Raw genomic sequence first — 123,602 nt, 5'->3', positions numbered from 1 at the left:
TTTTTTTTTTTTAGGCAATTGGGGTTAAGTGACTTGCCCAAGGTCACACAGCTAGTAAGTGTCAAGTGTTTGGTCTGAGGCTGCATTTGAACTCAGGTCCTCCTGACTTCATGGATGGTGCTCTCTCCACTGCGCCATCTAGCTGCCCCTTTCATGTTGTTTTTATGGAAAAGATAAATGTGGATGAAACAATAATAAAGTAAGATGGATTCAGAAATGATTGAAAAGAAGAAATCAAAGAACAGTTGTTTATAGTTCAATGATAACATGGTAGGAAGTCCCTAGTGGATCTGTGCTTGGGGTTATTTTAATTAAAATTTTTGTCAGTGGGAGAATCCATATGAATTGATATGGAGTGAAAGGAACGAACAAAGGAGAACAATTTATACAGTAACAACAACATTGCAAAGCAAACTTTGAAAAAATTAACAACTCTGATCAATGCAGTGGCCCACCATTATTCCAGAGGGCCACTATCCACGAAGCATGCTATCCACCTCTTAAGAGAAAGATGACAGACTCAGAATGCAGAACGAAGAATATATTTTTGGATACTGCCAATAAGACAACTTGTCGTAAGGTTTTTGTATTTTTTTTTAAATTTTGTTTCAGTGAAGATAAACAATAAATGTTTTTTAAATGGAAAAAAAAATTTTTTAAGGAGAAAATGATTTGCAGATAACACAACACTGAAAAGGATAGCTAGCACACTGAATTCTAAGATAAAATTCAACTGAAACTAATGTAAAGTCTTACAAGCTTAGTTGAAAAAAATCAACTTGCTAAGTCCATGAGGTATGGTGAGAAAGCAGTTGAAAATATCTACTTGTTTGAATAGACAACAAGTGTGACACATGTCAGCAGTGTTACATGGTAGCCAAAAAAGCTAATGTGATCTTGGGCTACACTGACATGCATAGTTTACAATAGAGGGGTGACAGTCCCATTGTACTGTGCCCTTGTCAGATGACAAATGGAACGCCGTGTTCAATGCAAGGCACAGTTTAAGAAGCATATTAAGAAACTGAAGAACATTCAGAGCAAAGCACCAAGGGTGGTGAAGTGCCCAGAATCCATCATATAAAGATTAATTTAAGGAACTGGGTTACATTTATGATAGAAAAGAACAGACTCAAGAGGAACATGAGGGCTGCCTTCAAATATCTAAAGGACAATTATGGAAAAGAGATCCATCATTAGACTTGTTATGATTGCCCTAAAGGAAAGACTCAGAAGCAATGGGTAAAATTTACAAAGGGTCAAGTTTAGACTTAATGCCAAGAAACATCTTCCTAAAAATTAGAGCTACCCAAAAGTGGAAAGGATTGCCTTAGGAGACTCAAAATTCTCCCTTACAGGAGATCTTCAAGCAAAGGCTAGATGACTATGACTATTTGTAGCATATATTACAGCAAGAATTGATTCCAACTAGATGGCTACCTGAGTCCCTCTCAACTCTAGAAAATGTATGATTTTGTCAAATTAATGCATCTAAGGAGAATAGTGTAAAAAAAAATGATTTAAAGCATGTCTAAATTACTGACAGCAGTGTGTACGTGTATACACACACACACATTTTCAAGTGCAAGAAGTCAAAACCATGTCATATTATGTAGCAGCTTCTAAGAGTTACAGTAGACAGGAAATCCTTTAACAACTCTAAGAAATAACTAGCACAGGAAGCTGCTGCCACAGTTCTATGCCTTAAAGCTTAGCTGACACCATCAGCCACGGAAAAGACCAAAAGAAATAGATTCTTTATCAATTTTTTTTTTTTGCTTAGAATAGTACTTTCAGTAGACATGGGACAACTTAGATTAATCTAAATACCAAATTTTCAAGTTCAGTGTTTTTCATGTAACAGGTCATAAACTAAGACTGCTAGTAGCCAGGATAGGCATTTACATTTCTTTGTTATCAAGGCACTGGTATACTACTTACTTTTTTTTGTAGGTTTTTTCATATGTGGGATGCACCAAATCATCATCTTCAGGTTCTTCTGGTACAAGGCAATTCCTATTTAAAAAAGCATATGGCAAAAATGTCAGTAGCACCTTCTCACATATGTTCCTCTCCATTACAAAATAAAGTCTACAAACTAACTCTACCTGAACTGTGGGTCAGGGTTCATAGAGCAATACCATTTTTCAGGAAGTTGATCTATTCCATCTGGTAGTTTTCGCCATTTTAGGCAGGAATCACACTGAACCCATGTCTGGTCAGGCTGTTTCCTGTAAGAGAACACAAAATCTTGGTATGAGAATTTGGCTACCTGGTAATAGCTACCTTTACATTTTAATTTTCCTCACAAAACAGTGCTGTTCTCTTAGAAATTTCCCCAAATTTTAACTCATCAATTTTAGAACAAGTCAGTTAGGTGAAAGGTCTGAAAAACTGAAGAGATTCAAAATACAGTTCAGTAAAAAGACTCCATCTGGTGTCATATTAACACCATAACTAAGTATGAAAAGGGTCATTACCACTAAGATGACTACTAGGTGATGAATCATTGAGACATAGCAAGTAAATAAAAGCAGAAAACAGTCCTTACACTGCATATCCTCCTCTTTATGCCCAAAGTGGTAGGAGGAAAAGCAGAAAAGCAGTCAAAGAATAACCATTTTTAGAACACCTATAAACATTAAAGTACCTTTAGGTTAAATATGAGACACTTTTGTCCAGTGACCAACAAATTGATATATTTCTGGAAGATATGAACCACATCAGTACTAACATTCTAGAAAAGGATTAGTTACAGGTTAATGAAAAGTTAGCTCACTAATTTTTTTTTTGAAGAGGTAAATAAGAAAATTAGGAGTTAGTTTCATACTGTGCCTCAAAGGCAATAAAATCATTTCATGAGACAAAGTTATCAATGATCTCTCAACTGCCAAATCCAATTACCTTTTTTTCAAATCTCAGGACACCCACCACTCTCTCTTGGTTGTCCTCCTACCTTCAGATAGACTCCTTCGCTGGATCCTCATCTACATCATGTCCTCTAACCACAGGTGTCTCACAGAGTTCTGTCTGTGCTTTCTTCTCTTCTGCCTCTATGACTGCTTTTCAGACACCTCAAACATGATGTACAGGAGACATCTTAAACTCAACGTGGGCAAAACTGGACTTTTTCTCCAAATCTTTCTCCCCCAATACTTCCTCTCCTCCTAATTTCCCTATTGCTATGGAGGGCAAATTCATCCTCCCCGACCCTCAGGCTCAAAACGGAGGTGTTATCTTAAACTTCTCACTATCTCTACCCCCTCCTTACTGAATCTGTTGCCAAGGCACGTCGATTTCACTTTGCAATAGCTCTCCTGACACTGCCACCACTCCTTTGCAGGTGTTCTTCACCTCAAACCTGGACAGGTGCAATGACCTGTTTGAGGATCAGCCTGCCTCAAATCTCTCCTCACTCAGCGCCATCCTACTCCATTTAGCTACTAAAGTGATTTTCCTAAATAGAGGTTTGACACCCCCTCCTCCCCCCTTCAATAAACTCTGCCAGCTTCCTATTACCTCAAGGAACAAATACAAAATGCTCTGTTTGGCATTCAAAGCCCTTTATAACGGACCCCCATCTACCTTTCTAAAAGTCTCCTTTCACTTTAGTCCCCATCACTTATTTATTGATCCAGTAACATTGGCATCCTTGCTAGGTTTTTTGTTTGTTTATGATTTTACTCTAATTGACTTTTTATTTTAGTGTACACACAGCAGCTGAATACAAAAGCAAAGCCAGCATGTTTCTCAAATCCTATCAGATCTGAGGGAATTTGGAGAAACAGAAACAGTACAACCTAAGCTAGCTTTAAGTAATGTCAACTTGTTTTAAATATTATGTGCTTTTTTAACAAGTGCAATTTTAAAAAAAGAAATATATTAAGTAAATATATGTGTGTGTGTATATATACATACATATACACATAGGCATGTATACTTTCATTTAATTTATTATTTTTCAATTTTTGTTTAATTTTCAGTTGCAAATTCTCTCCCTCTCACCCCTCCACCATTCACTGAAAAGGAAAGCAATTTGATAGCAATTATAGATGTAAAATAATGCAAACATATTTCTGTATTAGCCACGTAGAAAAAAAAGGAGCAAGGATAATAAGTTTTTAAAAAATCAAACTTCAATTTGCACCTAGAGTTCATCAGTTCTCTCTCTGTACATGGATTGTCCTGGATCACTGTGTTAATAGAATAACTAAGTCTTTCATGGTTAACCACCATTATGATATTGCTGTTACTATAAACATGTTCTCCTGGTTCTGCTCACTTCACTTTGCATCAGTTCATATGTTTCCCCAGGTTTTTTCTGAAACCATTACCCCATCATTGTTTCTTATAGCACAGTAGCACTCCAACACAATCATATATCATAACTTGTTCAGCCATTCCCCACTTGATGAGCACTCCCTCAATTTCTAGTTCTTTGCTACTACAGAGAGCTGCTATAATTATTTTTTTTTACATATTGGTCCTTTTCCTTTATCTTCGGTATCTTTAGGATCTCAGATCTAGTAGTGGTATTACTGGGTTAAATGGTATATACAGTCTGATAAGCCCTTTCGTGGTAGTTCCAAATTGTTCTCCAGAATGGCTGGACCAGCTCACAACTCCAGTTACAATGCATCCCTGTACCTATTTATCTACATGCCCATCAGCATTTGTCCTTTTAGATATAAGGTAGTGCCTCAGAGTTGTTTTAATTTGCATTTCTCTAATCAGTTGTGACTTAGAACATTTCTTCATGTAACTTTGAGTTCTTCTGAGAAATGCCTGTTCATATCCTTTAACCATTTATCAATGGGGGAATGGCTCTTATTTTTATAAATTTGGTTTGGTTCCCTAAGTATTTGAGAAATGAGGCCTTTAGTAGAGAAATCTGCTGTAAAAATTTTTGATATTACATCTTTGTCTATGGTACCTATTAGCAAAATGAAGTTTTCCTTATTATCTCTTTTAATTAGGTTTATTTCTTCTTTTGTACTGACATCATGATTGCCTGCTAGCCCAACCTTTTTTACTTTACCTGATGCATAATAAATACATTCTGCTCCAGGCCCCTACTTTAATCCTCTGACTGCCTTTCAATTTCAAATGTGTTTCTAGTAAACAATGTATTGTTGGATTCTGGTTTATTTCTAATCTATTTGGCTATTTCCTTTTGTTTGATGAGTGAGTTCATCCCATTCATAGTTAAAATTACTGTGTATCTCCCTCCATCCTCCTTTATTCTGTTTATCCTTCAGTCTGTCTTTTAACCCTGTACCTCCTGACAAGTCTGTTCTGCTTCTGACCACTGCCTCCCTTAACCTGCTCTCCCTTCTACAATACTTTATGGGACATAGTTAAGGGAAAACGGTTTGTAAAAAAAAAAAAAATGACAATAATAAAACTTAGTTTTAAAAAAGGCAATAATAAAGCTTAAAAGAAAACACTTTTTTGTCTCAAAAGGCAAGACAGGAATTTACATTTTTATTGATGTGTAGAGATATCAATTGTGAATTTTTTCTTCTTAATCATCAGTTTTTCTTCATATTCTAGGTACACTGGTCTTGTTTTCAGAAATGCTTTTATAATTTGATATTAACAAAATTGTCAATTTTGTCTTTTGTGATCTCCATGAATTTCACTCTTTCCATTCTCTGCTAGTTTTAAATATGAACTTTTACATAAAGGTGGTTTATAAAGCTGATACTGTAGCACATTGTAAGATGCTAAACTTTTAAAACTTTTAAACTTAAGATCTAAAACTTTCAACCCAACTTTTTTTTCCTAGCAGTGTTTGTTGAATAGGGAGTCCTTCCTTTAGAAGTTACCCTGCCTAATTCTAACATTCTCTTTCTTATTTACCTTTTATTCCCATGTTTCTCCCTCCTGATTATTTTTACCACCCTAGAGATCTTTGCCTCTAAAATTGTTCTGCCCACAGTTTCATTCATTCCTCTTTGGCGCCACCTCTGCCACAGACCATGCTCTACTGAGCATTGGGGTCTTGCTCTTCTGATTAGCCTCTCAACAATCACTATTTCAACAGAGGGCACAGGAATGAGTTAGTTATGTTGAGATTATCTCAAATGGTAGAACATCCATACTCTTAAAAGAAAAGTTAAATGAAGTACAGGAGGAAAAAGATAGCACAACTATTCTAGTGGGGGACCTCAACTTTCCCCTCTCAAAATGAGATTTTATGGCATTCTAAGAAAAAAATTACACTGGAAAAGGTTTGTATGGGCTAGAATCTCCACTCTGAAAGGACTAGTTACACTACATTACATACATATACATTACATAAAGATCCAGTGATACAGTACATACTGGATCTCTGATTTCATTGGTAGAGAATAAAGAGAACTGGTGCGGTCTAGAGGTTAGGGGTCCTGGAATCCCAAAATCACAATATCCGGGTCCTGCCCAAAAGAATTCGACCCAAGCCTGCTTACAGCCAAAAACAAAGTTTATTGAAGATTTGCCATATTAGCTAGATTCTTAAGGAATCTGAGCATCTGTGGGCCATTGGCTAGATTGTGAAAATCTGGGCATCTTAATGGAGACAAGATGGACCTTATATACAGAAAGACTGTGGGAAGGATCTAGGAGTGGCCAAGTAGTCCATGAGGTAACAGAATTCCCAAGGGTGGGAAATGGAGCCTAGGTGGGACCAAGGGTGGGAAGTGATCTGGGGGCCAGAGTTTTTCCTTTCTGGGCCTCAGATTCCAACCTCATCAGAATGACGAAAAAATTCTCTCTACCAATGCAGGTTGGTACCTTCTCTGCAACTTACTGTCTTAGAGCAAGGGTGGGAAACCTTCAGTCTTGAGGCCACATGTGGCCCTCTAGGTCCTCAAGTGCGGCCCTTTGACTGAATCCAAACTTCACAGAACAAATCCCCTTAATAAAAGGATTTGCTCTGTAAAACTTGGACTCAGTCAGAAGGCCATACCCAAGCACCTAGAAGGGCACATGTGGCCTAGAGGCCTCAGATTCCCCAAGCTTGTCTTAGAGAATTGCTCAGAGTACTGAAAAGGTTCACAGAGTCAGTATGTGTCAGAGACAGGACGTAAATACAGGTCATCTTCCTGGTGGCAAGGCTAGTTCTCTAAACACTTCATTGTATTGCTTCCCTCCCACTGAAACAATGTAGTATTAATAAGAGTTAACACATATTTTAATAAAAAAAGATAAAACAGGGGCAGCTCAGTGGCACAGTGGATAGAAGACCAGCCCTGGAGGCAGGAGGACCTGAGTTCAAATCTGGCCTCAGACACACAACACTCACTAGCTGTGTGACTTTGGGCAAGTCACTTAAACCCAAATGCCTCACCAAAATAAATGAATGAATGAATGAATAGAACAAACTAAACCCACGATAAGAACAAGTTTAGATTACTTTCAGATAACAAGATATTCCAAAGTTTCAAAGTCTCTCCAAAGGCAGCAGTAACAATAGAAAAAGCAATGGATCTGGAGGCAAAAGAGATTAGAATTCAGATTCCATCTGCCAGTTACTAACAATGTGACTATAGATAAGTGACAACATCTAAGCCTCTGTTATTGCCTACATCACAGGATTTTTGTAATGACCACAGAGAAAATTAATGTACTTTGCAAACAATATATAAATTTCAGTTATTACTGGTACAGATCAAATTTCACCTAAGTCTGGAAAAATCTAGCCAAATCTCAAAACCTAATGCTGAATAACAACTGAGAAGTTATTATCTGCAACATCTGCAAATTACACAGGAAATTACTTAAAGGTAGAAACTAATTAGAAACCAATTTGAGACAAGGAAATGGCAAACCACTCCAGTATCTTTGCCAAGAAAACCCCAAATAGGGTCACAAAGAGTCAGACATGATTAAATTGACTGAACAACAAAAGAAACTGATGTATATCAAAAAAAGGTTATGTACTAATAAAGACTGGTTCAAATTTGTTTCTATAGATTATAAGATGTTTATCAATGTTTTCTCTCCTAGATCATTTCTTACCGTGGTGGATGGGCTTGCATAGCTCAATGAAACTATGAGCTACATTGTGCAGGGTTACCCAAAATGGATGGGTCATAATGGTATATTCTGACAAAAGGTGATCCACTGTAGAAGGAAATGGCAAATCACTCTAGTATCTTTGCCAAGAAAACCCCATGGTCAGTATGAAAATGATAAAAGATATGATACCAGAAGATAAGCCCTTCAGGTTGGAAGATGTCCAACATGTTACTGGGGAAGAACAGAAGATAACTACATGTAGCTTCAAAAAAGAATTAAGCAGCTGGGCCAAAACCAAAAGGAAACTCAGCTGCAGATGCTATAAAGACCAACATTGCATAGGAACATGGAATGTAAGATCTATGAAATGAGGTAAGTTGGATGTGGTCAAACAGGAGATGAAAAGATTTACACATTGACATCATGGGTGTCAATGAACTTAAATGGGCAAGAATGGGTGAATTTAATTCAGGTGATCTTACACATCCTGCTGTGGGCAAGAATTCCTTTGAAGAAATAAAAGCAAGAGAAAAACAGTACTAGGGTACCGTTTTTACAAAAAGGACAGAATGATTATGTTTGAATCCAAGGCAAACTGCTCAGCATCACAGTGGTACAAGTCTACGCTCCAACCACTGATGCCAAATAGGCCAGAGCTGATCAGTTGTGTGAAGACCTATATCTTATAGAAATTACATCAAAAAAAAAGATGTCATACTCATCATAGGGGATTGAAATGCTAAAATAGGAAATCAAAAGATAACTAGAATAACAAATTTGGCGTGGGAACACAAAATGAAGCAGGGAAGACATGAATATTGTGTCAAGTTAACTCACTGATCGTAGCAAACACTCTCTTTCAACAATCCAAAAGACAGCTGTACACATGGACATCACCAGATGGTTAATATCGAAATCAGTCAAAACTTAAAGAAATTAATTAAGACTACTCATTGGAAGGACAAATACTGAAGCTGAAGCTTGAATACTTTGGTCAGATAATGAGACGATGCAACTCTTTGGAAAAGTCCCTGATGCTGGGAAAAATTGAAAACAAAAGAAGGGGACAAAGGAAGATGAAATAGTGCCATGGAAGCAATGAACATGAGCTTGGACAGACTTTGGGAGATAGTGGAGGATATGCTGGTATGGTTCATGGGGTCATGAAGAGTCTAATATGACTGAATGAATAAACAATATCAAGTTGTTTATTTCTAAATAATATGTATTATGAAAAATTCCAGTTCATATATTATAAAGTATACTTTTGGTGTTTTCACTGCATATACTTACTGTATATCTTCAACAAGCAAATTCAGAGGACATTCTGCATTTTTCTTCACTTTCATTTCATTCCAGTAATCATTAAGCTTTTCTCCCAGTGCTGCTATGGTAAGCCTAACAAAATAAAAGGAAACTTTCTAAAGATCATTAATATACATTGACATATAATTCAGATTACACTAAGAAAAAGCATTAATTTAAGAATGTATTATTAGCAGAGACAACAGAATTTTGAAAATCTCATATATTAATATTGTTGCTACATTCTATCAGAACTTTTTCTTTTTTAAAAGAAAACATTTCTGTGTTGTTGTTGCTTTGAACTACTGATTGACTTGGTCATTTGGACAGGACCATGAGGAAACTACAAAAACACTTATCAGTTGCACAAATCAATCAAGTATTGAAAGAAGCAAATATCAACAAACAGGTCCAATATGCTTCAGCACTGGAACTAAAATTCCCTTCACTCTAGTCCTTTCTCTATAACTTTTAAAAGCTCTCATGATAGTAGAAAGAGAACATTTGGTTTAGAGAAGTTACTTGCTAGCGTCTGCCTAAACATCAGCAAGAAAACATTGAAAATTCTTTTCTGAGCAACATCTCACTTCTGTCTCCCCCCCACCCCAACACACACAAATAATTGCACTGTTATTCTCTAAAGCTTTATAACAAACTGAGCTTTTCTCATGATCTAATATATCTACTGAGAATTATGTAAAGCAGTAGCTCAGGGGAATACTGCAGGAAATCAGAAATAGGTATAGGCTCACTAATGTAGTAAAGGGATGTACAATTTGGTATTATTCTAAATTTCTGATAAGAGATAAGGAGCAGGCTTGTCATTTTATTGGTAGAAAAAATTCCCTCTATCATGCCCTCTAGGCATGACCATCTCTGTAACTTAAGAGTCTCAGAAAGCTAACTAAAGCCCTGAGAGTTAAAGTAACTTGACCAGAGTCCCACCACCATTGTACATCAGAGGCAAGCCTTAAAACAAGGCAAGAGGGTTTTCCTGACTCCTATGCCAGCTTTCTATCCACTACACCACACTGCTTCTCAAAATTTCAGATAAAACTTCTAATGAACACAGCAAAAACTATTTTAAAACAATTACATATTGATAGCTGACAAATTAATATTAGACATTGAATCTCACATCATTTTCTATCTGTACTTAAATCTGCCTGTTTTAATAAAAACTTCTAGATTAAAATTCAGATGACATTTTGAGATTAAGGCAAATTTCCAAGTTAGGATATTCAAGGGTATGTTCAAATAAATGTATAATTATACATTACTAAGGTATATTTTTGTTTTTAAAAATTAATCATATTTTAATTCTAATGGAATAAATTCAAAGACAAGCCTATGAAATTAATGCACCTGGAATTTCAACTGATATTCAAAGAAACAGAATGCAGCTAAAAAGCCAAGTACACATATTAAAAGTCAGTGTTTTTAACTGAGGCAAGCATTAGGGAAAGTCCCTTAGGCTAAGCCTGTCTAGTCTATCACTACAATAATGTCAAATTCTAAAAATTCAACAAAAAGACTTAAAATCCTATCTAAATAATAAGAAGGCACCTAAGAATGAGATCTGGATCTACGGAACACTAAGTAATATCCAAGAAAGCAACTAAGAAAATAAATCCATGGCACAAGGAGGAAAATTTGGCATTACAAGTATCTGAGACTTTTAAGTCAAAGGACTAGGTGAAGATGCTTATGACAGTCAAGAAAGAAGAGGAAAAACAGAAAGGACCTTACTTCTATACTTGCCCAAGAGACCAGAAGAGAAACTACAAATTGGAAACTAAATGAAGGGTAGAAGTAGAATAAAAGAGTGAGAAGATACGGTACCCCAAGGATCAGGGCTGCACAAGAGGTCTCTAGATTTAAAAAGGCTGCAAACAGTGAACATAGACTTGTTAGTACTCCACCAGTGTTAAGATTAGGTATTTTAATCCTGAGTCAAGCTCATTTGGTGAATAAAATTAATTTCCGAGATACTTCTTTTGTATATAGTTTGTACACCTGAAATTACCTCATACTGATAATAAGTTTGTACACCTGAAATTACCTCATACTGATAACAGCAGCAAAGTGGATAGAGCTCTAGACTTGGGAATCAGGAAGGCCTGAGTCTGAATCTCACCTTAGGCATTTACCAGGCATTTAACCTGGGCAAGACACAAACATCAGTTTCTGTTTTCTTCATCTTTCAATTGGAGATCCTTTCCTTGTTCGAAATTCCTACAAATGTCACCTCAAATCATCCTGGGGTAGAGTCCTATCAGAGCTGATATAGGGAAACTATGCCAAGCTAAAAATGGCTTGGAAATAGAATGTTAAGTAAAATTATTTGCAGGAGACTTGTGCCTAAAACACAGTACAGTATGGATATTTTTTCTTTAACACACCTAAGCTATATACATATGCTGAACCGTGATAATCTAGATAGGATAAAAGTATTATTTCTATTGTTTGTTTTGTTTTGGTGAGGCAATTGGGGTTAAGTGACTTTCCCAGAGTCACACAGCTAGTGAGTATTATGTGTCTGAGGCCGCATTTGAACTCAGGTCCTCCTGAATCCAGGGCTGGTGCTCTATCCACTGCACCACCTAGCTGCCCCTAAAAGTATTATTTCTAGAGAAATCACGTTGTTTGATTTTGCATTACCACCACCACAATAATGGTTTTATACAGCAAAAACAGAACCAAAAATCAGGTAGCAGACAAAAAAGGATGCTAGACCTTGTTTTATCACACAGGAGGATCCTTTGGGGGACTCTATGACTCCTCCCTTTTTCAGTCTATTTCCACAATTTTCCACAGAAACTATCCATCAAAAGAAAAACGGCAGAATTTCTATGCTATTGAGATGAAGAGAGAGATAAACTATATGTTTACATGAAACAGGTACTTCATATTTGCTGAAATGAATATTAAACTTGTAAGAAATAATTATTTGGATCCCTACTCTATTCCAATCACTATTAATCAGTTTGACAGTCTACATAAATCATATAGGGATAGACAGGTTCTTATAGTGGGCCTCAAACTTTAATGCAACATTCACTGCTTGTTTACCAAGTTGTGAGGCTTACTTATACAACCATGAGAATGCGGACAAAGAATGCTGTCTTACTCAAATTCCATGTCCAAACCCAGCATGAGTGGGATGCCTTGAAAAGTCCCCCAACTTATTTTTTGTACCTCCATACCATTCTCTCTTGTCCAGCATGAATAGGCGACCATCTTATAACCACTCAGTCAATGGAGATGCCGCATGCTTCACCCAACCTATGAACCTCCTCCCCCAATGGTATATTTAACTTGGTTCTCATCAAAGAACAAAATTAGCTCAAAGCAGCAGCATTTACTGGTAAGTCATAGTAATAAGAGTAGTAGCAACAAAATATCTCCCCAGCAAATACACAGAAAATCATTGGGAGAAATGGGGGGAATTATTAGGACTTACTGTAGACTTCATGGAGAATATGCCATGACCTAGTAAAAATTTCCAATTCAGGACATAAAAAAACTGAGCTAAAAACAAAGCTATAAGAAACTTTTTCTAAGATATACCTTAGATGCTCATAAAGAGAATGTAGTGAGTTGTGATGTACCTGTACTCATTTGTGTAATCAAAATCTTGTTTATTGTGAGTTGGCTTTAGGAAGTTACACTCTATAATTCCAACTACACCAGCACCCATGTTGTTTGCCTGAAAAAGAAAATAAAGCAAAACATAAAATAAAGCCTTGAGGAGGTAATGATTTTATGTACAAAATGCAAGGTGTAAAAGGGAGTTAGAGGAACTTTTTAAAACCAGTGTGGTAAAGTGAAAACAACATTGGTCTCACAGTCAGGAGACTTATATTCAAGTCCATCCTGTTATTAGCTAAATTATCTTATTTGGGTAAGTCATTAATCTTTCTGGTTCTCAGTCTTCACTTGTAAAACAAAGGAGGTTAAAGTAAGTTTACAATTTTGAAATTCCAAGTTAAACTTAATGTTATGTTTTACTTATTAAAATCACTACCAGCAAAGAATGTCCCAACACGGTCCACTAAAATGGCAACGTATAGCAGAAAATGGTACTGTAGTAGAAAGAATACAAGGACTTTGAAGCAAAGGACCTAAATTCAAAGCCTAATTCTGTGCTTGCTTTGGCAGCACATATACTAAAATTGGAACAATACAGAGAAGATTAGCATGGCCCCTGTGCAAGGATGACATGCAAATTCATGAAGCATTCAAAGCCTAACCCTACCATTTACTCTACCTTGGCCAGGTCAATGAAATACTCAGGGCCTTCATTTCTTCATATTTAAAATGAGGAGGTTAGACTAGATCAGGGATTCTCAACATTTTGTGCATCACAGACATGTCTGGTAGTCTGATAAAGCCTATAGAGTTCCTCTCAGAATGTTTTTAAATGCATAAAATGTGTAGGATTACAAAGGAAACCAATTATATTAAAATACAGTTTTAATATTTTCTAAAAACAAGTTTATAGATACCAAGTTTAAGAACCCCTGGACAACATGATCTCTAAAGTCCCTTCCCAGCCCTAATTCTATGACCTTATGAACCTAAAACCCTTCTTCTAGGTCTATATAGTTTAAAATTATATATGTATCTATCTATCTATCTATCTATCTATCTATCTATCTATATATATATATATCTTTAAATTAAGTCTTCCTTCTATTTGTAGGAATAAATAATCTTTCAAATGTTTTCCAATATATTTTACATGATTGAACATATATAACCTACATTGAATTGCTTGGCATCTTAGGGAGGAGGGAGGGAGAAAATTTGGAATTCAAAATTTTATTAAAAAATTAATGTTAAAAATTGTCTTTACATGTAATTGGGAAAAAATACTATTTAAAAGGAAAAAAAAGTTTGCCAAAGTGGAATGGATTTTTTGATCTCCAGTACTGGATAATGGAAGCACTGAGATCCTCCATCCCCATTCCTGCTTTAGACTACACATTACAAAATTATATTAAGACCATAATTTATTCCAAAGTCCTTGGTCATACCTGGTAAGAAACCTTAGCAGTCTTTTCTTAACTCTTGATTCCAAAACAATTCTCTACATTAAAGTTCAGGGAGGAACTCTGATCTCCCTAATAATAGAATTAGGGCAGTGATTAGTTAAGGGAAAGAGGTTTGACTGTTACAATATACTCTTCCCCTGGCCCCAACTCCCCCAGCCTTGCTTGATAAGATTAAGGCAATGAGAAGAAAAAACTCTTTGATTTCTTCAGTTAATAGAGGTATGACCAGCTGGAAAGGTTAATTCTTATAGAAAGTAGCCAAAGAGTGAGCCCTCCAGGGATCTTAAACTGAGGTCCATGAATAATGAAAGGAGTACATGGACAGATTTCATAGATCCATAATTTTCCTTATTATTTTGAAAAATATTTCAACATAATTGTCTTCTTTTATAATTCTATGCATTTTGTTTTAGGCACTTAAAAACATTATTCTGGAAAGATGTCCATAACCTTTACCAGACTACCAAAGGGGTCCAGGACACACAAAAAAGTTAAGAATCCCTACTCTGGGGTGTGCCAAAAGTTAAGTGACTAGTGGACTGCTGGATGAAGCAAATTTTTAAACTATCACTTCAACTCTGAACCCTCTGTTCAATCTCAAGCATGGAATTTTGTCTATTGTCTGGGAATGCTATAAATTATAATTACAACACAGCTTGGGGGAAAGGAGATTTTCAGAAGCATAGAGTAACTCTGATTAGCTGGACCTCTTTTCAGGCTCTCTAAGCTAAAACATTTTAAATTAGTTTAATCTAAAATTAATTTTAAATTGTTTGTCAGGTTTGTGCCTAAAATGAAGAGTACAGCATTTCCCCCCCCCCACCCAATGTATCTTCACTCATGTGCTTTGAAAATTTAGTGAAGAGAAGTAGGCATGATTCTTGTTCTTCACTGTCACTTCTGGACCTCCCTAACACCATCAAATCTTCCTGTCTGGTTCATTCCATCCAGATATATCACCCTATCCAGAGCCTAGTCCCTGTTATCTACAGGCTCTTAGGTTATTCATTCTCACACTCTTGTGTATCAAGTTTTTAATCTCAGCTTCTACAATTTGTGCCTTTACTCCACTATAGCCATTCATAGCGGTGCTCACATTCGTAGTTTCTATCATCCACAGTCATAGTCATAGTAGGAGTAGTTGTAGTTGTTGAGTCATTTCAGTCATAGCTGACTCTTCATGACCCCATTTTGTGGTTTTCTTCGCAAAGACAATAGAGTCATTTGCAATTTCCTTCTCCAGATCATTTTACAGGTGAGGAAACGGAGGCAAGGCAAACAGGTTAAGTGACTTGCCATGGGTCACACAGCCAGTAAATGTGTCAGGCTGAATCTGAACTCAGGAAGCCAAGTGCTCTATCCACTATACCACTTAATGCCCATCCTAAAGTCTAACCTCTACAGTCTGTAAATCTGATATTTCCCTAAGGTGGTCATTACCTGTCTTTCCAGTTGTCCCTACAATTCACTTGTCCTAAACTTGAATCTCTATCCTTGCCATAATATCCATTTACTCTACCTTCCTCCAGTTTTCCAAGGCTACAACCATTGTCTCTGGTCTTACTATTGTCACATGAAAATACTGACCCTTTAGTTAAACATCTTTGTACTGTCCCTTGAATCCCCACCCCACTGTACTGTTCCTACTCATTCCTTTCCAAACCCAACCCTTGGTAATTTCCACAATCCACCTTTTCCCCACCTGCTTGAGTCACATAAACATGCTGTTATCTAATCTCAACCAGATCCTCACTGCTACACCCTGATCCTCTTAACTCTTCTCCATCAAGGCAACTGTCCCAAACCTCTTTTATACTTAAGCAACCTAGAGCATCCTTTACCTCTTCCACCTCAGATGGCCTCACCCCATACATCACTGAAAAAACAGGTCATGCCAATTCTACATCCCAATATCCCCATCATGTCCTCTTTTCCTCTAGTCCAAAAGGATGAGGTGGCCTCGTTGTCACTGCTAACCCCTTTACTTGTGGCTTTGATCCTTTTCCCTTACTCCCTCTGGGAGTTTAGCCCTTCAATCATCTCTTTTCTCTACATAATACTCAACCTCTCCTTATTCAACAGCTCCTTTCCTGTCACCTAAAAATATGCCAAATCTAGGTCTCCCCATTTTTATAAATCTTTCACTTGATCTAATCTCCCCAGGTTTCTCCTAGGGGTAGGATTTCCCCAGCCTTCTTTTCCCAGGATGTCTCAAAAGTCTTAGTTTAAACTTTAATAGCTTAAACTGCACTATTTTTTTCTTTTACTCTGAAGGCTTCTGACTGAAATGTATTACCTTGCAGGAAAAAAAGAATGGCATTTCCATTCCTTTTTATCACCATAATTTTGATTGAAGCTATTAGAGCTTAAAACTGCACTAAAACTTTTGGGACACCCCATAAATTACTTGCCTTTCTAGAATGCCATGGTTGGTCAAAAAGTCTTTCCTGATACCAGCCATTAGTGTCTTTCCCCTCAAAATTACCATGTATTTATTCTGTACATACCAGGGCAGGAATTGTTTTACTTCTGCTTTTCTATCTTTAGCACTCAGCACATACTGCTTTAAAAAAGTGATTATTGCTTTAAAAAGTGATTAAATGCAGTAATAATTTTCACATTTAATAATACTATAGTATAATTCTGGTTTTTTTTACGATCACTTACCTTTAACTGACAACCAACTCTTTCATAAGCTTTGATGAGCCGATTTTTGTGATACATCATTATCCCATAATGATCTTTGTTTCTGCAGTTAAATCCAAAGGTAATTCTTACCGTTTTAGCCTTAAAAAAATTAAGGAAAATTCTGACTAGTGACAAATGCCTTAAAAGTTCGTATACACAGATTCTCCAAACTTGCTCCCTTGCAAAATAAACCAATAAAATCAAAAGCAAGCAAAAACTTCTCCATTTGAAAAGTCTATTATGTCATGACTGAATTTCCCAAATAACTATACTGCAAAATAGTCAATTCTGAAGTAACTATGAGTGGGCTATCAATAGGAATCTAGGGACTAGTCTACATAATTCTCCTACTCCATCCCTATCCTCCCCCCATTACTCAGGATTACTTTATGATAAAGGTTGTTAGAGTAGGGTCAAAATTGGGGAATATTAAGATGAGTAAAAGAATAAGCCTATAAGGTCTATTTCAAATGCTATTCTTACATACAAAGACACCTTGCTTGAATCAGAATTAAAACCCAATGATATCACTGCCTTTTCACAAATTTGAGAATTATACTTTTTCAAAATGTCATTTTCCATAAAACTCTCAGAACTAGGGACTAGTTGATTCTTTTTGTAAAATAAATAAATAAATAAATAAAAGTTCATCACTTAATTTTCCTGTTGTTTGAAATGTTTTGAAAGATATAATCTTAGCTTATCTCTAATACAATATAATATAAAGAGTAATCAAAGGATACAGCTAAAAATTTGGGTCTATAAACATCACGCTCAATGTAAGCAAGACTTTTGGAGACCAACTGTGTCTTCACTTTCTGTCCTCGTAAAATGATCTGCATTCTTGGTTTTAAATATAGTATACTGCAATAAGCCTGAAAAATAACAATGATTTACATTTTTAGACAAATAATAAATTCATATTTATATATCATCATTGGTATATTTTAAGAAAACACATCCTCAGGGGTTTTTTTTCTGTTTTGTTTTGTTTTTCTTTGGTGAGGCAATCGGGCTTAAATGACTTGCCCAGGGTCACACAGCTAGTGAGTGTCAAGTGTCCGAGGTCAGATTTGAACTCAGGTCCTCTTAACTCCAAGGCCGGAGCTGTATCTACTGCACCACCTAGCTGTCCCCACATCCTTGTTTACAGAAGAATTAGATCATCTTCAATAAAACAAATATATAAAATACATTAATTTATAACTCTCATCTGATCTGCTTTTAGTGAGAAATAATCTTAATTCTTTAACTTAAAAACGAATGAGATTACTCTAATAAGCTTTTAAGGAAAAAAAATTTCAACCTCGGCAGGACAAAATTTGGAAACAGTAAATAAAAATGGCATTTTTTCCTCTAAATCATTTTATGGTGTTCACCATTCATTTTATGTCTTCAAAACTTAAAATACACTGAAGAGTATATTTTCAGGTTCCTGATTAGTACTGTAAAATGTTAATGTTTTCAAGAGTAAGCAAAAGTTTTACTGACAAACTAGATGTAAATGTTTTCTAATTATTGATACTGATGAATTACCAAACAATATATACAAAATGAAGCATATCCAAACCACCAGTAATTCTTAGCATATAAAATTACACAAAAATATCTTAAATGATAAGATCCACAAACTGACAGTTAAAATCTACTTTTGAACCTTCAGATCTACAAATGTAACAGTTCAGTGATCTTTGTTTCAAATTAAATTAACACATTTTCAAATTAAAGAATGAAGAAAATTTACTTTAATGCATCTATATACTTTCATTCACTGAAACATTGCGATGGGGTGGGGGAGGGGGGACCGGGCACCAGAGATGGGTTTTCATTTTGGAAAGTACAGGGGATAGTTAGTGGACTACAGTGACAAATCCCTACCAGGAGCAGTGGCAAAGCTGATTTTATCAGGGTTCCAGCAAAGATATTAGGGGGTGGGGAGAAGGAGGGAGAGAAGATACATGATTGTATGGAATTAAGAGGTAAAACCAAAGAACTGGCTATGGGGTAGATTCAGATTCAGGGAAGATGGAGTGAGATGGGGGTTCTGCCAATAGGCAAAATGAGGCTCTTACCAGTCAGGAGAGTAGGGCCTCAGAGAAGAAGAGCCAGAGATTAAAAGGTTCACATATCCCAAAACTTTTACATTATTCAACATTTTTTTGGCATTAAATAGCATGATTTTATTAAGGATAAAAAATTTTTTTAAATGCCTTGAGGAAGTGGGGGGGACAAGTAGTTACCTAAACAAAGAGCTATTGTGCAGACAAAAGAACTGAAAAAAGATTCAAAACAAAATGATTCAATTGTTGAAAAAAGATTAAAGACCTCTGCAGATACCAGACTTCATAACTGAGAGTATAGTGTTTACAACTACTAAACAAAATCTTTATTAACTATATCAAAAGTATTCCAATAATGAAATCTAGAAAATCACAAATTACCTCAACCTATGATATCCCAATTTATTTATAGGCACAATTCAAGAGATGAAAATGTATTAACTGACAAGAAATGATTGAAAATAGAATCAATACAAGCATCATTCCTCAAGCTCTATACCACTGTATCTTAACTGCAAAGGAAATTAAATAAATCTCGGAAATTAAAGTAGAAGGAAACTAACACAAAAACAAAATCTCCTATAAACTAGATTTCTCAAAAATACCATTTTTGATGCCACAACTAACAGAAAACTTTTATGAAGCAAAGAGTTCTTCAGTGGTTCTTAAATAGTAAGAGGAAAGAAGAGATACTAAATGCAAAGCTAAATATTTAATATTTTTTTATTTTCAGATTCCTGATGTTAATAAAGAAGTTATTTCTTTATTATGAACTCAGAGGAGCTCAGAAATGGTACTTTAGGAGGGGTTTTTGCTTAACATCTGATCTGTTTTTAATATTACACCCGTGGTACACTAAAAAAAATACCACCCACCTCTGGGATCCTCTGAATTGGCTTTCTTAGTAGCTACTGCAACAAAGAACAACACACACTTGGGATATCATAGAATTAGCCTCGGTAATTTCTAAGTAATTTTTTTTAAATCAATAGGTAAATTTTAAATTGTCAAATGTTTACGGAGCTTGAGTTTATTTTACCACACTTAATGAAATGCAAGTGTAGCTTATCTCACAGTAACACAGACCCAAATATATGTGTGGTTACATTCTTCATGACCCCAGTGTACCTCAAAAGTTGGCTCAAAAAACTTCTTTCAGCTAAAGAACACAGCAGTATTCATCAAGTATAATTAATAAATTCAATTCATGTCTAATATCCCTCTTATTTTTAAAAAGGAGTTTCTGAACCTCTAAAAATGACTACAGTATTTTTACTATATATGAAGTTCACAATTCTTTCAGAATTTACATAAACAGTTAAGCTTTTATTGGTTCTCTCCACCATCACCACCCCCTACACCTCCACCATTTCCAAAATTAAATGAGCTAAATACATACCCTCAGGGAATAGTCACTTTCAGGAACAATTTGGTCCACTCTTTCTTGTTTTTTGTATCCTTTTTTCCCTGTTTCATCTAAATCTTCAGGAATTCTAATGTCATATTTATCTTTATCAAATTCAAATTCTGTTATTCCATTGTTGTCTCTGCATTTTTTTTTTAAAAGAGAGAGACTGTTAGACAAGTTCCATTTTTCATGGTAAACCAAATGCACACACAGATAACTGAAAGTAATCAAAGTAGTCAGAAATAACAAGAATTTTTAGGCTTTTAAAATTTATCATTTTCTGGAAACACTTTTTTCAATATGTGTCATATATATCTACACAGGGTTTGGTTTGCTAATGTTAACTGAATCCTCAAAGTTTCAAAACTATATTTGAGTATGACCTTCATATTTCAAGCAGTGAATACCTATTTTAACATCTTGATTTCTCATCAATTAATCACTTGCTTCTAAAAATGTGTCTATGCAATGGTGATAACAAAACATCACCCCCACACCCATCCTAAAACTTCAAACTTATTAACTTAGTAACCAGTCTTCCCTTTTCCTTACTCCTTTTTGAGATTTGGGGACTAGTGGTTGGGATGGATGGAAAGTGACTGAGAAACAATTTGTACAAAAAAAATATTTTTAGTAATTAGTCATTAATGTCCCTCAAGAATTTCTTTTGGTAAAAGCAAAACTATAATGGAGCCATATAATTCTGAGCACTTTTCAGTGTATATGCATTTCTATATTTTAACTTTATACAATTAAGTATAAATTCAATAAAAGTACTAGTAAATATTTCATTCAGTGTACCAATAATTACCAGCTGATTTATACATTACCTCCTAAGATTCCAAATGATGATTCTTGTTCCTTTTTTACCAATGATAGCATCAAGTTCAGCCAATAATTTCTGTTCCGTAGAAAATAAAGAATGCTCCAGAATTGCTCTAAGACTGGCTTTTGTCTCAGCTAAATTAAAGAGCTGTCGTATGTCTCAAGTTAAAGATTTAATATCATCAATGTGTTTTAACAAAATGAGATCAATCCATTACACAGTAAAACAAACACTATTTCCTCATTTAAAAAAAGATAGTTCAAACAGAAACTGAATAGATACACAGGTATTCTAGAATTAGGCTGGAATTTTCTAAAACAAGCCTTTTTCCTTTCAGTAATTTCAAGAACTGCTAAGAATTTACGTATGGCTTACAAAAAGAAAGTTATGTTGTGTCATTTTTTTCCAAATGAATACTATACCGTCCTTTTTCCTTCCCTTTTAGATAAATAGACTTTACAAGTGCTACACTTTTATTTCTTTGGAATATGAGCATCCAATCATTATAATATTAATGGTTCGTAAACTACCAAAGAGAACACTATAGTCATGACTTCTCCAAACACTAAGTCTTTTCAATTTTTTAATGGCACTGAACTATGCAGATGATCTCACCTAAGAGTTTGTATTTTTTAAAAATCAGATTAGTTTGTAAATATGTATCTCATATATATGTAAATCTTTAAAAATGTGTTACTGGGTGAAATAATAAGTAAATTAGGGGCACAAAGAAAAATGTATCTGTCAGATTTATGGATAAGGGAAGTTTATGACTGAACAAGAGACAGAGAGGATCACAGGAAGTAAAATGTTTAACTTTGATTATATGAAATTAAAAAGGGTTTGCTAATGCAGCCAAAATTGGAAAAAAAAGAAAACTGGGGGAAAATTTACAGCAAATTTCTCTTCTAAAGGCCTCATTTCTCAAACATAGAGGGAACTGAGCCAAATATATACATATATACATATTTTTAAAAAGAGCCATTTGCCAATTCATTTATAAATTGGTCAAAGGATATGAAGAGGCAGTTTTCAGAAGAAGAAATCAAAGCTATAAATAGTCACATAAAAATGCTCTAAAACATTGATTAGAGAAACACAAATTAAAACAACTCTGCAATACCACCTTATACCTATCAGACTGGCTAGCATGACAGAAAAGGAAAAGGACAAATAATGGAGGGAATGTGGGAAAATTAACACACGAATGTGCTGGCTGGTGGTGGAGTTGTGAAATAGTCTAACCATTCTGGAGAACAATTTGGAAATATGCCCAATGGACCATGAAACTGTGCATGCCCTGTGACCCAGCAATAACACGACTTGGTCTATATCCCAAAGAAATCAAAGAAAAGGGAAAAAGATTTTTTTATGTACAAAAATTATAGATAGCAGCTATTTTTGTATTGTTAAAGGAGTAAAAAATTAGGAGATGTTCATCAGTTAGGGAACGGCTGAACAAGTTGTGGTACATAATCGTGATGGAATACTACTGTGCTATGACAAATGATGAACAGGATGGTTTCAGAAAAACCTTGTAAGACATATATGAATTCATACAAAGTGAAATGAGCAGAACCAGGAGAACATTGTACACAGTAACAGCAATACTGTAAAGATGATCAACTGTAAAAGATTTAGTTATTACTATGATCAAGACAATGATCCAAGACAATTCCAAAGTACTCGTGATGAAAAATGTTATCCATCTCCAGAGAGAGAAATGATGAACTCTGACTATAGACTGAAAAGTTGGACTTTTTTTTTTACTCGATTTTTCTTGTTTGTGTGTGTATATGTGTTTTCTTCTGCAACATGGCTAATATGGAAATGTTTTAAATGACTTCACATGTATAATCAATATCATATTGCTTGCCTTCTCAAGGGATGGAGGAGAAGAGGGAAGGAGAGAATGTGGAACTTTAGAATTTTTAAAAATGAATGTTAAAACAATTTTTACATGCAATTGGTAAATATCTAATGAAATAAATCTGTATTACCAGCAATTATATGAAAAATAATTCATGTGGTATTTGGGATCTCTGTTTAGTAACTTCTTTTCATAATTTTAACTTTTTCATAATTTTAAAATCAAAAGGATATGGTCCAAATACAGTCTCATAATAAAGACTACCTTAATTCATCAAAGAAAGCAATTTATACATTGTGGCCAAGTTGGATTTATACTAGGGATGCTTCAACACTAAGAAAAACAATCAACAATAATTAATCATTAAGAACAAACATCCAAAAGGATATGGTCCTTGTTGAATGCTACTATTGGGACAACAACATGTTCTGCTTTTGTAGATTCCAGGTAGGTCTGTGACAATAAGCCCACACTCATACTTTCACCATTTTTGGTAAAAATAATTGCATCTTTACCTAGGCGCATTGAGCCTGACTTGAATCCATTTCCATATAATCCAATTGGGACACGACCATTCATTGAAACTTTATCACTAAAGCCAAAACTGGAATCAAAGAGATTAAAAATATAAGTAACTGTATATAATACTCATACAAAATTCAATACATTTTATACAAAGAGAAACATTAATAGTGTGGGAAAAGAAGTGCAAAACCTTACTGAAGAAAATAACTCCTTGAAAATTAGAAATTAGTCAGGACGCCCTGGGAGTGATTGTTTTAATAATCTCAAAAGAAGAATAAAAAGGAGAGAGAAGAGGAAAACACTGGGAGAAAATGGGAAAGGAGAGGAAGAATGGGAAAAATTATCTCACATAAATGAGGTAGACAAAGAAGAGTTTACACAACAAAGTGGATTGGGAGGAATAAGAAAAACCTGAACCCCACTCTCATCTAAAGTGGTTAAAGGAGGGAAGAATACATATACATACACAGATGGATATAGAAAAGCAACTTAATGAACAGGGAAACAAGAGAAAAAGTGGTTAAGGAAAAGAGATTGAGAATAAAGGAGGGCAATTTAAAGGAGACATTAATTAGATGCAAAACCCAAAGAGGGAGTAGGTTAAAAAAAAGTGAAAGTATAATACAAAGGATGAAGGGAAATACGCATGCAGTTATCCTAAGTGTAAATATGAATGAGATCAACTCACCCATAAAACAGAAGAAGATAGAAGAATGAAACAAGACTCTAGCAATGTGTTTTTTACAAGAAATAAATTTGAAATAGAAAAATGCAGAGTTAAAATAAGGGGCTAGAACAAAAGCTATTATGCTTCAGCTGAAGTAAAAAACGCAAAAGTAACAATCATTATATCAGACAAAGTAAAAGCAAAATCAGACCTAATTAAAAAGAGATAAACAGAGAAACATTTTGGTAAAAGGTAACATAGACAATGAATTTACGTCAATATTAAAACACACAAACACAAAATATATGTATACATGGACCAAATGGCACAGCATCTAAATTTTTAAAGTTAAATGAATTAAAGGAAATAATAGTAAAATTATAATAATGGGGAACCTACGTTTACTCCCCTCAGACATAGATAAATCTACCTAAAAAATAAGCAAGAAAGAAGTTAAGGATTTGAAGAGTTTTAGAAAAGTTAGATATATTATTGAATGAAAATAGAAAGCAGTATGCCTATTTCTCAGCTATGCAGGATATGTATCTTCAGAAAACTGTATTAGAACGTAAAGAACTCACAAATAAAATGCAGAAAAGCAGAAAGATTAATTTAATCTTTTACCAATTATGATGCAGTAAAACTATATTCAAAAGGGTCTTTGATATGAATGTTAAAAATTATTTGAAAACTATGTGAGTTAATCTAAAAGAACAGGTGAGTTGAAGGACAAATCAGAGAAACAATAATTTCATTAAAGATAATGACAACAGTGAGACAACAAATCAAAATTTGTAGGATGAAGCCAAAGTAAAACTTAAGGGAAAATTTCTATCTCTAAACACTTTCAACAATTAAAGACAGAAATAAATGATGAATGAATTAAGCATGTAACCAAAAATAAAAACCAGAAAACCAACAAATTTAAAACATTCAATTAAATGCCAAAATAGAAATACTGAAAATCAAAGGAGAGCTCACCAAAATTAAAAGTTTTTTTAATTGAATTACTACATAAAACCAGAAGATGGCTTAAAAAATAATAATGACTGATAAAAGTCCCAAGGCTAATTTAGTTTTTAAAAAAGAAAACCAAACTATTGGTATCAAAAATGAAAAAGGAGAATTAATGAAGGAGAAATAAAAGCAATAATTAATTATTTCTTCCAACTACATGCCAAGGACACTGATAATCTAAATAAAATAAATGAATATTTCTTAAAAGCATAAATATCCAGATTAACAGAATGGGAAATAGAATATTTAATGTTTAATACTCTATCAGAGAAAAAAGAAACTGAACAGTGAATAAATGAACTCACACTAAGAAAAAAACCCCAAGACCAGAAGGATTTATAAACAAATTCTACAAAACATTTAAAGAACAATTAATTCCAATATCCATAAATGGTTTGAAAAAACATATAAAGAAGAGATCCTACCAATTTCCTTCTATGACACAAAAAGTCTTGATACCTATATCAGGGAGATTCAAAAGAGAGAAAACTATAGTTCAATTTCCCTAATGAATACTGGTGCAAAAAAAAATTTATATAAAATATTAGCAAGGAGACTATGGCAATATAACACAAAGATCCTACACTATGGCAGACTGGATTTATACTAGGAAAGCAGGACTGGTTCAATATTAGGAAAATTATAAACATAATGACCATAGTAATATAGTAGTGGGGGCACTCAATGTACCCCTTTCAGACCCAGAAAAGTCTAACCAAAAAATAAACACTTTAGATTGATAATTAGGGAAGGGAGAGAGAATTTGGAACTCAAAAAATTTTGTTTTAAAAAAAAATGTTTTTGTTTTTATATATAATTGGAAAATAAATAAAAATTTTAAAGTAGGAGAGAGTTTAAAAAATGTAGAAAAAAAGAAATACTAAAAATTCATTTTATGTACCTCAAAGAAATACAAATCATATTAAGGTCCTCTGAAGAAAAAAATTAAATGTTAACTGGAGACTAAATAACATGATGCTAAAGAATAAATGGGCTAAAGAACAAATCATAGAAAGAAATTATTTCATTAAATAGAATATCACCAATGAAACAACATACCAAAATTTTGAGGATGTAACCAAAACAGTCCTGAGGGGAAAATTTACATCTCTAAACACTTTCTTCAACAAAATGGAGAAGAAAAAAAAAGATCAACAATTGGGTATGCAACAACAACAAAAAAGTAGAAAACCAATCAATTTTAAAACTCTAATGTTTTATAAAAAATAGAAATCTTTGAAACCAAGTGATTAGCAAAAATGAAGGTTAAAAAATGAAATTAAAAAATAAACCTAAACACTTAAAAAAAAATCAATGAAATAAACTCTGAAGGGGGGGGGTAGAAAGCCAAATTACTAGTATCAAAAATTAAAATGGTGAATTCATAACCAACAAAGAAACAAAAGAAATTATTAAAAGTTATTTCACCCAATTATATGCCAATAAAACTGGCACCCTAAATGAAATGGATAAATCTTTACAAAAATACAAATGCCAAGATCAACAAAAAGAAAGAGTAGTTTAATAGTCCAATCTTAGAAAAAGAAATTAAACAAGGAACAAATGAATTCTCAAAGGGGGGGGGGGGTTTGAACCCAGGGCCAAAGAGGTTTACAAGTGAATTCTATCAATTGATAATATATTACTAAGTAATCAATTAATATGTTAGTTCCAATATTATATAAGCAGTTTGAAAAAACAGGAAAAGAAAGAGTTCTCCCATAATATCTAAAACGAAGACCTCATATTACATCTTTGCTATACTGCTTACCTTACTGAAAAGGCCTCTTATTTATCTCCATTACATGTAATATGGGCTCAGTACAACATGATATGCCAATAGCAGCATCTGGACAAGCTCACCATCCACAAGAAATCTCAACTTGAATTCTGTACTATTCTTCATTACTGTGGTAAATATTTTTGGCAAGCATAATACTTCCCAGTTTTATGTCTCTCTTGACATTTTACGATCAGGGTGACCCCATGCCACAATGAGGCATTAGAGTAGGACTTTGCAGAAAGTTGTAGTTAATCAGTTTATGAAACTTATTATCCTAAAGTGATGTACAGTAAATACAGATTCAGAAAAGAGTTAGGGGCTGGATCTGTATCAGGAATGTGGGGCTAGCAACAACCCTTCCTTCTATCCTGCTGCTAGGAAATTGCCGGTTGATTGAGCACACCTGCATCCTACAAGAATAACTAGTGGTATATAGATAACATATTTCCTTTAATTGTGCAAGGACAGCTAGTGGTACAGAGATAACAAATTTCCTTTAACTAAAAGTGATTTATAGGACAGCTGAACTTTTAAACTTAACCCAGAGAAGAAAACATTATAGGAAAACTGAACTTTTAAACTTATAAATTTCTGAACTTAAAAGATAAAGAAATGTGACTTTAGACAGTTTTACAAAATGTTGTTGGTGATACAAGAGAATTACAAAAGGGAAACAGAATTTGATTTTCTCACTATCCAAGAGGAATATGGAATGATGAAATTTGTCAGAAGCAGCAGATATATAAAAGTACACACAAAAGGGGGGGGTGGGGTTGGAATCAGTGATTAAAAGAAGACATTACAGAGCTCAGAGAGAAAGCATTTTCATTAATCTCATCAGATTTCCAGGGGCTGACAAACAATGGGTGTATTGAGAAAACAGATGTCCTGACACCACACTGCTTCTTCCAAAAGATTTTGGAGGGAAAAAATGTTTCAAGCAGAAATAAAAATATGAGGAGGAACCACAAATGGAGACAGAGAAAGAGCAGTTAGAAGGGTAGGAGAACCTTCGGGGTGAGGTGACTCACAGGAGCCGTGGGAGATGAAAGGGGAACCGGTCATCCCCTATAATTTACCACTACCAAACTCTAGAAAGGGATAGTTTTTACAGACAAGTAACGAGATGGTAAAACCAGCTTCCCTTATCCAGGTACAGTTAGAATAGTTAAATTGTGGTTGTAGGGGAACTTTAGAGATCTATCCTTGGCCCTGTGACACTTTTTTCTATGACGTCAATGAAAGGTATGGATGACTTGTTTATAAAATTTACAAATGAAACAAAACTGGCAGGGATAGCTAACATGGTAGTAGAAAGGAGTCACAATATTCCTCCAAGACTAGAATGCTGAACCAAATCTAATCAGATAAAATTTAACAGGCATAATTGTGAAATTTTATACTTAAGTTCCAAAAGTCAACTTCTTAAGTATAAGGTGGCGGACCAGTTTATCTGAAAAGGTTCTAGGGATTTCTAAAACTCAGTAATACACAGCTTCCCAGGCTAGTAAGTCTTCTGATTTTGCCCTTCATTTTAATCTCTGACCAGAAACCATAGGTTACACTTCAGTCTTAGCTGATCACATTGCTTACTGAAAAATTTCTGGTCAGTAACTAATGTGAACTTCTTTCAGTGGTTGTCAGTTAATTTCATCAGACCATATTCAATACGGTTCCCTGCAACTGTGATCTGGTCACAACTAAGGAGAGCATTCCAGGAAAAATATAAAATGTAGGTAGGACAATGACTGCCTCAGGAACCTTACGGTACAGTAGAAGTCAGTTTATGAAAGATGACACAAAGGACTGTGTGAGGTCCAAAGGGAGAACTTAACAGGAGGATAAAGGAAAGCTTCATGGAAGTAGTAGCATTTAAGTTTGGTTTAAAAAAAATTTCAATAGACCAAGAGCAAGAGTAAGGAGATTCAAGAACGAAGTGAAGGCAAAGAAAGAAGGGACATGGAATACTGGGAGACAGAGAAAACCAGCATGGCTAAAAATAGAGTATACGTGGGAGTTACTAATATAACATAAGGCTGGAAAAGAATGGTGGGGCCGAGAGGACCTTCAGATCCAAATAAAAAATTTTTTCTGAATTTTACTTGGTAAATAATGGAGGGACACTAAAGAGTTCTGAACAGAATTAATTCCATAACCAGAGTTATGCCAATGAGACATGCCTTTCTTAGGTACTTAAAAAGTACAGTACTGGGAACACAGTAGAAGGTTAATAAATGCTTGCTGACTGATTGGCTATACTAAAGCTAGAAGAGACCCAGTGGCCATCTAGTCCAGCCCCCAGATGAAGAAAGGAAGACCGAGGGAGGTCATGGCCCAAAGTCATGTTATCAGGTGGGATTTGAACTCTTGTCCTGACTCCAGAGCCCCATACCCTTTTTACTGTGCTGCTTGTCTCTCAATAATAATAGCTGACATGAACATAGAATTTTGCACTTTTGCTGTCATGGTGGTGGTGGTTATTAAAGTGATGGAAGGAGAAGAGTAGAAAATAACTTTGTAGACACAGGAGAGTCAGGGAATGGTCATAACAGAAATAGTAAAGTACGAAGGAAAACCAAATTTAGGGGAAAGATGAAAACTTTCTTAAACATACTGAGTTTGGGATGACAAAGGAACAAACAGGAGGAAATGTCTTACACAGAGTGGAGAAAATAATTTAGAATTTTAAAAGATGTCAGGGCTTGAAATTTGAAAACCACTAAAATAGACATAGTAGGTAAAATCATGCAAGCAAATGACAATATCAAGGGAGTACAGAGTAAGATGTGGCATACTTGGAAAACAACCCACAGTGACAGGATGAACATCCAGTGAAAGAAGTTTTTTAAAATGTTTTCTTTTTTACTGAAAACAATCAGACACAAACATTAAAAGATACAAAGGGGGCAGCTAGATGGCACAGTGGATAGAGCTCCAGCCTTGGAATCAAGAGGACCTAAGTTCAAATCTAGCCTCAGACACATGATACTTACTAGCTTCACTTGCGTGATCCCGGGCAAGTCACTTAACCCCGATTACCTCATCCAAAGTAAAAACAAAAAAAAGATACAAAGAACACAGAAGTATAAAAAACTGCATATTTCTGTCACTAGTTTTTTGTTAGCATTACATAATGTTTACAAAAGAAGTTTAACAAATTAGTAACAAATTTGTCTCCCTACACTTTTTTCTCCTGTGCATTTCAAAATCTCTTTTATTGGTACTCTTCCTTTTTTCTATCACTACCCACTAACTTACCTTACTTTCTATCCTGAATATAAACTTTCCTTGTAACAAATATGCACAATCAAGCAAAACAAATCTGTGCATCAGCCACAGCTCACAGCATATCTGATTCTGTAGCTCTGGCCCATCACCTCTCCGTCAAGAGGCAGGAAGCAGGCTTCCCCACTGCTCTTTTGAAGTCACAACTGACTGTCACTTTGGTCAGAGTTCTGAGGTCTTACAAAGTTGTTTCCTCACAAGTTATTACTGTTGTCATCATGTAAACAGTTTCCCTGGTTCTTCTCACTTCACAATGCATCATTTCATAGGTCTTTCAATAGTTGTGAATTCAGCCTATTAATCATTACATAAGTGAAAATATTATGTTATATTCATTGCCTAACTGATTTTTGTTTCCAGTTCTTTGCTATGAGAGAAAGTCCTGCTACACATTTCCATCTACCTTTGATGTCCTTTGAGGATACAGAAAAATATTCTGAAAGAGCAATTAGATGAATGCACTGTAAGAAACAATAAAGAATTCAACCAAATATTTATATGAATTTATGTGAGCAAGGAAAAAAGGAACCAGGAGAACAATATACACTATGATTATCATAAAGTAAATGAAAAATAAACTAAAAGGAAGTACAACTCTGACTAGAAGGGATAATCAGTCATGTTCTCAGAGAATAAATGATGAAACACAGTTCCCTCCATTTAGTACAGAGGTAAGAGACGAAGAACGTGTAAAGTTTCATATGAATAGAGCACAGTGGAAAGACTGATAGGCCTAGAGTCAAAAGACCCGAATTCAAATCCAGCTTCAGACACTTAATAGCTATGTAACCCTGGGCAAGTCATTTAACTTCTGTTTGCCCCAGTTTCCTAAAGTATAAAATGGAGAGAATGATAGGACCTACCTTCCAGGGTTTTATGGAGGATGAAACAAAATAATTGTAAAGTGTTTAACACAGTGCCTGATACATAGTAAGAGCTACAAAAACATTATTATTATTATTTCTCCATAAGTCTTCTTTTCCCCAGGTTAACTATCTCCATGTCCTTTAACCAGGGAGTTCCAGTAGATTTCTATATTGTTGAAAGCGCTAAATTCATGTTTCCAGGTAAGTCATCCAAATCCAAATGCCTCCTGTAATACCCCATTCTGTTCTGGTATTTTGTAGACTACCCCTAAAACTTTACTTCTCTTTGCATTTCTACTTTTTTTCCACTATGATTCTCCCCTCAAGTTTATGGGTCTCCCCAAATGAGCATATTCCAAAGTTAACCATGCTATCTTTTCACTGAGATTTATATTGTAAAAAAATGTGATTTCCCACAAAATATCCCTTCTCACCTATAATCAGAGAAAAATAATGAAGTGGATAGATCTGGCAAATATCTAAGACTTTATACATTTATGTATAATATGCACTTGTTCACAAGTTCTCAAAGTATGTCTCAGACAGCAAGCAAGTGATCAAAATAAAAAAATAAGTTTCATAATTCAAGAACTATTCATGAAATGTTTTACATTTCATCAGCTTACTAAAAGATGATTCAAAAACATGATCTTTACTATAGTAAAACTATGCCATCAGAAGGCAAGAAAAAACAATAATCTTTAGGTGTCTGATCTCTTCAAACACTGTAATCTGATCTAATAAAGTAGCCTCCGATAATATATTCTGAATACAAAAGTCAGATAGAAACTACAGCAACCAGGTTTGGTCATCCTACAAATTCTTTGCTTCCTCAAGGGATCTTTTCCCGAGACCTACCTGCCTTCTGTTTGCCATTCTCCCATCAAAATCTGCTCTCAGTTAGCAAAAACTTAGTTAAAACTTAGTTAACAAAAACTTAGTTAAGAACGTGGTAACAGCTCTACTACTCCACGGCTATCTACAACCTTAACCCGAGGAATGACACAAAAATATCAGTGAAGGAAAAGAAAGGAATTCTGAAGAGGGAAATTTCCCCCCCCTCTTCAGGAGTAATCAACATCACTGAAATAGGTCACAAAGCAAACTGTCACATTTATGGATTTTGCATCACACTTTGAAACAAAAAATACAATCTTCAAGCCAAGAAACAAAACACATGAAGTAACAGTTTCAAGGAACTATACACATTTTTACATACCTTAGCATTTTATGTAACTTTTCTGAAGTCATGCCATTTCCATTGTCAGTAAATGTCAAGCATATGTTGTCATTTATAACAGTCTTATCAATCCATATCTGTTTAGCATTCACATCAGGATCATAAGCATTATCTAAGAATCACCAAAAAGAAAGTCTTATTTTCTATCAAGCAATTCACGGTTGCTTTTTTGTACCTGAATGCAACAGTTGGTTAAGACACTTCAAACAGACACTGGTTTAAAAGAGTATTAATTTAATATAAGAAAGAGATTACTAATTAAAAAGTTTAGAATGCTGCAATTTCCAGAAATGTATGACATGTAATCTTTAGCTAACACAGTTTCTACAATAACTTTACATTAAATATTGATTACAGCAAAATTCCTGTTATATTTAAAATGTATTAAAGGTGAATTTTGATAGTGGACAATAGTTGCTTTGAATCAGAAGCTTAATATGAGTAACTAAACCAAAGCAGTGGTACAAGAATATTTCAACCCTTGAAGTGTTAGACTTGATCATCTGACAATTTATACTTTTGTGAAAAGGATATGGGCAGAGGTAAAGCAATAAAGGAAGTTGGCAACTGTTATTTTTCATATTTAATGGTGATTTTTCAACAAATTACAAAAACAAGACCCCAAACAACTCATAGTACAATTACTCAAATTATGAGTAATCTATTAGTTTTTCACCCTTCTACAACTGTCTCTGATAGTAAGAAAAATAAATAACAAAATACAGGTAACTGGTATAAAATTTTAACTTCTGAGAGAAAAATATAAAAGTCATAGAAAGAAGAAACAAGATTACTAGACTCCATTTAATAGCTCCAAGTGGAGACTGGCTTCACCTTCACTGAGCAGTTTGTCTTAGGTCTGGGATTCTTAACCTTTTTTTATGACATGAACAGTCTTTATGACATTATGTCACTATGACAATCTAGTGAAGCCTATGGACCCTTTCTCAGAATAATGTCTTAAAATATTTAAAACTACAAAAGAAAATAACAATATTGAAATATGGTTATCAACTTTTTTTAGGTTTATAGATAGATCCCAGGTTCAAAACCTCCGCCATACTGCTTAACAAGAATGTACTAATTGATGATCTAAGGTTCCTCAGCATATAGTTCACTAGAGAAAAGGTAAGGAGTCCTAGCCTAGACAAAAATTGTTGCCAAAAAGCAGTTTCACAAATGACACATACTTAAGGATTATCTAAGACAGCAACAAAATAGAAGATGAAGGACTAAGGATGGCACTTCCAAAAATAAAAAGTGCAAGTTAAAGAGCAAAAAGAATTTTTCATTGATTTGCAAAGTGTGCTGTTTATGCTTCTTAATATCGTAACAGCTTCATGATGTGCACAAAGTGTAAATCAATATCTGTCCTAAAAGAGAAAGCAAAAAAATGGAAATAAACCTTCTACTCTTCAAATTATAAGAGAGAAAAAACTGGTACTATCTGAAAAACAAAAAAGGATATGAAGAGACAGAGAAAATCCTAATCAGTATTGAGATGGCTGGAGTTAGGAAGAATAATATGTAAAAAAGGAAGGGAAGAAGGTCCCTACTACATCTATAGCTAAGTAATAGATATAATTGCTCTTCCTGTAGAATATGTCTGCACAACATTCAGCCCGAGGGCACCATGAAAGGAGTTCAGGCGGCCCACAAAAAATGCAGAGAATGTAAAACAGGCTTGCACAACATACCACCCGAGGGCCAGTTTGGCCTCACAGGCCATATGTTATACATATGTTACAGAATATAAGCCTCCTAAAAGGATTGCCCCACATTTATATATCCAGCCCTTCATACAGTGTATGACTTGTTAATTGTTTGATCCCCAGAGAGGAGGGTTGTTAATTTGGGAACGTGGATAGGGACCATGGACAGTTTTCAAGGGGTGCATGAACTTGGAAAGGGAGGAAAAATCTTTTATTTTCTCTAGGCCCTAAATGAAATTTAGCATTTCCTTCAATTACGAATGTAGACAACAAATTCATCAGACTGTCATGACACAAAAAAGGTTAAGAACCCCCCTGCCACAGAGGCAGAAACTGAACTATCTTAAGAAGCAGAAACTTTCTGTACTCCAATAAATATAACAATCCACAGGTGCTTTGTGAAATCTAATCCTATTTAGAAAGCAATTGAGTATTGGTTATTGGTACCTTAGCACTAAATCTTAGCAGGAAATCATTGGTCAACCTGAGAAAGCAAGGTCTCTCAATGAGCTGAAGTCTAAGTCTAAAGTAGAGGTATCAAACACATGGTCAGCACTCCTTGCCCCTAAACCAGATTAAAATGTAACTAGGAAATAGTTAAAAAATAAAAATAAATATACAATAGAAAAGATAATATTAATATGTCATTTTCTAAATCAATATGCAACCAGCAGGAACCTCTACATATGGTTTGGTGTCCCCCATTTTTATTTGAGTCTGACACCACCAGTCTAAAGGAACTGGATCATAGTTCTGAATAAACTAGATGCTGTAACTGTTCAGCTACTATGATTGAACTTTTGAAAGATGTTGGAGAAAAGCAGGACTAGAAAAGGGCAAATGTTCTTATCTGCAAAAAGGTAAAGAAGAAAAATGCCGAAAAATTCTAAGTCACTGTGCTAAATTTCCTGGCAAAATTCTAAATACATTATTAAAGGGGTTATTTCTGAGTATTTTAGAAAAGGAAGCAGTGATCATCAAAGTTCAAAAAAGTTTCATCAGAAACAGGTCATGACAAAATAAGTGCATTTACTTTTCTGACAGGGAAGCAGGCCACAAGGGAAAGGAGGCTGAATCTTGGGTTAGAGGACATGGGTTCAAATCCTAACTCTACTAGTTACTACTTTTGTGACCCTCAACAAGTCATTTAATCTTACTAGGTTTCAGTTTCCTCACCCCTAAAATGAGGGAGTGGGACTAGATGATCTTTGAAATGCCTTCCAACTCTATCATCCCATAATCCTAAACTGGTAGATCAGGAATGCTGCTTAAGCTAACCTTATGGCCAAAATAGAGAGATGTGGATTAGATCAATAAAATGGATGTGAAACTGTCAGACTCACCAGATGCAAAAAGTCCTTAATGACGAATTAAAACAGCTCTGTATTCATATACAGATTAGCAAAGACGACAAAACTGAAAATGACAGTTTTTGGATGAGCTAAGAGAAAACAGGTACATTAAGGAACTGTGAATTGGTATAGCTACTCTGGAAAGCAACATGGAGCGATGCCCTCAAAGTCACTAAACTGTACATAGTCATTGTTTTGTTTGCTTTTTAAATTTTTTAAAATTATTTTTCTCTACCACCCATCTCCCCAGTCAATGGAAAAAAGAAAAAGAAAATTCTAACAATAATAATAACTAACATTTATATATAGCTTTAAATTTGCAAAATGCTTTGCAACTATTATCTCATTTGACTCTTCTAACAACCCTGGGAGGAGGGTGCCATTATTATTACTACCATTTTACATCATAAGGAAAATAAGGCAGATAGAAGTTAAATGACTTGCCCAGGATCACACAGCTAGGTCTGAGGATCTGAACTTAGGTATTCCTGAGTTCAGGCCTACCACTCTATTCACTTTAACACCTAGATGCCTCTAAGCAGTTAAAAAATATGCACTGTCAAGCAAAACAAATCCCTGCATTATCCATGTCCAAAAAGTTTACTTCTTATTCTGCACAGAGTCCAACACCTCTTCTATGCATAACCTGTGTCCCAGTGATACCACTAATTAGTCTTATAACCTCAAAGAGATAAAGGAGGAAAAAGACTCATACATATAAAAATATTTACAACAACACTTTTTGTTGTAGAAGTCCTGGAAACAAAGGAAGTACCCATCAACTATGGAAAGGCTGAAAAAAATTAAAGTATATAAATGTCATGGAATATTACTGCACCATAAGAATGACAAGAGGTAGGAAGCTGGGAAGGCTTGCATGAACTGATGCAGAGTGAAATGAGTAGAATCAGAAAAGCAGCATATACAGTAACAAACACATTACAAAGAAAAAGAACTTTGAAAGCCTTAAGACCTCTCATTAATGCAATGACCAAATAACTCCAGAGGGCTAATAAGGCAGCATAAGGAGATGAACTCAGGGTGTAGAATGAGGTATACATTTTTTTGGACATGGCAAATCTGAGCGTTTCACTTGATTGTTGTTACGAGGATAGTTTTTTTTCTTTTTGAGTGTGGAAGGAGGGAGAAGTGGGGAAAAAGCTAGAGATAAGGTAACCAAAAAAGAAAGAAAGAAATATTATAATACGATCATTGAAGCACTTTCTGAAATACACAGCAGAGAACTGAAATTCAGAAGGAAACCGATAAGCAGGACAGCTTTGAAAGTAATGTTAAATTTATTATATGCTTTTTAAAAAAAGTAAATGGTACAAAATAAAAATTTAAGTTTTTACAAATAACCCTTTTTCAGTTCTACTCTGTATATGAAAACATTCTTTTTTTTAGTATACATTAAATTTAGAATAAAAATATATAAGTTTTTTTACGTCTTGGAAGGAGGTCTCTAGTGGAGTGTCCAAGTGATCAGGCCTTGGCCATAAACAGGTTAACATTTTTAGCAATGATTTAATGAAGGCATAACTGCAGGACCAAAAAACAGAAAGACAGTTAACATTTTGGATCACAAAGTCTGAATCCAAAGAAGTTCTAAGAGAAAATATGGTAAGAGAAAACTGTAAAATTCAAATTGATTTCAAAAAATCAAGTTCTCAAGTACTTGTGAACAGCTAACTATAAAATACTTGAGGTCTCAGTGGACACAAAGCTCAAGATCAATTAAAAGTGTGACATGAAAGTCAAGAATGACGGTGATAAGAGAGTTCAACAATCCTCTAGTCAAACCACAAATACTGTGTTCGGTTTTGGGCACCACATTTTGGGATGGAAATTAACAAGCTACACTATGTCCTAAGTGGGCAACCAAAAATGGTAAGGAGGGGGGATATCATGCCATTGGCTAATACGACAGAAAAGGAAAGTGATAAATGTTGGAGAAGATGTGGGAAAAGTGAAACACCAGTGCATTGCTGGTGGAGTTGTGAACTGATTCAACCATTTTGGAGAGCAATTTGGAACTATGCCCAAAGGGCTATAAAACTGTGCATACCCTTTGATCTGGCAATACCACTAAGTCTGTATCCCAAACAGATCATAAAAAAGGGAAAAGGACACACATGCACAAAAATATTTATAGCAGCTCTTCTTGTGGTGGGGCAAAGAATTGGAAATTGAGGGGATGCCCATCAATTGGGAAATGGCTGAACAAGTTGTGGTATATGAATGTAATGGAATACTACTGGGCTATAAAAAATGATGAGCAGGCAGATTTCAGAAAAACCTGGAAGGACTTAAATAAACTGACGCTGAATGAAGTGAGCAGAACCAGAACATTTTACACGGGAACAGCAACATTGTGTGATGACTAACTTTATTGATAGACTTAGCTCTTCTAAGCAATACAGTGATTCAAGACAATTCCAAAAGACTCATGATGCTATCTATATCCAGAGATAAAACTACAGCCTCTGAATGCAGATCAAAGCATATTTTTTTCGCTTTTTTTTTTTGTTTTCTTTCTCATGGTTTTTCCTTTCTTGCTCTGATTTCACAACATGACTAATGTGGAAATGTTTAACATGAATGTACATGTATAACCTATACATGTATACCGATAGATTGCTTGCTCTCTTGGGGAAGGGAGGTGGGGGCCAAAAATTTGGAACTCAAAATTTTACAAAAATGAATGTTGAAAACTATATTTACATATAATTGGGAAAAAATAAAATACTATTTAAAAAAAGAAGAAGCTTGCATTCTATCTGGGGAGACAATATGTCCACAAGTAAGTACAAATTCAATACGAGGTAATTTGTGATACGAAGGGCACTAGCAGCTGTGGAATAGAAGAAAAATCTACAAAGACTTCATGTAGGAGATGACACTTGAGCTTAGTGTTGATGGAAACTAGGAATTCTATAAGGCAGTGATGATAAAGCACTGTGCACTCTTCCAGGCATGTTGGAAAGATAATACAAAGGCAAAGAGACAGGACATAGAATGCTGTATCTTAGGAACAGCAAGAAGACCAGTCTGGCTGGACTGCAGAGTGAAGGAAGGACATGAATGCATGATTAAAGGTAGAAAGCTGGGATATGGTGATAAAGGGCTTTAAATGTCAAAGAGGAATCTATTATACTTGATCCTAGAGGCAATAGGGAGCATTTAGAATTTAATAATAACTATAACATTTATATAGCACTTACTATGTGCCAGTGCTTCACAATAACTATTTCATTTAAGCCTCACAACAACCCTGGGACATAGGTGCTATTATTATCCCCATTTTACAGATGAGGAAACTGAGGCAAACAGAGGTTAAATGACTTGCTCCTAGTAACACAACTAGTAAGCATCTGAAGATGAATTTGAACTCAAGTCTTCCTGCTTCCAGGCCCAGTACTCCCTCCACTGCACCACACAGCTGCACTCACAATGGACATGCTGCAGCTCACTGGTATCATTCCCAAAATGAATTTATATGTGGTTTGACTAGTAAAGGAGTAACGTGGTCAGAAGTGTGCTTTAGGAATATCACTCTGTGGGGCAGCTAGGTGGAGCAACGGATAGAGCACTGGCCATCGAGTCAAGAGGACCTGAGTTCAAGTCCAGCCTCAGACATGTAACACTTACTAGCTGTGTGACTACGGGCAAATCACTCAATCCCAACTGCCTCACAAAAAAAAAAGGGGGGGGGGAATAGTGGAAGAAGGCAGAGACTTGACGTAGGAAAACCAGTTAGGAAGTTATTGTAATAGTCCAGATTATAAGGATCTGAACTAGTATGATAGCCGTGTAAATAGGGAAAGAGGAGGTTAGATTCAAGAGATGTTATGAAGATAGAAACAGCAACTAATCTGGTGAGACAGAATGAAGAGTTATGGATGATGGAAACCTAGAAGGATGATGCTATTCTCAACAGAAATATGAAAATTTGACAGGAATGAATTGGGGGGTTTTATTTTAGACAAGTTCAATTGCAAATGTCCACTGGACATACAAGTTGAAATTTCCAACAAGTAGTCAGAGATATAAAATTGGGGCTCAGGGGACAGACAAGGTCTAGCCATTTATAGATTTGTGAGTAATCGGCATAGAGATGACAATAATACCCATGGGAGCTAATGAGGTCACCAAATAAAAGAACAGAGAGAGAAGGACCCAGAAGAGAACAGGAGAAGTTGAACAAAAGAACAACCACTTTGAAGGAAATTCAAGATAATGTAGTATCACAAAGACCTAGAAAAGAGCAAGTATTCAGGATAGGGCAGTCAACAAGTGTTGAATGCTGCAGGGTAGTCAAGAAAGAGGAAGGGGGGGGGGCGGGAGGAGTGTCAATAGATTTGGTAACTGAGGTAAGAAGATCATCGATTTATGGCCATGGGCACCTCAGAGGCAGACTAATCCAATCGGCCTGTTTTTACAAATGTTACTGACAACTTTGGAAAGAACAGTTCCACCTGAATGAGGAAGTCAGAAGCCAGAATGCAAAGCTTTTAGAGATGAAAGTAAAGGAAGTAAAGGCAACAAGGGTATTTGCTTTTTTCTAGAAGTTTGGTTGTGAAACGGAATAACGATTTTAACAGCTAAAGGAGATGATCAAGTGAAGGTTTTTTTTAACAATGGGCATGTTTATAAGCAGAAGAGAGTGATGACTGAGGGAGCAATCTGGAGAAGACAAGGAATTTGGGATCGAGTGCCCGTGTAGAGGACTGGCCTGAGCAAGTAGGAGGGTTACCTCTTCATCAGAGACTAGTGGAAAGAAAGAATAGAGGAATAAAAGGGTTTAGAAATACAGGCAAGAGGAGAACGGGAAGGACATGATGAATGGCCTCTATTTAATCTGCAAAATATGAGGTGAGGTCCTCAGCTAAGAAGATGAGGGGAAGAGTGATGAGGAAAAGAGAGAAGGTTCTGAACGGCTTCTGTGCAGAACAGGATAATCAATTAGGGAAGAGTAAAAGGACTGTCTTGCTGCAGTGAGGGAACTAATAATCTAACCCTAACCCTAAATCTTTTGGTCCTTTATTGGCATTCTTACTATAATTTTAAATATTTAGAGGTTATATATTTCTTTTAAAGGGACTGTGCAGTATATATGTGTTTATATTGTTATGGCAATTTCAACCTCAGTGAGATGAGCACATTCATCAGTAAGGGTTCAGTGACAGTGCAAGTACAACTGCAGTATCTTCAGTAAATCCAGCTGTGTAAAAGAACATAGATGTTGAAAACTAAAGATAAATTAATTTAAAAAAAAAAAGAACATAGGAGAGAGGTGAAATACCTTTCCACCCTTGAAACAGTACCCTTTCTGATTAAGGTGATGGCAAGCCACTGGGGAATTCGATACCATTTTTATTTTGCTTTTTATGATCACTAGTTCCCAAATATTTACAAAATTCTACACACATTTGTGTGTCCATCTACTTTATTGACCTCAGACTGGCTTAAGGGAAAATCCTAGGAGAAATCATAGCTTTACAGAGTGAACTTGTTCACAATCGTCTTTTGCCCTTTCCATATTCATGAAAAGGCATGTAAAGTCTTGTGGCTTCCCAATCATTACTATGACTCATCCTAATGCCTATTGAACTGAGCAAGAATTTATTATTTTTCCTATCATAAAGCTAACATACTTCTCTTATCACCAGAAGGATAGCTATTTAGAAATGAGAAGCATTTCCTATACAGACTTTCGGTAAAAATGAATCAATCTTCAAACTATACATATGTATGTAAATGAAGCTTTCATGAAGTCTGTCTTGAGTAAAGAATTTTGCTGCACTGTAATAAGCTCATAGTTTAAGTCAATAATGGAAAACGACTAGTCTTGGAACCTTTTCCCTAGATGGCAACAATCTTGTACTGAGAAGAAACAAATTTATTTATCCCACTGTGTCTTCATGTAACATCATTTCAAGTTGAGTTTTCAGTCTCCTCATTTATGAATCATTCCATGAGCTCTTAAGTAAAAATTCATGTATTTAAACCCATACTATATAAACATGTATAATTTCTTTTGTTAAACAGGTAAAAAACAATCTATTACTAAAATTGCAAGTTACATACCTATCAGTTCAGCAACTGCGCTGAAAGGCCATGTATGACTGGTGGAATTTGTATGCAAAAATTTTGGACACAGCTGAAAAAAAAAGAAAAAAGTAGGTCATGTACAATCTATATTTTCTTAAGTAGCAAACAAGAGCAATCTTTGGGGCTCTACAATTTAAGTCAACTGGTTTCCAAAAACAAACTAACAAAAAAACTCAGTGTTCTCAAAACATATTTTAAAGGAACAAAAGCCAGTATTGTCTCTGGATTAAAGTCTCTCTCTACTCAATACTTTTTTTTTTAGAATATTGAATTAGGAAGTATTAAATGAATACTACAGTAACTTTTCCTACTAAATATGTACAAATCAATTTCTCACTAGGAGCTCTACAATCCTTTCCAAAGTCTTATGTACTAAAACAAACATGAAGCATTTCAAACTAGTGAATGATGGTTGAATTAAGAGTCAAGCCTTGTTAATCTTTTTTGAGACTTCCCTTCCTGACCCAGGTTATGGGATTTACCAGTCACTTTGAAACATTCTCCTTTAAAGTTACTATAGTGATTTAAGATTTGAACATTTTTCCTGGCATATAAGCAATTCAAAGTTAAAGAAGTACCTTAGGATGTATAAGCACCTTTATAATCTGTACTAACAATACACTCCCTATTTTCACCTCTCAGAGCTCAAAAGACTTGGTGAATGGGACCTTAGAAGTAACCTAGTCTAATCTGTTCATTTTGTAGATAAACAAATGAGGTATACTGAGGTTAAATGAATGTATGAGGTCAAACAAGTAGTGTCAAAGGAATCTGAATCTGAATCCTCTGATACAAAATCTAATGGTTTTTCCAGTAGTGCCTCTTACTGCTCTCTTTCCTAAGAGCTAGCTAAAAATTACTTTTAAATAGATCCTTTTTTTCCTTTTCACAATAAGCATCTTAAATTCTAATCAGATTTAATATTTTAAATTACTTTTGCATCTACCTAACATATTTCGATAGAAAATTTGGGGGAACTAAGTTACTGAGTTGAGGCAAAAGTTGATTCACAACTGTTTTGAAATGGTAGATGAAATGTGAACTCAATCCAATTCATTTCAACAAGCACCTCCAACATACATAGTATCAGGATTTGGGCATACAAAAAAAAAAAAAAGGAAACAGTTCCTGCCCTCAAGAAACTTTAACTTTATCAGAACTGTTCAGAGCACGAAGATGCACAATAACAACAACTCCAAAACTGGAAAAGCTTTCCAGACTTTTACTATGTTTTATAACTACCTCTGTATACCTTACATCAAGATTAACACATTCTAAGCATACAGCTGACTGACTGGACTCTTAGGCAAATATATTTCATTAACCAATACGGTTCACAAAAGTAGAAGCATTAAGCATAACAATAAAATAAATGCAGGTAAATGAAACTGAAAACCAATTAAAAGATCTATAGATAGGCTTAAGAGATAGTGACCTAACATGGGATAGAAAAGATTACAGGGGATGAAAACGGACAATATCGACTACATAAAATCAAAGTTTCAGATACAGGCATCATTTCCTAGATATATAAGGAAGTGATTCAAATTTTTAAGAATAAAAGTCATTCTCCAATTGACAGTCAAAGGAGAGTCAAAGTTTTCAAAGGAAAACATTCATGCTACCTACAGACATACGATAAAATGCTCCAAATCACTAGTAATTAGAGAAGTGCAAATTAAAGCTACTCTGAGGTTCTGCCTCACACTCATCAGATTGGCAAATCAATCAATAAACATTTATTAAGCTCCTACTATGTGCCAGGAGCTGTGCTAAGCACTGAGGATACAAAAGGAGGCAAAAGACAGTCTAGGTCCTGAAGGAGCTCACAATACAATGAGAAGGGAGATAACATGCAAACAAATACATACAAACAAGCTAAATACATAGGATAAATATAAAATAATTAACAAAGGGAAGGCTCTAGGATTAAGAAGGGTTGGGAAAAGCTTCCTGTTGAAGATGGGATTATTTTCTACTTATTCTATACACAGCATGTTTATATGTACTTGTTTACATGTTATCTCCCTTCCCATTGTATTGTGAACTCTATGAGCAACTAGAAGTCAGTAGGGAGAGCTGAGGAGGGAGTATGAAAAATAGCCACAGATAGCCAAGGGCGGTCTTGTTCTGTTGTTCCTGAAACAACCCAGAGGCCAGTGTCACTGAATCAGTTAGTAGAGGAAAATATAAGAAGACTGGAAAGTTAGGAGGGGGCTAGGTTATAAAAGATTTTGAATGCCAAACAGAGCATTTTTTTATTTGATCCTGGAGACAACAGGGAACCACTGGAGTTTACAGAGGAGGGGAAAAGGAGTAAGTGACATGGACAGACCTGTGCTTTAGGAAAATCACTTTGGTAACCAAATGAAGGATGGATTAGAGTGGGGAGAGACTCTGTGTCAAATGATTAATTTAACCCCTAATTTATTTCAATCATTATTATTCAATTAAGTGTGATTCCATAGGGGTAGCGGTTACTTTTATTATACTTGTCTATTGACATACATTTAGTAATATACATTTGGCCAGTCAAGTCAATTAATATTAGTACATATTTTACATATGCTTAGAGACAATTAGAAAAGGTTAGACAGATTCTTTTTTATACTCTTACATTATAAAAGTTCTGTATATTGGGCTCCAGAGCTGAATGGAAGTTCACTTGCTTAACCAAAGGAAGTGAACCAGAAGATCTCCACCGTTTTCTTTTTTTGGTTCCTTGGAAGTGAAAAATGCCTTCATAGTCACCGAGCCGAGGCGTAGTAGAGATGAGCCCGCATGGTGGAGATAACTTAATAATGTGGAAAGCCCCTCTCCACTTATTTTTGTCCTTCTGTTCCTCTATTGTCCAATATGGGGAAATGGACGTGGCCACTTAACCAATGGATGACCCTTGCCTTGCCCATCCTATGATTATTACTATCAGCCATGAGCTCATTGACCCTAGACTGAACTGTAGGTCCTCCTGGAGGGTCAAGGTATAGGTTTGTCAACCAATGAGATTCTGTATTTTACTCTATACCATCTCTGTATCATCTTATCAAATACTATAAAATCAAGATCCTAGAGAAAGGGGGCATCTCAGATCATGAGGAAGATCTGAGGTCCTATATTCAGTAAAGGAGGCCAGGTCCTTTAAATAAATGGTTATTGGCTCAGAGCTCTGACTCAGTTTTTTTTATTGTAGACTGGACATTTGGGGGCCCACAACTTCAGGCAGGCAAACCCATTAGCAGGCTATTGCAATAGTACAGGTGTGAGGTGATAAGGGCCTACACCACAATGGTGGCAGTGTCAGAGGAGAAAAGAGGACACATGCAGAAATGTTGCAAAGTTAAAATTTAAAATACATGCTAACTTCCAGAGTTAAAAGTAATAATTTTTTGAGTTTCACAATACACAGAAGAAAACAGAAGGAAGTTCCAAGATGGACAGACAAGTCAGAGAGTGTCAGTACTACCACGCTAAATTTAATACTTAGGAAGACAACCAATGACAGTAGCAATCTCCCAGACTGTAACTGGCAACACCTACATTATGAACTGAGACACTAACTAGACATATTGAGGAAAAGCAGCTTCAGCACTCTAAGAAAAACCCAGAAAATAACTTATACCTAAAGGGAACTTCATGAGGACATCACAAAGATTTCCAGTAACCAAGAAATCTGAGTTGTCCTTTTGCCTTGTGTTCTTTTTAATTTTTCAATTAACAAAATTTTTTTCTCTTCTCTCCTTCCCCTCCCTCGCTGAAAAAAAGAAAAGAAAAAGTGCACCCTTTTAACAAATATATATAGGCAAGAAAAAACAATTGGTCACATCCAAAAATATGTTTCATTCTGCATCTTGAGTATATCACCTCTCTGTCAGGAGTAAGGTTCATCATCATACTCGTAGGTCATCATCAGTCCTCAGTAATCATAGCTGGTCACTGATCAGATTTAAGTCTTTCAAAGTTGTTTATCTTTACAAATTTATTGCATAAATTGTTCTCCTGATATGCCCACTTCACTCTGTATACAAGTTCATTCTAGTTTTTACATTTACATACTAGTTTACATACATGCATTCCCAGATTTCTCAAAAAATGTCCTTTTCATTACATAAGGCACAATAGTATTCCATTATATTCACATAATTTATGTGTATTCTCTGACACATGTATCTCATCACTGTTGTATTTAAAGTGTGTGTCTATTCTCTCCAACTCCGGATATTCTGTGTATTTAGGAGTGCCCCAGTCTTTTGAGAGATTGTCTTTGTGTTACTATGTGCTTAGTAAGTGCCATTTCTAAAGGTAATTAAGCCTGGCTCTTATTCAATGGAAAGTCCATGGTTGGGGGAAGAGTTCTAGCCCCTGGTGGTATCCATACCTAGAACTCTAAAAGGAAAAAGTCTGAGCACTCGAGGTGCTGACCAACACAAGTGGTAATTGGGGAAGTAACTCCAAAGTAATCCAAGGGTGCTACATAAAGAAGATTCAGTTTAATACATACTTCTCTTTTTCTGTTCCTCGTACATGGAAAATTCATGTTTGTCAAATTCGTAATTTTTTAGAAAGTTTATAAGTATGCATTTACAGAAGAAGTATCACGGAACAGTGAAAAGACTGCTATTTCCAGAGTCAGAAGATCTGGGCTTCAATTTTGGCTCTACTGCTTATTCTGTGTGGACCTCAGTTTCTCATCTGTAAAATGAAAGGTCTGAACTATATGACCCCTAACATCCCTTCTGGTTCTAAATCCACGAGCCTAAAAATCTTAAGTCTGACACGAATTGGTAGTATTTTAAGATAGTCAAGAGCCCCAGAACTGAAGACCTCATTCAAATTTTGGTCTGCCATCACATAGTCACTTAATTTCTAAAGTGAGGACAGTATCTATACAATGTACCTCACAAGGTTGTTGTAAGGACTGAACAAAGTAACGTATGTGTGAAAGTACTATCTCAAGTAAAGTACTTAATAAACTTGAGCTATCATTATTTATTCTATCATCCAAGGCTTTACATGATAGTCTAGTCAGCTTGTGATTACAGTTCTCTCTTTACTTAAATTCACACTATGGTCTGTAAAGAGTTCTAAAAAAAGTCTGCATTCCAAAAAAACACCTATGTTAACTTGACTACACAATACTGTGTGCTCTCTCTCTCTCTATTCCAGTCCCTCCATCCATGCACTGAAGCCTCCCACCTTCACCCCACTAAAAAAACAAAACAAAACAAAACAAAAAACCTCCAAGTGAAAGCAGAACACCTAAACCTCCACCAGTTGGAGGCTTGGCTTAAGACCTAAGAGAGAGCTTTGCCCCATTCTGCCACCTGCCTATGTGTCCAGGCCCTGCTCTGCTCAGTCTGTGCTCCAGCAGCACATGTCTGCCCGCATGTGACCCCCCTTCTGTCTGTGTCCATGCCAGGCCCCCACGTGTCTGCCATCACCCACCCCGCCTTGTTCTTCCTGTGGATTCCAACCAGGTCCTCCATTGCTGGCCTATGCACAGTTCCTCCTGTTCTGGTTTCTGTCCCTGGCCCCCATGTGTCCTTGAAGCATCTGCTAGCCCCCTCCCTTCACACCCCACTCCTGCCTCCTTCCACATGTCTGCAGCAAATTCGTATTATGTAAAAATCTAGGTCTTTGGAATAGTCCACTTAGATAAAGAGATAACTGTCTATGTCTGTAATTTTGTAAAGTCCTTTATTTCTCCTGTTGTTCTATTTTCTCAATTTCACCTCTCTGTCAAAGGCTAAGGAAAGAGTTAGGTCAAATAAAATTAACCAATTTGGGGTGAAAGATGAGTGAAAAGATTGAGTTGTTAACTATTTTAAGGTTAAATTTGGATCCAGTTTGTTAATTTTATTTATTAATACTATACTCCTTGAGTAGCTGTTAATAAAAACCTGCATCAACACCAGAAGTGGTGGCTCAGGTATATATAATCCCAGCTATTCTGGAGGCTCAGGCTGGTAGATCTCTTGATCTCGGGAATTCTGAGCTGATTGAATATGGAGTGCCACTGTGTTGCTTTAGGTGGGGTAAAACTGGCCTACAACAGAAAATAGAACAGATGAAAACTTTCATGCCTATTAGTAGTGGGATCAGGCCCACGAGGAGCCCCTCTATTTCAAGAGTAGGCAAGATGGAAAGATCCAATCTTACTCATTTTCCTGAGTTCAAATATGGCCTCAGACACTAGCTATGTGACCCTCAGTCTCCTCATCTGTAAAATGAACTGGAGAAGGAAATGGCAAATCACTCCAGTAACTTTACCAAAAAAAAACCCCCATGGGGTCACAACTGAAAAATGACTGAACAGCAAAAATCTGATAAGTGGCACTTTATTTTTAATTTAGCAGAAAATCAAAACAATTTTGAAAAATAATTGGTTATTTACCAAATGTGTAAATTTCAAAAGACTGGAGGTGCTAGCTGTCTCTCTGGAGAGCTTTAAGATATAAATTCGTTTAGTACTTAAACATGGATTAGTGGCTAGAACTGGGTTCAATGTCTGCTTCTGTCTGACCTATACTACTTGTGTGATTCTGGAGTAGGAGTTCAAAGGTAGGCAGAATTGAGATACCAATCAATCAACAAACCTTAACTAAATGCTTACTATGTGTTAGGTACTTTGCTAAGCACTGGAGATACAAAAAAAGAGGGCAAAATAGTCTGTATTCTCAAGGAATATACTTTCTAGTACATCCTAAAGGGGAAGAAAACATGCAAATGAACAGGGACATACACCATACATACAAAGAAGATGGAAAATGGAGGGCATACGGCTTCTAGAACCTGGGGGACCTGAAAAGGCCTCTTGCAGAAAACATAATTTAAGCTGAATCTTGAAGAAAGCCATATAAATTCTAACAGGTAGGTGTGTGCTTGAACAGAAATTCCCTCTATCACATCCTTAACAAATTGTCACTGCTGATAAACTTTCAGTGAGGGGGAATCTACTATCTTTCAAAGCCAGATATTAAGTGTTAGGAACAGAGGGGAGGAACCTGTGGCCTTCTGACTGAATCCAAATTTTACAAAACAAACCCTTTTATGTTAGTACATTTTTGTTTGAACGTATTTAAAATGCCAAAGAATAAAATTAGTTTCAAAGAAATAATTCTCCCAGATTGACCAGCACAATTAAAATATCAGTAAATCAAAAGGGCTAAATTGATGGCTGCTATGCTCATTATTTAGGTCTACTTCCCCCACCCGCCTGTCATCCATCACTACTGCACAAGGCTGGGTGGCGAGATGGGGGTTGAGTATGCCAGTCTGTTACCAGCTTTTGACAATGATGCAACGTGGTTCTGTTTGAAGCGGAATTTGTGAGTAGTTGCACAGCTTGGAAATATTTCTTAACTCTGTCTGCTTAATACCCCATCATTTCAAAGAAGACCAAGAGAATGCTGAACGGAGAAAACAGATTTTTTAAGGAGGACTGGGAATTGCAATATTATCTTTTTTCTACTAAAGATAAGATGATTTGCTTGCTTTGTGATACTGCAAGATCAACATTAAAGAAATTCAATGCTCATCAGCATTATAACACTCTTAAGGACCACAAATATTTTAAATTAGAGGGAGAGGCATAAAAGGTTGTATTGCAGAAATTAAAAAATGAAAACCAAAAGCAAAGACAATTCTTTCAAGCAGCAAAAAGACCTAGAAATAATGCCAATGAAGCAACTTATAAAATAGGCTTATATTCTCAGGGAAAAAAAGGGAACCCATTCAGTGATGTAGAAATTGTGAAAGAATGCACTGTTGAAGCTGTAGGATACTTAGACCCTGATAACGTTTCATAGTACAAATAACTGCCTTTTTCAAGAACTATAACTGATCAGCAACATGAATTAGCCTTCAACTTAACAGAACAACTTCATGCAATACTTCAAAAGGAAAATATATATTATTCAATTGCTTTAGATCAATCAACTGATACTACTGACTCAGTGTAGATTTTATACTTAACAGTTTGTAACAGAAGATTTACTTTGCTACGAAGAGTTATTTTGGGCATTCTTGCAAACACGGGGAATAGGTATCTTCAACAACTTTCGAGATAAATGTCATGAAGCTGGACCCAAACTGGTAAATTTAGTGAGTGTAGGTACAGACAGTGTACATTCCATGACAGGAAAACATGAAAAGTTAATTGCATAGGTAAAAAAAGTATTAACAGATCCACATGCTCTCATTTCTTTTCACTGTACCTTGCATCAGTAAAATCTCTGTGCTAAAGCTACTATTTTAAGTGACACTTTGCAACAAGTTGTAAGTATTGTTAACTATGTTTGTTGAAATGCAACATGGCATCATCAGTTTCTTAACACGCTAAAATTCAACAATGGGGTATTCTGTGTGGATTTGCCGTATCATTCTAAAATCAGTTGGCTATCCCAGGGACAGGTGTCAGCCAAAATGTTCTCTCTTCGAGAATAGAGAGTTAAATTTCATGAAGAACAGAATCAGCGATGTGAATTATTGAAAGAAGATTTCTATAGGAAAGCTGCATTTCTGTGTGATATCATGTCAAATCAAAATAACTTGAACATTTCTTTGCAAGGTAAAACTAAGTTTATACATGATGTGGCAAAAAAATCCAAGCATCGAAAAAAGTTATCTTTTTTCAAAACACTTATTTAAAAGGAAATTTCAAATGAACATCTTCCCCAGTTAGCAAAGGTCACTGATGAGCAGGATGATATATGCAAATCATCTGAAGAATACATAGCTGTTACAGACCAATTAATTGGAGAATACAATGAAAAGTTTACCAACTTTGAGAATCATAAGATCACACTCAAATTAGCATTTCAGCCTCACCTAGTTGATATCACCAAGGCACCTAAAGAACTACAGATGGAATTGACTGAGCGCTCAATAGATGACATTTTAAAGTCATTAAAAGAAAGATCCAATTGAAACATGGAAAAATGCAGTAGAGTATCCACACCTTCAACAGCATGACCAAAAATGCTTTCTTGCTTTTCAACCACTTGTTGCTGGGAATCCACATTCTCCTACCCAACTCAAATCAAGATACTCTTAAGGTCACAAATGACTGGTACCCATTTAGAGGATCAACTGAAACCTTGACCTCCATGCTGCAACCAAAGATTCAAATGCTTTCCAACAAAAAGCACACACAACAATGTCATTAACAGGTTAGTTAACTTTTAAATTAACACTTTTCATTTTTTGAAATTATTTAGTACACAGTAGTTAGGTTTTTACAAAATAATGTACATTTTTAAGTATATCTAATTGAAGTTTCTTGAATGTGGCCTTAATGATTACAGTTAAATATTATGTGGCCTTCCAACATGAAAAGATTCCCCCACCTCTGGTTAGGAACATTTCTCTTTCACTGAAAAGAAATGCAGCTTCTACTCACTACTCCTAATTCTATCCTCTGGGTCAAGTGCTACAGAACAAGTCTAATTCCTCTTCTATACAACAGTGTAAACTTTACACTTGTGTGTAAACTTTAAAACAAAACTTTAAAACACTTGAGAGCAGCTATCACATCTACCTTAAGACTTTTCTCCAGGTTAAATATCCCCAATTTGCCAACTGATTCTCATTTGACATGATATTCTATCATATCAACACCCTACTCTCCCTTCTCTGGACCCCTTTCAATTTATCAATCTCTTTCCTTAAACTGAACACAATACTCAAGACATGGTCTGACTATAGCAGAAAACAGTGGACTGTCACCTGCCTTACTCTTTAATTATGCCACTCTTTATGCAGCCTAAGACCACACTTCCTTTTCTGGTTGCTCTATCACACTACTGACTTATATCAAACTTGCTGTCCACAGAAACTTCCAGTTCTTTTTCATACAAACTACTGTCTAGTCATACTTCTCCCATTCTGTACTTATATTAATTTTTTAAACCAAAGTTTAGGACTTGTATCTCCATTAAATTTCATCTTATTAGATTCAGCCCCTCTTTCTAGAATAATGGTATCATTTTGGATCCTGACTGTCATATAATATGTAGAAGTGATAAGCATACTTTCATTGAAGTCATTAAGAAAAATATTTAACAAGGAAGAGCTGCATCAAGAAATACAAGACAAACTTCCATAAATAGGTTAGAAATCATCTAAAGCCAGGCCATGAGGGAGACACACCAGAAACCACTGCTCAAGCTTGCACAAAAGGACCTAATGCAAGGACCGGAAAGACAGTAGGAGAGGGACACAAAACAGCATAAGCATCAATAATCAAGGACCTGAATACAGATCCCAACGTTAGCCTTTCAGAACAGAAGCCAGGGACACAAGCAGCCCCCACAGGTCGCTGAACAGGGACCCAAGGTCCCACATACACTGCTCAAAGCAGTAGAAGCAATTTCAGGAAACAGAGTACCTAGGCATCGGTGCTGGGTGGGCAAGGCAAGGGACCTGAGAACTGAATGATCTCCAGCATCCCACTGAGGGCTCAGTATCTTCAAAAGCACTGAAAACAAAAACTGCAAATATACCTCAAAATATATTCTGAATCACAATATAAACAATCAATAGCCTCAGATAAAATGAACCGTACAAGGAAACCAGTAAGACACAAAGTCTCACCTCAACCTGAAACTGGTCGCCAAAAATTCTGACATCTAAGGAGATGTTAAATTTGTATTCCAAAATAACTACTATAACAAATGGTAGAAAATGGAAATAAAGTAAATAGCTTTTTTCATCCTTTATATATCTTGGTGCAAACACTCAGAAAACTAGCATAAACTAAGTGTCTCCAAAGTGGAGTGCACAAGACAATTTACTAGATTGTAAGACAATAGTAAAACTTGTTTTTAAATTTATTTCTGTTTAAATCTAAAATTATTCATTATTTTGTTTTCAGTATATTGCAATGTATTGCAGTTTAGATGTTTCTAGTTTCTACTTTAGATTGTGAGACCAGCTTGAGCTTCTCAATCACTTGAAAGCCTGGCCTGGCCAATCAGAGAGGAGGATGTGAGCCCTTCTGGACTGACATACCAACAAACCTCTGTGATGCTCCCTGTAATCCTCCCTCTGTGTCAACAACCACAAGATCAGATTAAGGTTGCACCAGACCTCCTGAGTCAGGGGCACTTCCTTGCTTTATAATCTGTGCAAACACGTATACAACCTAATTCTATTTGAGTGAACTCTGGAGGTTGACAAAATTTATCAATACTACCTTAATTTTTTAAAAAACCCTCATAAAATGGACAGATAGCTTCCAAATAATGCTGGAAAACTGAAGATTGAAGACTACATACTGAACAACCAGAAAATGGCAGAGCCACTTCTATTATTAGTATCAGCTCTTAACTAGCCACATTACCATATAAAAACAATGAAGATCCAATTAAAAAAACTATAAATTGTCTCCATTTGAAATTTGGACTTAAATCCAGTATCCTTAATGTTGAACTAAACATTACGTATAAATGTATATTGTGTCTTTAGGTATTTAGCTAATTATAGAAGAAACTGACAGGTTTTTATCTCCAGAAACAAATGTGACCTATAAAAACTGTTTCTAACATGTTCAAAAATCTTGCAAAAATTTGCAAGATTTGTGTGTTCTGAACACACTTGTTAAAAATATGAGAAGATAGTCCATTTAGTGTAGAAGAACTGACAGCAATCAGAAGATGGAAATTTACTAGCAAAATTTCAATAATAACCTCTGTAGAAACGGGTGGATGAGGTTGCAAGAATGACTATCATGAGTAAGCAGTCAAAAATTCATTTACTTCTTCCATTTGGATTTATCTTCTCCATGATGTATGATTTTTTTAGCTGTGACAGCCATTAAAAACCAAGTATCAAAATAAACTGAACTTAGAACTTAGAATTTTAAAATTCCTGCATCACAAACTGAATTCAATTGCATTGCTCTCAATAAAAATATTTTTAATATTTTAGTAAGAATACATGTGTATTGAGCAATAATATACATAATAAGAGCAATATGTGTGTATCTAACTACATATATATGTACACACATATATGGGAGTATATGTTCAAAAATTTTTTTTTTTTTTTTTTTTTTTTTTTTTACTAAATAGGGGTCTGTGATCAAATAAAGTTCAGCATGACGGGGTACCTGGACCCCAGCCCAAGGACCATATTTCTAGCAATAACTCATGAGTGGACCCCAGTGAAGTAAACTATTTCTTCCTGTTCAAGCTGACCCCTGTAGAATTTCTCTTGTATAAACAGGACTATGTTGTACTGACCCCCTCAGTCGCAGTATACATTCCAGAAGTCAAGATATACATCCACTCCCCAATTCATCTTGCCTAACAATACAGTGATTGGTCACAGACAGGATGACCACAATCTTGTTGACTTAGTGATACTGGAGGCCTAAAAACATACCCCTCAATGGGCCCCCCTCTTAGCTCTTCCCCTTTCTCCCCAACCTGTGGGCTTCTCATAATGAACTCTGGGTAAAATACCTGTGCACTAAGTACAAAGATTGCAAGTTCCTTTAAGAAGTGACTATTCCTTAATTCCACCCCACCACCCAATTAGCATCCTGAGCACACCATTCAAGGAACTTTTTCTATCTAAGTTTTAGCATCCATCACCCCCATTAGGGTGACAGTTGCCTAAGCGCTTTGTAAGTGTCACAATAAACTTCTGCCACTTGACTAGAAGATGGGATGAGTCCATGAATTCTCTCCAGACAACCCTGCAATTCCGATAGGTTTGGAGTCCCCTGAACCTTATCAACAGGACACCAACAAAAACAACTACTGAACTTCAAACTTTCCCCCTTTTTCAATGCTCTTTCAATTCGTCTGATGACTCAAAGCAGCATGTTGTAGCTGTCAGAGAGCTGACCTCGGAACAAAGAACACTTAGGTTCAAATCCCCGCTCAGACTTGTACTTCTCGGTAGCCCTATGCAAATAATTTAACCATTCAGGGTTCTGTTGTAGCTCTCAAATTCAAGTTGTAAGAAGTTATCAAACCTCCTCTACAGGAGCTCCCTATACCAACTGACCTTTCACTACAACAGAGGTTCTTAACCTTTTTTGTGTCACAAGCCATTGTGGCAATCTAGTAAAGCTTTTGGACCCCTTCCGAGAATTTTTTTAAATGCATAAAATAAAACACATAGGATTACAAAAGAAAACAATTATAATGAAGTATTATTATTAAAATATTTAGGAAAAAGAATCTTTGCTCTACAGAGAGGGTCCTATACCAATGAACCTTTCTCTACTACAGGGAGATGCCTAAATCAATGCCCTTCCTCTACACAACAGTGGTTCTTAAGTTAAGATCTATCACTCTCTCTCTCTCTTTTTTAAAATTTGTTTTCACTTTTCAACATTCACTTCCAAAGAGATTTTGAGTTCTAAATTTTCTCCCTCTCCTGCCCCCTCCCCAAGATAGCATGCAATCTTATATCAGCTATACATGTACAATCATATTAAACATATTTCCACATTAGTCATGTTGTAAAGAAGAATTAGAAACAAAGGGAAAACCCATGAGAAAGAAGAAACCAAAAAAAAAAAAAATAGTCAGGGACAGCTAAATGGTGCAGTGGATAGAGCACCGGCTGTGGATTCAGGAAGACCTGAGTTCAAATTTGGCCTCAGACACTTGACACTTACTAGCTATGTGACTCTTGGCAGGTGACTTCACCCCGCTGCCTAGTCATCCCCCCCAAGGAAAAAAGAAAATAGTATGCTTCGATCTGAATTCAGGCTCCATAGTTCTTTCTCTGAATGTGGATAGCATTTTCCATACAAATGTCTCTTAAAAGATATTTTTGATAATGATATTTCAATGTAATTGTCTTCCTTTATAATTCTATGTATTTTATTTTATTACATTTTAAAATATTATTCTAAGAGGGGGCCCATAACACAAAAAAAGTTAAGGAACCCTACTCTCCAGGGAGGTCCTGGAGAAATCACGCAGGACCTGCCAATCAGATACCTATTCAAACTGAAAGTCTAAGCTGGGTGCTCCTTAATTCAAGGCAACAAATATTTATTAAGAGTCAAAGTAAGCTTACATTCTACTAAGGGGAGAGATCTAACATGTACACAGACATTTTTATTTATTTTCAATACCAGTTTGTTCTAGCTGGGTGAAACAGGACAGACAGGAAGTGGAGGTAATTGGGAGCAGAAGCCAATAAAAATAAATATTTTGATTTATTCAGTACTCAACCAATTTATGTGATTAGGTCCTGAACAAAAAGTGAAAAACATACCCTTAGTAGTGTAATTTTTTTCATGCTTTTTCTGATGGGGGGGATAAGGTGTAAGGGGGACTACAGAGAAGGAAAAAAGCCAGAAACATCTAAAGGCTAAATATTTCACTAATTATGAATGATAATGATAATATGAAAATAATGGCAGCAGTTTACTTTTATACAGTGCTCACTATGTGCCAGGCACTGTGCTAACTACTTTAAATTATTATCTTATTTCATCCTCACAACAACCCTGAGAGGTAGATATTATTATTATCCACACATTTTACTGTGGAAGAAACTGAGGAAAACAGAGGTTAAGTAACTTGAGCAGAGTCACACAGCTAATAAGTATCTGAGGTCAAATTTGAACTGAGATCTTCCTGTTTCCAGGTCTGCCGCTCTGTGTACTATGCCACCCAGCCAAATGAGGTTAAATTAGTATTTCTCCAACAAATAATGTGTTCCCAAAGATAACTGCCATATATTAGGGTTCCAAAGAGATTTTGAGTTCTAAATTTTCTCCCCCTCCCTCTTCGTGCCCCCTCCTCACATGGCATTTTGTGTCTAATTAAGTAGAACACAGAATTCCAGAATAAATTCCAAGCTTGGATACACTTAATTAGTATCAAACTGCTTAATTTAAGACTGATACTGAATCTAAAAGAGACATCAAAAAGAGCCAATGGTAAGAAAAATGGATTATGCTATTTTCTACAAATGCCAATGACTTACACAATATAACTATATGGAAAACCAAAAAGCAAGGCTAAAATTCTGACATTATTCAGCTAAATAGAAAAGATATCCACATGTTTTCATTGAAGCTAAAATAGAAGTTACAAAAATAAGGGAATTGGAAAATACTGGAAGTAGGAGGCTTGTTTTAAATCAATAGATGGCCAAAGCATGAGAGTAATTTTCATAAGCTCTTGTTTTAAATGAATTATTACTTCATATGTACTATTACCACCAGACTGAACAAAAACAATTGATGATTTATCTAGTCTGTTTTACATGTACAAATGAAATATGGAAATATAAGAGATTGTAGTATGGATAAATATCAAATCTATACAAAAATTTAAAGAAATGGTATATCACAACTCAATGGCTATAGCATATGGTCAATAAGTCTATACAAGAAAATATAAAAATTGTACAAAAATGGAATACCCCACTTCTTGATGAAACATGCTCTCCACTTCTAGATAGAGAACCAAGAGACTAAAGAGTCCAGATTGAAGCATTTTTTTTCTCTTTTCCTTGCCTTTTTTTTGGGGGGGGGGGGGGGCAATGACTAATGGAGAAATGCATTTTGCATGACTACACATATTTGTAACAGGTTTTGTTTTTCTTGCCTTCCCATTGGGTGAGGGAGAGAGTGGAGGAAGGAAAGAATTTTGAACTGAAAAAATTTTGTGCTTTAAAAAAATTTTAGTTTAATTTAAAATTAGCAAGAGGTCATCAAACTAGTTCCTATTTCTTTTATCTATATGAAATGATAAGGACCTGATGACATGTACCTAGGCCATATGAGGTGAAGTAAATTAAACTATCAGAATGCTATCTTCCCTTCCCCCCCTAAAAAAAATCCTCAATGGGTTGCTATCTGTATCCAGTGGAAATACACAAATCATCATGGATCCAAAGAAGCATTATCTAAAAAAAAAAAAAAACACAAAAAAAACACAAACAAAAAAAACCCCTCAAGAGTACAAGCACTGGTCTTGAGGAAAAAGATCTCTTAGTCTTAATCCTAATTCTGACACTTGCGTGACAGTCAGCAAGTCACAGAATCTCCTCAAGCCTAAGTTTCTATACCTGTAAGAGGGGGATACTATTTTCACAGATTCATTTCAAGTTGTGTCCAACTCTTTATGACCCAATTTCAGATTTTCTTGTCAATGATACTGGAGCGGTTTTGCCATTTCCTTCTCTAGGTCATTCTACAGACAAGGAAAACAGGGTTAAACAACTTGTCCAGGGTCACACAACTAGTGTCTGAGGACAAATTTGAACTCAGGAAGGAGTCTTCCTGACTCCAGGCCCAACAGCACTCTATTCACTGTGCCACCTAGCTGCCCTCTGTGAGAAAAATAGTAATTAAGAGTATTTGTACTAGCTATGTGACCCTGGGTAAGTCACTTAACTCCAACTGCCTCACCAAAAAGCAAAATAAATAAATAAATAAATAAATAGATGTGAACTACAATTATAAATCATTCCTTTAAGTATCCATTTTATTTGAAATAGCTTTGGTCTACTTCTGCAGCACTGTAGATAATGGATTACACTGCGGTTTTCCTTTTCTGCTTTCAATAATCTTACTTTCTTCTGGAATAAGTTACTGTGAATGGCTTGCAGATTAGTCATTATCTACTACCCTCCTCCATTCAAGCTTTAAAAAGACAATTCAAAAGGTGTCTTCTTCATATTGCCTACTTCCAGAAGTCTCTTGGTCTTAGACCAGCAGACAGTCTGTAGTGCCAACTTCCCGTGGGGGTTTTGGTATTTGGCAGTGTCAAGATAGAAACTGAGGAAACAAAGGTCAGAATTTCCAGCAAATCAATTTAATAGCAAGGCTAGCAGGTCCAAGACCTCCTTAGTAGATACAAGGGTACCATTTGGCAGTTACCAAGGCTTTCTTACGGTCAATAACAAGGAACCAATCAACTTACATAATTTTGAGCAGCATGAGTATTCTTTCTTTCTGATTGGCCAAAGTTTTACAAATTCTATGGTTATTTCAAGAATATCCTGGGATACATTCTATGGTTATCACAAAATAAACAAAAGATGTATAGAATATCTTGGGATCAAATACTTAGCACCTTACTTTCCCAGAATCATATTAACATGTCAATTTCCCCATAATCATATAATTTACAGCAAAGAAAAGCCTAGTTCACAAAATACAAGACAATCACAAAATGGGGAGAACCAAACAAAACGGGAGTTACTTTTGAGTTTCTCAATAGATAGAATTTTGGACTTGCAGTGTAAAAGGGGAGGCTTCTCCTTCAATCTCAATCTGAATTCTCTACCCACCTAGTGGCTCTGTAAGGAAAGTAGCTGAATGGTTAGAAAACAATACTGACCACATGCCAGACTCAAACTGAAGTTCACAGTAGGAGAAGGGTTTGGAGGTACTTCTGGAAGCACAGCATTTGACAGAGGAAACCACTGCCAGTGAGTTAAGATCTAAGGTCTTTAAAAGTAGGTGGGTTACATGACACACAGGCTTTGGTACAGAGCTGGGCTGTAATGCCCATATACTTGCTTCCTTTTTTTCTGGGGTAGCTTCATTATTCCCTTGCTTGTGGAATGACATGACATTTGTTCAGTGATGTGGATTTTTTTCGTTGTTGAATAATGTGACCTCTAAGTGTAACATAATGACAAAAGCAAATAGTCACAATAAACCATATGTAAAAGAGGAAAAATTTTCCACACAAATACTGGAAAGAATGCTTTGTTTCTATGTGCCAATCTTCTTTCCATGATGAGAATATTTTGCAGAACAACAAATTGTGAGATTTAAATTTAAAAGTTCAAATTCAATATCTAAGGTCTTCCCCTCCCAGTTCAATTTTTTCTCCCCTGGACTAGGTTAAAGAGGCCTATTTTTTTTTAAATTAGCCTTAAATCACTCAATGGGTGTTTCCTCAGTCAAACTGAGACCTGCTAAAGACCTTAGCTTTAAAAGGTCATGGTCTTTTACCTCACCTGGGGCCGTCTCCAGTTGTCCTGATGTGTATCTGGTAACTGAAGCCAGATGGCTCCAGAGAAGAAAGTGAGCCTGATGACTTTGCACAGCCCTCCCTCACTTAAATCCAATTCACTTGCATGTTATGGCATCATCTCCCTGATGTCATGGTCCTCTTCAAGAATGAAGGACAAACAACTACAACCCTTTTCTAATACATCCTCCAAGACTGTGGCCAAAAATATCTTAATGCCAAAGACACCATGTCAGTACCATTCTCAAAAAATGTCACTGGCTATATCTATTTCAGAGAATTATTCTTAGGACCAAATAAAATAATATATGTAAAACATTAAATAAAATGTAAAGGATGGTAATGAATGATTGGGAAGGGTAAGGAGAAGAACATCAAGAAAACCTTAAAAATACAACCTAGAAGAATGCAATAGTTCAGAAAAGAACACAAGGCAATTTTGTTACATTCAAGTTAAATTTTATACTTTATGGGAAAAAAGACTAGATCTACATAACAGAATTTCACAATTTCTCATACCAGTATCTTTTCTGTTCTTTGCTTATTAAATGATTCATAAGAAGAAAATGTTAAAACATTTAAAAACAAAATGTAAACTAGTACAGAAATGTGAGACAATATTAACAGTGTTCAGCTTGTAGGCAGGAAGGATCTGGATTCAAACACTACTTATGACACTGATTACATCACTCTGGCTAAGTCATCTGGCCTCTCTTAAGTCTATGTGCAAAATGAAAATAATATTTCTATCACCTGTTACACAGGTTTGTTGTACAGCTCATGTGACATAAAGCACTTTACAAACTTAAAAGTGCTATGTAATGGATTCAATGGAAGGTTTATTCAAAAGGAGAGAATATCCCCTAGGGTTACAGATTTAAAGCAGGAAGGAATCTGATGAGTCAGAGTCCAACCCTCTTATTTTGCAAAAAACGAAACGAAACCGAAGAACACAGAAGTTAAATGAATTGTCCAAGATTACAAAATACAGGAAGTGTAGTAAATAGCAGAGCAGGGATTCAAACTCCAGTCCAAAGGATCCAAATCCAGCATACTTCTCCATTGTGCCATACTGTTTCCCTCAGAGAATAGCCTATACATACATGATTCCTCCCAAGGAGGGTCTCCTGAATGTTTAAATCTGTGACAGGTCCTACTTTAAGGGTGGCTGATTAATTACACTATCAATAAGACTTTAAGAATACTTTAAGCTAGTGAACTGCCATCTGCTTTAAAGAGAGGAGGCACTGACACATGGATGTGTATTGGTTTGAGCCAGGGACACTGTAAAACGGGCCCTGTGGATCTGAGGTAGCACCTTTAACAAATCACTCTGAAGGTGAGCAGAACTCTAGACTACAACACAGAATTACTTCTTTTTATCTACAACTACTTCAAATAATATCAAAGCACCTAACATCACAGCCTTTGAGTAGATCTATTTTATGCCATAATAAATTATGTTTATTAGTCAATAAATAATGCATAACCCTTTTTTAAAAAAGTTTGATTAACTATAGTTTTACTATTCCATGGGAAATATCTTGAAGGGTCTATGAACTGTAAACTCACTTTAAAATCAAGTGAAAATGCCAGGGCTTCTAACAGAGAACAACATTTAGGACACACTTCAAAATTTAAAAAAGAAAAAGTTAAGTAGGTCTTGTAAGAAGGAAGGAAAAACGTGATTTTTGTTTTATGTGCACATTTTATGGCAGTCAAGATGACCTGAGTACAAATCCAGTATCAGTGTGACCGTGGGCAAGCCAATTTAACCTGTCTGCCTCAGTTTCCTCACGGTAAAACAAGGATGGTAATAATAGCACCTACAGTTGGGGTCAGAGAGGTTGAGAAGTTCTCTTCAAAGAACAAGTACAAGGCAGGGTCGTCTGGAATGAATTTGCAGACTCAAGCAATCTAAGTCAAGTTGGCAAAAGTTTATTGTTATGCCACACAGCGGGCAAATTCTTAAGGAACCTATGACCTGAGAGGGGTACAGTTAAAGTTTATATAGGATAAAATATAGTGAAACATGTGCCAAATATTCTAACTAGGTGATTCAGGGCAGGATTAAGAGTGGTTAAGGAGTGGTCAGTACTTAAGGAACATGTACTTTTTTTTGGAGGGGGGGGAGCCCACATAGAGGTGTGAGTTTTAGACTTGCTACATCACTAAGATAACTAGCGGTCAGGGCTGACTGAGAGTTGCCCAGTCTGCCACCAATCAATGTCTTGTATGACAAGATAGATAGATGTAGGGTGTATACATATATCTTAGGTCTAGAATACATATAATGAGGAGTCCAGGATGCAGATAATGAGGTAGGGCAGTGGTACAGATAGTCCTGTGAGTACCAATATCTTTATGACCTAGTGCAAAGCCAGTTCAAACTAATAATTCCTTCAGGTGTCATTTGTAACTGCACCAAGGAGAGAGATAAGGGTCTTGCTGGGACCCACTCATGAGAAATTGCTAGGCACTGTGTCCTTGGGGGAGGGGAGGAGAGGGGACTGCCAGGGATAGTGTTTCTGAGGATAGGGAGAAATTAGGGTCCAAGCATGGGCACCCAAGCACCCCCATCACCTACCTCTGGGGGTTGTTAGTATCAAATAAGATAATACTTACAAAGTACTGGGCACACATAGTAGGAACTTAATAAATGCTTATTCTCTTCTGCCCCCATAATAGGTTTACAAAGTGCTTTGAATACTTTTATCTCATTGATCTTCACAGCAACCCCACACGAACAAGCATTTATCAAGCACCTACTGTGTCAGTGTCAGGGTCATTGCCCAGAGGTTACAAAGAAAGGCTAAAAATAAATCAGTCCCTGACCTCTAGGATGGCAACTAGAAACAAACAAGATATATCCGGATAGATTGATATTAACCTCAGTGAGAAGGCACCAGCATTATGGAGGACCAGCAAAAGCTTCTTGCTGAAGTTAGAATTTTGGCTATTTGAAAGAAGTCAGTAGGTGGAAAAGAGAAGGAAGAGTTTCAGGCATGTGAGATGGACACTGAAACTGCCTGGAATCATGATATGGAGTACTGTGTTCATGAAATAGAAGAGACCAGTATCACAAGACCGAAGAGTACTGGGGAGAGGAAGGGGAAGGGAGGAAGTAAGGTGTAAAAACACTGAAAAAGCAGGATGAGGGCTTTAAAAGAGAGGATTTTTTATTTGATCCTGGAGGTCATAGAAAACCACTAGACTTTGCAGAATTGGGGGTTGGTGATGAACTTATTTTGGTGGGACAGTGAAAATAATTCACTTGAAAAAGGCATCTTGCGAAACCTAAAATAGTCTTGGGAATAATTTGGCTAGAGAAGACTTGAGATTTAGGTATCCTACATGCAGCGCCTCATTCCCTAGCTTTCTATACCAAAACACAGATCAATTTATAGCCTGCTTTGCTCCACATCTCAGTTTCAAGTAACTTGATAAACACCAGTTAACTTACTCCCTCTTCTCAAGACAGATGCACAAGGGAGATAACACTGTTGGACCAGTGCGCTTATTCTGCCTAGGTGGGAGGGAACCTTCTCCACTGTCCACAAATAAGGGAATTAAAAAAAAAAAATGGAACATACGAATTAGAATTAGGAAACCCTAAACAAGCCAAGGCCTACCCTTCTCCGCTTCCACTTCCCCAAACTCATACTCTTACATATTTCAAATCGCCTCTTACTAAGGGCGATTGGTGAATATTTGTTGCCTCAAAGGCCCTCTCCTGCAGGGGTCTCCAGACAGAAAGAAGGTCCAGATGCACCTGCCTACGCATCACACCTCGCCTTGCCCCGCCCCCCCAGGTGCAAAGCGAGCGGAGGCGCCCGTGACCCGCCCTCCCCAAGCCCGGGCGACCAACACCCCGAGGAAGGGAAATCGAAACTCGGGCGGCGCAGCGCAGCGCCCCGCCCCCTCGGGGCCGGAGGCCGAGATCCCAGCGCACAAACTTGGCCGCTCTGCTTTCCTGCGGCGGGGCGCCCAGGTAAGGCACTCCCGGGAGACGCAGGCGTCCGTCCGTTCACCTCCCCGGGACCCGCGTCCCCCATCTAACCGCCAGCCTCCGACCCTCCCTGGCGAAAGCTTTCCCCAAGGCTCCGGACAGGCCCCCAGCCAAGGTGGAGGGGCGAGTGCCCGCTAGCCCCCGCCTCTGCCCTCGCCTCCCACACGCTACCGCAATAGCTTACCGCGCTCAGCCGAATCCCGCTGTGTGTCTGTGCCGTCATCTTGGGTCGGCTACAAAGCCGAGAACAGCCTCCAGGGCAACCCGACTAGCAGGCACTACCTGCACTTCCCCACCTACTTCCGGGGGGAAGCGATTGGCTGAGACGTGACTCCGCCCACCCACTTCCCATGACCACTGCGTAGCTTTAGGAATGCTATCCCAGGACAGGAGAAAGGAAAGGAAAGGACAAGGAGGTGGGCGGGGCGGCGCATGCGCAGTGTGTAAGCAGAGGGTCTTTCCGGCTCTACCTTTTAACCTTTTCTTGCCTTTGAGCAAGGTGGGCCTGGGCTTAAAAGACTCTGGCTTTTCTTGCTGAAAGGTACAGAAGTAGGGGCTTAAGACTTTTGACTTCCTGCCTCCCCCTGTCATCTTTACCATGATTTTATAGCCTGATACTACTAACTGACTAGAAGAGCTTTTTTTTTCAGCCTGAAAATAATTTTTATTTTAAAAACATAGTAATGTAAATATTTCTCGGATTACCAAATAATTACAAATGTTAAAATTGAATTAATTGCACTTAATTTTAGTTTGTTTTGGTGGTGTACAATTGATCTATAGTTTGAGGTGTGTAAAAAAGGTTATGGACTAGGATATTCCCACATATTACAGGCAACATATTTTGTGTGTAGTAGCAAGGAACTGGAAGTAAAGTGAGCACTCATAGATTGGGCAATAGCTGAGTAAAATATTACATAATAATTTTTAAAAATGGTAAGAGTACCTCTTAGTACCAGATCTCAAACTATACTATAACATAGTAGTCATCAAAATGACTTGGTACAGGTTAAAAAAGATAGATGAATAAGTGGAGCAGATTAGGTATGCAACATTCAGAAGCAAATGAATATAATAAAACTGCTGAGAAAGCTTGAAAGCTGTCTGGCAGAAATTAGGTATAAACCAGCACCTCACACCACATACCAAGATAAACTCCAAGTAGATATGTGACTTAGCTATGAACGCATTATAGGAGGATGAAACATTGTACATTTCGCAGCTCTGGATAAGGGAAGAAGAGTTCATGATCAAACAAGAAATGGAGAGTACCACAGAAGATAAAATGGACAATTTTGATTTCATAAAATTGAAATGCCTTTTCACAAATAAAACCAATAAAACAGAGAAGAGATAATTAGATATAAAAAATATATAATTAGATATAGAAAAAAAATTTTCCACATACGTAAGAAACTTATTCAAATATAAAAGAATAAGAGACGTTCCCCAATAGGTAAAGTAAAAAAATATGATCCGAGTTTTATATATTGGCTTCTTCTCAGAGTCCTTATGACTCTGAAGAGAGGTTGGAATCTCTTGTGCCTTCTTTCTTGACACTGGAAGCCAGAAGTACTCAAACGGACTAAAGAATGTCAAAATATTAGGAAACACCCTGTTTTCCAGACCTAAAGCCCAGCAAGCAAGCTGTGCCCCAACTTGGCATAAGAACAGTCCTTTCTGCTCACCTTCCGGCAAAATCACATAATTGTTGTATTGCTTTGAGCAGCACCTGGTGTTCTCTGAGCTCAGACAAGCACTGGACAAGCTTGGACAAGTACTTATGTTCTGGGCATGAAGCTACAAGTATTGAGATCTCGGCAAACTACCACAAGAGGTGGGGCCCCAGCTCGAATCTAATCTGCCTTCTTCCTTGTAAATCCTTTCCCTCACTTTGAAATTAAACTTCTGTTTGATTCCTGATTCTCCTAGCCTGCTCTTTATTCTCCAGACATCCACAGGTTAGAGGTAGGTTCAGTCCAGTTGACGAGAGCTTGAAGAAGACTGGAAAAGCTGGATCTTTCTTTTCTTTCTTTCTTTCTTTCTTTCCTTCTCTCTCTCTCTCTCTCTCTCTCTCTCTCTCTCTCTCTCTCTCTCTCCCTCCCAACGATGACAGAATCCCATACAAATGGGTTTTGGGGCTTGGCTTACAATTTACATATTACTTGTCTCACAAAAGGGAGAATCAACATTTTCCCCGAAGCTGTCTGAGTAAACACAATGAACCAGAATCCACCCATTGTCCTAAACTTAGATTTTTTTTTACTGTCTTTGATTAGATCTTTAGCTTGGGTAAATCTTTCACAAAGATTTTCCACACTGGTTGATTTCTGAATGAGGAAGTAGAAAAAGGAGAAAACCTTGTTCCTGGTTCAATAATTAGTTATTAATACAAGAAAGAAATAATCATTTCTCTAAGAAGGAGAAATAAAAGCAGTATTAGGACCAGAGAGGGTCAGGCCAGAGACAGATGGTAATGAGAAACACAAGAGTAACAGTAGGGTAAAGGGGGTTTTGCCTTGTATGATGATAAATCTGAATCACAGGGATTAGAGATGGGATAGGCTCGTACCTATCTGATTAGGTAAGATCATAGAAAAAAGAAAATGATAAATGCTGGAAGGAAGTAGGAAAATAGGTATACTAATGCGTTATTGGTAGGGCTATGAACTAGTCCAACCATTCTGGAGAAAAATTTGGAACTATGCCCAAAGGGCTATACAACTGTGCATAACCTTTAACCCAGCAGTACTATTACTGGGTTTATGTCCCAAGTAGATCAGAGAAAAAGGAAATGGACCCATATGTACAAAAATATTTTTACCAACTCTTTTTGTGGTGGTAAAGAATTGAAAATTGAGGGAATGCCCATCATTTGGGGAATGGCTGAACAAATTAGTATGTAATTGTGATAGAATACTATTATACTGTAATAAATTACGGAGATGATTTCAGAAAAACCTGGGGAGACTTATATGACCTGATGCAAAATGAAACAAGCAGAACCAGAAGAACAATATACACAGTAACAGCAATATTGTAAAGATAATCAATTATGAAAGAGTAACTCTAATCAAGACAATGATCCACCACAATTCCAAAGGACTCATGAGAAAAAATGCTATCCACCTCCAGATAGAGAACTGATGGACTCAGAATGTAGATCAAAACATATTTTTCCTTTTATTTTTCTTGCTTTTGGGGGAGAGGGGAGGGAGGGAGGGAAGGAGTATGACTAATTGGAAAAATATTTTGCATGATTTAATATGTGTAATGGGTATCATTTCTTGTCATCTTAATAGGTGAGAGGAGAGAATTTGGAACTAAAATAAAAATGAAATTTTAAAAAATAAATGCCATTTGACTAGGACTTCAACCCTCAAAGATCCTATGATTATGGTAAACCATATCAGTCCATTTTCTTTCAAACACTAAGTACAAAAGGATGGAGCTACTGGGAAGGTGGAACTAGTCATTTGGATCAAGAAAAACCCAATCATTGAGCGTAACTCAAGGGTATAACTGAAACCACATTTGGTTTCAGTTCCTATGCTTTTTCTCTAGATGGTGAGATATGATGCATACCTGAGCATAATTTCTGGTTTGTCGTGGTGTCTGAGATTCTGTTCCTAGACAGGGGTGGCAAAGAGCCTGAGGTCTGAGTGATAGATAGTTACATTCTGCTTCTTCCAGATTTTCTTGCTAGTATATGTTCATCTTCTATGATAATTAAGTTATTTTGGTGCTGGGAGGGACCTTAGAGATGATATCCTTCAACTCTTTCATTTTAAGCATGAGAACATTTATGCACATAGTATAGCTTTATGTATCTGTGCAGTAAAAGCCCTTGGTTATTTGTAAATGCTGTATTGTGCTAGCTGCATTTTATTTGTTCATTTAACAAAATTGGACACATCCTGCTTGCAGGGTCCTATGCCAGACACCTTAAGAATAGAGAATTGAACGACATCTTCTTGCCCTCCAGATGTTCACTAATACCCTGGGAAAAGGATGAGCTGCAAGGCAGCAATCTGTCAGATGCCCTACCAAAACAAATAATAAATGACCAAGAAAAGGCACTATTGCTTCAGACACTTACTAGCTGTGTGACCCTGGGCAAGTCACTTAACTCCAATTGCCTAAAAAGAAAAAAGAAAAAAAAGAAAGAAAGAAAAAAGGCACTATTAACAAGCTAGGCAATTCTTTAATACTTTTCTCAGAGCAAATTAAAAAGAATGAAACAATTTCTTCATAGCCGCCCTGAAGTCAAGTATTGAGCTACCACCACTGACTGAACAAGATGATGCTGAGCACTAAAGGCAGAGAAGGTTTCATGGTGAAGGTCCAGGCCTTGTCCTGGTCCTGCTCAACTGATGAAGTCCAACGCTTCTTCTCGGAATGCAAAATTCAAAATGGGGCATCAGACATTCGTTTCATCTATACCTGAGAAGGCAGACAAAGTGGAGAAGCATTTGTTGAACTTGAATCAGAAAATGAAGTCAAATTCGCACTTAAAAAAGACAGAGAAACTATGGGACACAGATTTGTTGAAGTATTTAAGTCAAACAATATTGAAATGGATTGGATGTTAAGCATACTGGTCCAAATAGTCCTGACACTGCCAATGATGACTTTGTGTGCCTTAGAGGACTCTTTTATTTGGCTATAGCAAGGAAGAAATTGTTCAGTTTTTTTCAGGGTTGGAAATCATGGCAAATGGAATAACATTGCTGGTGGTCTCCAGGGGAAGAGTACAGGGGAGGCCTTCCTGCAGTTTGCTTCCCAGAAAATAGCTGAAAAGGCTCTAAAGAAACACAAGGAAAGAATGGGCACAGGTACATTGAACTCTTCAAGAGCAGTTGGGCAGAAGTTGGTATTCATTATGTATTTCGTACTCTTCGAAAGCTAATGGCTATGCAGTGGCCAGGTCCTTATGACAGGCTTGGGGCTGAAAGAGGCTATAACAGCATTGGAAGAGGATCTGGGTTTGAAAGAATGAGGCGAGGTACCTACAGTGGAGTATATGGAGGCTATGATGGCTACAATGGATACAATGATGGATATGGCTTTGGGTTGGATAGATTTGGAAGAGACCTCAATTACTGTTTTTCAGGAATGTCTGATCATAACTATAGAGATGGTGGGTCCATTTCCAGAGTACAACAGACCATTATTCGCACGTGAGAGGATAACCTTACAGAGCTACTGAAAATGATATTTACAATTTTTTCTCAGCACTCAACCCTATTCAGGTATACATCGAAGCTGGACCTGATGGCAGAGTGAATGGAGAAGCAGATGTTGAATTTGCTATTCATGAAGATGCTGTGGCAGCTATGTCAAAAGACAGAGCAAATATGCAACACAGATATGTAGAACTCTTCTTGAATTCTACAGCAGGAGCAAGTGGTGGTGCTTATGGTAGCCAAATGATGGGAGGCATTGGCTTGTCAAACCAGTCCAGTTATGGCAGCCCAGCTAGCCAGCGGCTGAGGCGGGGTTGTAGAAGAGACTACAGTGGTCAAAGCAGCATGAGCATATATGACCAAGTTTTACAGGGAAACTCCAGTGATTTTCAATCAAACATTGCATAGAGAGCCAAAGAGCAATGAACAGTAGCTATTACAGTAGCAGAAGCTGTGCATCTATGGGAATGAACAGAATGGGAGGAATATCTGGCATGTCCAATATAAGTGGTGGATGGGGAATGTATATAATCCTGATCACAGACCATTGGTCGACTTTTTTTTTTTTAAAGAAAAATAAAACAGACAAAAATGAAGTTGAACAGTTTTTTAATACAAGCGTGTGATTTGTGCTTACTGTAAGTGAAATCAGGATTTTTTTAAAAATTTCAGTTCAGTATTTTTGAACACAGAAAAGCATTCATCTAGGATGTAATAACCAAGTTGAGTAAAGACTACAACTGTTAAACAATTTCAGCTTTTCTCAAGGTAGTTATGTTGTAGGAGTGTACTTAAGCAGTAGGCATATTTAGGTTAAAGCAATTTCAATTATGTTAAATGTTGTTCTTAAACTACATTACATGGAACATTGTTTGAGATGCATGTTGGGAGACTTTTTTTGTAAAAACAAATATAGGAACTGTGTCTATGATTCAAAAGGGAAACATTTGGCATGTTTGTTCTAGTTTATTTTGTTTACTATCCTGTAAGGCACTTACATTTAAGCTTTATTCTTTTTTAAGTTAATAGGTACAATTTTGAGATGCAATACAGATACTTTAGGATTTGGTCTTGGTGTTTGTATTAAATTTTGAGGCCTTGATTTAAATCTTTCATTGTATTGTGATTTCCTTTCAGGTGTATTGCTTTTAAGTGAAATTTGTTAAATAAATCTTACTTTAAACAAAAATAAGAATGCAACAAATGATGACAAGAACAATGCCATGATGTATGTATCATCTGTGAGGTTTGTCCATGGCCTGAATGTGGAAAATGCAAAGCCTAGTGGTATGTAGTTAAATCTGGGATAGAAGAAGCAAATAGACTGGTCAAGATATGTGCTGGAATCTGACTGTGCAAGAGGCTGATGAAGATAGTTGATGATAATAACCTGAAATAATAATTCCTCTTTCCAGTCCTCCCCCCCAAAAGGTTTCAAGCATGAAAAAAGAAACAGAAGAGTCTATTCTCCCACCAAATAATGGAAATAAAGTTCATTATCAGAAGGTATTCACTGATACCTGAGAGTTGTTTTCAGACAGTAAGAGACTAAGTTTCTGTCAACTCTGTTGATACACTAAACCTTTATTATTTAGCAAGTGTTAGGTTTAATGCCAGCACCATGATAGTTTTTGGGAAGAAATGAGTCACTCTGAAGTCATTGAACAGCTAATAAAAGGAAGTATTCTTTGCCCTAACAAAGCCAGGTGGTATGCAACAGGAATACAGGGCCTGGGCAGCTATGTGGTACAGTGGATAGTGCTCTGGCCTTGGAGTCAGGAGGACCTGAGTTGAAATCCAGCCTCAGACACTTGACACTTACTAGTGTGACCCTGGGCAAGTCACTTAACCCCTATTGCCTCACCAAAAAGCAGAGGAAAAAAAAAGAATATAGGGCCATTTAGCTTCTATAGACACAACACATCTGATCAGCAGTGAAGGGCGTAGTGGTTTGAGTGGTCTTCAGACATCCACCAGATGGGAAGGGCACCAAACTCCATACAAGTGGGACTTTTTGTAACTTTAGGTGACTAGGAATCTGGAGTCATCAGGTCCCAAGGATAGCTCTGTGGCCTTTTAGAGAAAATAAATCTCTTTTGTAAGGAAATGGGGGGATTTTGGTGCTGTCACAGCAACAATAACTTTGCGAAGATAGTAGTGTGCATAAATTTTATGCTCATGGGTTCTGTTCTTGGAGACACAGTCAGACCCTTTGGATCTTATCGTGGATCAAATGAGATAATATTTGTAAAGCACTTAGCACAGTGCCTGGCACATAGTAGGTGTTATATAAATGATTATACCTTGCTTTCATTTTCCTTCCCTTCCCTTTTCTCTTCTTGGTAGATGAGTATGAAGACATAAATCTTAGTTTCTCCTTCTTTCTCAAATTGTCATATATCTCTGTTTGCATGTTTTATCTCCTATTAAAATATGAATCAAATGAGATAAATTATGTAAAGTGCTTTGAAAACTTTAAAGTGCTATATAAATGCTAGTTTTGATGATGATGATGATATGATGGTGATTATAATGATAATGATGATGTTGATGATGATAATGATGATAATGCAAACTGCTTGATGGCAGGGATTATTTTTCTTTTTGTCTTCTCTGTACCACAGTGACTTGCATACAGTAGGCGCATAGTAAATGCTTGTTGGTTTGGATTGACTTGTCAAGAGCTGTCACATTTTTTTTCTCAGATGACTTAGGGATATAGGGTGAAATAGGTAATACTTGGGGTGGTGGGGTGGGAAGAGGAACAGATTACATGAAAGTAGGTCTCTAGAATCCCTAAGAAGGCCAAGGGTTCAGATATTTCCAATTGGATGTCTCAAAGACATCATATTCAACATATCTAAAATTGAACTCATTATCTTTCCCCTTACATCTTCTTGTCTTCAAAAAATTCACTAGTTCTGTCCAAGGTACCACTATCCTTCCAGAGTCTTGTAATCATAATCTTGGCATTCCCCTTGACTCCTCAATCTTGCTCAGTTCACATATCCAATCAGTTGCCAGTCTTGCCTCTGGGTCACTTCTCTCTCTCACACATTTATATCCTAGTTCAAACCCTCATCACCTCTCATAGAAATCATTGCAACAGTCTTTAAACTAGTCTCCTTCATTTAAGATACTCCCCAATTTAAGTTCATTCTGCACACTGTTGCCAAAGTAATTTTCCTTAAGCACAGATCTGATCCTGTCTCCCTTACTCAACCAACTCCTGTGGTTTCCTGTTGCCTTTAGGATCAATGATAAACTTAGCTTTTAAAGCTTCCATCCTCATTGGACTCCCCCTCCTTCATTCTGCTTTGCAAACCAGCCTTCCCTCTGTTCTTTTTTGAGGAAAAAAATCAGCCTTTTTAATGTGTTTTAGTGGTTTTTCATGTACATGCTGCTTGATTAATATCATGATCACAGTTCATTATGACAGCTTACATTTTAAACAGATTCCCCCACCATGTCATCAAACAACTTACCATTCCAAGAGGAAGATAAAGGCCAGAGAATAAAACCTACAGATGTAATGGAAGAAGTCAAAAGAGTTACCAATGGGAAAAAAAAATGGACCCATGTGCATGAACACAATTTGTTATTCATTAGTTGGTAACAAGTTCCTTAAAACAAGAAAACAAAAAAGTATCCAAATATCACAAAGGATGCCTTTCACTCCTTCTTAATAAAAATTTGAGAAACAGCAGCTCTCCTAAAAGGAGTGAGTGCCAACAAGGTTTTTTTGTCTTCCAAACAACAATCCGCAAAAGAAGATTCTCTCCTCCCCACTCCCTCCCTCCAGGAACCAGAGGGCTAATTCTAGGCTGAGAATTGAGGAAGGAGGGACAGGTCTCAATTTATGGGTAGATGTAATCTGTTCCTTGTTCAATGTCAGTTTCTTCTGGACATTTCCCCTTCCTACCACTATTATCTATATCATAACAGCTATTAAAAGTATTCAAAATTATAACCATTGGGCTTCTTGACTTCCTGAAAAGGAAACTGATTTGAAAAAAAAGTGCCACAATGGGTTTTTAGATATTAGAGATAATGTCATAGTAGACAGAAGCCAAAGAACTCCTTAGAATCAAGCATCAACATTGATTGCTTGGGTCTAAATTAAGTAGTCTGCTAAAGGGCTTATTTTAAAAGCTTTTGAGCATCAAAGATTGATTTATACGAACACACAAATAGATGAAAAAAACTGTAAAGGTTATACCATAATTATAGCGACTGTTTTTGTTCTATAAAGAATAAAGTGATATAGCATCAAAAAGAGAAACTAAACTTTAAAAATAATTTGAATGAAAAGGCACTCTATAGAAAAGTGTACAGGGTAGCTGACTTTTTGGATATCAGGAGGTGGAGGGGTAGGAAATTTAGACACTCTTAGCAAATGAAGTTGGTTTCTGTCAGGCAAAGTGGACAGTGACAACTGGCTTCTTTGTATCCTAGTTAAGCCAGTCTCTTCTTTTATTTACTTTTTTAAAAATGTGATTAGTACTCTGACCTGTAGAATCAATACATGAAGGCCACAACAAGTGCAGAGATTACTAGGATCACCCAACTGGTCCACCAACTGTTGTTATTATAAAGGGAGGCAATAAGAGTATCTAAAGTTTCTTTATTTTGCATCTGTCATCTGGATGAAGTTCCCCAATGAGGTATGTCTTGGATAATTCAAGAGCATCTGTGAAGTGCCCAACATCCTCAAAGTTTTCAGGTGTATCACCTGCAGCTTGCTGCCTTAGAACTTCTTCTCCCCCAGGATGCTCCTCCAGGAATTTGGTCAAATCGTAGACTTTGTAGTGCAGGATGAGCCAGGTGTTCTTGCTGTGGTTGTGCTTCTGGATCTCCTCCAGCATGTAGCACTTCAACTTCTCATCCAACTGCTCTGCCATCACCACCCATGGAGAGATCCTGCAGCATTTCACAGGAGCAGCAGTACAGCCAGCAGTTCATGCAATTCTGACCCTGGACATTCTCCCACCAACTCCCCCTCTGTTTTTCACTCATAACATTCATCTTCTGTCACTGCCTTTGCACTGGCTGTCCCACATGTCTGGAATAGATTCCCTCCTTTCCTCTACCTCATAAGGTCCTTCTCTTTCTTGACAAATCTCAAGCACTATCTTCAGTGCTTCAAGCCTTAATTGAGTCCCTCAATTGCTAGTGTATTGTGTGCGTGTATATATGTGTGTATTGATACTTAAGTAGTGACCTCCATTGTCTCCAGTCTGACTTGTTTTCTGGGTATTTGTTAATCAGTGCTGGGGAAGGCTCTGTTGAGGGCATTGTCACCCAGTCTACAGATTTTATATTTACTGTTGTATAGTACAGAGCAGGTCATCCTCTACCTGCAAGCCAACAAGTAGAAGCCCATTTCCCCTTATCTATAATCTTATTTCCTTGTTGTTGTTATTCAGTCATTCAGTTGTGTCTGACCCGTTGTGACTCTATGGACCATAGCACTCCATGCCATTCTATCCTCCACTATCTGTCAAAGTCTGTCCAAGTTCATGTTCATCCTTTCTATGACACAGCTATCCATCTCATCCTCTGCTATCCCCTTTTTCTTCTGCTTTCAATTTTTTCCCAACATCAGGGTCTTTTCCAATGAGTTCTTCTCATTATGTGGCCAAAGTATTTAAGCTTCAGCTTTAGTATTTGTCCTTCCAATGAGCAGTCTGAATTAATTTCTTTAAGTATTACCTGATTTGATCTCCTTGCTGTCCAAGGGACTCTCAAAAGTCTTTTCCAGCAGCACAATTCAAAAGCGTTGATTCTGCAGAGCTCAGCTTTCCTTATAGTACAACTCTTATAGCCACACATTATGACTGGAAAAACCATAGCTTTGACTATATGGACCTTTGTTGGTAAGGTACTATCTGCTTTTTAGTATAGTATCTAGATTTACCATAGCTTTCCTTCCAAGGTTCAAATGTCTTTTAATTTCATGACTGCAGTCACCATCTTTGAGCCCAGGAATATTAACTCTGACACTGCTTCCATTTTTTTTCTCTCTCTATTTGTCAGGAAGTGATGGGACCAGTTGTTGAGATCTTTTTTTTTTATGTCAAGCTTCAAGTCAGTTTTTACACTGTCCTCTTTCATCCTCATCAAGAGGTTCTTAATTCTTCTTCACTTTCTGCCATCAGAATGGTATCATCTGCATATCTGAGATTGTTGATATTTCTCCTGGCAATCTTAATTTCATCTTTTGATTTGTCTAGCCTGATATTTTGCATGATGTACTCTGCATATGAGTTAAAGAAATAAGGTGACATAATGCTTTCCTAATTTCATGTCAGTTCCAGGGAAAGTTTACATAGATTGCGAATTGCATTGAGTCAGGTTTAAAGTCAGCCAGGTGGGATATTTTTCATTCAGGAGGAAATGTCATATTGGGGAAATTGGGTCAAGAGACTCCTATCTCCATTCCAAGTGTCATTCTCCCAACCTTTCCCATGAAAATTCTACCTCTAGTTCATAGATGTAAACCCCATGGAGTTGCTGGCATCATCAGTTCATTGGCTCAATGGCATTTCTTGATGATGATACCTGGAGGCAGACTCGGAATAATATCAATTACAATACCACAAGGTCTTAAACAGCAAGTTCCAATAATCAGAGCTTCTGGTGGAGTCAGCTCTCAAAGATCACATATCCTAGATAATAGGTATTTATTGTAATCTCACATTGGTAACAACAAGAGATTCATCACAGAAAAAAAAAATCACAACTCATCTTGATATAATTAGTACTCAAGGTAAGTGGATGCTTTTTCATCCCTAGGTTCAACATTACACAAATGATTTTGCTTTAAGATGCTTAATAACAAGCAACAGAAGATTTGGGATGGGATTATAAATCTAATAATCCCAAACTGTATACAGATAACAGCTTATATAAAAAGTTATTTTATAGTAAAGCATGTTCAGTTATTAACCATGTTCAAACGGATATGAACATAGACTACTGCTCTCAGAATCCCTTTAAACAATGGAAACATCTTTAAGGCGACTCTTAAGTAGTCTGCATGTATTTCAGGGCATGATTTACACACAGGTTCTAACCCCAAATTAAATAAAAAGCATAAGTAAAATCAGATTTCCCCTTAGGGTAACACAATATAGTTCATAAATTACTACTTTTCACTAACATAACTGACTGTATTGAAATCCTATTCCTTACAACAAAAAACAAAAAACAAAAAAAGAAGTTCTTGACTTTAACCTCACAATTTAATAAATTTATATCTTTACTTCACAAGCTTCTCTACCTTTGTCTAATTATACCCATATCATTCTGAGAGAATGAGATGCTTCAGGAACTGAATCTTATACATATGGCAAGTTCAAACACTCATTTAACTCTTGCTTAGGCCATGGAATGACAACAAATTCAGATCAAAACAGCAAGATCTTTTCCACTTGCAGGTTATTATCATAATTCAGATGCCTTAGTATTGATCTCATAACCAATAGATTCAATATTGCAATAACAAATTTCCACTGTTTGACTACCCTGATAATAGAAATTTACAATGAGAGTTATAAGCATAGACATGGTTAGAACAGCATCAAAACTGGTCCTCAAGACATACATCATTGTAAGTAGCCTAGCATATGGAACCAAGTGGACAGATTTCTTGTATGCAAAAATGAATTAAGAGGAGTCCAATCTTAGCCTTCCCAAGGTAACCTCCCTACTTTATTCCCAGAGATGAATATTCACTAGCCTTAGATCTCAGAACTCACTCACATGGAGCTGCTGACTACTGATGTTTTTCTTAAAGCTCTCATTAAATTCAGTCCAAGGACACAACAGAACTAAGAATGAAACTTAAAAAAGAATATTCAGAGTCCCAAAAAAGCTTTCTCCTCAAATAATAAAGTCTCACTAATTAGTGAGTAGTCTGGTAGATCTGGACACAATTGTTATCAGCAACATCAAATTATTGCAATAAATTAGCTTACAAATAAAAGTCATCAGTCCCTCTAAAAGTCACACAAGTTTTGTACTTAAACATGTACACAAAAGATTTTTACTTAAACATTTATTCCTAAAAGTATTTCCCATTCTTCAAAACAGCTTAAAATGTATCCTGATGTTAAAAAGATAATCACTGGACTTTCATGAGGTAAATTAGTTGGAAACCTCTAAACTGACAGATGTCTTCCTCTTATTCAACCTTAAAACAAAAATAAATCTTTAAAATTAGAATTTATCAAAACTAAGTTGGTGTAAAATGTCTTTAAGTATCATAAATAAATCCCAAAAGTATTATAACATCAAAATAAATTCCTAATTATCACAAATTCCTACATACCACCCTCCTCTAGGCGTTTGCAATGAGGAGATCCAGTTCTTCTAAACAAAAAACATACCCAATTAAATTAGCCTTATGGTGATAACAGAATTTACCAGGCCTTTAAAAATTTACTCAGCATCTTTTTCTTCATTAGATTGTAAACTCAACGTGATATAAAATATATCACTAGAAATCAAGAAAATAATCACATTCTGGAATCCCACATAGATAATGATGTGATAGTTCACTTAAACCGCTAGAAAAATAACACTGGCCAGTTGCTGGAAATCTCCAAATTATGTGTGTATGTGTGTATATGTGTGTATGAATTATAATTTTCATTTTAATCAACATGATGTGTGTAATGAATATATTAATAATTTAGATTTCTCAGAGCTGCCTTTTTCCCAGGAGATTCTGGCTTGGGAGTCAGAAGCAGACTGCAGCTTAAAGTCATCAATCAACCTCATGACACCGCTCTCACAATCGCTGCATTCTTATGCTTATGAACATTAAGTGAAGCTAATCAAAGACTGGAGAACCTTAGGACTGTTTCCACAGGACTCGAGAACATCTGTATTGTCCTTCACTCATGAGCTTGTTGTGGGAAGCCACTCAGGCGCTGGAAATGACAGTGTTGTAATCCACCTCCCCCTCCCTTTTTCCACTTATGATTTATATGTGTAAACTGTGCCTTCATTTCAGCAAATTGAGTTCTCCTTCTCAGGAGAACTTCAAAGGTTTGCAAACTGTATTCCACACTCTGAAATTGGTTAATTAAACCGCTATTTGATTTCTAACCAGCTACCTCTGATCTGCTGTTTGCATTCTCAGGCTGGAGACCGGTCCAGTAAAATTCTGCTATCTATCTACCTGTCTCTATATGTATATGTATGTGTATATTTATATATATATATATAAAATGTTTGTATGTACATATTTTGTATTCACCCCTTAAAACAAAATAAATCTTTGAGTGGAGTTTGTTAAGACTAAGTTGATTCAATATATATCATAACCTCCAGAAGTGAATATCATAACAATAATTCCAAATAAATTAATTATCTCATCATTTTCCTAAGGGATAGCCAAATAATTTTAGGTGAACTTCCTCTGGAACATAGGCAAAATTGGAAATTTAAGTTCATAGATTACGTTACTTCAGAATATAGTGGTCAGCAGGACTAATAAAAATGACCTAACAGCTTTCTAACCCATTTTTTCCTTCTTTTAACAGCACAATTATTTTTTTTCTTGGCAATGCAATGGGAGTTAAGTGACTTGCCCAGGGTCACACAGCTAGTGAGTATCATGTGTCTGAGGCCAGATTCGAACTCAGGTCCTCCTGAATCCTGGGCCAGTGCTCTATCCACTGTGACACCTAGCTGCCCCTAACAGTACGATTCTTAATCTAACAATATCCAGATTATAGGAGAAGTTGCTTTTCTAACAGCATCTAATCCAATTGGGCATAGCCACAGTGAAAATAGCCACAATGAAAGTAGCCACAATGAAAGGCCAGTTGAGAGGATTACTGGTCTGATGCCTCAAGTGAACTCCAAAGACTTGACCATGTGGAAGAAAACTCAAGGAGAGGTGAGGGGAAAGGTTTCCCAGGGCCTGTACTCTATCATTCCCCCCTCAGACAAATGGGACCCAAATTCTTTTGGGATAATGGGTAAAGGTCTGTGTACCCTGTCAGTCCCATCTTTTATCTGGCCAAAATGTATATACATATATGCATATGTATACGTGTGTATATATGTGTGTGTTTATATGGATATAGATATATACACACATACACACACACATTTTTTTTCTATAGTTTTTCCAGGCTCTACCTAGCCTCATCTCTCAGTTAGGATTTTACCAGGATGTATGCAAGCCCGTTGCTCACCTGACCCTCACTGGCACTGGCTTTTCCTTTTGTCTTCCTTTCTCCATGCACAGAAAAAAAAATGCCTTTTGTGACTATTTAAATTCACTTTAGATGAATTTGAATTTCATTTTCACTCACCCATTAAAAAAATCAAAACTGGCTCTCTCTTTGCAGCCCTTGCAGGCCACAGTTTTGGGCCCCTTGCTAAAAACTGGGCCATTCACTTTAAGAAGTACTCAAAGAATCCCTTCCCAGATTCTACCTCCAAAACTCAAAAATCACCCTTTTTTAAACAGATAGCCTGGGGGAGTCTCACTCTGTTTTTTCAGTTCCCCTCACCTAGCAAATACATGCCATTATCTTACAAAATCTCAGAGACAGACAGACAGACACACACACACACATACACACAAACAAATACAGAGTCTAAAGGACCAGAAATCAAAGTTGAGATAAAAGCTACTTTCTTTGCCTCAATATCTCATTCAATTTATTTACTTTATGTGACAGCAAGAATCTTTTAAATACCTAAAACACACTTCTGTCTGAAAACCCCAAGAAGAAAGCTTCTCTCAAAGCCCTCTTGGGAAGAGTCATAGCCAATTCTGACCTACTCAAAATAAAAATATCTAATTTCTTTCTCTTCTTAAGGTGTTCCTTTTATACACACAGCTTAATTTATGTGTAACACCAAAAACTTGAAAGCAAGGATCATAGCTTTAGAGATTTTCTCGCAGGGGAATGACCCAGAGTTCATTTTTGGAAACCCTATTCCTGAAAAACAAAACGAAACAAAACAAAACAAAACCAAATGGAATATATTACCAGTAAGCAATTGGATTTCAAAAACTGAAGTCCACAATACTCCAAATTTTCCTGGTGGTACTTTATTGTGTATATGGATTTTCCCCTCATCTCCATATAGCTTACCTCAGGGATTTCTTTCAAGTAGAAATCTACTTGAAGTATTGCCCTTCAGTGACAATGAAAGTTAGAAAGCTGTAGCTCAAACACTTAAAACAGACAGAACATATAAACTTACTCAGGGAAAATAATTAATGGTAAAAGAGAGAGTCAGATCACAGCCAGCATCCTAACAGAGAACTCCCAATGGGGAAAAACTGTACACATGGGCCCAAGGGGAGTTTTTTGTTAAGAATCTAGTGTGTAAGGCTCTGATCCCTTCATGGTTAGCCATAAACTGTGGTGTTTAAAAAAATTTGAGAGACATAATTTCTGGGTAACTTAAACATTTTATTAATAAGGCCAGCATTTTATTAATAAGAGGATGGTCATTTGGTCATCTCTCTTAGACCAAAGACCTCTCATGGTAGTGGGCTCATAGTTTATGTGCCCTTTAAAGAGCAGGTGTTCCTGGGGCAGCAGTGGATAGAGCTCCGGCCTTGGAGTCAGGAGGACCTGAGTTCAAATATGACCTCAGACACTTGACACTTACTAGCTGTGTGACCCTGGGCAAGTCACTTCCCCATTGCCTCATCAAAAAGCAAAGAAAAAAAAGATCAGGTGTTTCTGAGGGGTGGTAATCAACTCTGATTGGTTAACAATTAATGAGAGAATGAATATTACAGTGAGAGGATGGGCCATATTACAATGATGGTCTTGGGGTATATGACTTGGGTCACCCAAATCTTGGTCAAAGAGGCTTATCAATTTCCATATCATCTATCAGACAAAAGGAAGAATCCACACTTCCCACACATCTCTGTGCAAACACAATGAGCAGGAATTCACTCATCAGTCCAAACTTAGAATTTCTTTTACTGTCTGATTAGATCTTGGCCTGTGTAAATCTCTGCCTCAGATTTCCCACATTGGTTGATTTCTGAATGAGGAAGTAGAAAAGGGCAAAAACCTTGGTCCCAATATGATAATTAGTTCTTAAGAACAAGAGAAAAATAATCATTTCCTCACATCCCCCCATTTGATTCTATTGAGAGACGAAATCTCCTCAATGAATCACTGACGTCACCATCCCTTTATTTCTCACAATTTACACATAAATACACATATATACACATTATGTATATATTTGTATTTAATCATTTATAGTTATTCTATACATTTTTACATGTATTTTTTGTCTCCTCCATTAGAATATGAGCTTCTCAGTAGGGAAAGTTTCATTTTTCGTACTTGTATCCCCATCATTTGGCTGATACATCATAGACACTTAATAAATGTTTAATGATTACTGATTGGTTCTTCTGGGTCCAGTGATAGTAGGTCTGGGAAGGAGAAAGTGCTGAGGTGGGAGCACCCACCTATCTGTGTGTATAGTGATAACAGAGAACTGTGACATAATTGTAGGAATACAGGGAGAGTAAGTGTTACCTCCACATAGGGCAGTAAATTTTGGGGAAAGGCTTCAAATCCAGTTCATAAGAGAGGAAAAGGCTCAAATAACTACCTTCACTGGTCAAGTGTTGAGAACACCACTTTCATTCTCTAGTTCCTGGTCAAGTTCTAGTGGTCACAGTCCTCTGTGGACATTTCACCAATGTCCTTTTCTCCTTTACCAAAGTAGATCTATCTACTTGAAAGAGATCCCCTAAGGTACCATTCATTTACCGAATGAACAGTAAACAACACAGTTCCTTGATCACATCAAAATAATTTAAATGAGCACAACTTTAAAGCTCACAAAAGATACTCATTTTGAAAAGCAATGATTTCTATAATGAAAATAAGCTTTATTAAGTAATAAAAGATGCAAATAGTTTTAGTCATTTACTTATTTTTTAAAAAATTATTTTTGTGGCAGACTCAAGAGCAGAAATCTAAAGTCTTCATAAAGATGCGGTGCTTGTGCTTGGACCCCGGCCTAGGACCACATCTCTCCCCAGCACAAAGACATTATCTCTGGCAATAACTCATGAGTGGGCTCCAGTGAGGCAAACTATCTCTCCCTGTTACAAGAAAAAGCTGACTTTTGTAGAATTTCCCTTGTATGAACAGGACTATCTTGTACCAGCAGAACTATCAGGTACTGATTCCCACAGTTACCATATACAATCCAGAGGTCAAGCCATAGACACCAACTCCCAAGGCTATCTTGTTACAGTTGTAGATGTACAGAAATAAAAATTCCTTAGAAGCCCCCTCTTCCAGGCCATGCCAGTAGTTAATGATGCCTCTGCCCAAGGTACAGAAACTGTACATTTACCACCTGAGTACATTTACCACCTGATTAGCACACTTACCACACAATTCACTGAACTTTTTCTATATAAGCTTTAGCATCACTCCTGTTAGGTTGTGAGTTCCCTAAAGGAGCTCTGTCTACCTTTATGAGCATTATAATAAACTTTTTGCCACTTGACTGGAAGACTGCTTGAGTCCTTGAATTCTTTCCAGACAACTCCACCCTGAACCTCAATATTTTGGGGTCCCTTCACCCCTAAACTGCATCAATATAAAAGGTAATACTTGGGTTTTTAAAAGTTTTTAATAGGTGGCCAGTCCTCTGTATTTAAATTTAAATACATGCATTTTAAATATGTGCATTTGAAAATATACGGAAATTGAAAACTGATTTTTAATTCTATTGGTTAAGACTTAATCAAGCCAGCTTAGATTTAATGTTCTCCTTCCCTATGTAAATTTAACTCCCTTGCCCCTGCAAGTGTATTCAGTTAACCTTAAGTAGCTTAGATCATAATTCCATTCTTATGACTTGTACCTCCACCCTTGTAACTTCAGCCACCATCAACATTCCAGGAAAATTTGCCTAAAGGTCAAGCTCATCAATCTAAACTGTTGCAGCAACTATCATTACCTGAAGACTACTCCTATTACCTTAGAACTGATCTCATCTCCCAATGATGTTAATGGGGAGAAGCTAGATGACATTTACTCCACCTCCTCATTGAAATGTCTAGCCAATCAGAAGAAGGCACACCTATGTTCCTCAAGATTCTGCTCTCTCATCTTGTTAATCACTATAAAATATCTTATCATCCCTAACTGGGGCCATTGTCTACTGAGGAGCTATTGATCCCTTTTATTGACAAATGCATGTTTGGAACCTTTTGCCTCAGTTTACCTTAATTTCTATCATGACAATTGATTTCAAAACACAATCATGCTAATACTTTTATAACATAAAACTATTATTTTTTTTTTTTAGAGTACCAGATGGCTAACTGGGCCATACCATGCTACTTCATAAACATTAACTAGTGGATAGCATTTACTCATGGAAAACAAAATCTATAGAGTTGTTGTAGCTTCTGAAAAGGGTACAAAGAACAATTTGGCTGATGTAAAGTTTACTCAAATGGAAAAAAAACCAAAGGTGTAGCAGGTTATTAGGGCAGCAATATAAACAGACCATTGTGGTTTTCAGCCTCAATGTTTTAAAAAGTAACATAAGTCATTCTGAGATTTCTTAAAATGCAAATCAACTACAAAATCATTTTTTTATCACATTCTTTTGGACTTGGTGTTGTGGAGAGGGGAGAAAGAAAAGGCGAAAAACTCAAACTGTTGGAACATCACAAAATAAACAATCCATATGAATGATTTGAAAGTCACTAGAAGAATAAATATTATTTGTTTTTCATAAAGAAATGGAAAACTGGAGATGAAGTGGGAGGCTTGCATCTTGCATTCTGTTCTGTCTCTGCCAAACATTGCTGCATTTTTGTTCCCTGTATATGGGTATGATTTCTTTCCTTAGTTCTTTGATAATAGCTATAGTCCTGAATACTTGCTTTGAGGTACCTGGCTGCTGCTCCCTAGTTGCTGCTACTGGGTAAATACCAACACACAAGTAGAAGTAGAGTAAAGGCTCCCAGAAGGGTCAGGGCATGTGGATATTCAAGTTGGTCCCACAAGATATGCTTGAGAACATAAGCAGCTCCATGGACTAGAACGTCCCTTGATACAAATGTTACTGCCTAAGAAATGATAGGAATTTAAAAGCTTAAAAAGAAATTGAAACAAGAAGTCCTTTTATTAAAAGAATAAAATGTCCCAATTACCTAAGGACAAGTTTGAATTGGAGATATGAGTAGAAATTTACTCTAAATGGAGGCTAAGAGCACTAAATATTGAGGATACTTAATTATTCAGGTACTTATCTGTAAAAGTACTTAATTTCAAAGCAATTAGTATTTCCTATGTCTCATTAAGTGATGGAAAACTTTAGGAAGAAATTAACCTCTACTCCCCAATCCTCTAGTACCTTTTGACCTGTTGTAATGGGGGATCTGGAACTCTCTCACCCCCTGAGATAGGGTCTTTCTACTCTCTCTACATGTGTAAGAGGCTTTTTCTGAGATCATGATATGAAAGGAAATTACCTAGAGAGATTGGAGCACTCATGGACATTCTATAACTAGTTCTGGTTGGCTAAACTGGTGGTGGTGGTGGTTGTCCTTTGTTCTGGAAGAGGACCAAAACGACATCACTATGTTAGAATCAAGTTGGTCAGTGTGTCTGCCTGTGGCTGATCAAACCAATATGAGCTCAGAATGCTCTACCACAGGTCGGGCACAAATAGTCCCTGTGAACATTTGGGGTAGATTCTCTAAATCTATGCATCTCATGTCTCTTTTGAGCTACTTCAATTCTGCTTTGCTCATAGAGCATAGCACCTTCTTTGATGAAGACACAACAAGCCGGGCAGTCCTGTGCCAGTGTCTCCTACGTCACACAATCAATTCAATTCCAAAGTTCTTCAGACAGACCTTGATAGCATCCTTGTATTGCTTTTTCAGACCACCATGTGAGCACTTGCTTTGAGTTCCCCATAAAATAGTCTTTTAGGCAAGCATATGTTTGACATTTGAACAAAGTGGGCAGCCCATCAGAGTTGCATTCTCTGCAGTAGAGTTTGAATTTGATTAAGAACCTCAGTGTTTGGTACCTTATCCTGCTAGATGATCATCAGAATCTTGCAGGACAATTCAAATGGAAGTGATTCAATTTCCTGGCATGGTGCTGGTGTACTGTCCAGGTGTCACAGGCATACAATAAAGAGGTCAGCACAACGGCTCTGTAGACTTTCAGCTTGGTAGTCAGTCTAATACCTCTTCTCTCCCACACTTTCCTTCAGAATCTCCCATACACTGAACTAGCTCTGGCAATGCATGTGTCAACCTTGTTATCAGTGTGTACATTCCTGGAAAGTACATTGCCAAGGTAAGTGAACTTATCCACAGTATTCAAAAACTTCTCCATTTGCTGTAACCACCATGTAAGGCTGGTGTGGTGCTGGCTGGTGGATCAGCTATGTTTTCTTGGTGTTGATTGTTAGACCAAAATTAGCACAAGCTGTAGAACACCAACCCTTACTTTATTGCAAATCCCAACTAAACTCTTACCTTTTACAGGAAGCCTTTCCCTATCCCTCTTAATTCTAGAACCTTTCTTCTGCTCATTATTTCCTATTCATTATATGTTTTATGTGTGTGTATATTTGTACACTAAGGACCTTTCTGCTCTCTGTTTTGGAAAAACCCTAACCAGGGGCCTAAACTCATGCTTTAATGAACCAGAGAATTAGAGAAAAAGGAACACTCCCCTCCCTCATCCCCTAGCCAGGCTGTCCTAGGATTGAAGCCAGTGTGGTCCGGATGTCTGGATAGAGAGCAGAGAGTTCTCTTAGGAAGAGGGAGTTGCTAAGTGCACCCATCTTTTGACCTCAGTGGGAGTCCTCAATGTTAAGTTTGTTTTGCATGGTATCTGTAGTTAAATTGGATACGGAATGTATAGTGAGGAAACTCCATCAATGATAGTCATAGTTTGTGTACTTTATTTTTTCCCTTTTATTACAGATATTCAGCTTTCTCTGAACGTATTTCTTTAATGACCAAAGACATGCAAACATCTTTAAATTTATGTAATAAACTTACACAAATAATCTTATATGTGTTTATTTTAATCCAATTCTCAACATTTATTTGCTTATAATTGCAGCAAGTTAAGGAATACAGAAACTGAAGTATTACTTGCACTAATTGTACTTCAAAGCCTCATGATGGCATGGAGATAACCCTCTGGAAGAACTTATACCAAGCTGCAAAGACTTCATGCTTGGGTCTGGTCAGATTGTACATCTGTTTTCCAAGGACTAGGCTACTTAAGTTTCATAAGGCTCATCATCAGGCTGGCAGCAGGGGGATGAATTTTTCAGCTATAGCAACTGAAAACCATTTTGTTGACTATAGGAGGGTTGCAAAAGGTAAGAGGGATGGAAGACACACACACTGATGAAATCACAGATCTTTGAATGGGGATAAAAAAACACAGTCATGATTCAGTTAGCTTCTATTACGGATTCAAGTAACATAACAAAAGTGATTTTAATTGGAAAATGGATTAAACAATTTCAAGTATCTTCTTTGATTGTTACTTTGTATAAGTCATGTATACTCACTTTTAATGATTGCTATTTTGAAAAATTGTATGTTTGTCTTAAAAAAAGAAGTAATGGCATGAAAAATTCAAAAACCATATTAACATGTTTAGAGAAACTGGACGCTTGGAAGAAACAAAAATATAACCACACTTCTGCACCCTGACAAAAAAAGCTTACCTTCATCTTTGTATTCTTTCTTCATATTGTAAATATGTGTCAAGAGCTGTAATTTTTCTAGACTTGGAGGTAACACTGACTTTTTTTAATTGCATAAACTGAGTAAAAAAAAAAAATCAGACCTTTGATCTAGCTGACCTTAAAAGTCATTTAAGATTTTTCATGCCAATCAAATACATTTTAAGCTGACTTTCAAAATAGAAAAGAAAATAAGTTGCCAGTGCCATACTACACTTCTATACTAGATATGGTTACAAAATGTCACAAAATCAACATAACAAAGAGTTTTTAACATTCCAGCTTTTCCAGAAAATCACATTCAACACTTTCTTCCAGTTGCTTCAAGATCCTTGGGCCATCTGTAATAGGAAACTCTGCTGAAGGAGATCCTAAATACTCATGAGACAAATGACTTTGAGTCTTAAAAGCACAGCTCAGAGTCCTGAAGAAAGGTATCAACTGCACGATGCTGGATATAGAACGTTGGTGTAAAAGAGGGAATTCACACTTGATAGAAGTCGTCTTGTTACTACCGTTTATCTCCTGTAAACAAACCCACAAAAGTAAGTTATTTGGCTTTGGCAGGACCTCCACACTAAGATTTTAGACCACTTAAAAATTCTTAGGGTATGACATTTCATGAAAATTTAGTAACAACAATAATTATGCTTCTAATTTAAGTTTGAGGTTATGAGAAGGGCTTTCCCTCTAGTCTACTACAACCTCTAGCAACAGATGCTGGAGAATCTCTCTTTTTCCTGGTCTTTAGACATTATACTGGCTTCTTAAAGATGCCGCATGCTCTAGTAGAAAGAATCATAGCATCTTAGAACCTCAGAGGTTTATTTTGGCTGAAAACTCAGCAAAAAAGTCTTTTACAACATTACGCGCAAATATAGTTATCTGTCTTCTGCTTTAAGATGTTGTGTGATGGGGAACTCCAGTCATTTTATGTTCATCTAAGTCATTGATAAAAAAAAAAGTTTGAGCATGACAGGAGCAAGGACAAAGTCCTGCAGTTCCTTAGAATCCCTTCTTCCACATTAATATCAATTTATAGCAACTTGACCAAATACAAATCCATCTAACACCATTAAAAAGACTGGGTCTTCCTGTTTTGCTCATTTTGAAAAGTTAAAGGGTTGATCATGGGTCTGATGTCATTGGCACAGAAGCTTTGACGTGACATGTTTTCACCTTGGAAACCAGCTCACCCTACCTAAAGCAATCTGTTGGCCTTACTATATTAATGTTGAACTTAGTAAAAGACAACTTAGCCCCACTGCTCCTCTGAACTCTCAAATAAACCAGTGCCATATCTTCACTGAATGTATACTTTGTGTGCTATTATTTATAGTAAACCTCATTTTGTCAGTTGTCATATGGTCTAGGAGTGGTCCAGGCTTGGGATTAGAACTACTCTAAATTCGATCACTGGATTGGCTTGAGTTAGGTTTGGCCTAAAGAGTTTTACCATATCTACATTGCAATTTAGAAAAAGTTAACAGTATACATTTAAGTTTTAAAGAACAATTTTTTTGTTTACTCCATATTTTAAGTTGAGAAGTTCCAAGATTCTAACAACATGTGGTTTGCATTCTTGATGATACTCCTCTAAATCTGAGAGAACGGCAGAAGTCTTTGTATCTACTTCTGGAACAAATGCCCATTTATACCTAGAAAAAGAAACAAACATTTGGATCAGACATTATAGTTCAGAGGTCATTTCTATGGGAAAATCATGATGTATCTTTTTATCGGAGAGGGTAGAGAGGTGAAGAAGGAAGTTTAACTTTACCCTATGGTTTGTGAATTTAGTAGGAGAAAACACAGGGATCTCTCATATACTGCAAATTACCTGAAACTTGGGTTTTATGTTAGAGGAAATTTGTGTTAGTGCAAGTTTTATTTGCCATTAGTAACAAAGTTGTAGATGCTCATATATTGAAACAACTACAAGCAATTTAACTAACAGAAGTCATAGACCTCTCTAAAAAATACCACATGTACCCCCTGGTAAGTGCATATAACTTACATTTGAAATAAAGGCATCTTGTCTGGTGGAAAAGAAAGTGCTGTGTCCAGGAACTTGCAAGCGGATAAATACAAGATGAGTTCATTTGGGGATATCTCACTGCCATCAGCTCCTGAAGCTCTCATTCTGTTTACTTTGCTGTTGCTTCTGCACAATTTATAATCAAGGAAATACACATTAGAAATTCAGAAAGATCTTTTAAGTTGGATACTCATTTGAAAGTTTCGATTTCCCTCAGAATTTTTTTTTCTGTTCACAATGTTCATAAAATCTCTGAGTTGGAAGGGAATAGAGAGGTCATCTAGTTTAACCACTACCGGAAACATCAATTCCCTTGACATTTCTCAAAAGTGGTCATTCAAGCCCCACTTAGACCCCTGGACTCTTAGAGAATTCACTATTAATACAGCACATTTCATTTCTGAATAGCTTTCATTTCTCAGGAAGTTCTATATATAGTATGAAACTGAAACCTATGTCTGCAACTTCCACCAACTGCTTCAGTGGAGCAAAGCAGAAAAATTTTCATTTTTCTTCCATACAACTACCCTTTAAATCTTTAAATATCAGAAGACAACAGTCATGCACTATGCCCATCGCCCACCTTCCAGGGCAGACTACAGTGGGGCTATTACTTCCTTTGTTTTGAACAACAGCTTTTTAATGTGGCCTAAGATTGAGTTAATATTTTTGGCTATCAAGTCAACAAGCATTCATTAAGCACCTATGATGTACCAGGTACTTTGGTAAGCAATGGGGAAACCAAGGAAAGTAAAAAGCAGTCCCTGCTTTCAAGGAGCTCACGGCCTAATGGGGGAAACAGCATACAAACAACTATGTACAAACAAGATATATACAGGATAAACTGGACAGCACTAGATAAAGCACTAGATTAAGAAAGATCAGGACAGAATTCTTACAGAAGGTGGGATTTTAGAGACGTGAAGGAAGCCATGAAATCTAAAAGACAGAGATGAGGAGAGAGAGTTCCAGGCATGGGGGACAGACAGTGAAAAAGGCAAGAGATGAAGTGTCTTGTTCAAAGAACAGCAAGGAGGCCAGTGTCACTGGAGATCAGAGAATATTGGGTAGAGGACGTAAGCTATTAAGAAGACTGGAAAAAGTAGGAAGAGATCAAGTTATGAAAAGCTTTAAAAGTGAAACAGAGGATTTGATCTTGAAGGCAACAGGGAGCCAGCCACTGGAGTTACTGAATGGGGGGTGGTGGTGGTGGTGGTGGTGATTGAATTTTAGGAAGATCACTTTGACAGCTGGGTGGAGAATGGACTGGAATAGTTAGAGACTTGAATCAGGGAGACTAACCAGAAGGCTACTGCAATGGTCCAGGCATGATGTGGTGAGGGCTTACACAAAGGTGGTGGCTGTATCAGAATAGAGGAAGGAATGTATATGAGAAGAGGCTGAGAAGGATAAGGATTACAAAAAGGCCATTAGAGTTGACAATTAAGTGATCATTCCTTGGGAATTGGATGGAGCACTTTCAGTTCATTAAGTTGGACTGCTGGAGTTAATAAGAGAGTGAAGAAACAGATTGTAGATGGTCTTCTAAAGGAACAGAATCCAAATGGAGGAGAGGTATAGGATTACAGTTAGTGATGATGGGTATTTTATGATGGGAAACCATGCTTGTGTTTGAAGGCAGCAAGGAAGCAACAAGTAGATGGACTGAAGGTTAGTGAGAATGGGGATGAAAAAGGGGATGATAAAAACCAGCTGAGGGAAAGAGATAGAATGGAATCATTTGTTGAGGTAGGTAGAGGGATTTGCTTTGGCGAGGAGAACCATCTCTTCAGGTGTGAAGGAAGAGAAAGAAAATGTCTGGGTTATGTGAAATGAGGAGAAATGGAGAAGAGGGAGCTCCAGGTTAATGGTCTCAATTTTTTTCAGTGAAATACAAAGCAAGGCTCACAGTTGAGAGGATGGTGAAGGGTGGTGAAAGAGGGAGCCATGGGAGGTAAGAGGAGGGATAAAAAGGTTTGAAAAAGCCATAGTGGTGAGTGGGATAGTGAATTTATTAGGAAGATGTAAAAATGATTCACTTGCTACAGTAAGGGCCCAGTTAATATCATGTAATATAAATTTGTAGCAGACCCAGTTAATATGGTTTCATGATTTTCTTCAGCTTCCTTCAGCAATACATTGTAGAAGTTGTTAACCATTTACCAAAGGTTTCGTCCAAAGAAACAAACAGAATCTGTTTCCCCCTTAATTGAAAGTTTGTCCAAAGAACAAAGGGAATGGAGTTGCCCCTTACCAAAGGTCTGTTCAAGAACAAACAGAATAGGGTTCACCTTACCAAAGGTTTGAACAAGGAACAAACAGAATCAGGCTGTACATGTGTTATAACATGCTTATTTATTCTCATTAAGCCAGAGAATCATGCATGATGGAGACAGAAAATAATTTTGAACTCAGAAGTAAACAAGCTGAGGAGACCCTTTATATACTTAGAGCAATCTCAACTCAGGATGCCTGTGTCAACCCAAAATTATAGTCTCCATATGTGTTTAGCTATATGTGAGAAAGGAATTTCTTAATGGGATAGGTTGTAAATTCAATAAGATAAGAGAATGTCAAGGTGTCAAATGAAATTATAGATGCAGGATGTCTGCGTTTCTTTTATCATTAACATGACTATATATGTGTATGTGTATGTGTATATGTATATATGTATATGTGTGTATATATATACATATATATGTACATAGCATAACATAACATAGCATGTGTCTTATTCAAGATAGTGTCCAGTTCAAGGTGCCTTGTCCTTGGTAGTCATAAACAGAAGAATGCTCCTGGTCAGATTCATCTGGCTTTGTAGTTGCTGACAAAGGAAGGGATATTTTGAGTTCATTCAGAGAGCAAAGCAAAGCATGTCTGTTATGCTAGAGCACACAGAGCATTATGGTAGGTTAAGCTCAGAGTGGGCCAAAAATGTCTTTCTCCTGATTGGCCAATCCAGGTTTTAGGCCTTTCTCAGGTGATGGGGGGCCCAAAATGGTTCACAAAGTGAAAGCAGCATGATGGTGGGAATCCTCCAGATCTGAGGTTTGGATGGGATAAAAGGGCAAGGGGCTCAATAGAAGAGGACTGTGCAGAGCTGAGCTGGTTCACCAAAAAGTCAAGATAGGGAAAGGAGTAAAGTGTAACTAGCAACCAGTGTGATGGCCTGAGAGAGAACTGATGGTTGAGGGGAACAGAAGTGAGAATGAAGAACAGGGTTTGGGGTTTTCAGGCAGAAGGAGAGGTAAAACAACAAAAGTCTGTGATCAGATAAAGAAATTTCAGAGTTCGTTGACAAGATAAAAGGTATGATCATCTCTGTGCGTGGCCAAGACTGGATGGAAAAAGAGGTCATGAAAAGTGAGTAAGTTGAGGAAGTGAGAGGTCAGAGTGTTTGAGGGAATATTACTATGTAGATTAAAGTATGGGGGCTAGAGTTGGGGAGGACAGAAAGACTGAGTCAGGCACTGAACTTGTTGAGGAAAGGAGAGTGTTCTGAAGGACAGTAGACAGCAAGCACCAGAATCTTGACTGGGTGATAAATATGGATTGAACATCAGAGGAGATGTTACTGAGACACATGTAGAGAGAGCACTTGCAAGTGGCAATGGGGAGAATTCCAATAACTCCACTGTGACCAGTAAGTTAGGGGCATAAACAAAGGTGCAGTCAGTTCTGGAAAGGAGGAAAGTTGTAGGTTCAGGAGGGAGGCAGGTCTAAGGTGAAAGCTAGTTTGTTACATGCTGAGCAAGCATTCCATTTGAACAATGGCAACTGACAGGTTCTGAATCACTGGAATGAGAAGGGGATGATGGTGGAAGTATGTTAATCATTGAGAAATAGGTTCAGGTGGACTATTATTGGGTTTTTTTTATTAATTTATTTTGATTTATCAACAATTACTTCTATATGTTTTTGAGTTTAAAATTTTTCTCCCCCTTCCTCCCCACCACCCTCTCCAAGACGGCACACAATAGGCTCTACATATACATTTCTATTAAACATACTTTCACATTAGTGATGTTGTAAGGAAGAATAAGAACCAATAGGAGGAATCACCAGAAAGAGGAAACAAAACAAAACAGAAGAAAAAAAAATAGTAAATAGTATGCTTCGATCTGCATTCAAACTCCATAGTTCTTTCTTTGGATATGGATAGCATTTTCCATCAGGCCTCTGGAGATTGGACTATCATTGTTCATGGGGATTTACCCTTCCTAGTGGAGTGGTTCCAGGGCCTGAGGCAATTGTGTGTAGCTGAAAGGCGGGGAAAGGAGGAGGAGGAAGTTGCCTCAGTTGGGAGTAAGGCAATTGCTGTGGAGTTGTAGCATGCCAGACAGGATGCCTGGATCACAGGGGAATGGCTGCTTAGTGAGGCTAGGAAGCTTTCGTGGGTAGGTACAGGTAAGGCAGCTGCTGTGGATTTACAGGTGGCTGGGTTAACCCCAAATCACCCTGCATCTCACTGAATGGCCAATAACAGGTGCCAGGCTAAGCCCTACTTGGTTTTTGTTTGGGCCTTGTTGGTTTAGAATGAATGTAAATAGCAATTGTTTCTGTTTTGGTGAGAAACCCTGGAGGGTGTTCCCCTCCCAGATCTGTTTGTTTTTTTTGTTTTTTTAAAAGAGGCCATTCTGCTTTATTTCTTATTAAGTCTTAATCAGTGGGCATTGCCTCGGTCAAACTAAGACCTGTTAAAAACCTTAGCTTGAAAAGGTCAAGGTCCCCAACTGCATCCTGGGCCATCTTTAGTTGTCCAGATCTATATCTGGCCATTGGACCCAGATGGCTCCATAGGAGAAAGTGAGGTTGGTGACTTTGCACAGCCCTCCTCTTATTTAATCCAATTCACTTGCATGTCATGGCATCACCTCCCTGCTGTCATGGTCCTCTTCAAGAATGAAGGACAAACAGCAAAGCAGCAGCAACTTGAGGCTGGAGAGAGGGCCTGGAGGGTGTTACACTGATATAGAGCTTACTTAAATGGGCAGGTAGGTGGTGCAGTGAATAGAGTGCCTGGAGTCAGGAAGACTCATCTTCCCAAGTTCAGATATGACCTCAAACACTTACTAGCCATGTGACCTTGGCCAAATCACTTAGCCCTGTTTGTCACAGTTTCCTCATTTGTAAAATGAGCTGGAGAAGGAAATGGCAAACTGTATCTTTGCCAGGATAACCCCAAATGGGGTCACAAAGAGTAAGACATGACTGAAAAAATGACTGAACAACAACTAGCTTGATTCAGCACCAGTGCTGCAGACCAGGCTCCTTATTTCTTTCCTCCAATGCCCAAGTCTGCTAAACCTAGATATGAACTCTACAAAAACACAAACACATCAGATTTTACTGATTTGGAGGCGAGGGTACCCAATTCCCTCCATGGGCCCAAATGCTATCCAGGTCTCCAGTAGACTGTTCTGCTTCCATTCTCCCTGAAAGCCCTGATGGGGTGCTCGTGCTTGGACCCCAGCCCTAGGACCATATCTCTTCCCAGCCCAAAGACACTACCTCTGGCAATAACTCATGAGTGGGCTCCAGTGAGGCAAACTATCTTTCCCTGTTACAAGAAGAAACTGACGTCTGTGGAATTTCCCTTGTATGAATAGGACTATCTTATACCAGCAGAACTATCAGGTACTGATTCCCACAGTTACCATACACAACCCAGGTCAAGATGTCAACTCCCAAGGCTATCTTGTTACAGTTGTAGATGTACAGACATAAAGATTCTTTAGAACCTTTCCCCCCTCCAGGCCATGCCAGTGGTGAATGATGCCTGTGCCCAAGGTACAGAAACTCTATGTTCACCACCTAATTAGCATACTTGCCACACAATTCACTGTACTTTTCCTATCTAAGCTTTGCATCACTCCTATTAGGTTGTGAGTACTCTAAAAGGGCTCTGTCCTCTATATAACAGTACAATAAATCTTTTGCCACTTGACTGTAAGACTGCTTGAGTCTTTGAATTCTTTCCAGACAACTCCACCCTGAACCTCAGTATTTTGGGGCCCCTGTACCCCTAAAACCGCATCAGCCCCTCCAATATGTGACTATGTCCTACCTCAACAAATCTGGCTTGCTTTACTCTCTTGTTGTGGGCTCCATACTTCTTTGTACTGGAGTTTTGATATTCTAAATCTTCTTGACTATGCATTCAGATAACGGATGAGATATACCTTTTTACTAGACACATCTTTATTATTTGCTGATTATAACTAAACTTACATTCCATTAAAATCCCTAGGTCTTTTTCACATTTTCTACTGCCTAATCATGTCTACTGTATATGTGCAATTGATATTTTTAACCCGAGGGTGAGACATTACATTTATTCCTAGCAAATTTTCTCTAAAAATGGCTGAGATGAAATTCTACCATTTGCATTTGGCCATGTTCCCCAATAAAAATTTTCTACCATTAAAAACAGTTTAACTTATATCCACTTTAGAAATAAATTAGTGTTCCAAGAACATCAATGCATTTTAAGAAATGCATTTATAAAATTTCATAGTGTTAGATCTGGCCCATTGTTTTAGCCTAAGAAGCTTCTGAATACTAATTCTGTAACATATTAGTGACCCCTCCTCTAGCTTCAGGAGTTCTAAAAATCTGATAAGTAAATCATCTATATTTTTATTTCAGTCACTGATTTAAAAAAATATTAAACAGAAAAGGTAAAAAACAGAACCCTGTAGCACTCCATCAGACTGTCATCATTCTATCAATCATAATTCTTTGGGTCCAAATTATTAAGTTCAAGCAATCCACTTGAGTGGACATAAGACAGCTCTTATGTCATTCACTAGTACTCACAATAAATTCTACAAGAGATCTTGCTGAAGTCCAGGAATATAAATGCATGGTATTTTCTGGATCTATCAGTATAATAACATTGCTAGTAACTAGTCCCTTGAAAAATGTCTTAGACTGTTACAGTTAACATTGGACTATACTATTCTTTAAAATTACGTTCAGTAGGGGCAGCTAGGTGGCACAATGGATAGAGCACAGGCCCTGGAGTCAGGAAGACCTGAGTTCAAATACGGCCTCAGACACATGATACTTACTAGCAAGTATGGGCACCTGGGCAAGTCACTTAACCCTGATTGCCTCAAAAAAAATTATGTTCATTAATATAATTGAAACATTATTCTCTCATGCCCAAATTTCAGCCATACTGGGCTACTTGCTGTTATCTATTCAAAACATCCCCTCTTCTATTTCCATGCCTTTACCCACACTCTCCCCTATTCCTGGAATGTTCCTCTCCTTTATCTTTGTCGCATACATTTTCTAGCTCAGATGCCACCTTCCCAGAGGAGGCTAGTCATAAACTTCCCAGCTCTTAGTCCTCTTCCATTCCCTCCTATAATTATTTTGCACATATCTCATATGTGCTTAATTTAAGTATATAGGTTTTTTTTTTCTCCCAGTAAAATGTAAGCTCCTTGAAGGTAGGGAATATTTTATTTTTATCTTTGTCCCCAGTGTTCAGTCCAGTGCCTGGCAGTGGTAGACATTTAATAAATGCTTTCAAAATGGAATCAAATATTATAGTACCATTTTTTTTTTCAGCTGGCAGACTCTATGTCAGTGGCAAGTGGCTTGTGCCTTCCTGGTACACTGAGCAAATCTTTAATATATCTACAAAGTTGTGTGCTTGTAGATATATTAAAATAACTTGGTCCTATGGCACGTTTTATCCTTCTATTATTCAGAGGCCTAGGAAAAAGAAATAAGACCAGACTATTCCTCAAACATGTATAAGTACACATATAACAAAGACATTTTTAAATGCTTACTTTGATGATTCATTCCTCTGTATTAGATCATCTTCAAATTGTATAAATGTCTGAATCTTAAAAAGAAAATATACCTTTTAATGAATTTTAAAAAACATTTAAAAGAACCATGTAGTTGTCACAGTCTTAAAAAAATTACAGCTAATATTTGGTGATTCAACATAATAAAGTGTTAATTTGTTTAAATACCTTACTTTTTGGCTTTTCAGGAATCTTAATCAATTAGTGATCAACATATGTCCTTTCTCTAATTTAATAACCATGAAAAGACAGTCTTATGAATTTGTGATTAAAAAAAATACTGTGTTAAAATGAAACAAAGTCAGTTTTTGAAAAAGTCACCATAGTCACCTTCTAGAGAAAGAAAACAAGAGAGGAAGGAAAGGCCAGAGACTAAAAGTGTGGTGCCAGCTAGGCTGTTACTACTTCTGTCTCATTCCTTTCAAATAAATAGCTCTTGAAATCCTCGGACCTCTTTTTTCCCTTAAAGTCTCTTGTCTATGTTGGTAAAAATCCTTCACACTTGTGCTCTGGGGCCTTCCCATTACATTCTGCCTGAGATTAGTTCCTCTCTCTTTGACTGGAGCTTGTATTTTTAAGACAAATGTTTTTGCTCACCAATTCAGTGACCATTATTGGCCACAATGAAGTCAGATGTTGAGGAGATATTCTTAGTAGCAAAACTCTGAAAAAGAGGAACATCTGAGCAGCAACTATGGGAGTCTGTCCAACTCTGAGATTCTCTGTCAGTCGTTCTGGGGAAAGATTATTAATATATCAGAAAAATATGAATAAAAATAAATGTTTTTGTTGCTGGAGCCCAAGGGCTTGCTGTTAACCTGACTAAGGATAAGTTGAAGCTAATAAATTAAGGGTGTACTAAATCTTGAGGTTAAAAATAACTGCTGAACCTGGGGAAGCTAAGAATAAGATGCTGAATTTTAGATGGTCTTGCATCATGGGGAAGGGGGAAGGAAGCTTTTTCCAAACGAGGAACTGAGTCACCCAGTTATCTAGATGAAGGAACCCAAGAAAGATAGGTGGCTATTTTGGAGGACATAAAGATAAAGAACATGGAACTCTGAAAGAAGAAGCAAGACCCTACGAAATCACCAGAAAACCCAGTGAGCAAATAGGAAGACTTAGCCAGACCACTGTTTGAACTGAGCCTGTGCAGGGGCGATGAACAACTAAGGGAGGACCTGCAGAAGGATTGTACCAAATGTTTTCAGAGAGAGCCAAGTTAAAAGTGATGCCTGTGTCACAAGATGGGGAAAGAAGGGAAAAGGGCTAAAACATATGTTATGAATGTACACTTTGGTGAGGAGGACTGGGAAGGAACAAGATTCTGGCTATCCTGGCACAGTAATTCTGTTCCATCACAGCTTACAAAAGAAGCAATGTACGCTCAATAAAGTTTCCAGCCAGAATCCAGGTTCCTCTACACAGAGGAGTTAGAGTGACTGTGTGACATCTGGGTTCTAAATAGGAAACTGAGGCTAAAGATGTAATTGTTTTCTTCTTTATTTAATTTACATGTTGGAAAAATGAAAATTCTAGTTTTTCTGTATTTAAGTATAAACAAGCTAATATACTTAACGTTTTCTTAAATTAGTCTCATATAAAGTTAGACTTTATACTGGTACTTTGGATAGAAAGGAAAATCCTTTGCTCTCCCCTTCTCAGTCAACTACTCATTTCCTATTCTTCCAAGGTGGTATGATCCGAGAAGAGCTGTGGTCACTGCTTTCCTGGCCTACGTTGTGGTTTGTGGGTGACCACAAGCATTCTTTCCCCTCCTGGAACTGTGACCAGGGTCCCTGCTTCCCTGTGGTCACATGCTCTAATGTGCTCGTGGTTTCTCCTTGCCCTGGGACTGTGATGAGGAACTGAACATGGGCAGTGCAACTGGGTGCTGCACCCAGTGTCAGAAAAGGGACCCCTGTATTTTCCTTCTGACCAGTTGTTTGACCCCTTTACTGTTTGTGGGCTCAGAGCTCTGGAAGCTGCTGTCGCCAATTCGGTGGCTTGCCGGGGAACAGCCTCTGCTGGATCGCACTCCATTCTGACCCCCGTGAGAAAGACCTTTCCTGCTGACCTTCTAAGTTACCTTGGGCTGGACAATCATTCACCTCGTCCTTTTGTCGGTTCTGCCACTCCAGAATTGGCTTTGAGGCATTATTTTAAAGTTTGGAAAGGAATTGAGGAGAGCTTGGGTGAGTCTGGGCCTCTATTCCATCATCTTGGCTCTTTTTTCCCACTTCCCCCCACTATCCATTTTTAAATATTAGACTCCTCCATTTACACATTTCTTTCTCTAACCACTCTCACAAACTTGACAAAATCAGCTAATAATCTTTTTAATTAGGAGGCAGATCTCATACCCTTCTCAGTTCAGGGCTACAGCATGCATCTCTGTTGGATCAGAGTCTGCTTCTACTAAAATAACCTGTTTCTATTAAAACCAGAGCCCAAGCTTTCTAGCTCTCCTGAGCCACAAGCAGGCCATCATTTTTTATTTTAGAAATTCTTTATTTATACCAGTATGTGATACAAAGAAATTTCTATAAGTAGAAGCTGCAGATTTAAGCAAACTTATCTTTAGCTTAGCTAACCAAGATCCAACAACAAGTGATATAACTAACTGAAAGTGGATAGCAAGATATGAAAAATAGCTTATTTTATATACAGTCAGATAGAAGCCTGGAAGATAGAACAGATATGATAGTATCTGGACATGCTGACCTATTGATTTGGGGAAGTTAGAATACTAAAAAAATCCTAAGACTTAGGCAAAGAGATGAACTAGGGATGACGAATCTTGAGATAACTAATTTTGTAATGTAATACAATTTTGTAATTTTGTAATGACTTCAAGTGGTTTCAGGACAGATGATGGTGGATGATTTTTGTGTTATATTCTATCAAATATCAATACAGTCTGCATGACTGCCACTGTAAATTTTGTTATAAAGATGCATAGCGTTTATGCTGATATTACAGATTCAGATTATAAGAGTGGTATGCAGACTTCATAAAATAAAGATCAATGGAATATCATTATCTTTGTATTACTTGTCAGTCAATAAACATTTATTAAGTGCCTACTATGTGCCTGATGGGGCCATCGCCAGTTATCCTGTCATCACTGCCAGTCTTTCCACTGGCCTCCAACGACTCTGGAGGAGTGAGAGAGGCGGCGGACTTTGCTCAGCTCTGCCTCACTCAAATCCAACTCACAAGCAGGTCAAGACATCGTGCTCGTGATGTCATTGGTCTTCTTTGAGAACAAAGGATGAACAACAACATGTACCTGGCACCCAGGAAATCCTGTGCAGCACTAAGCGACTCTTTGAGGCTTAGTTCTCAGAGTCCACGTGAGTATTTTAGAATCAGTGTCAAGCCAGAAAAGGGCATGCACAGAGAAGTGAGTTAAGTAAGTATAAAGTCCAAAGTAGAAATCTGATGAAAAAGCAGTCATGTTTGTATGACTTCTCATGTATAATAGGTAAAACACAGCTCGCCTTCTCAATGGATGGGGGAGGCCTGAAAGAACAGATAGAATTTAGAGCTCAAAAGGTAAAGAAAAAAAACCAAAACACCATAAATAAAGAATTTGTTGTTGTTTTTGTTGAGGAATATTAAGGAGTCCCCTGAACTTGTTTTTTTGAGTTGCCATATTTTTCAGAAACAGTGAACCCTGAGAATGCAGGAGGCCTTGAACATGTCAAGGATGAACTCAAACTCCCCCTGCCTCCCTGGACCTCAAGATGACATAATTTGTTGTTTGCACCCCAAATTGGACTCCCTGTGGGTCCTCTGGAGTCAAGATAGGTGCCAGTCAATCTGCACTAGGCTGAGAAACTGCTTGTGAAGCTGGGATCTTGTAGATAAGCAGACCTTCCTATCTTCATAGCTAGCATGTTCCCAAGGGAAAAGAATGCAGCTTTTGTTATCTTAATTTTTCATGATTTCTCCTCCTCTGCCATTCCCATTTAGGTGGAGATTTCTATTTCTGCTCCTTTCTTTGTCATAATTTTATAAATATGCAAGCTTCTGTTTGGATTGTGACCTCTTTGCTCTTATTTATGTTCATTTTTCTTGTAATAAACCTAGTTTTCACATAAGTTTTGTAAAGTTGTGATGGCTTGTTGATATTTTAAAAAGAAAGAGGTAGTTGAGGATAATACACCTACACACTCCTCTGTTGTCACCACACAGCTCTCAAAGTTCAACACTGTGGGTGCTGAAAACTCACCTGAAACAAAACCTTTCCAATCTTTTTCGCTCCTTCATGTTTAAATACTTTTTGCTTCTGGGATAATGGAGAGGAAAGTCATCTGAGAAGCAGCTAGGAGAAGTAAGTCCCCTGGAAGACTTCCAGATATCTAGGTTGCTGAAGTATAGGCTGGAGGAAGGGAGGGTCTAAGCCACTGCTGCTAGGGGCAAGGGAGGAGCTCAACTATTTTTTGGCCATCAGGGAAACAATACATAGGGGGGATTTTGAATGTCCCTGGTGGCTCTGATTTTTAACTCATCTAAGTCTAAGGATGAGCAAAACTCAAATTGCTTAGTCTCTATAGTTCTTCCATAATGTCTGGTCTCTGTAGTCCTCTTTATTATTTGTGTAAGGATATGGTTTTGCCTCTTAAGAGATTTTCTTACTGCAAGTGATAATCTTTCCCCCTCTTAGGAATGTAAATGGAATCGGTATATGGATTTTATACATGCATACACACATTTATACATAGCCATATTAATAAGTAATGCCTTTTTTTTCACTTGTTAGGATTTTTGTGTGGTAATTTATTTTCCCCTCCGTGGGATCTGGGTTAATGTTCCCAAGGAAAAAAACCATAAGCATCTCTACATGTCCTGTTATTCTTTACTAGAGAGAAGAATCCAAGGCCATTTTTCTGACTTTTGCCAGATAATTTATGAGGCAGATCCCCCTGGGAAAATGAACATTAGAAAGACCAGAATTTAAGAAGGACCTTGAAGAACCAAGCTGAATCAAATGACACAGCACTTTTTTAATCTATGAGGCAAAGAAAACAGATGATGGGATGAAATTTTTATTTCAAAGTAAAATGATAATGTTTTTACATCAATTGATTGATGTGCCTTATCTTTCTAGTGTTAACGCCCATATCACTTGGCATATATCCTTTAAAATGCCTTTACCCTTTAAAACTAGCTGAAGTCTTTATCTCTTTTCCTAGTAAGTAAATAAATAATTCATAAATAATATGACCCTTCATAAATGGGCCCAAATGGCTCCACAGCATCTAGCATCATAGATAAGATGCTTCACATATCCTGTATTAGCTGACCTTGAGTAAATCAGAGACTATTCCACTTTTATACTCTCATATATTCCACGATATATTTTATCCAAAGATCCTAAATCATAGTTCCATAAGCAAAAGTAGCATATTATGACACCAGTCACCATCCTGGAACCTCTAAAAAAAAGGAGGTGACATATCTATCATGCATCAGAAAGAGAGAACCTTTCCTATGCAAAAAATAAAAATCTGGGAAGCTATGGTTGGAGCTGCCACATACTCCATTCTGGAACTAACATACTACCACATTAATTTGGAAGTGGATTTGGATTAGGTCAGAATCCCACTCCTATGTCCAGCACTCCTGAGGCCTCATTTGGTCACATATAATATCCTTTGCTAAATTTCCTTTGTAAATGTAAGTCTTGTGGGTGAGCCTTTCTCCTCCCCTTCCTGAGTATGGAACTAGGACACCACATAATCATTCATACGGAAGACCATTTGCTGCCAAATGAAGGAAATGAAATGGGTAGGAGAAACTCTTCAAATTTCCTCTTCCTTGAAGTAAAGAAACTACTATGTTAATTGCTATGTTGAATATCTAACTTAAGGTCAAAATGAAGATTCAGCCCTTCTGGTCATCTCTGCTGTTCCCATCTGTCATGAGGAGCTAGTCCTCAGATAGTGACGTGCTAGACGATGCTAAGTTCCATACCAGTAATACCGGTCTGGATACACCAGCCTAGTAGCCATCAGTCTCAGGTTTGAATCTCATTCTACACCCAGATGGCCCATCGGACATAACATCATAGACAGGACCCTTCTTGTTAGCTAACCTTGAATAAATCAGGGAACATACCAGTCCCATATTCTTATTCCTCTCAAGAAATTACTGTGCCCCAAAATCTCAAAGTGTAACAGATAACATCTTGATCTTTATCAATCATTAATCTGGAGCCACTGCAAAGGCAAGAGAATCTCTGATACATGTCAGAGATGGTACTTTTCCTATACAAAAAAGCAAAAGCTGGTAAACCATTGTTGAAGCTTCCATACCACCCCTGTCTGGGGAACAAATTTGGATGTAGATTTGGAAGCCCATAGGACTCCTCTTCTAACTCCACCTGGAGGTGAAGAATATCCTTTAACACATTTCCTTCAGACTTAAGTCTTGGGCTTAGATTTCCTTTTTTCCCTCCCTAATACCTTCTCCCGTGGGAAATTATGTGATAACACACATAACCCCTCATTTGGAAATGCAGTTGTACCAAATGAATGAATTTTATTGGGTGGGGGAAACTTCAAGTCTCCTCATTTTCAAATCTTTCTAACCCTGGGAGCCCTTATTTCATGGAATGAGTGGCCCCAAATTAAAGTCTCTCTCTATGGAAAAACCAGCATTCTTACCTTGTATCAATGGAAGGTAGAGATGATACTGATCAACATCTCCACTGAAGACAGCAAATGCTTGACGCTTAAGGAGCATGGCTTTCTGCTCAAAACTCGAAAACAATTTTAAAGAACTGCTTTGCATATCTAAAATGAAAATGACAGGTAACCAGTACTTAGTGAAGAAATTTCCTGGCAGGGTAAGTTACATGTCATTGATAATAGTAGAATTACTAATACCATCAGTGCAAAATCATAATCCAACTAAATAAACACACATGCCTACCATATCTTTATTTATTAAAAGTGGGTGGGTAATTGGGGAGAATATAAGGATAGTATCAAATTCTTAAGTTTTGTTATTCTGAGAAAATCATTATCTGAAGTTTCTTTTCAAGCTGAATATTAGTAATGTTCTAAACACTGCTAAGTTGGGACATTTCAAGTCCGAGAAAGGAAGAAAATGTCAAAGTAGTCTAGTCACTTAGGCTAGAATCTCTAAAAAAAATTGTGCTTTGTAATTTAGGTTTGGTTATAAAAATTTAAGTCAAGATTCTAAAATTAGAGGCAAGATTCTATGTCTAAAACATTAAAAAAATAAAATTGTTTGAATATAATACTTACTCATTAAATCTTTAAACATTGTTTTTTCATGTGTCAGAAGATGGTCAATAATGGACCTCCAACTAAAGATGGTAAAATAATAAGATTAAATGTAAAACTGAGAATCTAATTAGAAGCATCAGAAAAACATTAATTTAAAACTTTTCCAAGTAAGGTTAATGAAGATACAAAGAAATGAATAAAAAATGAATAAAAAAAGTAACACAAAGCAAAGGTCACTCATTCTTTAAGACTATCAAAGGGAGAGAAAAGTCATTACTTAAATTAAACCAAAGAAAAGAATATATGATTGGTAAATTTTTAGATTTTTATTATTAACTCTGTTTTTTTCTAGAGCTTCCACCAAATAAATCAGCCTCTTTATGATGCTTTTTGCTTACCTATTACAAAACATAGGATTGGTGATGGAATTCCACTTGCCAGTGGTCTCTAAGGTTTCTTCTAGCTATAACTGGCTATTGTATAGAGGACTATTTTAAAAGAGTCACTGAGACCCCAGAGGGAGGGCACAGAAGAGTTTAAAAGGATCTCAGAAACCTGGAATATCATAGTTCTTCCTACCCATGGCATCAAAAGCTAGAAGGAAACTTGAAGACTTCCTTGCCAGATCATTTCAGTTTATGCTGAATTTATTTGGTAGGCATACTTTTTCCTCTTATGATTAAAGACAATTCAACAATATAGTGCTCCAGCTGCAAACTTCAGGCTGCCCTGTAACTTCGTCTCTTTAAGGCCACCTGCTATCCTGAGACTGATAAATTTTCAGCTTTTTTTAGTTACTAATGAAGTATCACTTTTCTAGATGTGGGATGCCGGGAAGGATCAGGGGCAGGGGTCAACAAGGAGTAGATAGGGTTGGGGAAAGAGGTGAAATCATTAACATAAATTAAAACCCACCTACTATATAAATAACAACAAAATATTGTATGGATGAGAGACAAAATATGCTCTAAATATCATAATTACTACTGAGCTGAATATCATGGTGACCAAAATTAAAACATTCTCTAGGAATAAAATGTTCTCCCCAATGGGATGAAATAACCCTTTCAGATACTAGAATAACTCTCATGCTATGAAAAACCAAATTTATTTTGTTAATTACAAGTAGCATGTTACAATTTTGGATTTATTTACTATTGGTAGATATCACAGATACAGATGAGATTATCATATCACAGATGAGATTATTTTGATTTTAAATTAGTTATGGCTATTATATTATATTATTATATTTTATCATAATAATAATTACTATATTATATTTTAAATTATTATATCATTAAATTAAATTATATCAAATTACATATATATAAATATATATAAATCATACAAATTGTATATAATATATAACACCATAATATATAATATATAATACAATATTAAATTATATTAAATTAAATTATTATATTTTTAAATTAAATTATCATATCATATACTATACTATATTTTTTAAATATATTATAATATAATAATATAATATATTATAAATATATAATATATTATATATTATATAAGATATAATGTTACTGTATTATTATATTTTATATTATATTTTAAATTAGTTATGGTTATTATATTTAGAAAAACATTTCTTACTGAACACAAGAAGTATCCATCTGAAAAAATCCAGGGTCCAAATATAACTCCAGGACTTCTTTTTTCCAGGCTCGTTTGGTATAGGCATAACTACTCAGGGAGCTGAGTAGTTGGGCACCAGCTCGGAAGCTAGGGATGTTGTAGGTACTACATGGGAGCGGGTGGGGAAAAGAAGAAAGGGAAAGATTGAGTTCAAAGACTGTCTGGAGAACATCAATTGACATATTTATCCACCCCTCCCCACACCTATATTTTCATCCAAATTTGGAAGGGATGCGGGGAGGAAGAAGAGAGAGAATTATATTACCTGTGATTTCGTAAATAAGGAAAAACATAATACAGCAAACGTGAAATTAATGGTACAGCTTTCTCCTTCTCATCACTACGATAAATCACATCCAAGAGACATGCTACGATCTTAAGAAAAAAAAACAAAACAGCAAATGGAACCCAATTCCTTCTACACATCCCAGAAATGTCACCCAAAACATTTTAATCATAAAATTTCCAAGTATGATTTTCTGTCAAGACTTTCAGTGTGGTACAGTGAAAAGAGCAAAAGTCCCTGATAAATCATTGCACTTGTATGGACCTCTAATTCCTCATCCACAAAATGAATGGGCTAGATTTGTTGTTGTTTGTCCTTTGTTCTCAAAGAGGACCATGATATCACAGAGGTGATGACACACAAGTGAATTGGATTTAAGTGAGGGAGGGCTGTGCAAAGTCACCAGCCTCACTTTCTCTTCTTGAGCCTTCTGGGTTGAGTGGCAAGATATTATAGATCAGGATGACTGGAGATGGCTCTGGATGTCGTGGGAGACCTTGGCCTTTTTAAGCTAAAGTCTTTAACGGGTCTCAGTTTCACAGAGGCAGAGCCCATGCGGTGATTAAGGCTAGGTAAGAAATAACCAAGGAATGGCCCCTTACCTAATTTAAAAAAAATTAATCTGGGAGGGGAAGACCCTCAGGGTTTCTGACCAAAACAGAAACAATTACTATTTATATTCACTCTAAGCCATCAGAGCTGGGACCTGTTGTTGGTCAATCAATGAGAGCCAAAGTGAATTGGGTTTAAGGCAGGGATGCTACTTAAAAGTCCCTTTTTAATTCTAGCATTCTGAGATAATCTAGTTTACAGCCACATGCTTTTGAGGCTGCAAAGAAAATACTGGTTTTAAGTAAAGTAAAGTAAAACTTTTACTTAACTGATTCAGCTATTTAAGACAGTATTCCATGGAACCATGACATTTTGTTAGATCAGAATAAAGGAACTATGAGAAAATTTCATTGATAGTAAAGACTAGCAAAGGGTGGGGTCACTCAAGAACCAAAACAACCATGGCATTCACGGGCCTGCCTGAAAGAATTCAACCCAAATCTTCTTCCAACCAGAGAAGAAGTTTATTAAAAATAAATCATATATAGGCCACATGACGCCTGTATGGACAAGCGGGCATGAGAGTCTCAGCCTCTAGGCGTGAGAGGTTCTCAGCATCTAAATGGGGGCTAAGGTGGATCTTAAATACACTAAAGTAACTTTGGGTGGCCAGAAGAAGGGGGGGTTTGGTTGGGAAAAGGGTTTAGGTGAGAATTCTGTTTGGAAAGTCTGAGAGATTTGTATAAACAATGAAAATAGATAATGAAGGGAACTTAAAGGTAGAAGTTTGCTTTCAAAGGGAGATAAAAAGAGTAGATAAGGAACCTAAAAGTTTGAGGGTTTTCTGGGGTCTGTAAACAAAGGAGCCAAATTCCTTTTGGTGAAAAGGGGCAAAGGTCTCGGCTTCTGAAACTGAATGAAACCCTGTCAATTCCGTTCTATCATGCTGCCTCTACTGTCCCAAGATTGAGAGAGTTATATCCTTCGTACACTGAAGCCCTATTCTGGTGTCTCTCATATAATTTTTTTCTTAAAGACTATGCCTTAAACCCAATTCACTCTGGCTCTCATTGATTGGCCAACAACAGGCCCCAGCTCTGATGGCTCAGAGTGAATATAGATAGTAATTGTTTCTGTTTTGGCCAGAAATCCTGAGGGTCTTCCCCTCCCAGACTGATTTTTTTTTTAATTAGGTAAAAGGCCATTCCTTGGCTCATTTCTTACCTAGTCTTAATCACTGAATGAATGTTGCCTCAATCAAAGTGAAAACTCTTTCTGACTAAAAAGGCTAACATCTCCCAGTGTATACAGGCCATTTCCAGTTACCCTGATCTATATCTTGCCACTGGACCCAGATGGCTCTGGAGGAGAAAATGAGGCTGATGACATTACACAGCCTTCCCTCACTTAAATCCAATTCACTTGCAAGTCATGGCATCACCTTCCTGATGCCATGGTCCTTTACAAGAACAAAGACAAACAAACAACAACAATAATCTCAAATTACAGATCCACTTTTCTCTAATATTTTTCTTCATAAGGTTCCCTGTTCCCTCTATTCTATTCCAAAAAATTTCTCCCTTTATCCTGAAAGTATTCTCTAACTCAGACAATCATTTTATAGGTTCCACCAATTGTGCCAAAGCATTCTATGGCCAAATTAGCTTGGTAACCTCTGACTTAAGACAATCAGCACCACCCTTCTCTAAAACAAAGATCCATACTGAGAAATCAAATGTCTTTACCTCTGCGAGGAGTGAGAGAGCATGCACACTGTAAACTGAGGGGGCAGATGCAGATACCATTGATGAGGGTGCTGCTGCTGCATCTATATGTTAAAAAACAACCATTTGAACTTTCATTTACAATGTATATCATAACTTTGTTGTCCAAAAAATATCACATAAGCTTAAGTTAAAATCTTTTCACATTCCTGAAACGATTTTATGTATGCATAAGAGTTTATTGTTCATCTCTCTGATGATACATACATATACAAATAACTAAGAAACTGAATTCTTTCTGACAGATAGAATAAGGCAATTAAGGTTTAGTAAGCTTATTCATGTTTACTTAAAAGAACAATGCATTACCAGCATAGATTGGACAAGATGACCCTCTGAGGTAATTTTCAACTCTAAGATTGTGTTAAAAACTGAGGAGACATTTGTTTTCTGTGTTCAGCAAACAGAATTAGTGATTTTCTTATATTATGTCATTATGGTGTTCAAATTTTTTGGCTAGTGTTCTTCTAGAAGAATCTTTAAGTTGTATCTTGTCTACATGATCACCATGTTTTGCTTGTTTTCATATCATATTCATATTTTCCTTTTTGCTTCTCTTTTTCTAAATTGTCCTTAACTTCTGTATATTTGTATTCTCAGTCTGTCCTTTGTTTCTTTTGTGAGACTTGCCACCATACAGTCAAGTTTTTCTATTCTGCTGATTCTTTCTACTATACAGGTCATAAATACTGGTTTCAAATTTTATTTCTCTTTTAAATCATTCAGCAACATCCTGCTATGGTTCCATTCTCTCTTAGGAATCCATAGGTTCTAGAACTCAGCAAATGTTGGTTCATTTTCTTTTGTCTTGCAATATTTATTATTCAGATGCCTCGACTCTTCTAGTGGATCTGCAGGCCATATTCTCTTCTGTTATCTTAACATATCTTAACCCCTTTGTTTATCTTTTATAAAAATCTTTAGCTAAGTTTTCTTCCTCTTGAGATCTTTTATGATTTCAGCCTTTTCCTCCCATTATATTCCTCTATTGCTCACTTTCTGACTCCTTTCCCTTTGATTGCAGTTTCCCTAAAAGTCATCTTAGCTTCTTCTCATGCTGAGCAATTCACATTTCACCAGCCTCAGCTTCTGTCCCAAACAACTTCTAAGGCAACAGAATTGGTCCTAAATGAATGCTAGGATCTTTCCTTCAGTCTGCCTGTCTGTCTGTCACACACTCACACACACACACACACACACACACACACACACACACACGTCCTACCCCAGTTCCCTCTGTTTCACAGTTCTCTAGATGAGTACTATGGTAGCATAGACTGCTCCCACACTGCTGCCCTAGCCACTCTGGGATGAGAGAGTGGTAGAGTTGTGCTCTGTTATAAGCCCATGGGTCAGTTTGTGCAGCCTTGCCTTATGTGGTGGGGAAGAGGAAAGGGGTGCTGAGTGAGCAAGTTAGGGGTTATAGATTAGCCTCGTCTGCTGTTACTTCATTCAATTGTTACCTCTTTGGGGTTCTTGGTGTCCTCAATCATGGAGACAGATGAAATTACTTATCTCTTATGTATAGTTCCTATTTTGGAGACATTTCAGAGGTTGTGAAAAATCATAAAAAATATCTTACCTTCCATTTTGTTAATCACATAGTCTCACTGAATATCTATCTTATTTTATGTCCAATATTTAATACGTTAAAGATATCACAGTGAGACTGTCTATAGATACTGCCCCATGTATCAGCATAGGGAGTACACAAACCAGTGAAACCATGGCTCCACTTAAGTTTTAAAATGTCATATTTACTCTGCAAGACATAAGATCACAGGATCACAGATTAAGGGCTGAAAGAGACCTTTGAGATTATCAAATATAACCCCTTCATTTTATAGATCAAGAATCTGAGGCCCAAGGTTAAGTGATATGTCCAAGGTCACATAGGTGGTAAAGAAATTTGAACCCAGGTCTTTAGATTTCAGACTACTGTTTTTTCCATTGTGTCATGATACCTTAAACTATACGCTTGATTATGAAAGCAATGTAGAGACCAACCAAGACGGAGGAGTAGAAAGTAGCTGTGTAGCTCAACTCCTCCAACAGTTTCAGATGAGTGCCAGACCAAGAAGTGATCAGAAATCAAAGGAGAAATCACAGTGGGTCAACCTTCCACACAACCCTTGGGCAAGTGACCAGGTCTGGGAGGGCTGGGATCTCAAAGCCAGTTTCCTGGGAGTTGAAAGGGACATTACCATGTTGCTCTAAACCAAGAATGGGGATCCTGGAGCGAGACTTCAGAAGCAGAAAAGGACCATAGTGATACCTCCCTAAACTCAGAAAGGGGAATTAGAAGCCAAACCCTGAAAATGAATGAAGGCCTGTGGTTTTGAGACTCTAAAGAAAAGAAGACATTTCAGAGACAAAATCTAGGTACAGAACACTGAGGAACAGACTTCTTCCCAAAGTACACAGATCCTAGCCCTAAAGGAAAGTCCAAATTTAGGAAGTAACGCTGGAAGAAGTTAACAAAAAAAGACTAAGAGCTAGGGATACTCAAGACACAAACCCAGAAGAGAATAACTCCAAAACACTACCTGCAAGTAAAGCCTCAAAGAAAAACACAACTTGACCACAAGATCAGTTTGTAATTCCTAGAAGAAATGATTCCAGAACTAAAAAAGGAGTTAAAATGATATTAACTAAAGAAATAAGACGGCTGTAGAAAAGAGTTGGAAAAGAAATGAGAGGTATAGAGGTGACTTAGAGAATTGCCAGTTCAGCACAAAAGTTACAAAACCTTTATCCAAGTAATAGGCTTCCTGAAGAGTAGGATGGACTAAACAGAAGTAATGGCTCCATGAGACAATAAGAAATATTAAAAGTCAAAAGGTTAAAAAGTTAGAAAAAAAGATATAAGGTATTTCATATGAAAAGCAACTCAACCAGAAAACAGTAATTAAGGACAGATAATTTAAGATAATTGAACTATTTGAAAGCCATGACCAAAGGAAAAAAAAAAAGAGCCTAGAAATCATATGTCAAGAACTTATGAAAGAAAACTGCCCAGAGGGCAAAGTGAAAAAAAAATAGAAAGAATCCACCTCCTAAAAGAAATTTCAAAATAAAAACTTCTGGGAAAATCATAGCCTAAATCCTTAACCCAAATCCAAGTCACATTAAAAAAAATACTCCAAGTGGTCAGAGTTTAAGTACTAAGGAACCACAGTTAGGATAACACAAGATTTAGTATCTAGTACTAAAAAGAAGTGTAGTGCATGCAACAAAACATTCCTAAAGGCAAAAGATATAGGCCTATGAGCAAGAATAATTTACCCGGAGAAACTGAGTATAATCTTTCAGAGGAAAGATTGAAAAAAAAAAAACTAAAGCTAAATAAAAACTTCAAACACTAGAATCAACAACAACATAAGAAGGTAAATAGAAGTGAGCAATAAGGATAGACTTTATACGGATGAACATACTAGAGGGAAGTAATTACACAAGTTTCCCATCAGACCCCCAATGTCATGAAGAGTCATAAGAAGATAAAATAAGATAGAAGCAGAGTGGTTTTTTTTATGTTTTAATGACATTAAAAGAAGTACAGAGAATGAAAAAAAAGGATACACCAGGGGAAAAGGGGAAGGAAGGATGGGTAGCTTAGTATCTCATGTAATCAGGGTGCACAAGTACATGTCTATAGGAAGGCGTAAGGGTTTGGGGAATGTGAATCCCCTGAACCTCACATCTATCAGAACTGGTCAAATGAGGGTAGAAAACACACATACACACATCATTTGGTGAAAAAGTACAATTCACAACAAATAAATAAGAAATAAAAGATATTTGGAGAAACTATTTTACCAAATTATATGCCAATAAAACTAACAGCTTAAATTAAATAGATGAATATTTACAAAAATATTAAATTCCTAGGTTAATAGAATAAGAAATAGAGGATTTAAACAAGCCAATGGATTTAGAAGTGAATTATAGTAAACAAAGAACCATTAATCTGAATATTGCACAAACTATTAGCAAAAATAGTAAAAGAAGGGATCCTACCAAATTCTTCCTATGATACCTAAACCAAGGTGAGCCGAAACAGAGAAATGATCACCCACGCAAAAAATTTTAACAAAAATATTAGCAAAGAGGCTACAAGTAACACAACATAAAAATCATATACTATGGCCAGGTTGGATTTATAATAGAAATACAGAGTTGATTAATGTTAGGAATATTATAAACACAATTAACCATATTGATAAAAAGAACAGAAGCAGTATAATTATACAGTAGATGGAGAAAAAGATGGAGCTTTTGATAAAATACAATTCTTATTTCTGTTAAGACAAAACATTAGAAAACAGGATGAAATAGTCCTTTCTTTAACATGGTAGATAGTATCTATCTAAAACTAAGAGCCAGCATCATATATAATGGAAGCAAAACTAGATTTCAGTAAGTTCAGATGAAAAAGGCAAGGATGTCCATTATCCCCACCATTCTTCAACATACTGCTAGAAATGTTGGCTAAGACAAGGGAAAAAAATGAGGAAATAAGCATAAGCAAAGGAGAAATCACTTTTTTTTTTTCCAGAGGCTATGATGATGTTTTTAGAGAACTCTAGAGGATCAACTAAAAATTAAGTTAAACAGTAAGTTCAGACAAGGTCAAGGATATAGTCAGTCAATAAGTACTCATTATGTGCCTACTGTGTACCACACACTGTACTAAGTGTTGAGGATATAAAAAGAAGGGAACGACAATCCTTGTCCTCAAGGAGCTCACGATCTAATTGGGGAGACAACAAGCAAACAAATATGTAGAAATAAGTTAAATACAGGATAAGTAGAAAATAATTAATAGAGGGAAGGCAATTAAGAGGAAGTGAGGATGGCTTTCTGTAGAAGGTCGGATTTTAGTTGGGACTTAATGAAGCCAGGGAAGTCAGGAGGCAAAGATGAAGAGGGAGAATATTCCAGGCATGGCAGAGAGCCAGAGAAAATGCCTGGAGTTGAAAGATGGCTGTCTTACTCATGGAACAGCAAGCAGCCCAGGCCAGTGTCAGACTCAAGAGTATGTGGCAGTGAGTAAGGTGTAACAAGATTAGAAAGGTAGCCTGGGATGGGGGGGATGGAGATGTTCATATGGGTAGGTTATGAAGGGCTTTGAATATCAAACAATGATCTCATTTCATATTGTCTTCTCCAGCATATTGCCTCCTTTATACTCATTCTCCCTCACTTTTTTTTTGTTTGTTTTTTTGGTTAGGCAATTGAGGTTAAGTGACTTGCCCAGGGTCACACAGCTAGTAAGTGCCAAGTGTTTGGTCTGAGGCCGGATTTGAACTCAGGTCCTCCTGACTTCAGAGCCGGTGCTCTATCCACTGTGCCACCTAGCTGCCCCTCTCTCACTTATTTTCAATCTCTCCCCATCAACTGGTTGCGCTCCTGCTGCCTACAAATATGCTCATATTTCATTCATCCTCAAAAACCTCTCACTTGATCCATCCTTCCCCACTATCATCCTGTATGTCTCCTGCTTTTTGTGGCTAAATTCCTTGAGAAAACTGTTATAGCAAAGGCTGTCTCAATTTAGTTCTCAGGGATGCTCAAGTAGATACAGCTTTAATGTTTCCTCTGCTCCATCCTTCTGCAAAGGATTGCAATTCCTTCCAGGAGGAGAAGAAGGTTAGGGCCAGAGAAGGTCCCTCTGCTTTCCTAAGAAAGAAGGGATACTAGGCCATAATTACATTTACTCTATTAAATATTATTAGTCTACAGGATGCGATTTTCAGGTTCAAGCTAAACTCCTGACGGCTATTTCTTAATGAGAAAGGGGCATTCCAAGCTTTATACCTATGGCTTGACTCTCTCCCCACCCAATGCCAGTTCTACAACGAACACACATAGCAAACAGGAAACCCATTTATCCAAGTTGATAGCATAACAGAAATCAGATAATACAAGATAATATATACTTAAACAATACAGATTGAAGGAGCTTTTCTTTGGGAATGAGATATTTTAGCTTAACCAAGAGAGAGAGCCCCAGATTTTACCCAAAAGGGATATTTCACTGACGACTCTATTGTAGCAAGATGGAGAAATGAACATGATGGAAATTGCCAGCTATTCTTATCGGCTTCCTCCCATAGTCTCCTCTCAGCAACCTGAGGTTGGGTTGGCATTGTCCACCTTTTCTTTCCAAGATGGAAGCCAGAGGAGCCTGAAAAGAGGCACGTGATGGAATTTCTCTTCTCTCCCCTCTTTCCAACTTGGCCCACTTCTCTTTTAGGGGCAGGATATTGATCTCCACCAGTGAGGATAGAGTCTTATACAACTGGCCCTTTGAGTCAAGGTTAAATAAAGAACAGGATAGTGAAAGAGGAGTATGCTTAACACTAATGATGTATAATTGATACAATATTCTTCCACTTCATTGATCTCTTTCCCTCAATCAGTCCCCTATCACAGGTTCCTTTCTTTTGTTTCCTCTTCAAATACCCACATTCTAAAGATAGTTCTTCTGACTTATTACTAATCCTTCTATGAATCAGACCCCTCTCTTAATCCCTACTTTTTCTCTGTTCCTGCCTGTTTTTCTCTTCTCTCTTTTTGCTAGTGAGTTTAAATTGATTTCTGCACTTAATTCTTTGTGCCTATCTGTAGGTGTGTTCAAACTTCCTTTGTCTGGTTCAGACACATGTAAGATTCATGTATAGCCTGCCTATAAACCTTGATTACATGTTTGTATAGTTTTTTTGCACTCTGATTATATGAGGAAGTTTCATCTTATTCTTTGCACTTTCTTTCCTAGTATATTCCTATTTTTCTTTCTCTTTTCTTTCTTCTCTTAAGATCATCAGACAAAACCACTTGCAGGCCCAATGTCTTATTTAGTCCCTCTATAAAGGGAAGGGAATAAGCATTTACATAGCAACTAAGGTACTGTGCCAGGTACTGTGCTAAGAACTTTACAAATATTATCTCATCTGACCCTCGCAACAACCCTGAAAAGTAGGTGCTATTATCATCCCTATTTACAGTTGAAGAAATTGAGGAAAACAGGTTAAGTGACTTGCTCAGGGTCACATTGCTAGTAATTGTGTCTGAGGCTGGATCTGAACTCAGGTCTTCCTCACTCCAGGCTCAGTACTGTGCCACCTACCTGTCTACAACCCTCCTGTGACCCCTGAAGACATTCTGAAGGGATACTTGTTTCTTCTAACACTATTGCAATATAAATATTTTATCACCTATCAGTCCCCTCCAAACGCTCAAATATAAGTGTACTTAACCTTTCAAGTTTTCTCTTCAGTCTTATACTTGCATTTCAAAGTATCTATAAACATTGGTCTTTTCATCAGGAAGACTTGGAAGGATGTATATCATTAAAAGTTCCCCACTCCAACCAACCCCCACCCCCAGTATTATATTTAGTTTGTCAGTTAAATTATTCTTCTTTTTAAGCTTTTAAGTTTTCTCTTTTGGAATAACATATTCTTACAATTCCTTTCCTTTTCTATGCACTTGTACTTTTTATTTCTGGCTACTTGCAGTATATATATATATATATATATATATATATATATATATATATATATATATATTTTTTTTTTTTTTGATAACTCGATTTTGTCTGTATCATTTCTGGGAGTTTTCAGGTTGATGTTTCTTTCAAAAGAGGTCAACAGTGGATTCTTTCTATTTTCACTTTTCCTCTAGTTCTAATAGGTCTGGGCAGTTTTCACTGATGATTTCTTGAAATACTGTATCTACATTTTTTTTTTTACGGTCATAGTTTTCAGGTAGTCTGATGATTCTTAGATTAGTCTCACTTTGATTTGTTTCCACATCAGATGGTTTTGATGTGAAATACCTTATATTTTCTTATTTTTTCTTATTTTTATTTTTTTCAGACTTTGATTTTATTCACTCATTCCTTGTTGTCTCATGGAGTTACTAACTTCTAATTTCCAAGAAATCTGTTACTTGATTAAGGTTTTGTAAATTCTATACTAAATTGTTCCTTTCTTTGGCTTTCTTTGCTCTAGAGTTCTCATTTCATTTATTTATTTAATTTTCAATTCTTGCCTCATTTCTTTAAGGAATTCTGGTATAGTTTGTGGGAAAATCTGTGATTTTGCCTAAGGCTTTGTCTGTAGAAAATGAAGAGTCATTTTATTCATCTGTGTAGCAAGGTGACATGTAGATGGATCCTGTATATACCTACCATGCAAATCTTCTTCAGTATCACATTCATCTAAAGAGATCTGAGGCTGGGCCTTCACTTCCAAGTTTCTGCTTAGCCAGCTAGTTTGTTCCAGAGAAGAACCAGCTATATTTCCCACAGCTTCCAGGACTTTTTGGGTGATGTCCTGAAAAGTAATCAGTGGAAATAGAAGTGAAAAATAAGTCACTGGCAAAAAACTTTAGCGTCCAAATTAGCCAATCATGTCAGAGTAGTCATACCAATACTCTGGCAACTAAGCTGTATACTATTACTTGAAGATATTGCTTTTAGGAGTGAGGGAAGGAAGGTTGTTGGGCTCGCCATGGTGGGTCCGCTGGGTTCTCTTCCTCTTGGGAGAGAGAACCTAATCGTGTGGTTGGGAAGTGTGGGCATTGGCCGCGCTAGCCACGGGGTTCAGACTGTACTTTGGAGAAGTTGTTCCCAGTATAAACAGGTGGCCACTAATGAAGACCTGCCAGTTACAGTGGAAAATCCCTACAAGGAACCAAACAAAAAATGTATCTTGTGTGGAAAACCTGTAGATTATAAGAATGTACAGCTTTTGTCCCAGTTTGTTTCTCCATTCACTGGGTGCATTTATGGAAGACACATAACAGGCTTATGTGGGAAAAAACAGAAAGAGATTACAAAGGCTATTAAGTGGGCTCAGATAATGGGATTTATACCAGTTACTTACAAGGATCCTGCCTACCTGAAAGATCCCAAAATTTGTAACATCAAATACTGAGAATAAAGCTAGTACCAATAAAACTTATTTGAGAAGGAAAAAAAAAAGATACTGCTTTTAAAACTTCTTGGGTACTCTGGCTTTTTGTTGGTGACATACTTTTCACACATAGTACAGAAAGCAAAACTAAGTAAGTATGCAGATAGAAAGAAGGTACTACCAAATTATTTAATAATTTAGTCATGTTTTTGAGCCAAAATATACCTTAGGAGAAAATCATAACATAAAAAACTGTGGAGCAGTAAAGATGGAATACACTATTTTAAGTATCAAAAGTACCTGAAAATATAATGATAAACTATTGTCGATCTGAATTTATGACCAAGAAGTAATCAAGAATATTCAGTATATTAATAAAACATGAAGCTAACATTTACATTGCTCAATTTAACATTTTAATGGAATGTTTGGTAGAACATTTAAAGCTTAATGACTAAAAATCTTCCTCTGGAGAAAGATTTGTTTCCTTTCTTGTTTTTTTGTTTTTGTTTTTGTTTTTTTTGGCTAGGCAATGGGGTTAAGTAACTTGCCCAGGGTCACACAGCTAGTTACATGTTTGAGGCCAGACTTGAACTCAGGTCCTCCTCAATCCAGGGCCAGTGCTCCATCCACTGCGCCACCTAGCTGCCCCTTCTTTCTTGTTTACGCTACCTTTCAGAGGTGAAAAACTGGAAATAGAAATGAAAATGTTTTCTGCAAATTATTTGCAGTGTATAATTTCACTTCTCTCTGATCTAATTAGAAGCATCTGGTAGTGTAGTAGATAGGTTCTGGAGGAAGATGTGAGTTCAAATTCAGCCTTAGATACTACTTACTAGCTGTGTGATCCTGGGCAAGTCACTTAACCTGTCTGCCTCAGTTTCCTCAACTGTAAAGTGGGAATAATAATAGCAACTACCTCACAGGGTTGTTGTGATGATCAAATGGATAATATTTGTAAAAAGTACTTGGCACAGTACCTGGCACATAGTAGATGCTATTATAGATGCTTATTCCCTTTCTCTTTCCCTGCAATCTAAAATTAATATGCTGGAAGATAGAATTATCATTCCACCAAAATATTTCATAACTGATGACTGAATCCATATGAAATGTTACATCCCACCCCCAAAGGCAAATGATTTTTGTAACAACACGCTGTGGATTACCTGGGCAAAACAGTAACAAAATACTTTCCAACGAATCTACTTACTGTCATAATGAAAAGTAATGGAGAAAGTTAAAATTAAGAGGATATATTTTTCAAGATCAGTTTCTGCCCATGAGAACACTATGTTTTATGAGATACCCTGGCAATCTGCTAATGACAGCGAAAGACTTCTAGGCTAGGAGTCAGCTAAATTTTTCATTCACATACCTGCAGGTCTTTCTGATCCTTCTTGCTTTCCAGGTTAGGCGTTCTTGTCACAAAATCATTGAGCATACTATTGAAAAACAATTCACTCCAAGTCAACAACATAAGCATTTTTGCCGTATGAAATATCCCCCAGTGAGAAATACCATGGCAATTTAAATATCCTGATTTGATACCTGAGGAGCAGAAAGTATCCAGGTGGTACTAGGTTCAATTGTACAGATTCCTTTAACACTCCTAACAATGAAAGGAAGTTTTCCTGTAGAACTGAGACAGGGAGCCTATTTAAAAAAAAATCAAGATATAACAGAATTTGAGAGTTAGAAGGGATATCAGTGATCTTTTGGTCCAACCAATACACCAAAAGAATCCCCATTATTATGTAACTGACAAATGGTCTTCCGACCTCAGCTCAAAGAATTACAGGGAAGAAGCCATCATAAAGACTAAATTGGACTCTTTGCAACTTCTACCCACTGCTCCTGGTACTGCCCTCTAAGGTCAAGTAGTACAACTCTAATCCTTCTTCCATATAACAGTCTTTTAAATGCTGAAGACAGGTACTTGGTTCCCCCTGAGCTTTTTCTTCTCCAGGATAACCACTTCCAATTCCTTCAACCCATAATCATATGACATAAACTCAAGGATCATCTTGAGTTACTCTCCTCTGGACACTCTTCAGTTTATTAAAATCCTTAAATCCCAATGCTCAGAACTTTGAGAACAGTGGGATTATCATCTCCCTATTCCTGAAAGCCATGGTTCTCTTCATGTAGCCAAAGACAGCATTAGCTTTGCAGCTGCTACATCACACTACTGAGTCATTTTGTGCATGAAGTCCACTAAAGTACTGAGATCTTTTTCAAAGGTCCTGTTGCCTCACCATGCCTTCTCCATCTTGTGCAGTTACTTTTTTTCTACCCAAATGTAAGAATTTATATTTATCCCTACAGAACTTCATCTTAGATTCTGACACTGTCATACAGTGTGTTAGCAATCCTTCCCATTTTTGTGTCACCTGCAAATCTGATAAGCATGCAATCTATGCCTTTATTAAAGACACTGATAAAAACAGAACACAGCACAGGACTAAGCACAGATTCCCCAGGGCATTCTACTGGAGATTTCCTGCCAAGCTGACATTGACAACCATGATACCTCTTTGAGTTGAGCTATACAACCAGTTCTGATCCATCTAACTGTATTGAAGTCTAGTCCATAATGTTCCATCTTCTATACAATATGAGATACTTGATACATGACATTCTTTATCAAAATCTTTGCTAGACTTTAATATGATTGCACATGTATAGCCTATATCAGATTGCTTGCCATCTTGGGGAGGGAGAAAAAATTTAGAACTCAAAATCTTTTAAAGTGAATGTTGAAAATTATCTTTATATGTAATTGGAAAAAATAAAATATTATAAAGTGAAAAAAAAAAACCAAAATCTTTGCTAGAATCTGGGCAAACTTTATTTAGTAAACAAGCATGTCCCTCATCTACTAGCTTAACACTAGACAGAAGATGGTTAACAATCATGCAACAAATGGAAAGGAAAGTTTTCTTCATTTGCTTGTCCTTTACCCTCAAATACAATATGTGCAGCAACTATAAGATAGTATAGGTCAAAAATACAAGAACCTAGCTTAGCCTCTAACTAGCTGTGTTACTTAGCACAAGTCAGTTCACATTTCTGGACTTCAGTTTCTTCTTTTGTAAAATGAAGAGTTTGGATTTGATAACTGACAAGGTCTCTCCTGAATCTAAAATTCTAGTTCTGTCATGGAGACTTCCAATCCTAGTTATTATGGAAAGCTATGCAGTTCCAATCCAAAATATAGTGATAAAAGACTACAGAAGACTGGAGAGGTTATGAAGGAATTTGAAAAGCCAATCAAGTCCTTGTTTCTGCAGAAGTAATTGTGACAGATGAAGAAAAAAAGAAGGTACCATCTGTTCCAGAATCCAGTCTGAAAAGGCAAAAGGCTTTTGTGGTACTTAAGGTCAAATGCCTAAAGAAGGTGGCTATAAAAAAAAACTTTGTAAGATATAGAGGAATATTATCTACGAAATAAATTAAAGCCTGCCAAAAGGAATACTAATAGAGATACAGAAGTGAAATTTGACTGATTGGAATGGCACAAAAAGCTGGCAACTACTGTGTACCTGCTGAACCCAAATTATGTTTTGTGATCAGAATTAGAGGTATCAATAATGTTAGCTCAAAGATCTATGAAGTATTAAGACTTCTCTATCTTCACCAAATCTTCAATAGCACTTCTGTTAAGCTCAATAAGGTTTCAATTGACACACTGAGCATTGTGGCACTACACATTGCATGGGGTTACCCAATCCTGAAATCTGTGAATGACTTTAATTTACAAATGTGGTTATGGCAAGATCAAGAAATAGAGAATTACTTTGGCTGATAACACTCTTATTGTAAAATCTCTTGGTATATATGGAGTTATATATATGGAAGACTTGATCCATGACGGGTATACTGTTGGCAACCATTTCAAAGCTGCCAACAACTTTCTGTGGTTCTTCAAATCATCTTCTTCATGGAATAGAATGAAGAAAAAGTCTATACATCTTATGGAAGTAGTAACTGGAAGTAACTGGAAGACTAGACGAAAAAGCTTATTAGATAATGAACTAAAGGTCTCTACCATGATTATTTTGCTAATGGTCTATTAATAAAAATTCCTGTGATTAAAAACAAAACAAAACAAAACAAAACAAAAAGCCAAAAAAGGATTTTATATTTGATCCTGGAAGTAATAACTGGAAGTCTTTGGAGTTTATTGAATTAGAGAGAGAGGGGTGACATGGCTAAACCTGTACTTCAGGAAAATCAATTTGATAGCTGAGTGGAGGATGGATGGACTGGAGTGAGGAGAGACTTGGAAGTAGGAAGACTAGCTATAAGGAATCAGGAAAATTTCCCAAGATCTGTAAGTCAGACACTGAAGGTAGCTAGTCCAGAGAAATCTGCTGTAGCATCAGTATGTTTCATTTTAATTCAATAAATGTTTAAGTACCCACTATGTGAAAGACACTGCGTTAGGTCCTAGGGATACAACCCTATTCTCAGAAAACATGCATGCAAATAGCTATGATACAAGCTGGAAAGCACGTTGGACTTGAAGTGAGAAAAGAACTGCATTAGAATACTACTTCCAGCATTCAATAGCTATGGGACCATGGGGGTAAGTCATTTAACTTGTCTGAATTTCTGTTTTATAGTCCACAATCTCACCTGTATAAATGATGATATCATCTTACAGAATTATTAAAAAAATGAAATTGCATGAAAGTACATTGGACTATATAAATGCCATCTCTTATCATCACTATTATTAGGAGATTAGGCTAGAAAGATAGGCTGGCTTCAGACTAGGGAGAGCCTTGAATGACAGAATCAGAAGTTCATACTTTATTCTTTATTTTTTCTCCCAGCTTTGCCTTTGACTTTCTGGACTTCATCATCATGCCTCAGTTATTGTTTCCCCTGTGAACTTCACTAAGCACCTGACATCTTCTCGCCCTGGAACATCCCTTCCCCATGATAGCCTCCTTCTTCCATTGGTGAATTTGTTCTAGGACCCTCTGTTTTGGGGACTGGCCCAGATTGGCCATGCTTTATTCTCCACCTCGATGTGCTTCTGACTTTCTAGACTCTGCCTCCATGCCTCAGCTGCCTTTCCACCCTGGAATGCCTGCCTCCCATTTTTCAGCTCCATTTTGTGTTATCTTTCCCAGTTAAAATGTAAGCTCCTGGGGCAGATGGGTGGCAAAGTGGATAGCGCACTGGCCCTGGAGTCAGGAGGACCTGAGTTCAAATCCGGTCTCAGACACATAACACTAGCTATGTGACTCTGGGCAAGTCACTTAACCCCAATTGCTTTGCAAAAAAAAAATGTAAGCTCTTTGAGGGGAAAAAACTGTTTTCCTTTGTATTTGTGTCCTCAATGCTTAGCACAGTGCCTGAACCACAGTAAGTCATTAATAAAGGCTTGCTGCCTGCCTTTATTTTATAAGAAGTAGGGAACTACTGAAGGTTCTAAGAAGAGGAATGCAAAAGAGAAAAATAAATAATGAGCACATTGTAAGAATATTAAAAATGAATATTATATAGAGGACATGAAGAGGTGTGGGGGGAGTGTCTGTGAGGAGGGGGCCGTGAGCAAGATGCACTAGATAATCAACGAACTCTGAAGAACAACAGGATTAAAAGATGTCAACAAAGAACTGTATGATGGTTAAGGAAAGACAAACTGGTCATGCAGAGAGGGTGAGTTATGGCAGACTGACTGCCAGATTGCTCCACTGATATTCCAAGAATGTCAAGATAAAGCAAAGAAGGATCTTAACACATTAGATGGCCTCCCAGAGGTGAACCTATGAGAGAACATGGATAAAAGTCACACAGGATGGGAAGGCATGGATGGGTTACAGTCTGTATTGCTGAAGGTATCTTCCAAATCAATGAGATCAAAGATACATTTCAGTATAAGGTAATTAATTATTCATTACACTGCTATCACCACTCTGCCCAAGCAAGGTCTTTTTGAAAGTAGATTATTTTTTTTAAAAAGTGGCTGATTTTTTTTAAATAGATGGTGGAAAATCTGTAGATCCTGGATTAAGCACTTTCTCTGAGATGAACATGCCTTTTTTCTAGTCTTTCCATAATTAACAAACCAAAGTTGAAGTTCACATAAGACAATAGCAGATATTTTACATAGTACTTTCTGGTTTGGAAAGTGCTTTACTTATATGGTCTTGGGAAGGCTTATGTAAATAAAACTTTATAATAAAAACTAATCTTTTTTCTCTGTTTTTATAAGTGGCATTTCTCATAAGCATTTTCATAGATGTATTTTGTGATTATCCATTTAAGGCCTTTTACTTAACTTATTTGGTCCTCAGTTTCCTCTTCCATAAAATAACAAAGTACCTTTCAGTCACTGGATCCTATGTTCCTTTTTAAAAGAACACTACATTAGGCCAGGTCTTATAATGAATATTACTTGACTGTGTGTTAGCATATACCACACAAATAGCAGCTTAAGTCTCTAGTGAGGAAAAATGAAATCATCTGCCTTGTCTATGCTTGGAGAAGCAATGGAGATATTATTTGGATAATCTCCAAGCCAAGACTCTAAATTAGGAAATAA

At 36.8% G+C, this 123,602-nt stretch overlaps 3 protein-coding genes, 1 non-coding gene and 2 pseudogenes across 7 annotated transcripts in view; 3 read left to right on the top strand and 3 right to left on the bottom strand.

Annotated features, from left to right (window-relative positions):
• Positions 1–1,937: 1,937 nt before the first annotated feature.
• Positions 1,938–64,106, bottom strand: MORC3 (MORC family CW-type zinc finger 3). Of its 2 annotated transcripts, XM_027875417.1 has the most exons (12): positions 63,936–64,106; positions 41,756–41,828; positions 32,581–32,713; positions 23,608–23,822; positions 21,353–21,500; positions 20,514–20,661; positions 17,798–17,929; positions 17,034–17,153; positions 12,921–13,018; positions 9,298–9,402; positions 2,109–2,231; positions 1,938–2,016 (listed from the first exon to the last, which is right to left on the bottom strand). In XM_027875417.1, exons 1-12 carry the CDS (start codon positions 63,972–63,974, stop codon positions 1,938–1,940), a joined length of 1,413 nt encoding a protein of 470 aa, XP_027731218.1. In that variant the 5' UTR covers positions 63,975–64,106. The 2 variants fall into 2 exon arrangements, with proteins under 2 accessions (XP_027731218.1, XP_027731219.1); XM_027875418.1 differs by lacking the exons at positions 32,581–32,713; positions 63,936–64,106 and having other exon boundaries at positions 41,756–41,829.
• On the top strand, positions 13,455–13,561 carry LOC114052890. Its single transcript, XR_003570322.1, has one exon. It is a non-coding gene; the product is annotated as a U6 spliceosomal RNA (small nuclear RNA).
• A 3,835-nt stretch (positions 64,107–67,941) lies between the features above and the next one.
• Positions 67,942–69,545, top strand: LOC114052825 (annotated as a pseudogene).
• Positions 69,546–73,455: 3,910 nt separating this feature from the next.
• LOC114052706 lies at positions 73,456–73,838 on the bottom strand (annotated as a pseudogene).
• Positions 73,839–85,891: 12,053 nt separating this feature from the next.
• Positions 85,892–123,602, bottom strand: part of DOP1B (DOP1 leucine zipper like protein B) — a 148,177-nt gene continuing 110,466 nt past the window's right edge. For all 3 annotated transcript variants that reach the window (XM_027875480.1, XM_027875482.1, XM_027875481.1), the window contains exons 25-37: positions 118,592–118,696; positions 118,419–118,485; positions 116,314–116,458; positions 108,081–108,163; positions 105,763–105,872; positions 105,456–105,602; positions 103,857–103,918; positions 103,251–103,379; positions 97,174–97,310; positions 96,556–96,611; positions 88,727–88,873; positions 88,238–88,367; positions 85,892–87,234 (exon numbers count right to left, since the gene is read on the bottom strand). In XM_027875480.1, the coding sequence (XP_027731281.1) occupies positions 86,980–87,234; positions 88,238–88,367; positions 88,727–88,873; positions 96,556–96,611; positions 97,174–97,310; positions 103,251–103,379; positions 103,857–103,918; positions 105,456–105,602; positions 105,763–105,872; positions 108,081–108,163; positions 116,314–116,458; positions 118,419–118,485; positions 118,592–118,696 (1,573 nt within the window). In that variant the 3' untranslated portion in view covers positions 85,892–86,979. The remainder of the gene's footprint in view (positions 87,235–88,237; positions 88,368–88,726; positions 88,874–96,555; positions 96,612–97,173; positions 97,311–103,250; positions 103,380–103,856; positions 103,919–105,455; positions 105,603–105,762; positions 105,873–108,080; positions 108,164–116,313; positions 116,459–118,418; positions 118,486–118,591; positions 118,697–123,602) is intronic.
• Positions 116,636–117,072, top strand: LOC114052781 (28S ribosomal protein S18c, mitochondrial-like). The gene has a single exon (XM_027875484.1). The coding sequence runs from the start codon at positions 116,636–116,638 to the stop codon at positions 117,059–117,061; it is 426 nt and encodes a 141-aa protein (XP_027731285.1). The 3' UTR covers positions 117,062–117,072.

The sequence above is a fragment of the Vombatus ursinus genome, unplaced genomic scaffold (assembly GCF_900497805.2).
Source record: "Vombatus ursinus unplaced genomic scaffold, bare-nosed wombat genome assembly UNPS02014809.1, whole genome shotgun sequence".
Lineage (NCBI taxonomy): Eukaryota > Metazoa > Chordata > Mammalia > Diprotodontia > Vombatidae > Vombatus > Vombatus ursinus.
The sequence above is the reverse complement of the archived record's forward strand: the minus strand, read 5'-3'. Positions and strand labels throughout refer to the sequence as shown.

Coding starts and splice junctions, on each gene's coding strand:
- MORC3 (XM_027875417.1), bottom strand. CDS start 63,974: ATGACGGCACAGACACACAGCGGGATTCGGCTGAGCGCG. Junction 21,501..23,607: donor AGTAGCATTCAACAAGGACC/ATATCCTTTTGG, acceptor CTTGAGACATAC/GACAGCTCTTTAATTTAGCT. Junction 2,017..2,108: donor AACCCTGACCCACAGTTCAG/GTAGAGTTAGTT, acceptor TTTTTTAAATAG/GAATTGCCTTGTACCAGAAG.
- LOC114052781 (XM_027875484.1), top strand. CDS start 116,636: ATGGTGGGTCCGCTGGGTTCTCTTCCTCTTGGGAGAGAGAACCTAATC.